Here is a 106,839-nt window from a genome sequence, read left to right on the forward strand (position 1 = left end):
ACCGCGGGGAGCTGTAGTAGTAGTGCGCGCGACCGGCGGAGGGTCTGCAGACGAGATTTTAATGAGCCGGGTTTTCCGCTGCCTGCCTGTCTGTGTGCGATCCGTTAAGCCTTTCCCTCTGGCTGCACAGGCGACGAGCGGCAAAGCGCGGGCGCAGAACGGCAAGGCACGTTTTGTGCGCACAGTGATTTTGCGCGTCAAAGTGCCAGCATACACACACACACACACACACACACACACCCGAGTAAATGCAAGCAGTGTCCAGCCTCAGCCTGCTGTTGCTGATGTGGGGCTGAATGGGGGAGTTAAGCACCGTCTGTTGTCACTGGAAGTCAATATGCTCCATTTCCACCACAGCTAATGTGTGTGTGAACGTCATGTCTCTCTGTCGCTGGGTGGTGGTTAGCTTGTGAGGGGGTTATTGGGTGCACGTTGCCTTTGGTCAGAGGTGTGTGTGTGTGTGTGTGTGTGTGTGTGTGTGTGTGTGTGTGTGTGTGTGTGTGTGTGTGTGTGTGTGTGTGTGTGTGTGTGCACGCACAATGGGTGGATAATCCTCTTACTGTTATATTGTGATATATGCTCCAGACAATAGCATATGCTGCTGTATCATCCCCTGTCGCCAACACCCTGACCACTAAAAAAGTGCCCCCTTTACACTTGCCCTCATACAGTTTAATACGCTGACTCTCAATTTCCATTATATTCGTCCTCTCCCCTTCACACAAACATCACTTTTCACACTGCCTTTGCACCACTTGAGTTCTCTCTTTCTCCAAGTACCATAATAGAATTGGTTCCAAATACATTTATGTAATCACTGCTCTGTGACACTAATCCATGTTCCTATTTCTCTGTCTCCTTTACTGTCACAAACAGCTAACAAAACAGCCTGTGGAGGGCTGACTACCCAGCCTCCTCCTAAATGGGATTATGTCAAATACATTATGAAATAATTAAGACCAAATGCTGTTCATAGTTGGGGGAAATGCAGTTTTTCTCATTAGTAAATTGATCTTAGCCCCTGCTGTCTGCAGCGTCCCGCTGTCCTCCATCAATTATCATCCCCCAAAAAAACACCCAATCTAAACTGAGCCCTATATCTCAAATCCCAACTCTCAGCGATGGAAGACTGGGAGTTTGTACGAGAAGGACCTGGCAGAGTGACAGTGGGAGAGGTAGAGAAAGGGAAGAGAGAGTGTCTGTGGTGGGACTCACAGGGTGGACAGACATGGGTGAGTGTTCAAGAGAGAGAGTTGGAGAGTGGTGGAGATGGAGAAGCAGAAAAATGTTCACTGATGCACTGCCAAACAGAGCAGAACGAAATTGCTTCCGGCCCCCCCCCCCCCCCTACACACACACACACACACATATCTGCTGCGATAGATACACAAGCACGTAGATCCTATCCTATAGCAACTGAATTAATTCCAGTTCTTTTAACAGGAAGGACAAACATACAGTCTGTATGGGGACGAGACATGAGTGTTTTCTTGTGCAGGGTGAACAGATGGATCGAACTGAGAACCAGAATGGAAGAATATGCACACCTTAGTCAACGCCAAGCTCTGTACGTGCATGTGTTTGTGCATGTTGTGCTCAGGCCACGTCTGGTTTTCCATCCTGTTCCTGTGTTGAACAGTGTGGGGTGGACAGGATGTCCAAATTCCCTCCGGTGCATTCCTTGCGTGTGTCAGAGAGTGTGTCCAGTGTTGCAGCGTCCACTCTGTAGGGAGAAGAAGAGGCTGCTTATTAAACTGTATCCATAAAGCATACACGGCTAACAATGAGCAGGTAGCAGCTGAGTGTCTATTCAGAGCGGTCTGGAATCTCATCTCTTTAATACGCAGTACGTTTAGCATATTTCTTTTTTGGATGTCAACAAACACCTCTAATCTTATATTGTCACAGAAAAATAGTTGTGTGTGTATGTATTTCAAATGTTAGCATGCTAGAAATATGGAAAGAGTTCAGGAGTATGTGTACCTTCGCTCATTGAGGTCACTGCTGTTGTCGCATCTCACGACCACACTTCCAGCTGTCTGAACATAAAAGAGAAATAAAAAAAACACTCAAATAGTACCACAGAAGTAGTCTCCCTGTGGTTAGAAAAAGGCTTGCAAGGGAGTAATGTTTTAGAAACAGATGCTTAGTGTGGGACATTACATGGGGAGGGACATTGCCATGTGAGCCCCTTTAAAGGGCCCCTGGAGGCCGCGATGTCCTGTCCAGTGATACGATGGTTCTGACTCTGACTGGGTGGTTCTGTAGCTGAGGCTGGTTTGTTGGAGACCTGGAGTCTCTCTCTTTTTTCCCTGCTTGGAGAGCCCTCCATATTTGCTTTTCCCCACATCTCTGTTTCAAGGCAATATTTTATCCTTCTCTTCATTTTTCTTAGCTGGACTAACAATTGAACCTTAAATCCTGTCTTTATTTTAACTCCCATAACTTTAAATCAACCAGAAGCTTATACTGTGTGACTAAGCATAAGATTCACATTGTGACATGATAATAGAGGGGTGTCCGTCTGCTGCATGGATACAGAAAATAAACTCAAGGTGCTTTGAGAAAGGAAGCAGTGCTGCCACTAGGTGATGACAAAGCTTATGAGTGTTTAACAGCAATGTGCAGTTGGGCATCTTACCTTTTCTGCTGCAGTGGCAAAGCTAACACACCCTGTGTCGTTTGTTGTGTAAATAGTGTGATACACACAAGTATATTTTACAGACCATGGATATAAAGCAGAGCACTGTGGACAAATACAGTCTGCTGAGTATGTTATGTGAAGTGGTAGTTATTCCACTATATGAGGCCATATATATATATATATATATATACACTGTGGTATTGCTACTTTTACTCAAGTAAAAGATCTGAGTACTTCCTCCACCACTGTTAAAAACTGAGAAATGGCAGACTAAGCCTTGTCAATTATTGATTTTGAATTGCTACAATGTGCTTAACCACACAACACACCCCTTTTGGCAGTCACACAGGAAGGGCGGAAACACATAAAACTGAAACCAAATGCAAAGCTTCACATTGAAACTAAACGATACAGCTGTTGTCTGTTTACTGCTGAGAAGAGAAAGATAAGATATCGAGGATGGATTTTAATCTGTAAGTCATTTTAACTTTAACTATAGTCAATAGGGTTCTGTTTGTATATCATTAATAGGTGGGTTGCCAATAAAACAGTGTTTACATTGGATATTCAACAAAGGAATATTATCAAGAGGTACAAGCTTGGATTTAACAGTTGTTACATCATTTAGTGCTAAATTAATGTTAGTTAATGGTGTCACTGTTACTGAAGTAGCAGTGTTTGAGTCAGGCTGCATATGGAGCACAGTGGTCCATTGTTAAGCTCACAATTACACCGCTAACATGCTGATGTAGCAGGTATTATGTTTAAAGAGCCATGCTCAACATCTTAGCAAGCTAACTTTTGCTGATTAATACAAATTACAAAGTACATTTGAGGCTGATGTAATTTTTTTTGTAGTTTTTCAGGTATTTGGTCATACACAAATTCACCCTGAGGGGAACAATGTCTGTACCAAATTTCATAGCAAATGAGATATTGTCATGCTGCACTGAATGAGTACATATGCTGACTTTTTCTCACTATTGTTTTTAGGGCAAGCGGGTCTTTGATGTGGTTGGATGGTACCGGTATTACATTTACATTCACCATATCCCACCATGGTTTACTGTTAATAGCACTAGCAGGAGCGGCAGTGGCATTGACAGTGGCAGCGGCAGTGAGAATGACAGTGGAACTAGTGGCAGTGTACTCTCATCTGGTAAGTGATTCAACAATATCTCCAAAATAACTTGTTTTGTCTAAGAAATTACTAAATTGCACAATATGTAAATATCAAACTTAAATGTTAAAACATGCGACACTTGCATAATGTAGGTTTCAAATGTCAATGAATATATATTTTTTCTTTTTTTGTAGATGAAAGACAAGAAAACTTGACTGACGAGTTCATTCATCTCCATCTGCAAAAGCATCTATGGAATCATAACTCTGTAATAAAAACAAACATGGCAGACATGGACATTGACAGCCTTATTCAAAATAATAGTTTATAGTTTCATCACTGCTGGCTGCATTTGGATCTGGATGTTACTTTGACTCACTATCGCCTCTCGAGGTACAATTAGTATTACAAGACAGGCTGAGGCGGGGCTAGCCAATTAGCAAGCTCATTTCAGTAAGTAAGAAGGTAACCTGAAATGAATGTAGGCTATATAAAACACCTGACGTATCACTTGCTTGCAGACTGGTAAGATCTTGTAAGAGAGAACATATTTTATTACCCGTTTACGACCAAAGCTGCCTCAGGACTGTTGGACAAGACAAAGGTCATCTCACTGGATCCAAGCAACAACTGCTGAAACAAACATTATCTCAAGATGATGAATCCAATTGAGTTCAGTTCACACAAGGCATTTCTGTTTATAAACACTAACGTTGCTATTCTATGTTAGTACATATGAAATCTACCCTTTCTCTTCCTTGGAATACATACTGACCAAAGAGCTGTCTTCAGAGCAAGTCTACATGTATTACTCCTGCTTACACTTTTTTTTTTTTTCCAACAATAGTTGTTATTTTCATAGCCTATGACATATTCATAAATTCTAAACTCATCTTTAATTAAATACTTTTCCTGTTTTCTTAGAGATATTACAGTCGTGTTTTCATGACTTTTGGGGAGGACATTACAGACATAAATTCATTTTTTGGAGACTTACCCTGACCATAACAATAACTGCTACCAGCCTAATCCTACTTTAACCTAAACTTAAACTAAGTTGTCTCCTTAAAATGAAATGTGTCATCTCCCCAAAAAGAAGGCAAGTCCCTCAATGTGACTGTCTAAACAGATTTATGTCCCCACAAGACAGGTAAACACACACAGACTCAGACACACACTCAGTTTCATGTAAAACAACTTTAATGAGCTGAGTTCAATCTTCAGATTTCTCAACTCGGACGTCAGAGCACAAATATTTCACAGATATAAGACAGACTGAGCCGTTAACCAAATACACATTAACTGCGTCTATGTGCTTGTGTGTCTATAAACATATGACTAGTACTGAAGAGTTACAAAGTTCAAATTCTCAACAGTTGTTCCTGATCATATTTGCCAGTGTTACATTGTTATACGTGTGTTTTCCGTTGAAGAAGGACTGGTATATGTGTGTGTGTGTGTGTGTGTGCATCTTGTTTTCTGGTCAGTTCAGCTGTGACTGGCTGCTGGAGGACCCGGCTGAGCTGGTGCTATCCCATCAGGCTGCGAGGACGGATCTGAGACAGTGACAGAAGAAGATAGTGTCATCACACCTACAGAGTCTGACCATGCTTACAGCTCTTTGAAGCTTTTGCAACAGTAAGGAACACTCACACATGCCATTGGGAGCTCCGGGGTGTCGAGGGGCCATCGCCTGGGCGTTGCCTCCACCCGACATCATCCGGTTGGGCATGGGCTGGCCTGAAGGAGGAGGCAAGGCTGAAGTGTAATGACAGAACCCCAGATGTTAAGCGTTGGAACAAACAATACTTCAACAGATAAGAAAATAACACACCGGATATGTTTTTATTGTGTCCTAAGAGGGTAAGCCTTTTTTTCCTCAGAGGGTGTTTGACTTTTGGTCCGTGTGTGTGTGTGGTCAGACCTGAATGCTGCGTCGTGAATCCCGGCTGCCCCTGCTGCTCCCTCTGCTGGCGAACCTTCATCTCTGCCTGCTTCAGCTGCTCAGTGTGGAACGTCTGTCTCTCGGTCAGGAGCTGCTGCCGCTGCTGCTCCAGCTGCATGATGCACAAAACATACAGAGTATTAATGATACGGGCTGTTTTGTTGCTTCTGGATACAAACAGATATGAGAAATTTGCCATTTGAGCTTTTAGACATTTAACGTTTTCGGAGTTTAAAGTTGGTCTGGGCTACAGCAGATATTTATGTTCACTCACAGCCTCTTTCTCGCGGTCCATGATGGTCTCCAGCTCCTCGAAGTGCCTCAGTTTGATCTCCAGCTTCTTCATCTGGGTCTCCACCAGCAGAGCCACCAGGGACTTTACCTTCCTCTCTTCTACTGCTGCCAAGTGCTGCAAACACACGAGGCAAAGACGGAGAAAGTTAGAAGCAAAATGACACCATGAATGAGTAAGGAATTAGGTGGCGAGTGCACGTGACCGTTGAAAGGTAGGAACTGAAAAAGCTAGTGGAGGTAAAGATAAAAATGGGAAAACACTGGGGAAGAAGAGAATAGATAAGAGGTGAGAGGAGGGGTAGAATTAATTGGGTGTGGCAGAGCGTGGCAAGGAGGGATGGAGAAAATAAATGAAGGGACTGAATGAAATAAAACTACCAAATGAATTATTAGCAACAAGGGGTGAGACGATTACTGATTTAACTCGAATATAGCTTTGTGTAGAAAGACTGACCAAGACACCTCACTGGGTTACAACGAACCACAAATTTGGACTCAAACTTTTATTTGTTTTCCATTTATTTCCATTTGAAACCTGCATAAGTACGACCTTTTTGAGATAATCCCAGTCTCTAATCTGTCAGATTTACTGTATATCCTACATATACTGAACTGTATGTGCAAAGCCAGGTCTTAAAGTGATCTGATTTGAAACCATTGACGGCCAACCAATGACAACCATTTCTTCACTGTACTCCCCTGTGATTGGTCTATCCTCAAGGGTGGGCTGTACCTTGGCCTTTGTGGCAGCTGAGGCCAGAGCAGCTGCTGCTGCTGTGGCGACTCTGGCCTCCACCAGATCCTGCTCCATCACTCTTGCCTCATCCACTTCTCCCCGCCCGAGGCTCTCGTCGTCATCTCCCCTTCCTGGATCAGAGAGAGAATTTCTTTAATATAGACAGACATGCACATTTACACAAATACATATACATACACTGTACATATTTGCATACCGTCTCTCTCCTCTGCAAGTATATTTTCGGCGTTTTCAGTTTTAACTAGGTCTCCCTCTACTTTGGCCTGAATGGGTTCCACCGTGAGCCCATCGGCCATTAAAGGGACCTGAAACAGATCCAGATGTGTACACACACACACACACACACACTCAAGGTAAGCCACACAAATCACCAGCAGAAACAGTAAAACTCTCTCTGAACTCTTGTTGCTGTTTCACCTGATGGGAGGTGGAGTTTGTTTCAATTAGCTCTGTATCCATCGACTCTGAAAGGCAGAATAATAATGAATTGTAGACAGCATAAAGATACATATATATATACATACACATACATACACAATGTTTACCTGTTTTCTCAGGCTGGTTGGACCTTTCAGAGACCTTATCCACTAACTCTTCCTGCACTTTGGAAAACTCCTCTGATGACAAAAAAAAAAAGTAAAATCACTCCAGTGTACCATCTCACAGTCATAACCATAATGTAGCCTAACACTCAAATCAACACTCCCTCTCTCCTCTCACCCAGTGCAGCCTTAGCTGCGGACGAAGCCACTCGTGGGTCCACCACAGATGCCAGGAAGGCCACAGTGCTCATGACGGGGTTTTCTGATTGGCTGAAAGGCACAGGCTGGTACGCCAGTGGGCCGAGGGAGGCCGAGGAGTCTTCCAGATAAGGGTCTTCTATCGGCAGACGGAGGAAGTGGAGGATACACTCGTCCTGTGTTCTGGAGCCCACATGCTCGGATACTTTGTTCCAGTCATCTCTGTAGACCTCTAAGGCCTAAAAGAGAGACAAAGAGGAAAGACAAGTGTGAGAACAAGATGCAAACCTTCAGGTAAATGATTCTCATGACTCAAAAATAGACAATTACCCTTTTTAGGAAGGAAATGAGTCATGTGTAATCTAAATCTATTTTAGAAAGCCAAACACTTAAACGATTGTCTTACCTCTAGTAGCAAAAGCGTCTCTTGCTCTGTCCATTCCCTTCCTGCACTTGTACCTTTAGTCTGAGGCAGATGTCATGAAAACAATTTTAAAATAATTGTGATAACAGCTTTTCAGACACTTAATTACAGAAATAGTTTTAAGTGAAATAAATATGTCAACAACCAAATGTAATATGAGACAAGTGTCTGAAAGAGGATTGGGAAAAAACAACATGTAATTGTTAGTGTGTGAGACCTTCGGGTGTTTCTTGGTGTAGATGTCGGAGCGCAGACCAAAGTTCTGGCAGTCTGGCGGCTTCTCTTTGCTCTTTTCCAGGAAATATAACATGTGCTGCGAGGCCGACACCTGTGAGAGTGAGAGTGGGCGGCAGAGTTTATCAGATGATTCAAATGTGTGTTGCAGACGCATCGGTGTCGAGCTGTTGTCGTGTGCTCCGTGTGTGTGTGTGTGTGTTTTACCTGCAGTGGTTTGTGTTGTAGGGGGGCCAGCCCGGACGGTGTGTCGGCCAGTACGTTGAAATGAGGGGTGGGTGGGGGTCCCATGGGGAGGGGCCGGCTTTCTGCATCCACCTGGTAGTTAATCAAACCCCACTGCTCCAAAAATGAATGAACCCTGGACATAAAGAATATTGTTCTTCTTTCTATCTACATTTCACTGTGTTGCAGCTGATGACAACATGTAAATACACCGACAAGCTGCAATTAAAAATAAAAGCTGCTTTTGAGACGCATTAGTACACCACGTACCACATTTTCCTTACCAACATTAACAGATTTAATTCGGTAACACATATTTCAGCACACCCACACACCACACTTAACTTCAGACAATGCACGTTAGCAAACACCCACACACACACACACTAAGTGTTACCTCATGACGGCACAGACGTCTCCAGTGAGGTTGCGTCTGCAGGACGTTGAACTGAGGTATTCCTGGGGGTTGAGCCGGTATGTGTCGATCATGAAGTTACGGTAAGCCAGGTAGCTGCGGTGCACAAGAAACACCATGTTGTTTTTCGGGGAACCATCTCACTCACCTGATAAGACTTGAATAGTAAAGTCTGAATATCTGCAGCACTCACATTTCTGGCGATTTGGACTTATTCATTCCATTGAAGAATTCCGGCAATGCACGCTTCTCTATCGCGTGAATGCTGCAATACATGGATAGAGAGGTTTTTAGGAGTTAGGTTATAAAGTTGGGATGTACTGAAGAAAGCTACGTTTGGAGTAACAGTCAATGTCACTACATGTGTGCGCGTCTGTGAGTGTATTCAGCTACCTGTTGTAATTGAACCAAGATGTGTAACTTGGTATTATGATATGATGGGTTTGTTCCGTGATGTTGTCATCTCCCTCTGACAGGCGAGCTATCTCCCCTCTCCCCTCCTCATCATCCTAAACACACACACAGAGTACATTTAATAACACTTTTACATCACTGCCCTCCTGCACTTAAAAACATTTGATTGAGATAGATTTCATCATATTTACCCTTCCTGGGAAATCATCCTCCAGTTCATCTGGAAAAGTGAAAGAGAGTGAAAACTCAATGTGCATTCCCACAAACAAAAGTCCAACCGTATTTCGTTATCTTTAACGTTATAAACTGGAGGAAACATTTACGCATGCTACATTTCTCCTCAAACATGAGCTATAACACTTAACCTACCCAGGTCAGCCATAGTCCCTCCTTTGACAGGAGTATTCTCACTGTCCTTCTTCAGGTTGACTGCAACAACAGAAGACATAGTTTAGAGACAAAGGGCTACTTTTCTGAATACTTATATTTGACTAGGTTCCTGGTCACAGTCTTTTACCATTCTTGGGTAGTACAACCTCCTCCATGTTAGGAACAGGGGTAGGGTCCTCCATGTCTTTGGTCAAGTCCTCTTCTGTCTCTTCCTCCTGTGGTCCGCGCCTTCTCCTGTGCAAACACTCAAAATTCAGTGCTCAGACCTCACCCTGAAATGTCAAACCAAACGGATACCCTCCAGTATGTTGGAAACACTTGTTTCTTACCCCTTCTTTCCTTTCTTTCTGCCTTCAGAGGAGGGAGGAGAGGCGGAGCGTCTTCTCTTTTTGGAGGGGGTGAATTTGGAGTCCTGCAACAGAGGGCAGACATAGAGGGTGAAAAAAAAAAAACTAAGTAAGCCAAAGTTTAAGGGTCATTATCTGAAAATGAAAGTATCCTTTTTGCCTCAATTTGGAAAATAATTGACAACACCTCTATCTTTCTGACGCCCTCTAGACCCCCTACAGCTTCGTACAAACCTGGTCGTCTCTGAGGTGAATGCGCCGGCGGAAAATGATCGGTACATTCCTCTCGTCTACACAATAGTCTTCTTCGTTCATCCACTCGTTGAAAACATCTGTGTCCAGAACCCAGCTAGCATGGACCTGGGGCGCACACACACAATGAGGATTAATGTGGTGTATGCTAGTGTATGTCATCAAGTGTCCAAAAGGAACACACACAATGTATTAACCTCAATGTAATCTGATTCTGAGCTAAAATATTGATGTCCAGCTGTATATAGTAAATGCAGCAGGGATCCATAGTATGTAACTAAGTATACAGAGCGGTAAAGCATCATGTTTCTGTATGTGTGCTGTTGTACTAACCCGCCACGGCTTCTCTGAATGTGGTGGCTCTTCAACCTCTCCTTCAACATCACTTGAGGACAGCCAACTGTCATAACTGTGGAAAAGTGACAATTGACAAAATAGGTAAGTATGTACTGTATATATGTGTGTGTGTGTGTGTGTGTGTGTGTGTGTGTGTGTCTGTGTGTGTGTGTGTGTGCTTGTGCATCACCTGTCAGGGTGCATGCCCCAGTGTACCAAGACATGTTTGTCTTTCCGCATGACAGGACGCATCCACTCATCTGAACACAGACGTGTATGAGAAAAATGTATTCAGTTAAATACATACCAAGCATTTAAAAAGATAACACACTCACACGCACAAACTGTAACTGACCTTCCTCTGTAGACGCAGGTGAGGAGTAGATGTGGTGACTGGCGAGCGTTCGGTCCTCAGTGAGAGTTCCCTGTGGAGGGACAAACCTTTAGCACTGATATTGAACTATATTGTTAGAGCTACACTGAGTTACATATTCTCGCTTCTCCTCTCAGTATACATCAACGTATGAACATGTTCTCCTTCATCACTCCGTCCAACACACAGTCTGCTCATCTTTGATTCTCTTCTGCAGCACTTTACCTGGTGTTTGGTGATAATATCCGTAAGTCTGCTAGCCAGCTCCTGATCCAGTATAGGGTCCACATATACCACAGGCAGTGACATAGACTTGTTCTGTAGATGCACAAATCACAAGTAGTTCATCAGGGGGGTGTCCCTGATAGGCTGATGTGTTCATGTGTGTGTTTACAAGTGTGTCTATGTCACCTGGATCAGGGCTCTTTCAATAGCACCAAACATCTCAACATTTCTTTCAGTTCTTGATGGATTCTGCAAGTCAAACCTCCGCCTGTAGAAGGAAGGAAGTAAGGGATTTAACATGAAGGACACTACTGTGAAAAAGCAGAAGCATCAGGGGCACGCAACTCACCAGCCTTGCTCAGCCTTAAACTTGTAGGCAGTGCCAAGGATGTGGCAGAGTCCACCCCCTGGCCGCAGGTCCAGGAAGCACTGTGCCTGCAGAACAATTGTAAAATAAAGAGTTTTGTTTATTATCCATCGTGTCAGATTTTCTGTCATCTTACTCTTTCCCCTCTCTAAGCAGGGACACCATTGAAAGACGCTTTTAGATTTACAGTGGTTTTATCTCTCGTTATTCTAATTATGTCCAGACTGAAATCAATCAAATCTTGTTTATTTGTCACATACACAGTACAACGTGTCATGAAATGATTTTGTGCCTAGCTCCAGGAACTACAGATGAAAAATAGCCTTTTGGCTAACTCTGGCGCATTTACAGAAATGTATTTATTAATGTGCACTGTCCCTTATCAAATAAACCAATAAATAATGGAGGCAACTAAGAAATATAGAAAATATACATATATGATTGCATGGATGCAGAATGATTGCAGCACTGTATTTAAATCAGTATACAATTATACACGGTAGGGATCTCAACCCCTGTAAAAACAAGCCTAAATCAACATAAATCCTAAAAGATGGAGACTGGATATTGTAAATTCTGAATACTCCCGACAGTGAGAGATGGACTCACGGGCAGTTTGGTGAGAGCAGGACTGGTGGCTTGTCTGCCAAAAGCATCCTCTTGGAACTGGAGAAGCTGCAGAGTCATTCCAGCCAGAGCCTGACACGATGGAGCGTCCACCAGCACATACTAACGGACACACAGACAGAGACATGAGGAGAATGTTAATTGCTATAAGGCTACATACAACCCACTGCATTTACCGAGAGTCTAGACAGTTTAACTGTTGTGTTTGTAACGTTACTAGTTAACCTCTAGGATCTGGCTGCTTTGCACTTCATCTTTTGTGTGTTATTATTTTTAAATGCAGCACTCAATACATCTTGCTGGTCAGTGTAAAGGTAACGTTATCCAGCACGAGACGTTTGTTTACAGTCTGAGCCACTGGACTTGCTAGCAGGGGGCGGCTAGCTTATTAGCTAGCTTGCTAGCTAGCTTCCTAACCAGCTAACTACCTTTTTGTAGTGCTTCCCGATCCACTGTCGCACCACCTCCAGCTGGGCTAAAGTATCCGGACTCTCCCAGAACCGAGCGGACGGACTGCTGTCTTTTTTCCGATGTGCGGATGTTCCGGAGCTGGCTTGGCTTGTCCCGGGAGTGCCGAGGTGTGTTCCTCCGGACATTGTGGCCATAATTAAACGAGATTAATCTCAAACAGGAGAACAAAACTGGCTAGCGCGCTCGCTAGCTTTTGCATTCTCGCGTTCTCTCGCGAGACGCAGCGCGATTGTCGCAGTTCGGAATAAAGGTTTTCTCTTTTTAAATGTCGAACTGTTTTTCATTTTCAAGTGTTTTATTATGTAATTGTGCGCGGTTCTAAATCAGTAGTATATTTTTAAAACACCACGAAGCGTCTGTATGTAGAATACACGTGTTTGTTACAAACCACGACTTTTATTTTGAAAAGTACAACAAAACAAGGAAATAACTCCGCAAGACATGTAAACAGAAGTGAAGCGACATCGGTTAGCAGCTGCTTGTTTATATTCTAACACTCTAATTCCAAGCTACCTATTGAATAATTGTTTAAAAAAAGCATAATTACAATAACATGTGAACGTTGTTGCAGAAATGTTTGGTTAGCCATAACTTTCCAGACATTCACAATGTCTGTCAGGAAATACAAAGCTGGCTGTCAGCGAATTATGATTGTTTTCCGTCCCATTCTATAATTGGATATCAGCAAAACCGCAGACTCCAAACACCCTTAGGCCAACCTTACTCATCGCAGCACTGAAGCGCCAGCAGTGAGTAACCTTAACGCTTCATGCTTTCTCAGGTCCTGAGATCCTATGGGTGTCCACGGTCTGACCACCTTTGTGGAGGGGAACAGAAACTTACTCCAAGATGTGAAGTTCAGGGACAGTCCCCTGGTCATTGATGGCTGCAGTCTGTATTACCGCCTCTACTTTAACCACAGTTTGGACCAGCAGCACGGAGGGGACTATGATGCCTTTGCTTGCTTGCTCACCCAGTTCCTCTCTGCGTTGGCGGCATGTAACATCCAGCCATATGTGGTACTGGATGGAGGTAAGAATGCTTTTGAATTGCAACGCCCTATCAGTTTGTTCACATTTGTAAACAATGGATCAAGTTAATTGTCCGTTCTGTTCTTTTTCTTTAGGGATTGACCCAAGTGACAAGAAGTTTCCCACTCTGCGTCAGCGTCTACAGTCCAAGATAAAGGAGGCAGACAGTCTCTCCCATGGCCGCAATGGCTCTATTCTCCCCATCCTCACGAGGAATGTTTTCATTCAGGTCCTCATCCAGAGAGGAGTCCCACTGGTCCAGTGTCCAGCTGAGGCTGACTGGGAAATTGCATGTCTGGCTCGCCAGTGGAACTGCCCAGTTCTGACCAATGACAGTGACTTCTATATCTTTGACCTGCCAGGTATGAATAGCGACAGGATTTTTGGTACTTAACAAGGATCCAAATCTGCCTTTGTAATGATGGTATCTCACTTGCGGCTCGGCTGTTGTCTTACATATTGTTTACCTGCTTTGTTTTCCTAGGTGGTTACCTGCCGCTCAGTTCTTTCCAGTGGGCCAACCTTAACGGTAAAGCCTCTCACTGCTACATCTCGGCTCGTTGCTACACCACCAACAGGCTGTGTCGCTGGTTTGGCAGCATGAACAAGGAGTTGCTGCCCTTATTTGCCGTCCTGGCTGGTAATGATTATGGCGCTCCAAAAGGTGCTGAAAGAATCCTAAGTATGTTAGGTGCGAGTGGATTGGGGAGAGGCGGTGGCAAAGGTAGAGCACCTGTTTCCCGCATCGAGGGCTTCCTCCTCTGGCTGTCCTCTTTTAAAAATCCGGCCGACGCACTGAAGGAAGCGAGCATACTGATGGGGGAGGAAGCTGGAGGCGTTAGGGGCAGAGGACATAAGGGTGGGCTCAGTTCACAGCTGTGGGCAGGTATGCAGGAGTACCACATCGCCACTCAAAGCTCTCTGGCTCACTGGTTCTCTGAAGGTACGGCCGCTCCTAGAGGGCGGACCTCTTGGCTGCCAGAGTGCCTGTCGCTGGCTGCAGCTCAGGGGCTTTTGGCTCCCTTGGTGGTAGATGCTCTGGTGATGCGCAGGGTCCTGCTCATCCCGCAGGTGGAGAACAGCAGGCTAGCCAGCAGCCATAGTAGTGCCAGCGCCATACGCCAGGCTATATATGGGATGTTACTGCAGAGCGGCCAGGATGTCCAGGCACGGGATATGAGGGCACAAGAAAACATCAGCCAGGGTATGAGAGGTGGGAGAGGGCGAGGGGAAAGGGGGCGGGGAGGTGGAGGTAGGGGTCAGGTTATTATTTTACCCACAGAGCAGGGTGTTCAGTCAGGATTTAGCATTGAACAAGCAGCTGGTGCAGCTACAGTATCGGCCCAGGACCATTGTGCCCCCATGTGTGTGGAGGAGTACGACCGCATGGATCTGAACTTGAGGAAAAACAATGTAGAGGCACATCCGCTCAGAAACCCCCTGCTTCTAGGTACACTGGGCCAGGTATGATAAACAGAAATTATGTTTAGTTTTTAAAGGCGAGTAGTAATTTGATTTATTTACCTTTCCCGATGCTGTCCCATTATTTTATCCAGGCTCCTGTGAAAGTTCGTCTCGGGGTCCTGTTAGAAGTCTTGGGAGTGAAGGAGTCTGCCCTGGCTGCTGTTCCTCTCCACCTGAGGCTGGCTGTAGCAGTGACAGCCTTCTGGCTGCGAGAGGCCAAACCAACACCCTCACAGCCCCAGCTCCAGGCGTTGGTGCTGGGCATGGTTTACGGAGAGCTGTCTTGGAGCAACCAGCCTGAAGCTACCCACTACCAACACACCGGTTAGTTGTGTTTGTGTCTTTTGTATTGCCCCACGAGGTCACAGACACTATGTATCTCAACGTTGCTGCTGTGTATCATCCCAGTCCCACAGCTGAACTGGGCTGCGGAGCACAACGTGTGGACGGGGCTGGATCGACAACGTGTGAGACCGGGGGAGAGGCGGGGCTTGGATGTCGGAGTGGCTCACAGTCTCAGCCAATGGCAGGCCTGCCTCTGGAGTGCACTGTGTCTCAATCAGCTATTGCTGCAGCCGCTGCCTGAACCCCACCTGTCATGGTAAGGCACAGTGCGAGATAACACACCCTTTGCTTTTGAGAACTAGAGCTGCAACTGACTTTTCTTTGTTCTCGATTCAACTTTTTATTTATTTGATTATTAGTCTATAAGAAAGTAGTAAAGAATGCCCTTCACAATTTCCCACAAGCCCATGGTGACATCATCTTATTGCTTTTTGATGATTACATAAGAGACATTTTATACAGATACCATGGTTAAGTGATAACAAATGTTATTTTTGTATTATTTGCCTCCCTCTCCATCTCTGTGTGTGCTTCAGGCTGTACAGTGGTACCTTGGTGCACGGTCTCCTCAGGTATCTGAAAGGAGGCCGAGCTGCTGAGTCCCTCCTCGTCAGGGGTTCCATGTCCGGACCGCTCTACTCATCCCTGCTGGACACCGTGAGGAACTGCAGCTCTAAGACCCATCCTTCCTCTTCGGCAGCAAGGAGGGGGAAGAGAGGCGGAGGCCGGGGAAGGAGAGGAAGAGGGGGAGGTGGTGGAAGAGGAGGAAGGGGGAGGGCGACTGAGGAGATAAACAATAGGTTTGCTCTCCTGATGAGCGAGGAAGAGTTTGACGATTGATGAGGAGGCAGAGGAAAATGAACTGTTCGATATGAAGCACTCGCGAGGGGCCAAATGAGGGAGGACATTCCAGTGTTTTATCAAACACACTCAGGGAATGCTACAAATAGCCATTTGACAAGCGAAGAACACCTCTTAATGTCGACCGCTGAGCGTCTCCCTTTGTTGCACTAATTTCAGCTTCATCAATAATATTTACCTGTTTATGAAAACTTCTATTCCCGTCTTAAATCAAGTGACGGCAACATGTCGGATCAGTTTTCCCACAGAGAACTCTGGCCATATTTTAACTCATTAGAGCAATGCCACTGTATTTAATGCATGTTTTCACCGGATATTTTTATTCAGTTAAATCAACACAACATTTTAACAGTAAATGAAGAGGCGTCTTTTTTTAATCATATTGTATGGCAGCTTATATCATCTTAAAGAGCAACTTGTGAAATCTTCTTTAATCGCAGATGCCGTCTTTCTCATGAATTAATTTACTCATCTTTCTATAATAAAAAAAATTGAAATCAAACTCAGACACACGTTTCTTCATCACATTCAGCTAGTTTTTACTTGTAACCACATGGCTGAGAATTTTTTTTTACTCATTCTCTATGAAGTCATTTGTATTATTAAATATGAACACAACACATCTTCAACTATTCATAAATGCAATACATCTACACTCCGTAACAGTATTTTATTCCAAAATGATAAAAACAACATTACAAAGTTCTTTAAACGAAAGGACAAATAAAAAGGTTCCCCACCTGTACTTGCCAATCTGTTTTCTCTTTCTAGTATCTAACCTAACAATCCTCATTAAAAGTCTCCTTGTCCCCTTTAACATAAATTTGTGGGATAGAGTCCCACTGGCACTTTTAACAGTGGGACAGCTAAAAGTTAAAAAGAAATGTGGCTACTGGACAAAGTTAAAGAACATGACCAGCTGTTTGCCTAAATGCACACGTGAATATTCACATTAGTAGAGGAGATGTCAGGCCACTGGAGGCCCAACGCAGTAGCTGCCGCAACTGTCGCAACATACACTGAATCTTCCTCTCGTCCTATGAGGAGGAGGAGGAGGAGGAGGGTGAGGAGGAGGAGGTTGTGGCAGATGCCGAGGTTGTGGCAGATGCCGAGGCGGTGGCTGCAGCGTGTGGCTGAGAGTCTATGAGGTCCATGTCTTCGTCTTCGTTGACTCCGCACGTGTCGACCACGCAGATCAGGCAGCTTGTGACGGGAAATGCTCGCACCTTGCTGCAAGTCACCCACCTGAACACAGAAGAGAACGGATTCAGAGGCGGCATGAAATTGAGAACTTTCATTAGTTGTGAGGCAATTAGATTAAGGGTTTAAACAAGCCGTTACAGATTCCCAGTGTGCCTATTAGTGACAGAATTCAACATCTATTTATTCATTTGTTTTAGTAATATCTATTTAATACACTGACCTGTCCGTTTCAGTGTAGTACTCCAGGACGTGTCCGAGTCGCCCCACACCTTGAAACCCGGCCAGCACATAGATGACCTCACCGACCGCTGCACACTTCACCGTCACACCTCGCCACGGCATCGCCAAAGCAGCACGCCACTCATTACTGGCAATGTCATAGTATTCCACCGAGTCAAGTCCACCTAAAGAGAAAAAAACAATATCATACTGACGCCACATGTGCTACGGCTACTATGTTGAATAGTAATATTACAGTATTTTAGTAATATCATTTTTTTTGCACCTAGAGCTCCCTGCCCTCCAACAGCGTAGATCCTGCTGTTGACCACCACCAGCCCATGGTTCTTCCTGGCCTCTCTCATCCCAGACAACTCCCTCCATCTGAGGACAGGAAGGTGGAGACAAGAGGTATTGAGGAGAAGACAACAGCAGTAGCAGTGCAAGGTGATTTACTACTTCTGTGTGAATGTACATATGATTATTGTCAGCTAAATACAACATTGATATGATATACAGACAGTAAGTAAATAAGACATGTCTTCACATTGTCCTTGCGTTTCCTGCTGTTGTCACCAAGTACATAGCAATAAGGCAACAGTGTTCCCCATCATAGTCCTTTTCAGTATCCCATTCATAAACACTGTAAACCAACCGGGGACCAACAGAAATCCCCACATCATCCATTGGGTTGTATAGTTCTAAACCATACGTTTGTGTGACTCACTTTTGCGTGCTGGGGTCGTAGACCTCACAGTTGTTGAGGACCCTGCCGGACACGTTGTTGCCCACCGTGCCTCCACAGACGTATATGAGCCCGTCGGCCTCCACCGAGCCGTGGCTGCAGCGAGCCATCAGCATGCTGGTCTTCACCTGCCAAGACTCCGTCCTCGTGTCATAGCATTCGAAAAGGTCGAGCGCAGAGCTTCCTGCAGACGCACGAGTACAGTACACAACACCACGATTACACGCTTTCAGAAGGGGAATGTCTTTTTCGCCCGTGAAGGATCATCAACATCTACTATCCCCAGATCACCCATTCCACCTCTCTGTGCTCACCCACTTCCGACCCCCCAGACGTGTAGATCTTGCCCTGGGCAGGGCAGGCAGCGAGGCTATCGCGAGGCGTGGGAGGTCCCAGCTTGGAGTACCAGCTGTCCTTCAGGACGTTGTAGCAGTCCATGCGCTTGATGGGGAAGAGCTGTGAGCCACCCAGGATGTAGACTACGTTGTCCCAGAAGATGGCTGTGGCGTCTCGGCGCTTCTCGAAGGGGCAGCGGATGTCTGTCCAGGTGGAGTCCTGCATGGAAAGCCAGACTTAAACTCGACTTTACTATACAAACCAATAGATGTCATACTTGTTTCTGCAATATCTGATCTCATTTTTCCAAACTAAAACCCAACATTAGAGTTCAGAAGATTCCCACTTTAATATTAAATGAGAAGTATATGTCTATACAGACTTTACTGACTCAAGCTCAGTACCTTGGGGTTGAAGTAGCGGCAGGACTGAGGCTGGGAGCCTCCAAACAGAGCGATGCGGTAGTCGTGCTTCTTGCGTCGCGGTCGGCTGTTCTCCCCCAGATCCTCCCGATCCTCCAGGGACAGCAGGTGGTAGCGCATCCCACCTGGTGCGAAAGCACAGGCGTGCTCATGTCAACCCAGCAGACCGTAGCAGTGTGCCTTTGCACCAGTTTAAACTTGCTCTCATGATTTGTGGCGGCGGCTCATATGTTATAAATCTGCGAGAGCCCTGCCAAAACCTTGATTTCAACACTCAATATTAAAAATAAAGTTTTAATCTTTTAATATACTGTAGAGTACAATGCGGACACTAAGTAATGTAACATTTTAAGCATAGCAGAAAATGTCAACTGTTTCCTCACCAATGTTTTTGTGTCCCTTCACATGATTACAATACACTCACTACTGTGTGTGTTTACTATGTCTGCTTGTGACATGATTTGTGTGTGAGTGTGTGTGTGTTTTTTCTCCTCCTACTCACTGATGACCATCTTGAGACACTGTGGGTTGTCCTGGATGAGGGGCTCAGCCTGCACCGTCTTGGAGAGGAAGGTTTTGGAGACCAGAGGAAAGCGAACGCACCCCAACACCTCCACCATGTACTGCTGTCTGTTACACACATCGTACTTCAGCCAGCGCACTGCTGCGTCATAAATCTGAACACAAACGCAACAACAAGACATGTTGGAGCATTCAGATTATAGGTGGTGGTGGTTTTAGCCAGTCAGCTTTGTCCTGACGGGATGAAAAGCCATCTATTTGGGAATCTAAGTTGTAAAGTGAAGTATTTCTTATTATTTGTACATAAAAGATTGTAAGGGCTTGTTATTTTGCCACATCCCCGAACTTAGGCACCGACAACAGTACCAACAGAAACACCTCAGACATGTTTTTCTTTAGCACATTCTTAAACATTACAGCATAAAAGAAATTAATAACTGGCTTGTGGTGGCCAAGCGTTCAATGAATGTGCGTGTGTGTGTGTGTCTGAGGTGTACCTGGGCCTCAGCACGGACAGTGAGTTTGTCCTGGTGCAGTAGGTGTGTGAGCTGTGAAACATTTAGTTGCAGGAACTCATCCAGTTTGTAGACTTCAGTGAAGTGGAGCTCAAAGAAGTCCTCTGCTGCCGCCTTCAGCTCGGGACAGTCCATACAGTCTGCCAGGGTGGAAATACCTGCAGGATTACAGGACGAGGATGAGTCAATCTAATGCGTTACATGATGTGACCCAAACCAAAAATGTGACTCAAGAAGACAACCCTAATTGTACATACCAGGCACAAGTACCAGCTAAACTCACTCAAAGGGCGTAGCAGATTTTAGGGTAAAAAGCAAATGAGATATGATTCAGCCTCGATTGTATTACCAAGGCAGTTTGTTGCATCAATTTGTCCTTTGAGGAACTCCACACACATCTTCTTCACGGGCTCAATCTGGTACTGGTTGGCTGCATCCAGCAACGACTGGACGTTACTGCTGTTCACCGAAATCCTGAAAAAACACACACACACACACACTTTATCATTAAAGAGGTGTTTCTGATGAAATCAGGTGAAAGTAAGTTAAAAGAGATTGTGTCTGTGACCACTCCTATATGTCACGATTGGCGCTCTACTTTCAGCCAAGATTCTTACCGAGCTGTGTAGATAAATTCAATCAACAGCTCAATGATGTCAGGCTCGGCACTCCTGAGCTCCACCTCGTGGGACATCGACTCCATCATTCTGGCTGGAGGTGAGGAAAAAGATAGGTAGAGTTCATAGAAAATAGAGACATATCAGCAAGACATGATATTCCTCTTATGCTTGGCAACAGCTTGGGTGGCACACTGCATCATTTATACTGTGACATCCCAAAATAATAATGTTCTATCAGAAATCACACCACCCCTACAGCAGCAGAGGCAAATGTTCTCACTACTGTGGTCCACAAAATATCAAGCGTGTTTTCGTGTCCACACTTACTGGTGAACATGAGGCTGAAGAAGTGGCTTGCAGCAGCCAACACTACTCTGTGGGCAGGAAAGTGTTTCCCCTGAACCACCAGGGTGACATCACAGAGAGTAGCCTGAAGAAAACACACGCATGCATCAGGACAGGGAAGGAACACACACCAGTAAATGACTCATGTCAAGCCCTATTACCGACACACACACTCTTGTTCTCTTTTCTTTTCTCTCTCACACACACACACACACACCTGTTTCCTCATGTTGTTCATGACTCCCATGATGTTAGACAGCTGTCTGAACTCCTCTTTGATGGCACACTTCCTCTCGCTCTTCTTCTTGGTGATCGCCGCCTTCTCTGGAGAGACCACCCCCGTCATGTCAGCCCGATGAATGGAATCTGTTCGGTAAAAATTAAAACACCTTCAGCACCACCACCCCGCCAGCAGTCTGCAGCTGCTGCAGCCTCTTTGTTGTCGCTCAGCCGCTGGCTTGGCTTGGCTAGCAGCCTGCAGCTTATTGCGATTTTATGAACTAAAAGGCAGCCAGTTTTACGGCAGCTACTCCTTGAAAATAAAACTAGAAATCATAAAGATGAACTTTCTATAGTGATAAAACGGTGTAGCGCAGTGTATTTTGTGAGCTGCTCGAGTTGTTGTTTTCTTCTTCTTCTACGGTTTTTTCTTTGGTTGAAAGTAGTCTGGTTCGCCCCCTACCGACAGGTGCGATAACTAACTAATTAACCTGCGGGATTGCGGAACTGATTTACTTTTTACTTTTAGTAGATCTGTAATGAATCGTTTTGGTATTCAAAAAAAACAAAACAAAAACGCACGTGGTATTTGTATCCCTTTGAATAGCGACTTTCAGATTGCATACAGCCATTGAAAGACAAAGACAGTGATACAGCTAATGGCAACAGTAGAGTTTGTTTACCTCGCTGCAGCGCACCTGTAGGTCAGACCTGTCTGTCACATTCATACCTGCACAGGAATCCAGAAAACATAACCAGGAAGATAAGTTTTTCAGAAGTCGCATGACGTTGACGTCATTTGGAATGTGTGCGGACTGCAGATGCATTGTCAGAAATGATTGACCTGAAAGTAAATTGAGAGAGAGAGAGAGAGAGAGAGAGAGAGAGAGAGAGAGAGAGAGAGAGAGAGAGAGAGAGAGCGCTGCGAGAAAGAAATGCGAGAAAGAAATGCTCCGTTTTCTCTGCTGTTGCTGCTTCTCAAGTGAAAACTCCGCCACCGAGGTACGTGATTATTGACTTTCATGTAAATGTTAATGATCATTCAAGTTCAGGCCAGACACTTGATCACTGCGTTGCTTCGGTGAGATTACTGGATGAACCCATTTTCTAAGAATGGGTTATAACGAGTTAATGTGTTTATGACATGCTCTACGGTTGCCACAGTAAAGTCCCTTTGACCGTGTTTTTGTTTTGTCTCACAAGACAAGAAAAGGTCAGCACTATAAGTGTGTTGTTCTGTCACAAACACAAAGTGCAGAGGTACTAGAACCTTGAACTATAACACAAGTTCTCCATATAGGAATTATGTGACACACTTGAAATGCATGTTTTTGTTTATGACACTGTTATTACATGTGTCGAGGTGCACACAAGCCTTGTTAGTGTTTTCTGTCTCTTTCTGAAAAGTGCAAAGAAAACAACTCTGCTATTATTTTTCAGAGGCAGCCTCTCCTGCACCCCACGCCATCTGACCTGAATGGAGCTGGATCAGCCAGGCAGAACCGGCCAGGGCACAGTGGTACATAATCTCTCTAGATGTTCATGTGTCTTTCTCTCAGAACTGCACACTTCCAATGTATACAATTATGTATGAATTTGTACTCCATGTGTTCTTTTGTGTGTGTCTGGGTTGGGTTGTGTGTGATACTCTTCCCTCCCCCCAGATGCACGGACAGTGAGGCGGATCGGCAGGCTGGTGATGAGGCGAGTGTGTATGCCAGAGATAGACCAGAGGTTTTCTGACATGGCCGAGACCTTCAACGAACAGCACCAGCGCTATGAGGCCATGGTCCGACATATCACCAACCTGCGTCAGAGCTGCGGGTGTAACCACGATAACACTCTGGCTTTAGCCAAATGTGTGGGGACGATCAGAGATGAGCATGGTAAGGGAGAGCTCCTTGCTAGTGCAGGCAACGTGATGGCAGGTTTCCTTACTTCAGTTTTCAGTTTCCTTGGTTTGTCTGATTCAATCTCCCTCTCTCCCCACTTCCAGAGACCAGGTACAGGGTCACCCTTAAGATGAAGGGCTATGACTTCACCCTCAATGTGGTTCCTGTGCGTGAAAGGGAGGAGGAACCACTGCCTCCACACCTGCAATTGGCACAGGATGAAATGAAGGGCACTTCTGAGAGCGCCAAAGCCACCATCTCAAAGGGTACCACACTTCAAGAGTTGATAGGCTGGCTGCTCCGTAGCAAGGATCACATGGCTGAGCAAGTGAGAGGGGCTGCAGTAACTCACCAGGAGCAAGGAAGACTGGAGGAGAACCTGGAGGAGAACCTGAAGGAAGTGAGGAGGGCGAAGGAGTTGTCGCTGGGATACAGACAACGGGCCGGGGAAGTCCTCACTGAGGCTGCACAGATATCAGGGGCTAATGTGTAGTTTATGCACATATTAGATTCTCAATTTTAATCCACCAACTACAAGACACAGGTACAGGATTAAGATATTAGAGGTTATACACAATTATGCACACAGAAAGTCATATAAATGCGCCAAGTATATCTCTGCTTTGCCGGCCATTGCAGCCTTTTGTATCATAATAACTTCAATTATATCTTTGTTTTAAATGTTTTGTTAAACTTTTAATAAATCTAGCAGATACTCACTTTAACACTTGTCTGTGTAAAGACAGTAGTTTCCTGGATGGGTGTAATCTTACCAGCTAACATTAGGGGGCATTGCAGACTTACTTGACTATTCTAGCAGTTGCCTTCATATTCATATTCCTCCGATTTAGTCTGTTTCTCAACGATTCCCTAAATTACAGAATCAGGTATCAAAATAATGAATGTATTACTATTTTTTAAGAATTTTATACCTAATGAGACAAATCTTTGCCACAAGGAAAGATTGTTCTAATTTCATCCATAATGCAATAAAGATCAGGATGCAGTCTCCAGAAGCAGCAATGGGAATTGGACCAGAGTTTTTTTTGTGACTGTGCCAGTAGTGTTTTGCTATTCTAACATTCGGAGGGAGCAGATTTGCTGATTGTTATCCACAAAAGCCCATGCATCTTTTAACTGATTAAAAACCACAGCTTTCCAGCAGCTATTAATGTGAAAGCAAGCAAACACATGGTCATATGCCATCTTGATAATTAATTTTGGAAAATCCATTGTTCCAAAGGTCACGGTCAAGTGGTCATGCATTGTTTATGCAACCATTTAGAGTCCTGCTTTTGCCTTAAACTTTACAGATCAATGTGTCCTAATGTAGTGAGTAAAATCTGAGAATTCATCTCTATATGAAAAAGTTTGGGAAATAAAACAAGTAAATTGAAAAGATTTAAATATGTGTATGTTTAATAAAGGCAATCTATATTAATTATATCATTCGTGACTTTGATTCATTGTTTGCGCAAAAAAAGTGGTACAAAATAGTTATGTTCATAATTAAAATGTGAATATGTATAATATATAATATATAAGAATAAAAGGCACTCACTGACTAATGAACATTCAACTGCAGTTTATTTGCTGCAGTATGATCAATTATTCTTACAATGTAATCATAATTTAACTGTCAATGAATTACTTATTTATATGATTCTTTAAAAGCATCTCTTGTAAATAAGTGCTGTCAAAGATCAGCGACTGACAGCGACAACCTACCGACGTCGTGGAAATCATTATCAAACAGCGTAGAGTCTAACCTGATTGGATGCTGCGTTTAGGGGGGGTGTGTCAGTTAGGTCGTATACTGCTCGCTCATTGGATCAGCCGCCTGTCACTCCGTGGAGCGTCGTCTAAGGTTGTCTGGAGTGGAGAAAGTAATGAAGATGGAAGGACCTGATGTTGATGAATTATTGAGGAGATTTATGGAGTAGCGAAGCGATAGCCGTTTACTCGTCTCGTCGGAACGATAGAGGACACCGATACCAGGAAATAGACCGATAGCATGCCCGTAAGTAACGGCAACTTCCCCCAATTTACTTGGTGTTCGCGCCTTAGCCGAGCTAGCTAACTAAGCTAATCTGAGAGCAACCGCGGTGACAGCTCGAAGTCATTCAGCAAGTCGAGGCAGTGAGAGTGTGTGACGGCGGAGGATCACTGTACATTCCTCTGCCTGATACTGGCTAACAGGTTACACTGAACGGCCAAGGCTAAAGTTTAGCTTTGAGCTAACGTCACCAGTGCTCTGAGAGACAGAAGTCCACGTTGTTTAAACACAAGATGCTACCATGTTGTCATTGTGGCAAAAGCGGGCTAGCACCGCTTGGGGACAATAGTTACTAGCTACTTACATTTGCTAGATATTAGGTAATAAAAACAGCCGTCAAGATGGAAAGGTTCCCCAACAGGTTTGGCAAACGAGCTTTTCACTGCACCCATTTTGCTATTGTAGTAGATTAAAGTAACATTCGTGTTAGATACAGACTTTGTACCTGACTTGGTCATATTTATTAACAGCTGCATGTGTGTGTGTGTGTGTGTGTGTGTGTGTGTGTGTGTGTGTGTGTGTGTGTGTGTGTGTGTGTGTGTGTGTGGGGTGTCTGTCAGGACCTTGTTAAAATACTTCCTCCAAATGTGAGTGTGTGAGAGAGAGAAAGAGAGACCTATGTCCTTGGTCCATGATATTATCAAAGTATTGTCATTGGTATTACACCAGTCTAGCAGGGGCACAGAAACTACTGCAGACTGGTGATGATAGATGATTTTACTAATAGAGGTCATGTGATGCATCTTTCCTCTGTACCACCACCCAGCCAGTTCAGGGGTTTCCTGTATGATGGGGTCCAGTGTGAAGCTTTGCCGCAGACCTGCCGGATGAAAAGAGGTCCTTCACTAGTGCACATGCAGACAAAAGTTTAAAAATGTTTTGTTTTTTTACAATCTGTGTCCTTCACAAGGGCTGTGCCTCTGGTGGTGTGCCAGATATTGTTTGAATAATATGCTGTTTGCAGCTTAATTCATTGGGGGGGTGGTGTGTGTGTCTTTGCATCTTTGCCGTTGTCATTCGGGAGAGGTTTGTCCTTTTTAGCAATAGACAGGTTGTTTGAGTGGCGTCATTAGGATGAATGTGTGTGCGTGGTAAAGTATGCGCAGGCTTGTTTTAATGTGTGGCATCCACGGCTGCTAGTGTACGAGGCCTCTTAATGCTTTTTGACAGTGAAGCCCAGCAGGTCATGAAGCAAAGGAGATCGTACGGGTTTTGTTGTCATCCGGCATCACAGCTAGAGTCAGCCATGCCTGCAGTTTCATGAAACATCCTGGTCATTTGAGCAATGAAAACTGTCGCAATCGTTTCCATCTAGTTCTGTACCAAATTCAAGTACAATATCCGTCAATTGAAAGCTGATTTTTACAGGAAAAGTATATATTTGTAGGCACAGATACCAGTAGATGTGGCCTACTTTTAACTCCATGATAAATGTAGAAAATCAAGCTAATTATCTGAACCAAAAGTGGTACTTAAATGTGAAATTCCTAGGCTGAGCATTAATAGATTACGAGAGACTTATCCAATTGTTGCAAGAAATGCTGAGACAAATGGAATTAAAGAGAGCATTGAAATTGAAGAATCAGCGATGTTAATCATCGGTCTCTTCAGGCTCACTTGCCACGAGGAGCTGAAGGGGCGAGATAAGGGACGAAGATGCATCACTGGCTTAGAAGCAACAGAGGAAAGAGCGTGGGCTGCTGTAAGAGGATTCCTCCTCGTCAGATCTCTGTATCTGTCTCCCTCGGTACCGACAAGCCACACACAAACCACAGGCTGTGTTGTCATGTCTACTTAGAGCAGAGGACTGCCGGTAGCTATGTGTGTGCAAAAGATGAGAAAAGAAAACAGGGTTAGGGCAAAAGGAGCACTTCCATTTTTAAGCTATAAGCAACCTGCTTTTGAAGGAGACCAGGGGGGAGAGCAAGGTGGGAGGCGATGATGCAACAGGGTTAACAGCAAGCCAAGATGGTCCAAATACAACATAGCATAAATAAAGATGTGATATGAATTGTGACGTCAAAACAAAATGCTGTAGACCTAGGGGTGGGTTAAATGCGTAGGCTCCAAACAAGTCTGAACACGAGTTCAGGTGGAGCTGTGTTGGAGACACCCCACAACTCCTCCGAATAGTTCACGTGCAGCTTTTGCTTCCTTTTAAGTTTAAAGCAAGTTTGGAGTCACTGGTCCAGCTTGTTTGTTGCCAGCTGACCTAGTTTGTAGATTTCGGGCGGAGTTGTGTTGCTTTAGTTCCTGGTTCTGCGTAACCAGTAGTTTTTGTTGCCCGCACCTTGTACCACAGGAAAAAGCAGCTGGGGCAGCTCTGTCACTCTCAAAACCACCCACTCTGTCTTTCTCTCTGCTTCCTTTCTTCCCTCTGTTCAAGCCTTCAGTCTCATTGGTCCGCTCTCTTCCTGAAAAAAAAAAAAAAAAAAAAGGTTCCAAAGCATAGCCCTATGTGCAATAGGAAATGAGGTAATCAACAGGGAGTGGTGTGCGTGTGTGTGTCCCCCTAACTTATTCTCACTTGGACTGGCTTCAGTTCTCCGCCAGCTTTCTCAGACAGGTATGTTCTAACTTCACTACTGAGCACCGGAAGACTCTGTGTTTTGATATTGGCATATTGTTGGCTGTGGGTTTTGTATGAATTCACATACGCACTACTATGTGTGTGGTGTGTTTGCCTCAGGTGTTTCGTAACTCCGTCAGGACGCGCAGGCACACTTACAGCGAGGATTAAGAATGTAAACTCAAAGGAGACCTGCTTGTGTTGGAGAAAGTCTCTGGAAGGAGGAGTCAGAAATAAGCTCATGTAGACCGCCGTGTGTGCGTGTGTGTGTGTGTGTGTGTCTCGGAGAATTTATTGCGTTGGTGTATATTCGAGCTGTCAACTTTAGCTAGCTCACAGGGTTTGCCAAGCCAGACATTGAGTACACACATTTGCACACACACACTTGTGCAATCTCACTCCTTGGCACATAGTTGGCTGCATTGGTGGAAAAACTCAGTAAGTCACAGCCAGGCAACTAAACACGTTGGTTAAGGTCTGTTTTTAGATCTCTTTGAGGCGTCTTCCCTGATCTCATGTGTATCTCTGAGCCTGTGAGGATACCTGAGGCAGCAACGATTGAAATCTAATGAACTCTCTTCTTTTATTGATCCCACTGCTGCACTCTATTTGAGTTATTAATCCCATGGGTTGTCATACATTGCTTTTATCCCGCATCCCTCTATACATGCATCTCTACCTCCTATTCATTTTGCCATTGATCTCTACTCTCTTCACCCCCCCTTCACTGCCTCTCTCTCCATCTTCTTGTTCATCACTTAATTGGTTTGGGTTTGTTACTCAGCCACTCGTCCTTAACACCGGTTTATTTCTGCATGCTTGTGCTGATCCAGTGGGGTTGAGCTGCATAGAAGAAGCTCACCCCCCGCTGCATCATTTGTCGGGTGCTCTCCTTGGCTTATCTTGATTTCTGTCATGATGTTTGAGTCCATAATGACGGAAGACAAACATCAGCCTAATAACATAATTACGCTCTATGGTGTTCTCTCAGAGCAATTAGTTTGCTATTTTCCCCCAACAGTTGCTTACGCCTGTCTGCATTATGTCTACAGACCGTAGATATCTTAAAGACGCAGCATGTTGTGCTGTTTTGTCCAGCTGTACATCTTGTGATGTGAATGTTTCCGATTTTGTTTCCACCCCTCTGCTGCTGCTTTAGTGTCGCTGCAGTTTCTTCTTCTACCTGCTGCTGAGGTAAAAGGTAAATATATCACATAGGTAGGCGGCATGGCAGGCAGCCCTCTGGTTTTAGTCTTCAGGTATCTTTTTCTGGATACAGATGATGCAGATGTCATACCCCAGATGCCAGCGTGGACAGGGTTGACTGGCTAATAGCGACTCTGTAGGAGGAACACCTGCCCTTACAAGACTGACTCACCCACACTCTAATCACAGCCTTTTATTTTGTTATTCAGTGAGCCTGCCATTAAAATGCTGGCTTTAGATATCACTGCCGTCCTTGTAGTCATCACCAGCGTGAAAGAACGGAACAGACCGCTACAAAGAAGTAATTTCTCTAAATGGAGGCCATTCTGCTTTTATAATCCTTCCCCATTTCATGAGTCACTGCCCCCCCCCCCCCCCCCCCCCCCCCCCCCCTGTCATTTCTGTCATTGGTACAGTGCATAAATAGACACCTGGCTGCCATGGACCAGAATAATACAAAATACAGCCTGTGGATGTGTGAAAGGGAAATGGCCGTGTTGGAGGGAGAGAAGCAGGGACGGATAATGACAGAGATGAAAATCTTTCTCTATTTCTAATTACACACACATTCATCATGAAGCATGTTAGAAGGTTTTTCGATAATTACGGTCATTGAAAATCAGGCCTATAATCTTCTGAATCTTTTCTCTGGTTTGAATTCACCTCCAGAATATGTTTGTTTTCTTTCGTGTGTGTGTGTCTGTGCGTGTGCGTGCTCGATACATCACGTGTTGAAAGTGGAAGAGTTTTAAGAGGTTTGATTATGCCTCCTTCAGCTCAAATCTGAGCATGTATCTGCGTGACAAGTGTGCACATAGAAGGACTTCTTCAGAAGTCAGACTCTGTTACCAGACATACCAAACATGGACTTTGTTTCTGCATTCAGCAGCCAGTGTGGCTTTGTGCTTCCAGAGCACAGACACGACGGAACCCGCAGTGACAAACAGATAATCCATCAGAGATGCAAAGAGGCCATAGGAGCAGAAGGCACGTGTCTTATAGTGACGGTCAGAGTTGGTTAAGGACATTTATTTTGATTATCAATCAGTCTCTCTCTCTTTTTCAAAAAGCCTTGATTCGTGTTTTGATCTTTTGAAAAGTCATAGTGAAAAATGGACAAACCAAATTCCCCAGAGCCAACGATATTCAGTAAACAAGAGAACATCAGGAAATGGTTACATTTGAGAAGCTTGAACCAGTCCATATTTGGCTTCTATTTTGCCACGCAAGCAGCTCTAGAGATGGCAACATTGGTGAGTCCACCACTTTGATCTGTACCGACGAGTCATCCAAACTATATTGCTCTGTCATCATCATCATCATCATCATCATCCCCACTTTGTAGTAGATATTTAGAAATCTTGTAAGGATTCATTCATTTAGTAAATGTCATCTAAAGCTCTTTCTGTCTGTCTCCGTTTTAAAGACCTTTTCCACTAGCATCTAAACTCTGCTTCGTCTCATCAGTGTTTCCACAATGAAGCCAGCCAGGCTTCTCTGTGTGGGTGACTTTTCTATTTGAGTTTGAGAATAGGTTGGGTACTCGCTACAGAGATGTGCGTGTGTGTGTGTGTGTGTCTGGAGAGGAATGAGAGGGAAGCGAGAGGGGAGGAGACACTCATGCTTCTTTAGGGTATTGAGTTGATGCCTGCAGCATGTAGAGTCACTCTTCACCACTGCCATGGCATTGTTTGCTGTTCGTAATAGAATATTTTTATCAGGCGGCCAAACAATGGAAGGCTGGCAAAGGTATGCGCGCTTGCAAATGCACTATAAATTTGCTTTGTGTCAATAATTATGCAGCGTGTGTTTAAATGGTGTTTCTTTTCTCCTCATGCAGGTAGAGGTGACTGTACTGCAGATGAGGGAACATGTTGGCTATGGACCAAGGAGTGGTGGAGGACTGGCTGTCAGAATATAAGGTACTGCTTTACTGAGTGTGTATGTGTGTGTGTGTGTGTGTACAAATAGCAACAGCAAGCACATAACCGTGATTGGTGTGCAGCTCATTCTCTGCTGCTGCTTTATTATTGGCAACGTGTCTTCCAACACGCATAAACAAATGCACTGTGAAGTGTGCTCAGAAAATTGCGTGCTCCTCCTCCAACATGAGCACCGACGAGTACGTGACTGCTCCCAAAGTGGAGACTCACTGAGGTGAGCTGAAGGGGACTTCCTGTGTGAACGCATGAGGACCCACCTGTCATCATACTGACCTCTGAGTGGAACCAGATTGATAAGACGGACAGTGATAATGTCTACAGAAGCTGTCTGTCTCTGCAGGCTTTAGACGCTGTCAAAGTATTGTGCAAATATCAAACATAATGTGTTACAATGTTGCTTATACGTCACTCTTATTGAGACCGATTCTGTCTCCTTCACCTGTAGCCATAATAATGGGCAGGTTTTAGGTTATTCAGTACTCACTTCTCATCTTGTCATGCTGTGTTTTTATTTTTAGAATATTGGCAAGTCAGTTAGCGTATTAAACTTGAGGTGTGTGTGTGTGTGTGTGTGTGTGTGTGTGTGTGTGTGTGTGTGTGTGTGTGTGTGTGTGTGTGTGTGTGTGTGTGTGTGTGTGTGTGTGTGTGTGTGTGTGTGTGTGTGTGTGTGTGTGTGTGTGTGTGTGTGTGTGTGTGTGTGTGTGTGTGTGTGTGTGTGTTTTCGTTTTCAGACCCTCCCTGACAGTGCTGTGTCCACCTATGCTGCCTCACTAAAAGACAAAGGTGTTCTGGTCCCTGCACTCTACAAGGTCATCCGAGAGAACTACAGCGATGTACGGACACACACTTTCATATTTTTATTATCTATTGTAAAATCCTGACTCCACACCGAGCATTTTGTCATGTTTCAAGTGCCACCATTAACCTTTTTAACTATTGTATTTTTACACACCCTTGGATTATATGTCTGGGTGAAACCATGTGCCCATGTTTTTTGGCTCTCTGTCCTCTCCTAGTTCCTGGAGCCAGTGTGTCACCAGTTGTTTGAGTTTTACCGAAGCGGTGAGCCGCAGCTGCAGCGTTTCACACTCCAGTTCCTGCCAGAGCTCCTGTGGAGCCTCCTGTCCGTCAGCGCAGCCAGAGACCCTCACACGTCCGGCTGCATCGAGGCCCTGCTGCTGGGCATTTACAACCTGGTAGGGGAGAGGATGAGGCCGGTGGTTTGTGTGGGTTAGGGTGACTTATGCCACAGCTGTTTACTTATTGCCAGTAAGGAGGAGCTGTTCTTGTAAATACCAGTGAAATGTTTCCAGTGTGATAAGTGCAAGGTAAGGAAGAAAAAGTCCTCGATCGTAAGCAATGGGAGTAATCATGCAGTTCCAGAAGCAGGGGACACTCTGCGATTACTTTCTGCACTTCCTGCCTTGTTAGACAGCTATGCATGGAGAGTGACAGGAACTATGGGTAAGAAATAGAGGAATTGAAACAGTGACTTTGCTAATACACAATATGGAATGAATGCCCCTTAAGCTTCCCACAGAGATGTCAGCACTAATAATTATTAAAGTGTGTTGAGTCCTATTTTTTTTTCATCCATTTTGGCTCTCGATGCTCCAGCCATCAGCTAAGTGCAGTGTCCTCTAACTTCCTCTCTGAATAGCAGAATAGGTCAGCTGTCACTCAACTCACTGGCTGGCTCCTATTAGTCTATTTGACATTAACATGCACACGGGGGGCTGCAAAACCCCGGGGTCAGTGCGAGTGTGCTCACACAATATATATACACACAAATAAGCGAACACACACACACACTAGCAGACTGATTTGGGAAAGAGAGACCCTGAGGTCCACATATAACAGACGAGTGTGCTTGAAGAGATTAGCACACACTCTTTTGAGGTTTAGGGCACACAGGAAAAAAAAAAAACAGAAACATTTTCTCACTGTCTTCCTGTCTTTCTCTTTCACAGGAAATAGTTGATAAAGATGGACAAAGTAAAATATTATCTTTTACCGTCCCTTCCCTCTCCAAACCGTCAGTGTACCATGAGGTGAGAGACACACACATGCACTCGGCTCTTTTATTTTGCTTTTGCAGAAATGTTCAGTTTTAAAACTTCCTCTTCTTCTCCAGCCCTCAGCTATCGGCTCCATTGCCCTCACGGAAGGGGCTCTAGCCAATCACGGGCTGAGCAGGGTGGTGTACAGCGGGCCACACCTCCAGAGAGAGACGTTCACGGCACAGAACAGGTAAGAAGAGGCTCGACTTGTTTACAAGTCTGCTGGATGGGTGTTGACGTGTCAGCAGGGTGGGTTGTGCACGTTTTTTAAAATGGCTTACCCGGTAGCAAGCTGCCGGTCTGCCTGCTTTAGAATTGGCAGCAAGCAGACAACCCAAAAGAGAAACACAAATGAAGGAGGAAGGACAATCTGACAGAGAAGCCAGCGGAATTCAGAATTCAATCATGCACTTTATTAATAGTTTAGCTTTTGAAATCATGCTAAAATCCCATTTCTACCACCATTAAAAACGAGGAATTCGTGGAATAAAACGGATGAAATCTCTGCTTCTGCTAGAAGTGGAGCACTGCTTCTGTAATCCTTCAATCTCTCTGATGATGGAATGTCTCTCTACAGTATAGATGGAAGCGAAACTGTGTCGGTGATTTTCAGACCTGATATGTTTCAAATGTTGTCATGTTGTAAGGTAGACGGGCTATTTTAAGGGTATGTTTGTGTTGTTGAGATTTGACGTGCTGACCTTCCTGCTGCTGTGCTACAACGCTGCTCTCAGCTACATGACCGCCACCTCCCTCCAGTCCGTCTGCCAGCTCAGCTCCAGGTAAAGAACACACACACACACTTTGTCATGAGGACTGTATAAGTACACGCACACCAATTTCATACTGTAGAATGATGATCATTTCTTGATTGTGAATGTTTTTGAGGAGGCTACTTAAATATGGCTAAACATGTGCAGACACACACACACTCACACACACACTATTCTACAAGCACTGGCTTATCAGATGCTCTTATAGACTTTGCCGTTGAGAGCCAAGATATTCGGCAAAGAGCTGCGATGTACAAACATATCCCAGATCAGGGATTTTGGTAATCTGCCAACTGTAGCTGAGCATTGCTCTAATAAACACAGAGCTGAAGAGAAGTCATCAGCTTTGATTTCCCCATGAGCGTTTGCTGTGTGTCAGCTGTGTGCAGCATATAGCAGCTCCTATGGCTTCAAGTGCGCCGGTGTTAGCTCAGTTTTAGCTGCATCCTGTGTGTGCGTGTGTGTGTGCATGTGCTTATTTTCAGCAGTTATTCACTTATTGTGGAGTTAATTATCGGCTCACCGCAGGAAGTAAATTGCCTTAATAGAGCTGCAGCCGAGTGGCTCAGTGGAGCGGTTCTCTCGATTGAATCTTCCCTGTTTCACTGACACAAGCTCCTCTATTGTGTTTTCATTTTGCCGTCCTCCAGGGTGTGCATATGCGGCTACCCGCGGCAGCAGATTCGTCGCTACAAAGGCATTAGCACGCGGCTGACGGTCACGTCCGAGTTCCTGGTTCAGCTCATCACAGGGATACACTACGCCTTGTGAGTGTACACGCGTGCCTGCGCACACTGATCAGCTTCATCTTTTCATGTCTTACATAAACAGTGCTTTTCTTAAAGTCTGCTCCATGTGACTTTATCTCTGACCCGATTTGATTTGTGCCAATAGTGTTGTAACGTACGTTTTTTTTTTTTTAAAAGAGGTTGGACTGTGACAATCATTGAGCATGCTCACTTTGCATCTTGTGTAGGAACCAGTTTACGCCACTGTGTTGCATTTCCCAAATGTAGTCACCAAAACACATTGTGTGTATCCTTGAGGTCTCACAAACGATGTCCTTACTCATGAAACATTTGCAAGAAAGAAAAAAAAAAGAAAAGTATTTTAATAAGATATGCATGCAAGTGCATAACTTCTTGTTACCACCACCTGTTGACCAGTGGAATGGTGAGACACCATTTGTAGGACTGTGTCTCACCTGCAGGCATGTCCATGTGCACAAGATGAACAAAACAGGGGACCCACTCATGGAAAAACGATCCATAGCGCTACTAGAGGTCTATCGCTCCACAGGGAACCTTAAATCTGTGTGTATTGTGTGTGTTGTCATCTATTGTCTTTGTGTATAGGTGTAATGGGGAGGTTGAACTGGGATCCAAAGCACTGGATGACGTTCTGTATCGGGCCCAGCTGGAGTTGTTCCCTGAAGCTTTGTTGGTGGGTGCAATCAAATCAATTTTTCTACATGCACAGCTCCCTTTTTGGACCGTGTGTGTGTGTGAGTGAGAGCATGTGATTTAGATGCACATGCTCGCCTGTGGTTTGATTCATGTACAGCACACTATGCTGCATTGTGTTGCTCTCTCTCTCTCTCTCTCTCTCCCTGTGTGTCAGAGACTGCATTCAGAATGTAATCCCACTAGATTATTTACATGCTTTTCACTCTGCTCCGTTAAGCCATAATCTTCGAGGCCCAGGGAGTAGAGGATTGAACCTAAGCCCACAGTATTACTACACAAGTTAAGGTGTGCTTCTCCGCAACAATCAAAACACACAACCTTTGGATTTACATGAATAAGAATGCGGACGGGGTTTGAAAAGATGTTTTTTTTTTTTTTTTTTTATAAATAAAGAAACATCTTTTTGGACACACGCCCGTGTGTATACATGTTAAGATATCTGTGTTGTGTGTTCATTGGAGTGTTTACATGCTGCAGTGGAGCACACCTGCGGTCTCGCCATAGCTGGTTGTGTTGCAGCCTCACACACAAAAGACATGTGTTGTGATTATGACGCCCTCCATCTCCATATTACGTACTCGACTGTTACATGAGCATTAGTGCCACTGGAGAATATCCAGCAACAGCAGAGATCATTATAGACAGACTTGTGAAATAGTATTATATTGAGCGAAACACAAAGCCTTTTCTGTTTTTCTTATATCACTAGTCTGTCACTCGGTCGGTTTGTGCTAAACTGTTAGGTTTATGCCTAAATCTGGTAGAAATTGGATTATTGATCTTGAGAGCAAAACATGTCTTGGTGATTATAAGAAATACTGTTATTGTGTATCGGGTCAGTGCCTTTTTGTTTTTTCTAAAAACCTTTTCATTTCAATTAGCAGTTCTGTAAAGTTAAGATTGAAATACAAACTGTTTTGTTGCAGTAGTTAGTGCATCATGTTTAAAATCTAACCAATAAGATCTTTGAAAAAATATAATCGGTAATTACAAAAAAATATTTTAAAAAGCAGATAAATGTCTTTTCACATATTTTACATTTACACTAGTAGAACTTGCACCTGGATCTTAGTATGGACATAATATAGAGTGTACATTTAATGTGGTTATATTGCATACAGATACAATACTAAGCACGTGCATTGAGTTTGTTTGCAGTGATTTTAGAAACAATGAGCCACATGAAAACTGTACAGCATCATTTCATTGTTGCCTCTACACGTAGAGAAGACTATCATATCAACACAACTCTGTCATCCTCGTAGCACAACAGGAGACCAAGTCACAGGATTAGTAATGTTTGCTTCTCCGCGTCCTCAGGTCGGTAACGCCATCAAGTCGTCGCTGCACAGCGCCGCACTGAAGAGCAACAACAAGGAGGGTGCACGGAGTATCCAGGTGGAGATCACACCCACCTCCTCCAGGATCTCCCGAAATGCTGTCACCTCCCTCTCTATCAGGGGACACCGCTGGAAGAGACACGGTGAGACTAGAAGGCTAATTGAGTCGTAGGGAGAGAGAAGAGCTCTCACACACACTTTTCACATTTTGTAATCGCATTTTTACGGGTTTGACTGGAGGACAAATCCACACCGAAGGAGAGAGCACGATGTTAAGATCTCTTTATTATTCACTCGCTCTACCATTTCATGTCCTTCAGTCACTGTGTACATCAGTGTTGTCCTCATCACACCCTTCCTCCGCTTCATAACGCAGCTAGTGCTATCTGCCTCCTTTTGAGCATCTCCTCATTCAGAACCGTGTCTTTCTGTCAGAGAGAGCAGATAGTGTATTCAATACTATGATACAGATCAGCTGCAGCGTGTACATGAATATGTTGCAAAGAAAAGTAATGGTATTTAGATGGACGTAGAACAAATGAGCAGCGCTCTCTTAAGTCTAAACCACAGATTACAGATAAGACGGGTAAATTACAGCCTTCAGCTCGTTTAATGAGCGGGTTTCATCTGCAGCTCAACATCCCTTCTTCATGTTATGGATCCTGCTCTTTGGTGCTCGTATCCCAGCTGCTCATTTATGCGGAAAGCTTTTGTTATAAGCAGACAATGGAGGAAAAGTACTATTAAATATTAATTCATATGTAGAGGGGTGAGTGAGGCTCTGTATGACATTTGATTCCATTTCATTACTGTGTTCACATTCATCTCCATATTGCATGTACTTTTGACCATGTTATGTTCTGATCACTATGATTTTTGTCTTTTTATTTTTTCTGCCATTACATTGATTACCTCTGTTTGTCTTGTGTCACTGTGGTCGTGTGTGTCTGTGCACACGGCTGGCTTTTTGTTTTCCATGTGTGTGCATGGTACGTGTCTTTCTGTTCATCTGTGTGTTTGTCTGTGTGTGTGTGTGTGTGTGTGTGTGTGTGTGTGTTGTATTGTCCTGCTACCCTCCCATGCTCCGCCCCCCCCTCACCACCACCAGAGTCCCAGGAGGTGAGTGTAGACAGTGATGCTGCTGTTGGGGGCGTGGCCATCCCCGAGATCAGTGTGACAGGTGTGAGCGGCGAGCGAATGGCAAACGGAGACTCCCTGCGGCCGCGCCCCGACGGCCGCGCCCAGCCCGACGGCGACCCGCTGGGCGCCGCCTCCGAGGTCAGCGTGGATCTCCGCGGTCAGGAGGTCAGGAGGCAGAAGTCTGTGAGGCGAATGGTGGAGAATGAGGGTTCTGGGTTGGCCTCCACAGGGAGGAGCCAGTACTAAGGTCCCGCCCCTCCTTCCCACTGCCCCACTCCCGGGGTGACCTAGGTAACCGTGTGTGTGGGGGCGTGGTCTCAAAAGCTGCATGATGACTTCCCCTTTTTTTACCTTTTTTTTGCGCTGGGCTCCACCGTCCTCTCGTTGCCTAATTGCACTATTCCTCTCATCTGTCAATCCAACGTCACTCATTCATTTACTCTCTCCTTTGTGGCTGAAGCTTCCTCACGAAGAATAAATTCTAATTATTATTGTGGATCTAACTGAATAACAGATCAATAACCCAATGAAATGCACCTGGCTGAAGATAATGTGACGTTTTTATGTTGAGCAAAATGAAGTGGAGCCTTTAGCATTTAGCAGGATCTATTGGCAGAAATGGAATATACTAATAATAATTGTTTTCTTTAGTGTATAACCACAAAAACTTAACTTGGTGTGAGCTGTTCATATCTACGTAGTTCTCCTACATTGTGGCACTCGGGGGGTTTCAGTTGGTTGCAATCTGCTACCGCAGCACTAAATCCAACCTAATCACACTGCACCTTTTTTTTAAATAGTTTGATGAACATTTGTCAATAGATATGACTCACATACCTCGCTTAATAAATGTCACTCTAAAAAGCTCGAGGTCAGGTCACTGATAACACATGACCGTGAACAATATTGCCCAGATATGATCCGTTAGCTGTGCCCGTATCAGGAGATTGTATGTTTACAATGGGTTTTACTGACAAAGATCAGTAAGCTGGGGTGTCTCTTATAGCACACCTCGGTACGCCTCGACACATTACTCCTGGGTTGCACCTGGAACAGACTTCCTTCTCAGTGGTAGCTAGGAGCTGAGGAGAGATATGCAGGTCTTGAGTTATTTGAAGCCAAAGCTGCTAAAAACGTTAAAATCGTGACTTGAATCTGACTCCCGAACAGTTTAAAACCGGCTAAATCTGACTTTAACGGGACCTGCCTATCTGTCTGATTACCAGCTGTTTACAGATGTTCTGTGACAGTGATAGCGTCAGATCAAAAGTGTGTATTTGTGAATATACGTTTGGCCCACTCACACAGGTCTGCCTTAAAGAAAGCAGGACAGATAGAGTTAGTGATAACGCATGCAAACAGGGTTTACGTATTCGTGCCTTCCTCTGCACTCCCTGTGTGGACTTTCCTAAGCTTGTGCTTCTCTCTTTGGGACAAAACATGCACTCCTCAATAAACCTCCCGCTCACTAACCTGTGCTCTGGGCTCAAATACTGCACTTGCATTGTCTCATGTCAGGTGGCAAGATGTCCCTGTTAGCCACGGTGTGAATGCGCCACCTGCTGGACAGTGAAAGAGCTCGTCTGTCATGCAGCCCTACATATTTTGCCCCACATGCAAAACATCTAATACATTGCCTATTGTTTTTAAACCTTGTTAATCCTAAAAATTTGATGGGCTGAATAACAGACGAGGTGGTTATGTTTTCATCCGCATGCTCCTGTTTTTCATTTCGGTGCTTGTTTTGTTTCTTGTCTCACAGACGCAGTGGATCTGGGTTCCCCGGATGAGCTGATGGATATTTCGGAGGTGGATGAAGGGGTGTGGCCAGGCGGGATGGGGCCGGACATGACCCCACCCACCATCACAATTAGCAACAGTGTCACAACATTGAACCTGGGGGCCAAAGCCATGAAGAAGTGTCGGCTCGGCGGGCGCACCAACAAGGACAAGGAGGCGGGCCCTCTGACGATGGGCCGCGCCGCCAGTGAGAGCGCGGAGCTCTCCGTCAAGCGACTGACGCTCACTTCCAGCCAATCGGTGCCCAAGGCCGGTGCTCTCACCAGCCTGACACGCACCGCCAGCGCCGTCTTCTCGCGGTCCTTCGAGCAGGTGGTCAGCAACAACGCCCCTCCCACCAGCAACCACACCGCCTCTGAAGTCGGCCGCTACTCGTGCAGCCTGCAGGAGGACGGACTGGGGTACTTGAGTCCGGCGGCAAACCACAAGCAGCAGCGTTCTCCGAGCATCAGCGTGCACCTCGGCTCTGATCTTTGAAACCCCCGTGTGAACCTCCTGACTCCCTGAACCCTCGCCTCTGATCCTGTGACCCTGTACCTGTGACCTGGAACTCCAAGCCATGCCAATCGCAGCGGACCAGAAACACATGAACGAACGCACTCCTGCTGGTTCTCTCCTCGCTCCATTTTAACGTCTGATTCTCTCGTGCTGTGAAGCCGGTCTGCTCCTCTCCCCCCAGCAGACTCTCCTCTGGGCCTGATGGAGGCCGGATGTCACTTCCAGCTTCACTGACTTCTAGTAGTGCACTGCTGCTGTGAAGTCGTGCCAGGGGGGGGGGGGGGGCGGGCGGGGAAACTGCACTCCGTCACAGAGCAGCTTGTCTGTAAATGGGTGCACTTGAAACTTATTACTAAAAAAAAAAAACTGTGTGGAAAAGTATTTTAATCGGCATTTGTTGCCCTGCATGGCTTTTCCATACATCCATCCTGACCGTGCCCAGGTGTGTCAGAGGGCAGATGTTGAGTGTGTGTGTGTGTAAGCATGCTTGCGTGTGTGGACTGGATGTATGTACAGATGTTTTTAAGAATTAAAAGCTGCTGATTGATACAATGAACAAGGTGTGATTCTCCAAGTTGAAACAAATGTTTCAACAACTACAAAGAATTGATCCCTTCCCATAGCAATACAAATCTCTCCTTCTCAGTGTTTCTTCATTCACACTTCTTCGTCTGTCAACAGTTAAAGTTGTGTTGTTTTTCTTTTGTTGTTTTTTTATATATATAAAGAGAATCTGCATTGTTCCTCAACAGAAAAATTACCATTTAATAATCAACCAGTATGTTAAGAATTAATTTTGTTTACAATCACACCGTATTGTCATTGTGATGGAGAAGCAATATTTGTGTTCTTCCTGCTCGCTCCTTTAGCACCTTTCGGAAAAAATAAAACTCCAACTTCTGAGAAATGATCAAGCTGATTTTGATTTTGGGGGACGATGGGTGTGAATGGTTTAAGTATTGAATTTTGCACTTGAAAGAGCAAAAAAAGTTGTGTTTCAACTTTGGTATTTTCTTATGATGAACAAGAGAGGTCTGACTCTCAACTGTGGTATTTTCCTGTGAGACAGATGTGATGTGTTGCTCCCTACGTATATAACCACACAGACATGAAGTCCACCCACTTCTACAGAGGTGAAAGAATCCGATACCCCTGACTAAAGATGTAAAAAGTCGACCAAAACTGTACCTGAACCTATTCCTGTGTTCTGCAGTGGGAAGGTGTGTGTGGGGGCAACAAGGCATCTTTCCTCTTTTCTGATCCACCCACCACTCCAGCTGTTTGTAGTCCTTTGGTGATGTGTTTCCTGTGTCCCTCCTCGTTGCCCACATCATTATCATCACGTCACAAGACACGGTGATATCCTTTTGTACCAAAAAAAGGAATTAAACTCTACCCATCTGCTACATTTGGTTTCCTAAATCAAGCTGCCTCACCCTCAAGCAAAAGTGTGTTCTGTTGTTGGTGTACTTGAGCTGTCGAGTGTCCATAGCTTGGTGGGACAATAACAATCATCGTGTTTCTGTATGTGAGTTTACAGAATGTGAATGGGTAAGCTCCTGTTGTACATCATACTGTTGTACTGAAGTTGGTTTATATTGGCCTTTCTATGTCTGAAGATAACTCATTGCTACAACTTCTCGGAATAAAGTGTTTCTATATTTCACTTGTGTGCTCCGTTATTTTTCTAACAGCTGGAAAGCATCATCAAGCGTGACTATATTTTAAATTCAGAATCCACTTCAAAGCATAAAATTCCACAACTTAACTTTGATCTTTTTGTGTAGGCCATGTAAGTATATTAATTATTTATGCAACCAGACAGCTGTTAAACACTACCGCTTGAGGAAGGTGGTGTTTAATAGTACACTTAAAATGTTGTTGGATTTCAAAATCAGGGCATAATATGGGGGAAAAGTTGCACTGTAATTAAAGATATTGAAAAGTCCCAATCAGTAATTGTTTTGCACTTTTATAAATTAATTAATTAGCAAACATTTGACGTTTTTCGATTAAAAAAAAAACAGATCTTTGTTTACTTAGCTGTTTAAATGTGTGACGTTTCAACATGAAACCTTGCCAACTGCGTGTTGTTTGCACTGAGCTGATTATTTTCATAGGCAACACATTGACACTTTATTTCTCGCATTATTTGAAGTAGATGCGGTTATCAGCACATATTTTGGGCCACTTTGGCTCAACAATTAAGTAAAACTGTTTAGTTTCATGTCTGTCCACACGATGGCGGCCTACGACAAAACGGACAGTTAACAGCCCGGCACCCCCTACGTCACTTCCGCCTTCTTGTCCTTGGTGGGTACAGCACCGTCGCCGTTCAGGATAAACAACATGGCTAAACTGAGCAATGAAACCAAGCAGCGGCTGCAGCAGCTGTTCCAGTGCGGCCAGTTTGTCATCCGATGGGGGTTCATACCAACCGTGCTGTACCTCGGTCAGTATCCGAACTGGAGCAGGTGGAGTACGGCGAGCGAGAGGAGGCATGCCTCTCTAACGTTAGCACGTTAGCAGGCTAGCCCTCAACTGAAAGTTAAATTGCCACGCTGGAGGAGTAGTATTGCTTCAATACATTATACATGTACATTTATGCATAATATGTGTGTAGAAGTGAGAGTCGTGATTATGTGAGTGTACTGGTTCATCGGCGCAGGGAATCCACACGGATATGATGAAACTGCCCACGAGCTCCTCGTGAAAGCAAGCTGTAGCGCTTTAACATGTGATTATTAAGATATTAGACTTTCAGAAAGATTACTAGCACGTGAGAGTGAGAGCTATTTATAATTGTCTTCTCTATGATGTACAAGGACTGTGCAAGTTCCCATCTAGTTTGGATCAAGTCCATGGACTCCCAAGAGGAACAGCTTTAAAACAAGACATAAATGAGGACATGTATATTGGTGTCATATGTCAAATACCTGGTTTTGGTTTTTTTTGGAGTAGAGATAAGGAAGTTATGACGTTTGCATGTGTGACCTCACATCCGGTGGAGTTGCCCTTTGTGGGCGAATCTTCTCTGATTTTAGGTTGTTGGAAATACCAACCCTGACGCCATACTTTCTCTTTTTTTAACATGCGTTTCTCTCTTGCAACTCATTTACTTCCTACGCGCAGAATTTCCTTCATTTGAACATGTCATTTGTTGCTCTCGTGTGTTTCCACCATCTGAAGAACGCTGCATATTCCAGGCAATCGTGATCTCATAGTGTTGAAACATTAAGTTGGATCATTACTTATCGAAATTAAAAGTCTGTTAGTGCGTTAAATAATAAAGCCTAGCTTTGATGGTTTCATCTCTGATTATAGGAGTTGGAGGTTTAAATGAACCCCTTTTGATTTGGTCCGACTCATCTGGACAATGAGAATTCTCCTTTTCTTTCCTGACGTTTTATAGACTTCATAATGAATTGATAAATCTCATATTTTTCTCAAGAATCGGTTGCATCATTGCTCCGATCATGACCCTTGAATGAAACTAGAGTAACATTTTCCTTTCCGTGGGTGTGGGAGGCTGCGAGTCAGACGTGCGTCTTACTACTTCACAGAAATGTAATCACAAGGGCCCTTTCACCCTGTTCCACAATATTGAGATATTCAAGACCTCGTGGTTGTCAGAGCTCTCTGATGCAATAACGCCGTTAATCAAACTGGGCTCTCCTGCAGACATGAATTTAAATTTGCGGACAAACTAAATGACTCAGTGAAACACTTAACTGGGGATACGCCTAACTGTTGGGAGAGATTTCTGATGTAGCACTTTTATTAAGTGGAACTAGATTCTGTTTTTGCTGTGTCACACATTTCAGGGCACTTCTTCTGAAAATGTAAACCCGTATGCTTTAATTCTTCTTCATGGTTTTAATTTAAAGGTTTCAAACGGGGAGCAGATCCAGGAATGCCTGAGCCCACAGTCTTGAGGTAAGTACAGTTAGTTGGCAGATCTATGCTTGATGCTAGAAGGAGTTTTGTCAGGTTTTGCAGTGCGTCTCTTTAATTCTTTGAGGCTTGTATCTTTGAATATCCCTCCCTATTGAAGGAATCGCACAGTTGGCTTGTAATAAACAAAGACCTGCTAATTTCCCTCTTTTTACTGGAACACATTCCTAATAATTTTGGCTGTGAGGGTTTGTGCATTGGTGCCGTCACGGTCCGGTGCACGTAGCTCCCAGTCATCTACAACAACAACAACGTAGAAAAAGACGTGTGTAAGTCTACGGCAGTGTGTCGGCGTTGCTCCACCATTGTAGGGGATGTAAAAAGAACTGTAAATCCTGTTTTATTTATCGAGGAGTTAGCTGTTTTTAGCTGTAGTAAGTGTGCTAAATAAGGTGAATGTAATGCGGTGAACTGTTGAATTTCTGGAGTCTAGTTGAACCTTTTCTTCTTCTTTTCTGTAGTTTGCTATGGGGCTAAAGGACGTCTCCACAGCCGGCCCACTCGCGTCATCGAGACCATGTGACCCACCTGTCATTGGAACTCCAGGACATTATTTTTTCACTTCCGTCTCCATAAACCATGCTGTCCAATATCAGAGAGGTGATGAATACACGTCGTGTGTGTGGCCGTACTGTTTACGGCCACACATGCAGCTGTATTGAGCGTCTGCTGCATGGACGGAAGATATTTGGATCAACAAGCTGGAATCAAGACTTCAATCTTGAAGATATGAGCCGTTGACTGGATTGTCTGTCGGTGTTGTGTTGGGAATGTGTGACAGCGATGTTTGGATATAACATTCATTCCATGTTTTCCTCTTTTTATTTGTAATTTAAGATTTCTGAGAATAAATCCACAAAGAAATGAGTCATGTCGATGCATAACCTTTCAACCAAAACATTGTCTTGATTGTGAAAATTGGTAGAAAAAAACCCAGAATATGATTAGTTGTATGTTTTATAATCAAAATGATTACTCATCGATCACTGCAGATTATAGGTTTTAGTTTTTATGTTTTTACAGTTTGACAGCGTATTTCCCAGCCTCGTACAAACGCACTTGTCCTGCATGAGACAACAGATTAAATGAAGTGTTTGTGCAAAAACAAAGTTTTGCAATGACGAAACGTGTCTTAATGTATATTTTTTTTATTTCTGAATGAGTACAAAATATTCCTTCCAGTCATTATTGGTCATGTGCTCATCACACCGTAATTCATTTAACAGCAAATTCAGTTTAACAATCTAGATAAATAATTAACGGTACTCTAAGTATAAAATGATTGTTGCAGTAATTATTGCTTCTCGAAAGATGCTATTCTAAACAGTAATGCAGCCCTAACAATGCTGCTCAAGTAACATCTTTGCAGCGTAGAAATTAATCGACACAAAAATATAAATCTAGTGCAAATTGCATTTTTAGTGCAAGAACCCCACCATGGATTTTCCTATGATTAATAAATAACACTTTTCACCAAATATAAATAGGTTAAATAAGTTGCGCAATAGTGGCCAATTCAAGCCCTGAGGCCTCTCAGATTTACACAATCATAGATTGACAATAAACGTACACTTAGTGCACTGTCATCATTCCTCCCACTTAAAAACAAAAATACTTCAGTGTGAGAACAGCAGCAGTTTTAACACTTTCATAACCGTTCAGTCTCATCTTTAAACTTTTGGTTATAGAAAGTGATGGGTGCCAAAAGCCTGTCGGCCACACTTCCCCTGGTCTTCTCCTTTTTAGTAATAGCTCTTTTGCTATCGACGAGGAAGTGGTGGAGTTGGCGCAGGATGCTGTGGGCGGTCATCTTCCTGTGGAAAGTGTCGGGGTTGTCGACCTCCCTCAGCAGCTGTGCCTCCTGGCTGCTGTTCAGTGCTGTGACCTGTTCGGAGTTCCTCATCTGTGGGGCAGAAGTGACCGTTGGGTAACATGAACAAGCAGCGTTGATGCAATCCAATTCATTACTAGGTCATTAACATCAAGACGTGATTAAAGCTGTAAATAGACATTTACGCAAACAAAATCAAAAGGGGAACAAACGCCCTTTTTAATAAATGAGCTGTAACCAGCGATGGAACGTAACTTTGTACATTTACTCAATTACTGAACTTAAGTTTTGAGGTAATTGAGTAATTCCATTTTGTATTATTTCCACTTAACTACATTCACTTGCTATAGTTACTTAGCAGAATACACACAATTCTTAAGTTATGCAATACAAAGCAATGCAAATGTCTAAATGGTATACAAAGTAGGTCAAATATACTGTGGCTCCACCATGACCTGCGTGTGTCACTGACAGGAGGCATTCTGCTCAATAAAGGCTACTTTTTGCTGATGCGCTTTTATTTGAGTACAATTTTGAATGCAAGACTTTTACTTGAAATGGAGTGTTGCTATACTTTTCCTTGAGCAAAGGATCTAAATGATTCTTCCACCACTGGCTGTCACAAAGATGAGCAAGTGAGCCAAATAAAAAGTCCATTACATGAATCAAGACAGCGGCAGGGCTGACACAAAGGCCACCACAGTGCATTAACGCCGCCACAAATTCAAATGAACAGCGTTTAAGACGAGTATGCATCTCAGACCCACCTTCTCTTTGCACAGGTTGACCAGGTGGCCGCTGTAGTATTTGGCCACTGAGCAGATCGAGCTGCTGGGGTACTCCTTCTCCACGTGCTTGAGAAGAACTGTGTAAATAAGCAGGCCTTGGGCCAATCTGTGGAGACAAGCCTCCTGGAGAGAGGAAGAAAATCACAGTCAGCGCTCAACTTAACCCGATTCACCCAAGTTTCTTGTGTCAGTGTAACAGCAGGACAAGGGAGGAGCCACGCTACCTTGCTGAAGTTGGAGTGAGGGCAGCCTGCTGGAAGTGAGGAGACTCTGTAGTTCTCCAGAAAATGATATTTCAACTCATTTTGGAATTCATCTTCAAACTGTGGGGGAGGGGGATGATAAAGAATAAATGATGGAGGTCAGTTGTGCAGTTTACTTTATATGTGCTCAGACAGTGAGACAACAGTCAGCCCACTCTTCACTCTAAAAATGACTCAGTACAACTTGATAAGGACGTCATCGTGTAAGAAACTGCAAACAAAACACCACAGTTCAGTGAAACCCCCGGACGATAAACCGCTTACCTCCTTCTTGTGGCGCCTGGTCGCTCCGAGGAGCGCGTGCCAGACCGGTGAGACGCTCAGTTGGTCCGAGGACACCACCTCCTCCTCACCTGAGGGCTCACCTGCCGGGGTGTCGGTGGGCGTGTCTTCAACCGGAGCTCCGGAAGCGTGCAGCAGCAGAGCGGCCAGCATCACCGCGGAGAGCAGCAGGCCTGTGCGGAGAGAGAGAGAGAGAGAGAGAGAGAAAAGCGAACGAATGAACGAATGAATGAAAAGAGGAAGAAACGCAGGAAACGTGCGCACCACAGCCCGCCAATCGCTTACTGAGTTGAGAGGACATGTTGAGCTGCAGGGAGGCACTTGTTGAGTTTCCACTGATGATGCTGAGGGCCAGAAGAGGTTGCCTTGTCTTTGCCAAGGGCTGTCATTTTATATTCGTCGGACAGGAGGGATTTCCCAATGCCTCCCCATGCACGAAATCAATGGTTTGCGTCAAGCATCCGGTCGATTGTGGTTTTATGTAGATGCCGAATGTTCATCATCAATGATGACCAGCGGGAGCAGGAATTCAGTGTACAAGCTGCTTTAACTCTGTTGTTTGCTCGTTATAATTCTGTATTATTATTATAAGGATAAACTGCTCCTGGCAAGTCATTATTTCAACAATAAAGCACGTTTCAAACACACACATAGTCGATATAATTCTGGGGGGAAAACTCCAATGATATTTTCAGCCAAATAATTTGATGGGAAAATCCACCTAAAACCATATTTGCATAGCAGGATAGATGAAATAAAAACCCGGTGACTGCGGAAGTCAAATTTTCGGTGGATTTTTATTTCCAATCACACGCGAAGGGATTAGCTTCATGTCCAGTGAACTTTCTTCCCCAAAATGTAGCAACAATGTAAGATATTCTTCCTGTGGGATGACCAGCTGAAATGATCAATATCTCCCATACCGTGCCATCAAATAGTTATTATTATGATTCTGGTAATGTATGGAATATGTCCACAATTATATATTTACACAAGTTTAATAGGTGCACATGTTTCTTCTTATGAAATCAGTGATTTTCTTGTTGTTTCTTCACAGTGATGCTGTGACGTTCCTTTTCCAATATTAGTCAAGACACGATAGACTTTCCATTACGTTTGATGAGGTAGAGCTTAAAAAAAGACATCCTGATCACACAGCCTGTAAGATCTATGGATTTGAATATGACAACGATGATTAAATTATCAGAAATATGATAAAATATGGAAATTTACCCAAGTTAGTGCTCACTTAAAAACAATGACTGAACTTGCCACAAAAGAAATGTTTAAAAAAAAACGAATTTTATTATTAGTAATTTTCTTCACTGTAAAAAAAGAAAAAGCTGAGAAAACCCCAAAATCTACGATAAATACAAATATATTTTATTCAAATTTTTCCTTGAGTTCTTCTGACTTAAAATATATTATCACACACTTACCTTTCCCATGGGGACACCCAAGTGTACCGTTACACGCTGTGTTTCAAAAGACATTTGATAATACTAGCTCATATTTTTACTTTTAACCATGCACTTCAGTGCCTTCAATTATAAAATGACTTATTTTCCCCTTCAAGTTGGTGGTGGGTACTCATGTTATTATTATAATAAAGCAAACGCTTTCTAATTATTCAGTTTCAATCTATCTGGAAAACACCATCTGAGGTGATTGTAAAATGATATTTGTTTCATAATTGGCATTCTAGAATTGGTGCTTTGTGCTTTTTTTTGTCAGACAGATCATGTCATATCTTTCACAAAGTAAATGTTGGGACAGCAGGCAGGGCACAATACTAATACTAAGCCCATTGACGTCCTCCTCATGATGTTTTGACAGATTCCTCTCTAAAGTCCCTCTATCAAACAAGATCTTTCCAAAACTGGATTTTTTTAAAGCCACACCAACAGTAATTGGTCAATTTGTCCAACACTTTGGTTATGACAATACCGACAAAACCGATCCTCAGCTGTACTTCATGTTTACCTCTAATTATAGATAAATAAAAATAAATACTGGCTTGCTAAAACCCTAAACTAAGATGGTGAACATGGGAGACATATCTACCTGACATTGTCATGTTAGCATTGTCATTGTCAGCATGTTAGCAGGCTGACATTAGCATTTAGCTCACAGAGCCGCTAATGTGGTTGTAGACTATACTCTTGTTTTCATCTTCTCTCGATATATATATATAACCAAAGTGCTTAAGTATATTTTTTGCTGCTGTAGCGAACAAATTTCCCCTTGCGGGATAAATAAAGTATATCTATCTATCTCTATCTCATATTGTTTGACCCAGTGCAGGATGGAAATGTTAGTCCAACATGCAGAAACTGTTTGGTTTCTGTCTGAAAAATCTTGACTACAATAAGAGAAGTCTGTATGACTACAGTACACACAGTAGCAGCTGTCTGGCCCTCCTCACACACACACACACACACACACACACACACACACACACACACAAACAGTTCATACCAGATATTGTTTTGAGGTGGTTTTGATAAGATTTAATACGTGGGCTATCACTGTACCATCTTCCACCAGGCACTGACTACTTCCTGTGTTTTCTCGACTTCCTCCCTTTCCTGGAATGCTCTCCTTCTTGGAAAATCAATGTAAATCCTAAAAAAAAATGAATTCCTGTTAAAAATCCCTTTTACTTTCACTATCATGGGGTCAATTGTTGTAATGTATAAATGACTCAGACTAGGAATAGCTCACAATGGTTTGGATTCCTGTACATGTTTATGCATTTGATGATGTCTTTCTTATGAAGTTGTTCTATGATAATACACCTGGAAATGAGTTTAGTGCTTTACGTGTATGGTTTGCCAATTACTCACACACATTGTTTTCTTGTAATCACTTGAAAGAGAATAAAAAGGAAGAGGTGCGCACTAAAGACGTCATCTCACCAACCAGCTCCATGTGTCTCATTTACTTTTTTCTTAAACAATCACAGAAAAGTCACCTTCTTCCATTAACTTTAAAGTTATGTTTTTACAACTTTGTTTCTTTCGTCACATTCTCCTTTCAAATACTATAATTACTTGCTAACTACCTTGCGTCCTTCCAATTCGCATTGCAACACGTGTAATCATTAGTGCTTTACTCCACAGCCTCTGTGCAATGCTTTGCAATCAGAATATTGAATTTGCTATAATTTCCCCTGCTACTATTTTTGATATGTAACTTCCCCTCTGTCTATTTGTAAGAGTGGGTTTGTGTCCACTTTTGATCAAGGAGTGTTCTGGTACTTTCAGTGGGCAATTTGAGACGTTAGAATAGCTTGGTGGTTGCAATGTCTGAGGTTATTGGGAAGTGCCAAACCTGACGATCTCCGTCCTGTAGAGCTCAAGTCACACTTTCAGTTTGCTTTGAGGACTTTCAAAGTTTTGATTAATACAGCCATTCCATTTCTGAACCTTTACTGCATTGAGGTGCATTCATGAATTCAATTTATTCGTGATTATTGTGCTCAGTCGTTGTTTGGGAAGAAAGTGTGGTGAGCTGCAAGCAACAGCTCAAGACTCTCATTTCTGCTTTTTTGTTTGTGAAGTTTATTTATTGTCTATCACAGAAGTCCACATATGCAAACTCTATCAACCACAGACAAACCTGTCTCTTCTATTAAAAATGAACTTGATACATCCTTAAAATACAACATTTAGTCTTTCGAAAAATGTAATAAACACTGATAAAGCAACTTTGTACTCTATTGTAAATTCTCAGTGCATGGCAAAGGGATTTGTCTCAGATGTGCACATGTGTGTGTGTATCAAGTTTTCACCGTTCTTCTCTACTTTGTTACTTTGCATTTTTAAAGGGGCTTAGCGCTAAGCAGCTTGGAGTAAACGCACATTAAGATTTACTGCATGTTGTCGCTCTAAGAATGGTGCTCTCACAAAACGCATGAAGAAATGCGTTCCAAACTTTCCCCCAAACTGAAAATATCTGCTATTTTGAAGACGATTCCAGCAAAGAATGTCACAAATCATTTAAAGAAATACATACATTTTGCTGAGCTGAAATAATAAACAGCATTCTGATGTAAGTGTTGCTATTTTCAAGATGTGTGAGGGTTGAGTGGAAAACAGTGGCGACGGCATCCTCTGTGGTTCTTTTGGCTCTGTATGCAAACTGGTCCAGGCTGGCTGGGGTGTTGGTTTTGATGTTTCCAAAGCTCTTGATCAGCATGGGGGTGAGTGTCAAAGGGCGGTAGTCGAGTTCAAACATTAGACCATCATAACTCAAATGTCAATGAACATCTTTAAAGCTTGTTCAGGTTCAGAGAGGATTCATGCTGATTACATCCTTCAGAACATTATTCCGGTCCATCATCATCTGCATTGTGCAGTTTTTGTTTTTGTTCCTCTTATGCTTCTACTGAAATCTGTATGACTAAGAAAGGGAGGGACCAAATCAGTAGATACTTTTTATAGTTTCAACTCTCCAACAGGGTATACTAAGTAATCACGTATCTTCCCTTGTGAACTTTATTTGCTTGGATCAGTTATATTAGAGATAATAGTGCCTATATTCATCTATTGCATAGTTATATATAATATAAAGACAACCCCTTAATTACATCCTAAAACAGGAAAGATCTAAGTCAGATCCTCTTTTTGTTCTTTCATTAGCAATGAAACTCAAATTCAGGGGAATTCTGCTCACTTTGGCAGTTGTGTTTGCTGTAACATGAACATCGTACGTAGATGATCTAACCAGTGTCATCAAGTTCCTCTTGCATTAATGTTCCAGTGTTTTGCATCCATATCCAGTTTGGAACTGCCATATCCCCTTTGTGTGCTCTAGTGTATGCAGTGTCACATATATCTATTGCATTATAGTAGTATAGTGTGTCATTGTATTTACCAAAAACACATGTGCTGAGCTAACACACAGTATTTCATTAAATCTCTGTAAAACACAAAGTACAAACATTCATATAGAAAAGGTTTGGTAGTACGAATGCAGTTAAGAAACCATTTACAATAATAACCAGATGGGAGGGTCTGTTTTGGCTAATGCAGAGACTCGAAACCTGAGAAATCAAGGTATTTCACCACACTGAAAACATCCTGAAGTTCCAATATTACCATAAAGCACTTTTGCTCATTGATGCAACATTGCCTCCAATTAACAAATACAAATGTTGCCTCAAAGTTCCCATTAAGTCCAATGCAACCCGAGCTCCTATGCTTTTATTTCATTTTTGTTTGTGCAAACATAAAATTACCAAAACAATTAATATGCAGTCAACTTTTGGTTCCCCTCTTGGTCTGAGGCCCCGGGGCTGTTGCCCACCTCGCCTGGTTGGTATAAACATTGGCCTTAACGTAGATATAGAAATGATATAATAGAGGAACAGCCTTAAGAAGTAGCAGATGTGGGCCGGCGGTTGAGTTGATGGACTAACTAAGTACATATAGATGATCAAAGCAGCAAGTTGGCCTTTTTATCAATAGAAATATTACTTTAATTTCTCATTTTTATGAATAATTAATGAATTTTAAATCCCAAATTGTTTCCCACAGGACCAAAACAGCACTTTTTTTGTATTCCGTGCTCAGAGTGCGCTCTATACCTTTTCAGATAAAAGTCTCTTGAGTGCATGATGTGAGCACTGGCTTCTCTTTAAGCTCTGTACTCCCACTTTCCCCCAGGTGTGCTCTTGTGCACTTTAGTGTCTGATCTTAAAAACCCCGACTTGTTCAATGTCGGCGCCGCCAAGTCACATTCCTCTGAAATCACTTGAGTATTGAAGGTTTGCACTTAACAATGTGATGGCTGAAGAGGTTAAAATGGAGTCTGACGTTGAACTTTTGTTCAGTCTGCAGTTCACCGTGAACACTGCTAGATGGCAATCACGCAGCATCTATAACGAGAGGAACGCCGAGTCCTTTGAAAAGGGATGGAGAGGACTGTTCTGTGCTTTTCCCACCACACACAATAATATATGACCCTCACTTTGAACAGAAATTGCTTGAGGGCCTCTATGGACAAGGAAGTATGTGTTTGGACTTGAGTTTGCCTGTATGAAATACATAAGTATGAATTACTGTGGGGTATGGAAAGTATTTATCATCTAATGGCTTTTTAATTGTCTCAGCATGAATGGATCAGTATCACCCTGAAGTCCATTAAAACTTTCTCATATTTTTGGAAGCAAAAGTTTTGGATTCTCATCTCATATGTTACCTTCCAGTGCAGATTCATATCATTTTTGGCTTCATGCACTAAAATGCACACCATAACTGACCCTATACCTAAACAGGACTACGACTTTGTTCACACCGCAAGCCTTGGTGCTCAATTCTGATTTATTGTGCTGAACTGAACTGCATTCGCAAAAGTCAAAAACATAGATCATCGTAGGAAAGTAAACATGAAGGCCACTGAAGTCAGCGTTTATGGTTTCATACGTCCAGCGAATTCCTGAGCAGATGATAAGGAGGATGAAGATAAATAAAAATCAGATGTGGGCCTGCAGTGTGAACGTCCTCTATAGAGCCTGCAGCCATGCTATTGGCTCTGTGAGACTGCATAGGCACAGTGGTGCTTTGAGGTAAACGTTGACGTTAGCGTGCTAACATGCTCACAATCACGATACGAACATGCTAATGTTTAGAGGGTCTAATGCTGGACATGTTCACCATCTTAGTTTAGTGCGTTAGCATGATAACATTTGCAAATTAGCACTAAACTCAAAGTACAGCTGAGGCTGAGGGGAATGTGTTAGTGTTGCAGGTATGCCGCCATAAACCAAAGTATTGAACAAATTGTAATTGTGTATTGATGATGACGCCAGATGAAAAGTTAGAGGATCACCAAAGCCGACAGGAGTCGTCAGATTAAGTCCATTAATGGGGGTACAAAATGACATCGATCCATCCAATAGTTGTTGACCTATTTCTCTCTGAACCAAAGTGGTGGACTGACCAGCTAGCTAGCATGGCTTTAAAACAGTATTTTTGGAACGCCTGTTATGCAATAAAGGGCAGTTACAGAGAAAGTGCACAAAGCAGTACAGCTCTGTCAAGGCCGGAGTCTTGCTTGGGTTCTTTTATACCTGACCTTATCCGTCATGTTGTGTTATAGTTTCTTGTTCATTTTAGTGTGGCAGTCCTCTCCTCACGTTGCTTTCCCTCCAGATTCTGCTCTCAGTTTCTCGTACTGCTGACCAGCTGGTTTCTCCCATTTGTGCCTTTCTCTCAGGCCACCGTGTTCCTGTCTCTTCCTCTCTCTCTCTCTCCCCTCCTTTGGCGCTTTGTCTTCTTCTACTTCTTCTTCCAATGGACAGAGAGCTCCAGAAGAGAGGAGAGGAATTGTATCTCTGCTCAGCTTGCCACGGGCACTCTTCAATATTTAATCAAGAGTGCATTTGTTTGAAGAGAGCTCTGAATATGTGTGTGAGTGAGTGATAAAGAGAGATGTCTGACCATGTGTGTGTGGATACTGTATTTGTATGCAGGAGAGATGCAGCAGAAAGTGTGTATGTTTGCGTGTGCGGTGACATTTTTAGGATGAAAGGCTTTCTCCAGCCCTTTGGTAATTGGTTTACTATCTCTCTCTCTCTCTCTCTCTCTCTCTCTCGGCTTCGGCCCTCTTGTTCCTCTCGCACTTTCTTTCCCCGTCTCCTCCTTTACTCCACTTCCCCTCCCCCTATAATCCATTCTTCTCCCTGTGCATCATCATGTAACCTCCGTGTACTGTATAGTATAGTATGTGAGCACAGCTATGTAGGCCTCATTCATTCAAACGCTGTACTTTCAGGTCTATTTGATTTTGCTGTGTGTGCACATGTGGCTGTACATGCATGTGTGTGTGTGTTGAATCGGCAACGGGTCTCCGTGGTCCCCAGAGACCGCAGAGCAGCATATTTCATCATCCTCCAGACTTGGCACAAGAAAGCCCAAAGTCCCCTCCTCTTCTTTTGCTTCTTCAGCAATTCAGAAAACCACTGAGTGTTTTCCTTCTTTTCTTCTTTCACTTTCAGGCGTCTGCTGGTGCTCTAAGTCTAAACAAAAATACTGCTGCTTTCTTCAGATTTACTGGAGTTTTATTAAAGTTACTTGTCATATACTAACTCCTAGCTGAAGTGCGTTGAAAATGAGCTTCTGGACTTCTCTGGAGAAAGAATGACGATTATCTTTACTTCTTCTCAGTCTAGACACAATTTGACACATGTGAACTGTGCGACGACAATTCCACAAATTATATTAAAGGATGTGCAATGGCTTGGTTTATTTTAGTGCATGCAAAACCTTCAGTGGCATTTTTGGCAGCACTTGCCTCAACACTAATATGTCCCCAGTCACAGCTGACCGTAGCTTCACGGCTTCTTCTTCAGCGCTGTCCGTCAAAGCTGTCTGAACGATGATCTGAAACGAACCGATGGGCTTTCTGTTCTCAGTAATTGGGTTTAGTTTGTCTTTTATAACTTTGGTACATTATGGCATACATGAGGCCTGGCCAGATATTAGGGATCATGAACAGGGGGACAACATTTTCTAAATTGGGCCCCTCATCCACAACAACTCCAGGTTGTTCATATGACACCAGTATTTTCCCTCTAGAATTAAAACTGAGCCCACTACAGCAGGATTCATTTGTGTGCCTTGCTCCTCACCTTCGCCCGTCATACGTCTTCATTGCCTCTCTGCTCCTTTCCTTTTCTTGTTCCTGGAGCCGATCCCATAATACAGCAGCTGCCGCTGACATGCTTTTCTATACGTTTTTGGGAAAGACTGCATGGCAACAAAAAATGTATCTGATTGAACGTCTGAAGCTCAATAAACTATTATGAGTCTTGGTTTAAAGGGTAAGCATTGTGTCACACATGCAGCTATCTGAATCAGAAAAATATATATCAGTGACAACAGCTTTGTTGTGTTGAACACCAGACTGCAACAAAGTGGCCACAGGCAGAGTTGAAGAGTCTGTGGAGAGTGAAACTCGGTGCATCTTTACTTGCATGCATACTGTATGGACTTTCAGATTTTGTCAGTGTGTAATGTCAGCATCAGCATGAGAAATGTGACACTGACAACCAAAGTATGGAGAGCAATGGAGACAGTGAGAAAAAGTCGTCATTGCGTATCTCCGTTATTATGCACATAACTGTTTTTATTAACATATTTGTGTCTGAATTTAGCAAAACAACTTGCATTTAGCATGTCGATGGATGAAGTGTTACAGTTCGCTTTTGATCTAAACAAAAATAAAGAGTTTTTCCTCACATATGAGTGTGTGTGTGTGTTATTCAGACGCTAAACAGCACGCTGGCCCGTTCCATCCGACAGCTATGTTGTTGGTATAATCGGAGTCCCTGAAAGGGGCCAATTATCCCAGATTACAAATCCTATCAGGAAAGCAGACTCGACGTCTCAGTGATACAATCGAACCCACTGCACTCACGCTGAACTCTGCTCACATTTATGTCATCTGGAGCCTCTTGGATCTACAGAATTCAAATTAATTATCTTTCAGACCATCTCTTCATTTCTAATCTGTAATCAAATTGAATGCACTTTCTTCAACTTCCCAAGAGAGCGGAGTTATTTTTCAAGCCATAGTGAACTCGTTATTATTAATCCCATGACTCCTTCGCTGCTGCAAAACGCATGGTTTTGATTTGCGTGTTGCATGAAAAAGAGCTTGTGCACCCTTTTTAATAATGTTGGATACAGATTTTTTTATTTTTTTATTGATGATGTGGTACATTTAAAAACAAATGGTTACATTATTGGCTACAGGCGTTAACTTTTCCGGTCAGGTTAAAACATAGGAGGCACACACTGGGGCTTGCTTAAACCTCCACTATGACCAGCATGTTATGCAAACACACACTGCCTCTGACAAAGGAAGCGGAAAGAGGACTTTTAGCATTTTGAAAATGTGTAGGGTGGGGAACCACATGGGAGACATGGTGTCTCACCTTCAACACCTCACAGGGTGGAGGGTGGAGACTCTCACGTTTCAGCTCACCTCCTTTCTGCCTCAGGTTAAACTCCGATGAACAAAGCTCCAGGCTCCACCTAATTCTCACAGTCGGTGTAAAATACAGCTCCAAACCTGGGACACAGGCTTTGCCATTTAGCACATACATCCCCCCCCCCCACACACACAGACATACACACTGTGGCTGCTCTTTGTTTACTTTTGGAAATTTGAGCCAGGTAATGTGGTGATGTAGCCCTCCCAAGTGCCTTAATTGTCTCCCTCCCCCCCTATATTTAGAAGTGTTTTGAGTTCACAACGTGTGACATAGATAAACATTAAAATAATACTAAATGTCGACTGCACCAGTAGGCTACAACAGTTTACATGTGATGGTTTGAAACGCATCCCGCGCTTTTCTTTCATCGGAATGGTCAGAGAATTAAAAGGTGGAAGTGATGCAATTTTTCTACCTGTGACCCTCCTCCACACACACACACACACACACACATCAACCTGGTAGTAGTCGCCTACTGAGGACTACGACGCGTGAGCCTTTGGGTGGAGCAGCAACGTCGCGTGCTGCGGAATACATTCAGTGGGTCGTTAGAGCTGCGCGCGGTTTGGTTGCAGATGCAGGTCGCTGCGTGCGAGCGCGAGGCGGAATATGGCGAACGAGCGCGGGCGGCGGTGCGCCTCGTGAGGATACTGTAGACACCCGGTTGCGGTGGCAGGCGGCGGCTCGAGAACGGACCGGAGACGGAAAGGAGCCATGGAGGACTCGGAGCCCGCAGAGGACGGCTTGCTCGCGGGCTTGCGATGGAACCGGAGCACACGGGACCAGGCGCAGCTGAAACACAAGATACGGGATCTGCCAGGGCTGCTCAAGCACGGGCTGCACCTGCGGAAGAAGAGCGTGAGTATTTCTCAGCGACCGCTGACCGACTGTCCGTCCTTCCGTGTGCGTTGTGTTTGATGGACATTAGCAGCGGCTGACGGGTTTTTACCTTTGCAACCGCGAGTTTCCCCGACACCGCTCCGTGCCGCGAGGCTGTTTCGTAACCCCGTCACGACTCAGGTGGTTTCATTTTGTTACGAGCATTACTGTCGCAGAGGCTGTGTGTGTGTGTGTGTGTGTGTATGTGCGCGCGTGTGTGCTCGCGTGCTACATCCATAATAACTAGATTTGCTGTTGGACACCATACCTTCACACTCCGGTAGTCAAGGCAACACTACCCCCCCCCCCCCCCCCCCCCCCCCCCCCACACACACACACACACACACACACAACACACGCACTAAACAATGCACAATCTCTGAATCTGTTTTTTTAATTTAAATTAGGCTATATTTTGTTTAGAAATATGTGAAAACGGTGAAATACCTTCAAATGTCTTAGTCATACAAATCGTTTCAGCTCTATTCTGTAATAAAACTATTTAATGAATCAACAAAATAAATCCTCTCATGGGTTCTCTGGTTGTGTTTTGTGATGACTGGTCTAGTAAGCAGTAAATGAGTGTGACTCGGTGTGCCCTGATGTGGAACGAACACACCTGACAAGCCTAATATCTGCTGGCAGTGTCGTCTCTGCTCATCTTCATCATCGTCATCGTCTGTGGCAGCCAGGAGAAAAATGTGTCCCTGATTGCCTCTGTGGGAATCGGGGACAGAGTGCCAACACTTCCCGTCCCACTGGTGCCAGAAATGTGCTAAATATATGCAACATTTGTGATGAAAAGCCACTTTGGGCGGAGGAGATGAGCAGTTCATGTCGTGTCGTACAATTTGTTATTTTAAGTGACGTTTAAAGGAGTTACATTTTGAGGCTGCTCAGTGTTCCTGTTACCTGTTTAATACGATTAGCACGTTAACATTAGGTAATCCTATAATCAACTGCAGAACGGAATATGCAAATATGAGACCAGACAGACAACATTACAATGAAACCACAAGGAATAGTTTACGATTGACTATTGCAAAAATATGAAGTTACACCAACCACGTACAGAGCTGGATCCCACTCGAAATAGCCGAAAGAAGGGAACACAGTAGAACGTGGAGTTTTCCTTCTTGTGTCTTCATCTAACTTGGTGTGTGTGTGTGTGTGTGTGTGTGTGTGTGTATGTGTGTGTGTGTGTGTGATGAGGCATGGGTAAGTAGTGTAAAGGTATGGCTGTTCTGTGCAGACTGGTTCTCTCCAGTTGGCTATGGTTCACCACACGCACTCAGACAGAAACACGCTTGTTTTTGTATGCATGTATACGTTCTCCGAAAAGATGTGAGAGAGGAACAGCCACGGACTGTTTTTGTGCTGCACTGAGAATTGGAAACGGTAAACAGTATCTCAAATCACAGCATCTCTTCCAGAGGTGGACACCTGCACACCTGTTTACCTGGTTTGTTGTTCCCTGCAGAATATTGGGCTTTTGTTTGTTTTTATTCTAATACTCGGGGAGCTCGGTAAAAGTGCAAAACATCCGACACAAGCAAGTTTTCACATTACCTCGTGCGCTTCTTTGATGTTCGCCGACAGCCTATATGACGTGAAACTGTTGTGTTGCACAGAGCCATCTGTTGCCTGTGGTTCCAGCCTGCAGCACTGGATCCTGTCTCACATTCCTCTCTGTTGTGACTTGCTCTGGCCTTCATCATTTATTGGCTGAGATTGAGATATTTGCATGAAGGAAATTACCTTTTTGACTTTCAGTACACTTCCCAGGGTGCTCTGTACAGTAGCCGCGCAGTAGAAGTTGACACCATGGGAGAACGTGGCTAGTTTTCTTCCTTTTAGCTCCACAGCTCAGCCAGGTGTCGGCTTTGAGAGCCACCTAATAGTCAAGCCAAAAGTCACTTATGGATGGATACATATGTGCTGTGGACTTCACGTCAGAGTACATCATACTAGTAGAAGCTGGCCAGCAGAACGGCTGGCTGGGCCGGAGAGACGGATGCTGACGGGCCAATCTCAAGCTCCGGACCAGTTTCACTGCAGACTCTTAGTCCTGCTTGGATTTTTGTTGCTGACACCATAACAGAAGAAAAACCAGTGTGTACGCCAGCGTGGGACACGAAACTTTCCTCACATATAACGTTGCCATCAGAAAACAGCTGACCAGTAAGGCTTTCTCCACCCTGACACTGTGTGTGTGTGTGTGTGTGTGTGTGTGTGTGTGTGTGTGTGTGTGTTGTGTAGCTGTTGCAATTTAATGTGTTTGCATTTAGATTGCACGCAAAGAAATGAGTCATGTTGGAGGTGAAGAAGGTGGAATTACGCAACGGCATATTTTTCACAAATACCCTTAAAAAACAGTTGAATCTTGGTGCCTCCTCAGTGTAATCAGGCCATTGTGTTTGAGAATGCAGCTTCTTTGTCTTTCTTGCTTTCATTTTTGGATTTATGGCGGACTACAAACTGGAAATTGTATTGCTGCCTCCAGATGATATCAGATTTTTTGTACGTGTTTTGTAAAATGACACTTACTGTGACCATTATTTGTGAATTTACGGCTTGTTGTGGATTAAAACGTAGACTAACGTTACTTTGACACACAAGCACTGTACAGTTTGCAGCTCAAAACATATCATTTAGGCTGTAAAATGAGATTATTACAGTCATAATGTAAACTCGAAGACTTTATGAACGCTGTCTTGGAGGGTAGTTGAAGATATTCCTCTGAAGATTATCGCATTTCTGCATTATACATTCAGCAAAACAGTGGCTTGTGATGCGTTTTTAAAAAAAATGTCTGCCAGCAATATTTCACATCCGTAACTGCATTATACATCGAGATAAGAAAGATGAAAGGGCGAGTGAGGGGTGGAGAGAGAGAGAGATGTTCAACACACATAGAAGCACTGTATCTGACTGAAAGGATTAGCACAGAGACAAGTATGCTCATACTGCTTCCAAACTTTATTAACAACTTAAAATAAGTTAAGAACAGACTTTAATTGGATGAAATATGCACAATAAAGCAATTAATTTTACGCGGGATTAGCAAATGCTGATAATACATGAAGGAAAACAAAAGAACAAAGACATTTTTGGGGGGGGTTTGCAGTTTTTCAAACATTTTAGGGATTAAAATAAGTTACAGTATCATTATAATAGCTAATAACAGTCCAAAACCCCCAAATATCCAGTTTCTTAACCAGCAGATATTCACAGTTGAGATGCTGACACTGTACACATTCATTTTCCGTTGATTGATAACTCCTGAAATGAGTCTGTTATCAACAATACACAGATCACTGACGTGTTGGTAAGCCAAAGGTCATGCGTGCTGGCAGATAGGTGTGGTCTGGCAGGTGGGTTTCTGTGTGTGTTTGTCTATTTATGTGTGTGTGTCCATTGAGCCGTGGCTGCTTTGATGTCTCCATTTTGATTTCCCTGTATGACGAATCTGTCTAGGAGTCGACAGGAGATTGGTGTGAATGAATACAAAGTGTGTGAGTGTGTGAGTGTGTGTGTTTGTGTGTGTGTGTGTGTGAGAGAACGCTTGCAAGCATACCGTGCTACAGCTCTTCACTGCTCAGCAATCTAATCTGAGAGTAATCCATTTCTTGCAGATAATGACCTCACTCTCTGCTGCGCTCTCTCTCTCTCTCTCTCTCTCTCTCTCTCTCTCTCTCTCGGCACACTTTGAAGTCATCACACAGATAAGCATGTCAGCGTGTGTGCGCGCTCTCATTTATAGCTCTCGTGCCTCCTTCATTCATCTCCTCTTCTCTTTCAGGCCTCCGGTGCACTGACAGCAGTATATGCCCGTTGATGGAGGAGAGCATGCTTGTGAGAAAACTTAAGGCCCCAGACAAAGAGACTCACAGGAAGATGGCCAGCAGACATGTCTCTCGTCGTGTGATACAGTATGAATGAGAACTCCTCTGGAGACGGTGTGTGTGAGTGTGCCGAGACGCGCGTTTTGTTTTTATGAGGAGAGAGTCGATGGCGGAGAAAACAAAGACCTCTCGAGAGAACTGTGTTCAACAGACCGGGAGACAAAGAGATGGAGAGATAAGATAGAGCGACCGAGACAAAAGAGAGAAAAGAAGGAGCGGGACGGAGATAGCGAGAGTCAGAAACAATTTATTTAGTCTGCGTACTCGGCTGGCTGGTGTGCTCTACTTAACCTCCAGTCCAAACAGCGCCTGTCGTCACACGCGCACACAAACGCCGAAAAAAAAAAAAGCTCTCATCTTTACTGATATCTCGGAGGACGTCCACCCCGAGCTGGCGTGTTTTTTTCACAGCCCAAAAACTCTGCTCTTCTGAAAATGTTCTCCAGCGTGGATTAATCTAAAACTCCAGCCGTGCGTTTTATTGCAAATAGGGAAAATAAATGTGCTTTTGGACTTTCTGTCACCCCCAGCGTTTTCTGTGATCTCTCATTTGAAGTGATGATATTAGTGCTGCAGCTGATGATTACTTCCTAGAGATGTGCCGATTCGGATATGGCTCTGTTACTGACTTAAATAGCTGGATCGGGTTGTTGGATCCCATTATTGTTGATGAATAACAATTCAGTACATTTGCATTGATGTATTTATTTGTTTACAATTTGTTTTACAATATTAGGAAAGCAATGTTTGAGTCACAAGCTAATGTTGCCTTACACATAAAAGTATAAACCCAATCACTTCCACACAATGCTTAATAATACAGCGTATTAATTAAACAATTCATTAAGTGTTGGATTGGTACTTTGTGTCGGCCGATACCAAAAGCACAGGTGTCGCTATCAGGACTGAAAAAGTTGGATCGGTGCATCCCTAATATTTTCTTTGTTGGTTAAGTCACAGATGATTTAAAAATAGAATTATTTGTTTTATAAAATATAAGAACGTAGTAAAAAATTCCCATATTAATTTCCTTAAACCCAAGATGGCATTTTGACATTGCTCGTTTCGTCCGACCGACAATCCAAATAATTGTTGGTAGGTGGATGTTGTTACCTTTGGACGGAGCCACGCTTACTTAGTTTTTATGCTAAGCTAAGCTAACCGGCTGCTTGCTGTAGCGTTGTATATTTGAATGCACACATATGAGAGTGATATAGATTTTCTGCTCCAACTTTCTGCAGAAATGTGTATTCCTGTAATGACGAGTGTTGTAGGTGAGCTGTGATACAGCTACTTGCTTCGAATGCAGTTTGTGTGCATGTGTGTGTCCTCGCTTGCCATTATGTGTGTATGTATGTGTGTGTGTGTGTGTGTGTGTGAGTCCCAGATAGTGTCATCGCTCTAATGAGGATCACACACACCACTTTGCATCTCTCTCATCATCCATCTCATTTTCCTGTTACTCAAAGACATGCGTCGTTCCTCTCCCTCTCCGTCTCTGTCTCACTCACTTTTTTTTCTCTTTTTCACGATTACAATTAAAATGATTTCACTGGCTCATCGCTCTCCCGCTCCATCCGCCATGCTCATATCCCCCGTCATGTCTTCATTCATACACTGTTGTGATTGGTTCAGCCTCCCTCTCTTCTCTCTCTCCTCTTGCACGTTAACTTATTTATATTTCCTCATCCACATCCATCCTCCGCAGTTGCTTAGGTGCTTTTCATTTGTTCCATCATGTGATCTCTCTGTATCGCACCATTCGTCATCGGGCGAAGGACGGCAGAGATTTCTAGCTTCTAGGTTCACTGACTGAGCTCACAGACCTGTTGCACTCCTATTGCAGGAGGTTCTTGCTTTGGCAAATTAATAGCTCTGCATTGCAATAAGAAACAGAAAATAGCTTGCATCCAAGCTGTTCCTTAATGTTTATTTAAAAGAGCGTTCCCTCTAGCTTTGGTGCAGCTTTTGTCGGAGTTACCTGAATAAAGTGTATCCTGTTGAGTTGAGTTTTGCTCCGATTACATTAATTAATTACTCATATTAGATTTTTTTCTTGCGGTGCTTTTGTTGCAGTAAGTAGTAATAGTTAAGATTCATTTTGGTCTCACCAGACCATCGAAACGTCTTCCGCTATGTTTTACCGTTATTTGCTCGATAGCTATATTATTGAGGATCGCTGTACCACATGTTTTTTTCCCCATTCCACCTGTTCAGTGTCTTTCAACTGATTGGCACTTTTCAAAAGCACTTTCACAGATTTATTTTAAATATGACATGTCACAGGTGTACATAGCACAATGAATGAATTCCATGTAGCTGCTGTCGTGCGTAATGGCTCACTGTTACACTGTCATGGCTCACTGGGGCACTTGAATAGAACAGAGACACCATTAATGGTATTAGCACCTGTGTCTTTTCTACTACTGACGAGTGAGAACGTGTGTGAAAAAGGCAAGCAGTTGACTAGCCAGCTATTGGAAACTGCAGATACGGGTGTATTGAACCCAAACTCCCTTGTCACACCGTGGTTACACATAAACAATCTCTCCATTCAACCAGTGGTAACTCAGCTGTACCAGTGTAAAGGTGGTAAATATTCATGCAACAGTCATTCTTTGCTTTGTGTTGATTTAATTTAGATTGTTCGCTTTGACTTCAAAGAGTCTTTGTCCGTTGATCAGTGTCATAAACGCTCTTTAAGCCACAGTGATTCATTGTTGTAAAACAATAAAACGGTTCAGGGAGGTCAATGTCTTTTGGACACTGTGAAGTTTTCCCTGCGTCATATTTAGGGTTCCTTTCATCTAAAAGCTTTTAATCTTTGAGATATCTTTTAAGTACTGTGGTTAAATACTATTAAAATATTACATTTTGGCTGCATATCAACAGTAAAAACACAATACAGATGTATTTTTGAAGCTGGTGCAACATCATTACTTTATGATAATGGAACGTGTGATTCAGTACTAAATATTCTGTCTCAGTACAGCACACTTCACTAACAGTAACCTGAACACTGTGACATTGAGAATTGTGAAAAGCTTAATAATCAATTCAGTCATTTCACATTCATGTTGTATTTGAGTTAAACAGTTACAATCAATTTGAATCTGTTTTACGACAGTAAGTGTGTCACCATGGTGTCATCACGGTCATCTAGCTCCTCTGGCAGTAGCACCGTGATAATCCAGAGAGATTACGACTTCATTTCCTGTTGGGGGAAGTAGAGGTGGAGTGATGACGCCCGGGGCAAAGACTGCAGCATGACAGTAGAAGAGATATATATATTATGCTGACTGTTATATTGTGACAGTCGAAGTGACAATCGCACAGGAATTTAATTTATATCTGTTGATTTGATGAGTGTTTGAGTGAAGGTCAGATTATCATCAAACACTTTAAATTTGGCAAAGTGTAATGCAGTGAAGTGTGAGTGTTTGAGCAATCGTTGTTGCTGCTGGTGGTTCAAACAAAACCTGACGAATGGTAAAACTGGTCTTTCTCATCTCACAGTCTTGTTGGTTCAGTGTATTTACTGTGTGTGCGTGTGTGTGTGTGTGTCTCATTGTGTGTTGGCTCTGACAGCTTGTGTGTATTGTGTTTCAACAGCAATCACCTGACACTATCCCCGGACCGAGCACTGGACCTACAGTACACAAGGTAAGGAAACACACACACACACACACACACACACACACACGGGTGATGTCATCCTTTTAGTTTTGCAATGAAGCAAAGGTGTGTTTGTTTAACCCCAATACAGGTGACATCAGTGGTGATATTACCTTGGGGTTTTTTCCTAGCTAGTTTCACCAACTACACACACACACACACACACACACACACACACACACACACACACACACACACACACACACATTCTCAGGGAGAGTCTTAATTTGACATGCATCAATATAATGCGGTTAAGCAAATATCTGGTACTGCAACTCTGAAGCCTTGGGGCTTAAATATCTCACTGGAGTACATTTCTCTTTGAACATGGAAAACATTTGCTTTTGAATTAAAACGTTTTTAAAGCTTGGATGCTGCTTATTTATGTGCACTGCAGTCCAAAACAATCTTTGTGTCTGCTTGGTAGTTTGTTCCTCAGCACTGTTGTATTCTTATCGGTTGTATTTCACTAGATTTTATATCTTGCCTCAATGAAAATGTTTATATCGTGATATTACACAGAGCAGTGTGACGCTGGTAAAACGCCTTGCCCATGAGCACCTGTCCAGCAAGCTTATTGCACAGTTAACAATTAAATTAATTAAATTGTAAATTGTGTCTGTCCAGTACTGCAGTGCGCATAGACTGCGATACTCTGAATATGACGATGACTAATCAGCACCTGAACATAACTTAATTGTTCCCTGTTGAGTTTTTGAAGACAAACCCAGTTGTTATGTTTACAGTCAATGTTTCAACACAGTGTCTCTTGGCACATTATGTAACAAACCGTCAGGAAAAGTGCAAAACCATCTGCAAAAATGTGTATTGTGTTAACTATGTGCTTTATGGGTTGCAGGTGCTTCCTTTTGCATGTGCCAAACAAAAATAGAGAACCACCCTACGATATTACCAGGGGACCCCGTGTCATTTAGAAATTACCCCCCACGTCTATATTTTTGCATAGGGACGAGCAATTTTTGTATTGTACTCAAATTTACTGACATTATCATTCGTGCAAATGTTGATCTCCATGCTGTGGAGCAAGATCAGCCCCCTGAGTTTGCACCCAAAATGCTGTTTTTAAACTTATATATATAATTGCCTCCATAATTCTCGACAGGGAAAGTGGCAAAAAGGCGCAGAGTAAACAAAAAGCGAGCACAAGATGCTGATTTTGCATTTATCACATGACCTCTGTCTTTGGCGAAATACGGTACGATAATTTGAGGGGGAATTTCTATTGACAAATTCTGGACATCGGCAGATTCGCATGAGACTACGATCACTGACGACCTCCACAAACTACTAAAGGTCCCCATGGAATACTAGTCCCGTTGTAATACATGTGACCATTTATGACATGCCCTACCATCCTAATATAAATGTTATATAAGAATATGATTTTCAGTGCAGTCATCTGCAAGCTCTGCTTCCACGAGGGAGTCTCTGAACATAACGTGCACGGAGCCTCGTCTGTCACATGTAACCGTGAATATGAATGAAACAGAACAAGCGGCCCATGTAAACAGCTTAATTTAAATACGGTACCGTAGCGTCAATAGCGAGATTCTTGCAGGGCGTGTAGACAAAGTCGGTGTTTAAATCCTCAGGGGGAAAGAGATGGAGCTGTCCTTGCGAGCGCGTCAATGACAGCATGTAGCCACACGAGATCTCTGCAGTCTCACGTCCATGTGCAAAATCATGTTGGGATGCATTTGTACATTTTTTGGTGTTCAGATTTTAATACAAATGCTTCTCTGTGTGTGTCAGTCATGTTCCCAGAGTTTTCCATGTGCTGGTCGGGCTGTGAGGAATGCCTTCCTCTCTCATGGACCATACCCGGCTAAAGACAAGATACACCTGGCCAGAATCATACGGTAAACCTGTCTCTGTGTTTGTGTGTCGGTCTGTGTGCAGAGATCAATCGATGTGTCTGGCTAAGCATGTGCACACTGACTCACCAGTCACTGTTGAGCCCTGTTCCGATTGGCCAGTCCAGTTGTTTATGCAGTAAGACGAGCAAAGCGTGACGTAGACGTTTTATAGCAGAGCACATGATGCTCCGGGAATACATGCACTCTCATGCAATATAGTGCACATACAATGAATACAGATGCATGCAAGGATCATGTGAACATCTGGACACAAATATAAATAGGTACTCTTAACAGTCATCGAAGGTACACCCACACAAACACACACACACGCGCACATACACAAGGAGTTTATCCTTGGGGGAAGCAGACGGAAAGTATTCAATGTATTCGGAGGAAAAGGCTTAGAGAGAACTAATGAATAATCAATGGATATTGATTAAATAAGAAAAGACAAGCTTTGTGCAGAGGGAAGAACTGTGTGTGTGTGTGTGTGTGTGTGTGTGTGTGTGTATGTTTATCATAACACTGTGCTTGTGTGCTGAAAATGTGTGTGTGTGTGTGTGTGTGTGTGTGTGTGTGTGTGTGTGTGTGTGTGTGTGTGTGTGTGTGTGTGTGTGTGTGTGTGTGTGTGTGTGTGTGTGTGTGTGTGTGTGTGTGTGTGTGTGTGTGTGTGTGTATTTTAACAGGCGCAGCTACGTGGGCGTGGAGCTGGTGCAGTGGCTGTGTGAGCAGTGTGTGTACGTGCGCTGCCGGACCACTGCTGTGCGCGTCTGGCAGGTGCTGCTGGAGCTGGGAGTCCTGCTGTCTGGTAACAACACAACTACACACAAACACACACACACACATTCGCAAACACGCTAACACGACTAGAGGTTGCAGTGCGCTTCAAAATGTATAGTCACCTTCCAGTGACATCGGCCACAATCTACACACGCTGTAAAAAGACAAACGATGAACCAGTTGACCGGGTAATTTCAGGCACGATAAAGAGATTCACTGCTTCATTCACCTGCTTAACTTTCCATAAGGTACTTTAAATGTATCCAAGCGCCCCAATAATACCCCTAAACATCCTCTTTCATTATTCACCAAACACCATGTTAACAGCTAATATTTACACACTAAAGCTTGTAATATACTGAATCTACTATCACTGTGGATATGATCCGTATGTCTGTATTCAATAGAGCTGATAACGAAGAAAATTAATTGTGTTTATATTATTAATTTTACGTTTACCCTGTGTTGTGTTGAAGGTACACTCAGTATGCTATGGATGACACATTATATTTCTTTAAAGAATGAAGACTACAACTTGAAGACTTGAAGTTATTTGATTTGAATGTGAATGGTATATACTTACTTCTTGATAAACTGTACAAATATACACAAACAATACCACTCGTGCATCATTCTTCACTTATTGTGATGAAGAGTGAAGAAATGTCACTGTAATAATCTTTTTATATACCTTCATCAGGTATTATTATAGGATGAACACCACATTTGTTAAAGTATTCACACATTATCACTGTGAAAATGATAATAGGAATGTAGGAAGCTGCTACTTCTCACTTTGTTTTTCTGTCTCTATTCTTTCTCCAGTGGACCAGCGGGTGATGTTTTCAGATTCCAACTCTTATTACCAGTTCAGCTTTGAGGAGTGTGACTCCGCCTCCTGTGACTTTCGCTCCAATGAGGGGGAGTGGTCAGAGGCTGTTAGGCTCCTCCTTCAACTCGCCCCGTACATCCAGTTTCGCTCTGGAGGCGGGGCCAACAGCCCGTAAGTGTCCAATAAAATCTCATTGCAAGTTATGGATGGTAGGGTGCTGAAGTTTGAATCAACACTTAGTTTTGATTAAATAATCCTCAACTACTAGCGTACACTAATATGAATATTTATATAAGTATTAGTTAGAATGTTGAGCATAGTTGCTGGTGAACGTGACTCAGTTGTAACACACTGGACGATCTCCATTGGAAGCTAGTTGCTCTGATAACATATCAAAGTGGAAGTGACAGCGTTCCCATTTCGATATATGATTGAGGTCATTTGTCCGTCTGATGTTTCAACATGAGAAGTGACAAGTCGCAGGGTTTGATTTGGTGGAAGTGTGGGCGAGCACGCTCGCAAGTGCATTTCTGTTCATAATGTACGCTCACACATACACACTCTCTCCAAAGATCATCCCCAAATCCCAGCTCGAAACTTAATCTCTATTCAGTGTTTTAAATCCTAAATATAATGCACAAAATCTGACTCATGATGTGATACACACACACACACACTCACACACACGCAGAGTGGTGTCAGCTAGGGTTCCCAGCTTTTTTGCTCCTGTGTGTGGGATTCCTGCTGAGGCTGCCACTGAACTCAATCTGTCACTATATATATATATATATATGGAGAGCATGTGTGTCAACTTCAAAAAGCGTATTTGTAGACACCAGGGAGAGAGCAGGACAGCGAGGGGAATTGAATGTCATGCTTGCTAATATGAATCTCATGTAACATTCTGTATGTACCTCTATGTTACTTTCTATATAGTGCAAGCCATGCATAGTTAGTGGCACTCCAACCAAGTGTTTCCACAGCGTGCAGAGGAATGGGTGGAAGACATGGTGGCTATTTGCATTTTAGGTCCCCCCCCCCCCCCCCCCCCCCCCTGGCTTTTACCTGTAGTTCTCTGGTGTGACAGCAGAAAGCTGAACAACAGACCAGAATTTAATTTACAAACCTGAGGAGTCTGCATAAATGTATCATGTTGTGTTTTTCATGTATTCTTAGTCATATGAAGGGATGTACAAATATTTTGTAGGTATTTACTCAAAGCGACATCCGAAAAAAGTGCTGTTTTGTCATTTTCTTAGATTAGACACAGATGATATTATGCATTCAACATTCTCACTCATCTGTCACTTTGACCCCGCTGCTGTCTGTCTCTCTCTTTGACTGAGGCACCATTTCTCTGCAGGCATCCTCTCGTCTCCCCCCCGCTCTTTGTCTCTCGCTCTCTTGTTGGCGTAAAGGAGAATAGTTGTATCTGTGGGGGGGAAACACCAGATGTATTCCACTGGCTGCTTCCAAGAGACTTTACGATGCATTGGTTAACACAATAACCTGTTGGTTAACGCTGAGTCTTGATTCCTGTTGTTGAAATTGTAAAAAAGGAGACAAAAGGACCAGAGGGCTCATATAATGCAGTAATTTAAATAAAATCCTGGCAGTGTGCACCGTCTAAACCTGCCCAGGCGAACAACTGTTTGTTCAACCACCTGAAAGCAAAGCTTCAGGCTGAGCTAATAATGAAATGAAACATTTTAACCAATGCTTTTAGAAATGCCTCAGATACGGTGTATGTTTTATGTCTAGTCAGAGTTCTCAACCTCTCGTTAACAAACTTAAAATCAGGAGAAATACACAATTTTTGAAGTTGCTGCGTCACGATTTCAAATGGAGCCGTGTGTAACTGATGCTCATGCTGCTCATGAACTTTGGCTCCCTGTCTCTTGCTGTAGTTTAATCTAATGAGGCAAGCATTACATTGATACTGATGACTTGATAGGGCAACATAGCTGACTGTTAGGCCTCCTGCCGGTGATTTCTACATTAGTGAAGTCTAACAACAACGCGCTACTAATTAAATGGGTTATCTCCTCTGCATCGTGTGTAGAAGATGTTCCTGTGTGAGTGTCATTATTCAGTTTGTGTCAACACTGCCAGCGTGTCTCAACGGACTGCTGTGTCTGAAGAATAGAATTGTGCTACCAGCAGGCACAATGTGGTCATTAAAGTTGATTAGTTTATTGTTCATTGTTCCCTGCTAGAGTCTCATGGTCTTCTAAATCTTGAAAGTTATCTGTTATTTTAACTGAGAGTCTCATATATAGTATAAAAAACTGTCTGTCTCTCTCTCTCTCTCTCTCTCTCCCCCCTCCCCCTCCCCCTCCCTGTCTCCATCTGAATGCAATTCTGTTTCAATCTACTGAGCTTTACTGGCAAGAACGTCTCTCTGTCTACTTGTCTCTCTTCCTCTGTGTCTCACATTACAGTAAGGGCAAAACTTGCATATATAGTGCTTTTTAGAAGAGCTGTGTAAGGAGAGGGCATTACAGTTATGAAAAGATGTCCTGCACACTGGCCCCTGCAGCAAAAGTCCCCACATTTGTTCATTTAAAGTTAAATCCATGTCAAGTTTAGATTGTCAGAGCGTGAACTGATTACTATCTAGCACACTAAACTTAAGGCACTGATTTCAATCCTTTTCTGTACAGTATATCAGTTGCACACAACTTCTGTATTCACACAAAACACAAGGGAGGGACACAGTATAATGTAATCCAATACAAGTGCCCTGTAACAAAAACGTTGAAAGCAATATGTTCAGAGTATATTGGGAATGTCTAATATCTGCCACCCTGTATAAAACAATTATTACTACAACAACAACTTGAACTACAGTGTCGGCTTTGCAAATACACATTTTCTGGCAGCGCTGTTACTGAATATTTGATGCACAAATCTTTGTACTTTGTCCCCCACACTAACGCCGCCCCACTGCATATGATATAGCAATTAGGTTGCCCGTTTTCCTGCATTTGAAATACTTGCATAAGCTTTCAATTCGGATCACAACAACATGTGCATTTGCAGTAGATGGTTTAGAGTGTGTGCTTGCATTTTTCTTGCTTCAGGAATCTAGTTAAACAATAGGTTGGTTTAAATGGGATCTGTTCTGGTAAATCACAGAACACGACTCCAACCAGCAGCCTTCTGTAGGCACTGATCACAATAATTCTCTTTCAATGCTGTTCTGCGCTGCTTAATGATTGGTGACACACCTCCCACTGTGCCTCTCCTCCAGCTCTGGTACATTCAGGCTCATGGTGAGTCACCAAATTGCTAAACGAACGGCGGCCAAAGAAACCTAATGACCCAGATGAGAATAACTGTAGCATGATGAGTAATAGACTTTGTCCATCTCACGACCCACTAATGGACAACAAAAGATAAAAAATCACCCAGCATTAAATTGCATTGACAACTTGATAATTTGCCCTCTGTGAGATGTTTGCGCATCAGTCCTGAGATTGGAGTCGTTTTCATCCTGAAAGGAAAGCACAAGCAGCCAACCGCTTTTATTGTGACAGTAAAAATCTGTTATTTTCACACTCCTTTAAGGCATCTATTGGTGTACCTGCCTCCGTCTCTCTCTGTCCGTGTCAGAGCCGATAGCTGAAGTGTCAGGCTGTGGGCTACATGTTATCACCATCTCCCCCGCTTCTGCATCTATCATTCTCTGATCAGATTACAGTGAAAACTCACATACGCACACACACACACACACACACACAGTCCGCAGTGCTTCATCTTCTTTCCTTCACAACTATTACTAGTGCCACTGGGATCTGTTGATAAAATCCAAATTGTATGCAAATTGATGTGTGTGCATGCTTGAGAAATAGTGTGTGTGTGTTGTGTGGGGGTGAGGCAGTGTGTGGGAGACCAATCCAAACAGTGGTTTTGTAAGAGAACATATTAGATGAGGGGCCCTCCGGGTGCAGTCTGCCGCTGTTGAAGACAAACTGTAGAACCTTGTATTATTGCTGTGGGAATAACGCAGAGTTTACCCCAAAACAACCACCTGTTTATACAACGCACACACACACAGATGAAGTCATACACAAATGTATTCACAGATACTCGGGCTTGAAAAAACAAAAATCCTCGACACAAGTTACATATCGACATGCATTCTGAACACATGCACGCACAGCCGGCGTTGACACACACACACACACACACACACACACACACACACAACCTCACTAACATCAATAGAAGGGTGTGTCCGGGAGCTATTTTAAATGAAGCCACATGAAAGAGAGAAGGGGGTTGCAGAGAAAGATGCGCCATACAAAGACATGTGAGCAGTGAAGAACTAGAAAGACATGGGGAAAATAAAGCAGGCAGACACCACTCTGCCGAATAGCAATGTATTCACACAGAAAATACACTCATCTGCCGTATATTTATCATGTTTAAAGCTGCACCAATAGATCTGTTCATTATGCTTCAATTAATTACATAAAATGTTAGAAAATCGCATTTCCCGAGAACCAAATTTACGTTTTTTTGTCAGACTAATGGTTCGAAACACAAAAATATTCAGTTTTATAACAATGTAAATTGGAGAAAAACAGCAAATCTTCACATTTTGATAAGTTGGAACCATGTAGACGTATTAAATGATGTAAACAGGTAATTTAAGTTTGAATATTTAACTAAATGTTTCAGGTCTAATTATGTTGCATTACATTAAAGATGCTCAGTACAAGATTGAACAACAATTTATCGACATATATCTGCCTAATCTTGTTTTAATTAACTTTGCGATCAGATTTACGACTGGTTTGGTCTCTTGTTTGATGCAAAGTGTTTTTCCACAAAGGGTGGAAATAGAAAAGTGGCTTCTCTCCATTTAAGTCAATTTGACTGCAGACTCAGGTAACGACATCCAGCTGATAAATAGACGTTTGTAGGCTGTAGTTCTTTTCTAGGTATACCAGGGGGCAGCGTAGAGAGGACCAAAGCCCTGCAGGAAACCTATTTCTCTGGAGAGTGTTTGATCAGAATAATGCACATGTCAGTAAAGCTGTGTGTGTGTGTGTGTGTGTCTATCCAAGGTCAGAGGAGGACTCTGAAGGCAACAGGGACATCTGCAGTGAGATTCTCCAGATGAAAGCTCTTGAGAGGCTCACTTCTACGGTCAGTGTGTTCATGTGTGTCTGAAGATTGGTCGATACAGCATCATATTGCTGTTTAATTGATCATTTATAGTTTTTACATCTCTGCATATTGTCATTTGACACCTTTTTTTTTTCTCCCCAACAGGTACAAAGTGAGTTGGCTGCTGCTCTCGCCCGAAAGACTCGCAAAGCTTGTAAGTATACATTTAGGCCGAGTGTGTCTGCTTTCATAAGAAGTTGTTGTTGGTGTGTTTTTCATCAGGAGAACGTGGAGTGACAATGAAGCATAATCAGTGTGAATATCTGTCATAAATAACTTGATCTCTTCGTGGTTGGTTGCAGTGTCAGAGCAGGACTCTGAGACGACGGAGACGAGCCAACAGGAACCTCAGACACCCAGCGAGGAGAGCAGCCCGGTAATACACGCACACGCACACACACACACACGCACGCACACACACACACACACACACACACACACATAGAAACACACTCCAATTTACCACATACTAAATAACGTCTTCATAATTTAATTTTGCCCACAACACTGATCCTTCAGTTAATTTTCAATCCAATCCCATATTTAGATTTTCCTGGGTAATCTGGACAGTGCATAATCTCTTTAGGCCTACAATAGAGTTAGTAAAGCTAATCCAATTTAGCACAGAGATATTAAGTAAGTATTAAATGAAGCTTATAGTTTGGTACAATAACAGTGGAGATAGTAATGTTTGGGATTGTTAAAGGGATAGTTCGGGTCTTTTGAGGTGGGGTTTTATGAGGTACTTATCCGTAGTCGGTGTATTACTACAGCAGACGCCGGCAGTCGGCACCCCTCCAGTTTGGAGAAGCAGATCCAAGTACCGGCACAGCAGCAGAGCAATGAACTGTTGTGGGAAGGGACGTCAGCAAAATGTATTTTAACCACCTAAAACAAAGGCCAACCTAAAAAGAATCCATACCAGGTTTAAGTGTACACTATATTTAGAAGAGCTGGTTTGCCTTGCCTTGAAACAGCTATACAGTCTATGTTTCCCACGGGGAACTGAAACTTTCATCTATGCTTTCACCAAAGCCACCAGACTCCACTGGATAAAAAACCATAACTTTACAAATTGCTATTTTTTTTTTTTTCAAGTGTGTCTGGTGGCTTTGGCGAGAGCATTAACGAACGGCTCCAGTTCCCCATCGTAAACGGCAGTCTCATGGCAGAGTGAAGTAAAATATTCTAATTATAGCGACCATTTAAAGCGGTATTGATTGTTTTAGGTGGGCCTTTCTTTCAGGTGGCTGAAACACGTTATTCTTCTGTTCCCAGTGGACAGCTGCACATTGCTTTGCTCATGTAACTCCTGTCTGCTTCTCCAAGTTGAGGGCGTGCCGACCGTCATCTATAATGCACTGACTATGGATAAGTCCCTCCTACAACTGCACTTCAAACAACCTGAACTATCCCTTTTAATGCAGAAAGATTTGGACAACCTCTCCTCAGACGCAGCATAACACAGTGTGCTTGCTTGTTGCAGTACTGTGCGTTTGGAAGAGGTTGTGTTTTAATGGGGCACAGTGAAGCCTTTTGACAGCCAACATAACCAGATTGCTGTAAACAAAGGACTGGAAAAGGATCAGACTCAATGTGACCGACACATCTCATCTCCAACACAGATTGGCTTGGGGACATCCTTAATAACGGATCATAATTGGCTTGTTCTGACTACCGTGCTCTCTGGTAAAGGTCACTGAGTGCACGTGTGTGCCTCCATGAGGTGGCTGAATGTAGAAAATGGGGTCAGAACGGAGTGCAGAGGAAGGCCTGTTTGCTCTCTGGTCCCATCTCTTTACAGCGGAAACCTCTTTTTCTCCATTAATAATTCATTCTCTGGTTACACCAGAGATGAGGAGAGAGGAGGAGAACAGGAAAAAGAGAGTCTGTTAAAACACAATTACATATACAGAACAACTTCGGAGTGCAGCTGAAGAGTGATTTTCTGCGATCAAATTATAGTTTTTTTTTAATGATTATAGCGCCTGAATTGTTGCAACTTTCTTTATTTAGGCGAGAAAAAAATAAGCGTAAATATTTTCTTCTAGCTAGAGCTGGATTATATCTTGGTTGCGCTGGGAATAGTCACAGTGCTGTTGTTCAGCCATATTTATGACACAGTTAAGAGTCATTTTGCTGACATTTCTGTCATGTTTTACGAGTACATTGGAATGCGTTTGCAGCTTATATAGATGTTGGAACAGTTGCTTTGTGGCTGTGCATGAGCACGACAGCAATGATCATTCCTTTTAAATGTCAATACAGCCGATATCACAGCACAGCTGCTGTCATGAACCTGTATTTTTGTTTATTTCGGCTGTCGATGTCGTAATCAGGCAATAGTGTTTGTGTCAGCAGCTTGGGAATGACTGCTGGTTAACATATTTGACTACTAATGAGCCAAGACCAAATCATATTCTCATTTTGTGAATGAGAGCAACTGTATTGTGAATTCAGCTGCATTAAAACGCAGTCCAAGACAGTGTTGTTCCCTCCCTCCTCTCTCTCTCTCTCTCTCTCGGTCAGTTACAAATGGAATGTTAGATTAAAATTAATTAAATGTCAATTGCCAATGATATAGGCATTTATCATAGTGGTAACATGAGTATTATTTTAGTTTATTTGACAAAAGGAGAAGGAGGACAATAAACCACACACAACTACCACTTTAGTTTCAGTTATCTATCCGCCTACTGCAGGTTTTAGCTTATCATAGATGTCAAACACAAGAGACCAAAGAAGAATTAAGGATACAATGGCAGAGAAAGGGAGATAGACGGAGACAGACGCACAATAAAAACACTTGGACACAGACAGGTTTATCTTGGACAGGAAGTTGAACACAGGTTAACAGGAAGCAGCAAGGGACAGGGGGCTGTGGCTCTGATATAGAGTGTGTGTGTGTGTGTGTGTGTACGCGGCTATTCTAGCAGATAAGAGTTTTCCTCGTAAACAAAATGCGTGGGAGTATGCTTTCATGTTGAGTGTGTGTGTGTGTGTTACCCTCTGTTAGAGCATGGCACCGTGGGATAGTTGAGCTCACAGGAAGGGTTAACTCTGAGCCAAATGAAATACAACTCATTCTCCCTTCTCCAAGGAAAATAAACAGATCAGGCTGGCTGCCACTGGTGATAACCATCGACTAGCAGCACCTTAGGGAGCACACGCACACAGACATGTTTTCTGTCACTTCGAGGACAAAGCCATTAGTTTATCCATTGTCCTGCAGCTCTTTTGATGGAATCTGTTCTCTTTCTGTTTCATTTTTTCTGTCTTTCTTTCTCTTCGTGTCTTTAGGTTTTAGTGTCTGCTGCTCTGTGTTTCTCTCTAAACATCACTGTTAGATAATCACATTTACACACTTCCTATCTACATCGGTCGGATGGTTTAAACGAGTCCCAACTATAGAGGGGAGGAGACAGATAGGCACCACACACACTCTTCCCACACACACACACACACACACTCCCGCCCACTTATGCTACTAATCACACACACTCTCTCTTTCTCCGCCAGATCCTCTGACACGGAGCAGTCAGACTGAGACAAAGAGAGAAGTGCAACAGACTGTAATAGATAAAAGGAATAAGAGATCAGGAAGAATTAGAGAGAGAACAAGACAGACAGGATTACCATTTCATCTCATTCTCCTCACATGGGCATAAAGGGGCAAAGGAAAAACTTGTTGCAAGTTTTTGGATTATGCCCAAACTGCTTTCGGTCTCCCTTGGAACAAAAACACTAAACTTTCTTGACCTCCATCCCACAAACACTTTGTGAGCGTCTCCACCATGTCTTGGGACTGCGGGTTGAGATATGTGTTCATGCCACCTGTGTTGCAGCTGAGCGGGGTGTGTGCGCTGCGGGATGGCGGCGGCAGCGGCGGTGGCGGCGGCGGGGGAGGAATGGGGACCGTGTGCGGCCGCGAGGAGCTGACCAGCCGGCTGGGGCTGGAGGCCGTTCAGCGGCTGGCCAAGGACGGCTGTCGGCTGCTGCAGAACCACAACTACCGGCTGCCTGACAGGAACCAGGCGGTGAGTAGGGAGTCATTAATATCAGACAGTTTTCCTCCAAAGGACTGATGTTGTTCTGCGAAGTCGTTGGTCAAGATGTGGCTATATGGGTAGCGTGAGCAGAGGGCAATGCGCGTCATCATGTGGTAAATGCCGTCATTACTGTCGTCACTTTTTAAGCACACAGACACCCTTCAGGTCTGAGTTACTCACGTGTTCAGGGTCAGGGATCATGTGAGTAAATCCTGGATCAGTACCATCCTGATTTGTGTTGCTGTCAATCTAAAGGACAGACGCACAAGTACACACATATATATCATGTCTGCTTACTTCTGTACTGTACTGTACTGCACTGACCCACACACACGCAAACTGAAGATATCGTTGCATTCATATCACTTTAGATTAAATAACCACCGGCTCTCTAGCTCGTCTGATGTGGGTGTTAATAATGGCTTAGTGCAATGTGAGCCCATACCCTTTTTACAGTCTGTAAAGTGCGTCTGTGTTCACATGTGTGTGTGTGTGTGTGTGTGTGTGTGTGTGTGTGAGTTGGCTGGTTAGAGCTTCTAATCATGTGTGGGAGCTTATGTGTGTGTGTGTGTGTGTGTTCATGCACTGCTGCCGCTGTGGCAGGCTGAGTCAGTGGGTGCACTTAATGAGTGGGGTGTTAGAGAAGCATTGTACTGTATAATCCTGCTCTATAGTGCACCTGAGGGCAGGAAATGAAGCGAATGCAGTCAGATCTCCCCCTACATCCCGATGAAATCTACCACATATATATATATATATATATATATATATATATATATATATATATACAGTATCTCATCAGCGTGGCGAGTTCGACTGAAACCCAGCCTTGGGGATTTTCCAGAGTGCATATGATTCCACTTTCGTTGCTTGTACAATAAAAAGTAGAAACATTTTAAATGCTATAACAGCATTGCTTCTGTTTGAAACTACAGATAAATATTTATAGTGTTCTTAAAGCAGTAATGGGTTCAACTAGACTTCTCATCAAACACCACACACTGAGCCTTTTCATTTGTAAAACAATTTGGCTACTTTAATAATATATGTAGTGTCATTTCAAGGCCTCTCAAAATGATGTAAGTTACACAAGGATAGAAGTTATGGGGATAAGACTTTTCCTTTGTCAGAGTATTAGTATTATAATACTATATTTTCCTTTAAGGCTCCTAAGTGAACTTACATTGATATTTACTGCTCAATCATTGTGGTTTGTGGCTTAGATGATTGTCCCGATCATGAAGTTTCCCAACATAAATATTTTGTGCCAAATTACAGGAAATTGTGTATGAAGTTATGCGTGACAAATTGTAGTGTTTTGGGGTTTAAATACAGAAATGATTCAAAGAAAGCTTCAAAGAATACTGGGACAAGCTGATTCAAATGATTCAAAGGTGACATTGTTGTAGAGTGAGGAGTTTTATTCAACTTTATTTAAAGAGAGATTCTCAGGTCAGATTAAATTGATGCTTCTTATATATGTTTCTTAGAGAAACAGCATCAGCAGAGCTTGCAGAAGTCGTCAGGTTGTCATCAAATTATCATTTCTGTTTCCAAAAATGATCTTAAAAATATTTTTCTCTTAGATAAGATGATTACATGTGCACCTCCGCACACCAATACTAATTTGGCATTATATTATCAGAGGTAGGGGAAGGCAAATGAAAGGTATAGTATTACAGTATATTTGCAAATATTTACAACATTAGAAAGTATGGAATAACATCAGCAGGTGCTGAGTGGTCATGACTGTGATGGCTCTACTGTGCGTCACTGCTTTGTAAACAAGGAAATCCTTACATGACCTATAAGAGATACAGAAGATGCACTTCAAAAAAATATCTTATCCATCTATCCTTTAAAAAGAAATTACCGCTTCATTCTCCTGATCTTATCCATTCATCATATTTAACACATCGTTAATGTTCGGCTGTCGTATAATTTAACAATCACGTTGCATTAAGCAGCACTTGCATTCACAGAGGGTGCCAGTGGTTACAATAAAAGTGTAAAAGGAAATGAATCAAATGGTTCTAGCAGGCGGACGGGCTCAAGAAGAGGCTCTTATCTGATCCATAGTAATATCTACGGGTGTGCATAGGAACGGTGTTGTTCAGCAGAGGATGTGCGGTTATCATTTTAACATGCTCATTGTCCAGCTCGGGCAGCAACATGTGGCAGAAACCAAAACCAATCAACGAGCTCGATTCACCACAAAGACTAATCTCCTTTTACTGGGTTGTCATGGTTTCTTTTTTTTTTTTCATGACAGACATGCTCTGACAAACTGGTGTGGGCTGTTTCCATAGTGATATAACTCCTGTGTCGGTACAGTGCACCGGGTGCATCTCTGCCTTCTTTTCACTTCGGACTTTTGCATTCGTACTCATTTGATTCAGCCATCAGAGTTTACAGGAGGTCAACCGGCACATGGTGTTATACAAGGTCACAGCATGCATGACACACACACACACACACACACACACACACACACACACACACACACACACACACACACACACACACACACACACACACAGGGAGGCTGGTCTGGTTGCTTGTGCTACTTTCTAATCGTTGTGGAGATTACTGCTGCTGACCGAAAAGCATTGTGTTTTCATATTCTTATCAATTATTTTCAGGAATCAGACCCCGAGCTATCACAACACAGATACGCCACGGTCACTATCAACACACACACACATACACACACACACACAGGAACACAAAGGGAACAGAGAGTGCTTCCTTTAGGCTTTCCGTGGGGCCCACCTTTCCTCTGTACAATACGTCATATTGTGTGTGTGTGTGTGTGTGTGTGTGTGTGTGTGTGAGAGTGAGATGTGGATGCAGTTCATGACCCATAAGGGGCACAGCAAGTGCATGTCCTATCCTCATGGTCTCTATTTCCTCTCCCCAAATCTCAAACCTCTAGAGCATAAAGTCGGACCATTCAGAGAGAGAGACAGAGAGAGAGAGAGAGACAAAGAGAGAGGCAGAGAGAGAGAGATAGTGTGTGGCGAGGAGAGGAAACAGAAAAAGGAGACAGTGAGGCGGGAAGGGTGTAGATGAGGTGGAAGTACAGATGGTTGAATTAAAGGAAGGGATGGGAAGAACTGGAAGGAAAGGGGACAGACACCTGTTAGCTGAGAACAAGTGACGTTCTCAAGAACTGACAGTTATGGAGGTTTGTACATTAGCAGCACGACAGTTTTGTCGTACAGCAGTTTGGAAGTGGGTTTGGACATCCTGAAGTTCTGTCTCTAGAGAGTCCACTCAACCTGTGCCCCATAGTTTTAAACCATTATAGGCTGTACCACATAATGGACAGTTTCATGCACTTGTTTTGTCTTTAAGCCAAAGCCTGACATACTACCATTGTTGGCTGAGGCTAAAGAAACTAATCAATCAGTTCTTAAAGATAATTAATTGACTTCCCAGCCGATGGATATCGGCCCCTTTGGCTGAAACCCATTGGATTCAAACAACATCTCTCTCACACTGCTTTTGTATTTCTCACTTTTCCCAACACTCCTCCGTGTCTCTCACTTTCTGTCTCGGTCTCTTGCCTTTCATCTTGCTTTCTTTTCTTCTTCTCTCTCTTTCTTTCTGTGTTGCATAACTTGTTGACCCCTCCTCTCAAGTGCCTTCTTTGTATATTTTTACTTTTCATGGCTTGCATTCTTTCTCAGGCTAAGTTAATGTTGATCCTGGGAGCTGCTGTTTGCCCTCAACCCTACTACAGATTATTTATTTGTGTGTGTGTGTGTGTGTGTGTGTGTGTGTGTGTGTGTGTGTGTGTGTGTGTGTGTGTGGCCATACAGTTTGCAGAGTGAGAATGTGTGCGTTTTACGTTAGTTTTGGTGCATTCTCTGGACAGCCTTTGATCTCCAGTGTGTGTGTGTATGTGTGTTGCCTTCCGCCGTTCTTGGCTCAAAGTTGTTTTTCTTGGCCTCTGAGTAAAAGGTGTTGAGTGTCAACAATTTGCTACTGAATCATTTTCTGCACTGTATCGTATTTTAGGGGATAGTTGATGGTGTAGAGAGGCAGGAAAGGTCAGAAGACATAAAGGAGAAGACTCGTGATAAAGGATCCGGGCTCATATTAAACCCTGGCTGGTGTGGTCTAATGGCATGTCCCCTTTAGACCACTCTTATAATCTTGATGTCACATCTGGGCCACTGGGGGTGCGGTCTGGGTGCCAGCCCAAATTGTAATATAATTGCTTGCAGTGTCAGATCTCTTTACATGAGCTGCCACTGCCTCATTTATCAGCTGTATGCATCTCTGTTTTTCTAATTCTTGAGGACATTTAATTTCAGCATGTTGCAGTACACATTGTCGTCGGGTGCGTTCATTGTGAATCCCTGCTAGTCTTTTGTATTCTGTACATTATGACGTGTATAATGCAGTGAAAATCAGAAAAGTGGTTTGTCTTAAGTTAATGAAAGACATTTTAAAATGACTGCAATATGCAACTTAAAAGAAGCTCCTGTTATCTTACCAAGGTTTAAGATGCTCCTAACAAGACGTTGTGCTGCGTTCAACACCTCCAGTTGTTTTTTTGTCTATTGCTCAGCAAAGATAGAGGCTCTGCAGTAGTGGGCGAGTTCTTTTTAACCTATGAACTACCTGAAATCCCCGACGATGAATCATTATAACGTGTAAAAAATAATATTCTGTGTTGCAGTTGCGAGTGTTACATCATCATTATCCTTTAGCTTTAGTGTAAACATGGACAGTTAACATGGAGCTAAAGCCCCAAATCACACATTTACCCCAAAGGGCTATAGAACCTGTAAAAACAAAGTTCCAAATTACTTATTTATAAAATACTGTAGATATGGAATTTGTAAAATAGACATGTATGAGCCCGAGTGGTTTGGCACAACTCTAATGAAGAAATACGTTTAAATCATATTGTATTTAATCAGATGAATGTTGTAGGACAAAATGTGACACACACACACACACGCTTGAGGGAGAGGATTCAGGGATCTCAGTGCATTAAACATCTGTATTATAGCACACACACACACACAGACACAGAGAGCACTTTGGGCACATTGTTTTGTCTGACCCAAGTAAGACCTCACCTGCTGTCTCTCAAGATCAGACAACTCCTTTCATCAGACGATCACAGATATACAGAGCGTGCATGTGTGTGTCTGTGTGTCGCTTGTTTGTGTCGGCACAAGCTATGTAATGTAATTGTGGAATTGAAATGTTGATGCATGACTAGTCTTACGTTATATATCTGTAGTGTGTTTATTAAAGGCAGACCCAGTGCGACAGACAGACAGCCCTGCATAGAAAGCTCTCTGTGTCAGCTGTGATTACTGCTCGATCCTCTCTGGCTGCGACAGAGACTGCAGCGAGCAGCTGGAGGAGAGACGTCGCTTCTTTATCTCCCCTCCTGCTCCTCATGTCTTCTGCCTTTGATCTCCTTCTCTCCTCTCCTTTTTCTCTCCTCTCCTCGGGCTGTTTCTCATCGTGCTCCTTTGTCCATCTGGAGCTCTGTTCTACTGTGTGTGTGTGTGTGTGTGTGTGTGTGTGTGTGTGTGTGTGTGTGTGTGTGTGTGTGTGTGTGTGTGTGTGTGTGTGTGTGTGTGTGTGTGTGTGTGTGTGTGTGTGTGTGTGTGTGTGTGTGTGTGTGTGTGTGTGTGTGTGTGTGTGTGCAGTCACAGATCAAGTTGCTGTTCACTTTTGGAGCAGGACATCATTTTGAGTGTCAGCCTCCATTCCTCGGTGGCCCCATTGTTATTTATTACACAATAGCATTGCTTCTGAAGGCAGGAAATGCAATACTCGCCTGTGATGTTTGCAACAGAATCGGTGCCTACATGTGTGGACTGGTGAGCGATTGGGTGTGTGCTGCATGTGTGTGCGTGTAGAAGAAACTTTTCAATCTTAAGTGAAAGGCTCTGGACACCAGAGCCTGTTGGATATTTGAGGCCCAGACGATATCAAAAATGTTTGATACAATGTATTCACTGATTTCTTTTCTTTTTTCACAAACGCATTATACAACATTTATTTTTCCTATTATGATCTCTTAAACTTCAATAATAATATTAATAATAATAGAATTGTGACCAAGATAGTACGCCATGCATTGAACAGCAAAGGTGCTTTTAGGTGCTTGCCCCAGTGGGGCACGCTCACATGCACTAACATGCGCTAACATGCACTAAAAGCAAGCGTGGCCGGCCCGGCTCTGTCAACCAATGCGTGAAAAGCTTGTGTAACAGCACACGCAGAGGGAGAGCGACTTCATTCTCTGCTCAGATAGACTCCACTGTGTCTTTACATAGACAACAGTTCTTTGCTGCTATATTCATTTTCAGAATCCTCTCTATTGCACCTTCAAACTTGTCAATGCTGTTTGGGGTACAACAAATTGAAGTTTCTAATATCTACTGTTGGAAAAAACATCCAATGTCTTCACTCCCTTTTAAATCACCTTCCAACTGTTTTGTCCTTGTCTCACTCTCTCTCTCTCTCTCTCTCTCTCTCTCTCTCTCTCTCTCTCTCTCTCTCTCTCTCTCTCTCTCTCTCTTTCTTTCTCCCTCAGGAGGCGGTGGGGAGGGTTTGTCTGAAGGAGAGAGGACGGGATGTGTTGGTGTTGCGGAGAGTGACATCATCAGTGACGTCGCCGTCGGACCGTCCCTCACCCACGTCGTCGGGGGGCGGATCCAGAGAGGAGGACTGCGACAAGAGGTCAGTACCTCCTCCTACATAATAAGAGCCCTCCAAACCAACAGTAGCAACAAACACATAATCATAGTACTCCTCCCTCTTGTTTTCAGTTTTCAGACTTTGTGATGTCAAGTTGCAACTACACACTCTCGCACGTCCATGCAAAATATCAGCAGTGCTGTCAACACTGTGTGTGTCGACAGATAATGTATGCTTCAGCTACTGGCACAGAGCAGGAGGAAGAGAATGGCTTTTTTGTTTTCAGCTGAAAGGGAAACAAAGATGACACCCAGACTGGTTTACTTCCTTCCACAAATCAGTGTGTGCATTTAGGACCATTTGTGTGTGTTTGTGCGAAATATTTTCCTCAAAGTACGTTTCTTTGTGCGGTGTCTGTGTTTGTGTGTTTTATGGGGCCAGCCTGTGCCAAGACCTAAGGCACAATGCAGTGAGTGTCAGTGACAGGCAGGTTAAGTGGGTATGTGGGTATGTCTGCGTGTATACAGTGTTCAACATCTTCAGTAGCAATCAGTCCCCTCCGAAGGCTACAAGCTGAGGGAGGGTTTTAATCTCCGGAGCTCTTAGCTGACTGGAAGGCAGTTTACCCCACAGGAGAGCACCCTCCTGGGTATGCAGGGTTTAGATGAGGGCGGATCATCTGGAAGTGTTTAGGTATGAAGATGTCTGCCGAGCTAGCTACGCTTGCAGAGGCAGAGGAGGACATACATGATGAAGACGAGGAGGACGATGATGATGATCATGATGACGTGGATAGCAACAATGATGAAGATGGTAGCAGTTCAGAAATCTGTACATTTGACGTTCCCCATTTTCGCTACATCGATGACGACGATGCGGAGGAAGGGAGGGAGGGAGGATGGAGGAGTGGAAGTGGTCGTTCTTGGTGCTCTAGTGAGGAAGACTGTTGCAACTCTTCCTCCTACAGGTATGTGGTGGTGTCGGGGACACCGCTCAAGATCTTGGAGCATCTGCTGAGTGACCTGCGGTTGGACGACCAAAGAGGGGCGCAAGAGAGCAGGGAGAGCGGTGAGTTTGTCAACACACGTGTGAACACACGTGTACACATGTGTAAGAGGGCGACTGTACGGACAATGTGTGTGTATCTCCATAAAAAGATAGGAACATATAGAAAATATAATAGTAAGACAATAGTTAGTGGAACGTTTGGTCATATAAATAAAGGAGCCGTGGTATTTGTCCCGGTTGTTGGTCTAAAGGTTTGCTGAAAACAAAAGAACTCCCCGCCCTCTCATGCCATGGGATTTCATTTTCATTGCCACACAACAAGTTTCAACACAGCCCAGCCTGGACTTTTCTCCATCTCTTTCATTTTCCACACAGTGGGTTCAAACCTGGGAGGTATGCACTTCCCCTTGATCGTGCTGTGTGTGTGTGTGTGTGTGTGTGTGTGTGTGTGTGTGTGTGTGTGTGTGTGTGTGTGTGTGTGTGTGTGTGTGTGTGTGTGTGTGTGTGTGTGTGTGTGTGTGTGTGTGTGTGTGCGTGTGTGTGTGTGTGTATTCATTCAGCCAAGTCATTGCCTATAAATCTGTAAATATGAGGTACATTCAAGAGGTTAAATGCTCTAATGAGTCTGTGAAACGATTCCCTTGAGGGGCTGTCGGCATTTCTGCTGCAAACAATTTCAGTGGGCTGTTAACTGTCATATGTCATTTTCACAATCAGTCCACCTTATAGCTACTGGGTGCTTTGACAGTGCAGCAGTTGTCTGGAAACATTTTGTCATTTGTTTTTTAGCACAAAGACCACATTAAAGTAGGACTTCAACTAATTATTTGCAGTTTTATAAATGTTTATCATTTTTTACACATTACAAGTTAATCACAAATCACATTTATGGCCATAGTGACAATTTCCCACAAATGTCTATTAGGATGAAATAATGAAGTGATGACATTTTTGGACAGACAAGGATGTAAACTGCAACTTGACAGGCTGGTGGAGGCATATAACCGTACAACTGATTGTTAATCAGCTAATTGTTTTGGGATTGTTTGATTGTAATAGTGATGTGAGTTGGTTTAGGTTTTTGTTTTCATGCTGTTAAAGTAAAATAATCATTCCTGCTCGGGTAAAAAGAAAAAAAGACAACTGATTTCTTGCATTAGTCAATGAATCTTGACATCTTTGTCCCCTGGATCATCAAAATGAAGCATCACCATGCAGCCCATGTCCAGTAAAGTAATACCTTTATCACACAGAGACATCTGGGTCCCAACCTGTATTTTAAACAAACCTGCTCTCACCGTTTTAAGACAAGGCGTCTTTATGTATCAACTCCTCAGCACCACCAGTTCCCAGCAGTCCACAGGGAGCCATCTCACTGAATTGCAGGAAGCAAAGAAAGAGGGAGGGAGAGAGAGAGAGAGAGAGAACTGAAATGGTCTTTGTGGTGGAGAACCGCCTGATATTTATTCACTGCACTTTTCATTTTTTTTCTAAGGAGGCAGAAGCAGGGATGTAGATCAAGAGTGTATGTGCATGTTTGGCTGTCTTTGTCTCTGTATCTGTGTGTCAATCTTTTGGTATATGTGCACTGAATAAGCATGAGGGTGTGTGTGTGTGTGTGTGTGTGTGTGTGTGTGTGTGTGTGTGTGTGTGTGTGTGTGTGTGTGTGTGTGTGTGTGTGTGTGTGTGTGTGTGTGTGTGTGTGTGTGTGTGTCCTCTGGGGTGGTACTGAGCATCAGTGTGCCGTTTTAGTGGGCTTAGCTGTGCAGCATGTTGAACAGGCTCGAACATGCTTCCACAGACAGACAGAGAGAGTGAGAGAGTGATTACCCCAACCACTCCTCCCCATGTACACATAAAAAACACACGCACACAACAAAAAACACAGCAGCAGATAACCGCGATGAGTTCAGCACACACACATTTTCTCTCTTTTTCCTTTCTCTCTCACAAGAGATAAAGACCCCAAGGTCAGAACTGAATGAGTTATTTATCAGGGTGGTGTGTGTGTGTGTGTGTGTGTGTGTACTGCTGCGTCTATGAGTGCATGTGTTTGACTTTGTGCGTGCCAGTGGGCAAACGCAGAGGGCATATGTTGAAGATTAAAATGGATATTTATCATCACAGAGAGCTAAGAGAGCGCGAGAGTAGTAGAAGGAGAGAGAGACGGAGAGAGAGAGAGAGTGACGGTCAACAAGGAGCTCTAGAGACAGTGAGTCAAAAGGGTTGACTCAGTCAGACCTGCCTGAAAAATGTTCTTGAAAAAAGTTGATTTTTAAATTTTATTTCTAAAGAAAAGACAGTTAATCAAATATTAATGCCGCAGCCTTCGTTCAGTCTTCTATAATTGATTTCTTTGCTCTCTGCCCGGCAGAGCCATATTTGGGTCACACATTTGCCCAGAGAAAGAGTTTGACATCACACACACACACACACACACACATCACAGCTACCTCACACCAACAATGGCTCATTACCCATCTGCCACGAGGGCTGTTTATATTCGGTTCTTACCCATTGAACACCTGCTGAGTCTCTCGCACGCACACACACACACACACACACACACACACACACACACACACACACTTGCCATCTTGCACATTTGCTCACTCTGCACTGATGAATTTGTGTAGTTTTTGAAGTTGTTATGAAATTGAGCCAAAATAAATAAATGATTGCTTTGATTCTTTCTAAAGTATATTTCTATTATATATCTTTGACAAAGTAGTCAACAATCAAAGCTAATCTTTTTTAGGGAAAGCATCTTATAGGTCTAATAGCAATTTATTAAAACTTAAACTATAAAAAAACTCTGATAATCTTCTTCATGACTGTGTGGGTGTAGATGGAAAACATTGTTTGGCACAATAACTAAATAATATTTAACCTCTTCAATTCCAAACTCATGCTGCGCAACCGAATTTTGGTGAAACCCACTGAACCTTATTTTGACTTTAGTGGAGATCCCAAAGTCTGCAAAGATGCTAAATATGTCAGACTGAGTTTTCAGGAAATGTGTATGAAATTATGCACAAGACGTTTTACTTGATGGAGTGGTCTCGCCATAAAATACACATCATCTTTTTCGGTTGATATGGCGAATGTGTTTGCAAAGGTTTGCATATTTCCACATCCAACAGACACAGAGCAGCATTAACATTCATTATGAGTGATGAATGTAAGTCCAATTTTCTTTTAGCTCCGATTTTTGTTTCCACCAACTCCTGAGGGAAATATCTGGCTCTTTAGCTGCTAAATGCTCCGCTGTGTTCACCAGCTGTCAGCTAGCTTTGTCCATCAGCAGCCCCGTTCAAATTAAACATATTTATTTGATCCATTGTTGATCCATTATATATTGTCACTGCTTCAAATTTGTAATGTGGCAGAAGCATAGAGGACACATTGATTAGTCTACATTCATCCACGTAGACTGAAGGAATCAGAGGTGAAGAGAGGGACAAAGGGAGAAACTAAAACATACTTTTGTTTGTGTTTTCACATTTTGATTCTGCAAGGCCTTGGAAGTGACTGATGGTGTGTTTCCTTTGTTTCAGAAACACTGCTGGATGACTTCCTGTTGACCTACCTGGTGTTCATGTCCACCAATGACCTCTGTCAGGCTCTGCTTGGACAATATCCTTACTGGCAAACATACTCTCACACACACACAAATCCTTTTAGACTGCTCCACACTGTTCTTCGTTGTCTCCTTGACCGCTCTCACCTATAGCAGCGCCCGCTGCAGGGGCCAGGAGGAGGGCAAAGACGCCCTCTTCAGGAAGCGTAAAGTACTGCAGCTGGTCTCCCACTGGAGCCGGCTCTACAAGGACTTCCTGAAGGAAGAGGAGCACGTCAGGAGCTTCATGAAGGTACGGCACTGCTCGCCTTCATCACCACATCCGTTTGTTTTCTTTTCACTATAATGAGTTTGATCCTGTGGTGGCCTTTCACACTCAACATAAAAAGCCTCATTCATCTTCATTTGTCTCTGTGTCTCTCGTTCTTGTATGGGGTTGTCTTTCTGACGACAGGACATCAAGCATTCTGTGGAGAGAGACAGAGAGCTGAAGAGTGTGCGCGTGTTTTTGTCTGATCCTTTTGTTTTGCTGCATCTCCTGTGAAATGTGTTTCAGCTCTTTCTCCCACAGGAGAACCGAGTTGATGTTTTTTTTTATTTCATCCTTCTGACAAAACAAACTAATAAGACAGAAACAGAATACAGGCACCTTCATAGTGTGTCATATCTAACAACAAGTAACTAATTAGCAAAAAGTTAATTATTCTACCATTAATTGTATGTATGAAATACATAATCTATCTACACAGAACGTCATGGGCATTGAAAACACACATGCACAGATTATTAGTGTCATTTTATTATCACCTTTCTCACGAAAGAGAGAGAGAGAGAGAGAGAGAGAGAGTAGTAGAGGGAGGACATGTAGCCGCACAGAAGGAGAAACTGAAAAGTGGGGACGCAGAAATACTAATGCATCATGTATCAACTGTGTTCCTGCTGTATTTTCACATGTTTGGCTGAATTGGATTTTTGAATACCTGTGACAACCGTGACCCTGAAAGAGAAACACACACACACACAACACCATCACACGTGTACTCGCCCACAACAAGCGCACACACTCACCAATCACTTGTCCCTCCATAACCTGGCGGCGGCGGCTACGTCGCTCGGTGCCGGGTTGCCACGGAAACCAAAGTGCAAGGGTTGGCATGGGTATAATAATCTCATATGGAGTGCGTAACCCAGGTGATAGTTGCCTAGTAACAGAGGAATGAAGAGGGGAATTGGGATGGGAGGCTACGGTGGGTCAATGACAGCGATAAGCAGGTGTTTGGAGACGTGTGTGTGTGTGTGTGTGTGTGTGTGTGGATGCTTGCAAGTTTTCACTGTCACTGCCTCCTGGGCTTTCATGCTGCTTACTTATTCTCTGTCCTGCACACACAGACACACAGCGTGCCTAGTCACCCATTTAAGTACAAGGTAGAGCTTTTGTCTGATGTCACCAACCTACGCAGCATCATTTACTCTTGATGGCATTCGGTAAATGAGCTGCACAGACTGGGGTGTTAACGCCATGCTATGTTGTTGTATTTCACACTTTATCTTTGTCCTCCTTGTCCTTGATTCAGTAACAGCCGTGTTACTGTGGGCACTCTTTGAAATTCATGAGGACTGGTAGGGTTAGAAGGTTGCTCCACCTAAATTACAAACAAACACATTTTCCTTATTCTTTTCCGTTATCAGTGCATATTTTGAAATTTGCACACTGCCTTTGAGATGTATTCTTCCACTCCACTGCTAATTAAGATGAAAGGAATTTAATTTACTATGCTCAAAGCATTGAAAAGCGATTTGGGTGAACTAACCGTCAAAGGAATTGACTTTTTTTAGCCATTAATTCTAATATGATAAAAATGTTTGTGGCATCCTACAGCTGTGTTGTAACAGGCAGATAGTCAGTCTGATATGGAGCAGTGTACAATGACGGTTAGAGGCTGAACCTTTTCAATGATATTTCCTTCTGCCAGTTAGCAGCCTTCCTGATGGATCAAACTAACATATTTTACCATCAAACCCCCGAAAAAGTGTCGACATGACTGTTATCCTCTCCCTCTCTCTGTTAGACCTTGTACAGGTGTGTTTTAGAAGACCTGTATGAGTTCCCCACACTGGAGAAAGACCTGAAGGAGTTCCAGAAACTTCTGCGTCGCAGACAGTAAGTGTGTTTGTCTCTGCACAAGTACTTTGTTCTCTGTATTGAATATGACTGCCTGTCACTGTGTGTGTGTGTGTGTTTTTGTTTTTCCATGCCTACCCGCATCCCTCCTCACCGTTGTGATTATTTCTGTCTTGTAGCACCGTCGATGACTGTCCTCCAAGCCAAAAGGTAAGCCAGAGAGAGGGGGGGTGAGGTGGATTAGAGGGAATATTTACTACATCCTTGCTGCTTGACTCTGCCAGCTACATTTTACTGATATAACTTATTATTTAATTGTTCATTATTTCGGCCCTATTTCAGACTCTTAAGCCCTGTACTGTAATGATTCAATCTGAGCTGTGTAGGTGTTGATACAGATGTTATCAGCGCATCGCTATACTCCGTGAAGTATAATTGCAGTATTATACATCTCCATGTTTCTTCTGCTCTCTGTCAGAGTAAACAAATGTATCAGCAGTCGAGTTTGAAGGAAAACTCTTTGCAACTCAGAAGTCCAGCGACTGATACTAGAGAGGGTGAGTAACAGACACACACTCGTACACAACACAAAACACACTGCCCGTGACTGTTCACAATTATGCATAATGTCAGACTGTGAGTTTTAATTTCACTGTGCACATGTAAATTGCTTGAATACAGCGTGTTTTCTTGTTGTTTTTTTGCTTTAGTACTTGACAAAAATTTACTTTACAGTATTTCAGTGTCTCTGTTTTAGGCTTTTACAGTGTTTACAGTATATGAACAGTACATTCACTGGCCTCTAACCATTTTCTACATATCTTTCAGTCATTTGTTGCGTGCATGTGAGCGCTGACTCCTACCTGAGTGTCCACGCACACCCCTCACTGGAGGCCCACGAGCTGCTAAGAATTGTGGCTCTGAAGGTGGACAGAGCAGAAGAAGACATGGTGCTTGCTGTGGCGACGCACACTGGAGGTACGCACACAAACACGCAAAGAAATGCATGAAATAGTTTTGGAATACAGAAACTGTGTCTTTTTACCCCTGTCTATTAAAACCATTTCTACATGACCTTTAGTTATTTCAACCATTGCAATTAGCTATTTCTATTAACCATTTATCCAATACGTTTAACTATTTCAACCGTTATTAAGTTACTTTTAATTAGAATTAACTCTTTGTTCATTACTTTTAGCTATCTAGTTTAATCATGTATCCACTACTTAGCTTTCTTTTATTAGTTGAGCTACAATCCTTCGACGTACTCCTTGGCAACTGCAAAAGTACACCCTGGGGTGCAAGTACCACCGTGTTGGGAATCACTGTCCTACACTCTCGGCTCTAAATTGTTATCATCATCTCTCCTCTGCAGAGCGGAGGGTGTTACAGCCCAGTGACTGTGCATATTCAGAGTCTATGACCCCACAGGGAAAGCTTGTGGCTTGTCGCAGGGATCTCACTGAGATTCTGGTATGTAAATACTCTGTTGTTTGTGCTTTTGTCTTTCTGCAACGCCTCCATGTTTCATAAGCATTCATAGAGGCTAAAGATGCAGATTGCAGGTTTAAAGCAAACCACGACCTCTCAAATATGTGATTATTTGGGCATTAGCTGCTCCTCTGATATTGTCTTCTTCTGGCTAAGTCAGGCATGAACATGAATATGCTAAATCCCCAACTGACATATTTTCACAGTGTTACAATGAGTCATGCATTATAAGCAAGCCGGAAAGACTTAGGCCAGGTGATTGTTATTAACTCTGATTCAATAGGAGAGAAAAGGTGTGATCCACAATTATTTTGTTGTTGCCCAACCGTGACAGCAGGATTGGCAAGTGCTGTATCGGGGCAAAGTGTTATTTTGTAATGGCATGTTTGTCACAGTGGAGCTTCAGCTTTTTATTCTTAAATAGTTTTTGCAGAATTGGGCATTTTAGGAACTGCAGTTCAAGGGATTTAGCTTTTTTTGGGATAGGTATATTTAGCAGCCTGTCGTTAACAAACCAGTAGATGCTCTACATTTGAACTATTTACTGTCCTGCTGGTCGGCAATACATAGTTTGTTTTAGCTTATTGTTTGCTGAGTTAATAATGGTCTGTTGTCAGGCTCACAAATGCTGAATTTCAGTTACTGTGACCTGTAACCAGAGCTGTAAAGAACAACTGTGCTGGAGGAATCACCGCTCCCCTCTCAGCTTTCAGTGCTGCTTGTATGCAGGCAGGAGGCACTTGCTCTTATGGCTCTGTGCTATATTGTTTCTTTCCCCTACAGGCTCATTGTCCTGTAGGTTATTATGAAGGGGACATATTGTTGCTGTTGCTTATTTAGAGATAGCCCTATTCCTGTAAATAGACAGCCCCTGTGTGTGTGTGTACTGTATGTACTGTATTTGTGTGTCTTTCTATGTGCTAGCTTAACTTTCCTTTATGTGTGCAGCATCCTTTAACGGACAGTGCTGAGCTAAGCAGGAGGCCGGTGCGACTCCTAGGTATTAACACCTGGGATGTGGCAGCTGCTCTCACACACCTGGACTGGAGCCTCTTCAAATCCATCCACGAGGTATATACACACACACACACACACACACACACACACACTCAAATATATGCATGTGGTGTGTGCACATCATTTATAGTTAATTCATATTCATGGCAGAGATTGCTGGAACATAAGCATTAAAGATGCAAATGCTTTGCAAGACTTGCTGGCTCACGAGTACAGAAAGTCTTCTTGCAGCTCAGCGGCTGAATATTTTTTGTGAAAATGCTGAAGCAGAGCACAGATGAAGAGACACAGGCTGCATCTTACACTGTTATGTGGATGTTACAGTATATTTAGGAAGTCTAGGCAATGTTTTTACATTCTCAAATGCTTCTTTTCTTTGTTTCTTATGATTGTAAATCGATTTTTTTGGGGAGTTTTTGACTATTGGTCAGACAAGATGTCACCTTGGGCTCTGGAAATGGGACCAGATGTTTTTTGGGGCATTTCTCTAAAATGCTTGATGTCGTTCACTCACACTCTCCCTCCCTCCACATGCAGCAAGAGCTGGCTTACTACACCCTCAGCCGTGTTCCTGGTACCGGCCACACGGCGGCGCTCTCAGTGCTGCTCCAGCGCTGTAACGAGGTCCAGCAGTGGGTCATGTCCGAGGTGCTCATGTGTGTGTCGCTCAACAAGAGAGTACAGCTGTTCAAGAAGTTCATCAAGATCGCAGCTCAGTAAGGCCACACAGATGCACCCTCTCAGAAATATACACAGATAAAAGTGCGTGTATCAAACACATTAAGATTTCTATGCACTGTGATGTATTTGTTTTAATTCTTTAATTATTTTTGTGTGTCTGTAGTTGTAAAGCCCAAAGAAATTTGAATTCTGCATTTGCCATCATCATGGGCTTAAACACAGCATCTGTCAGCCGACTCAACCAAACCTGGGAGGTAAGAGTTTGTGTTGCTGCGTTTAGTGTATTTATATATATATATATATATATATATAAGTGTTTAAAACTGGATCCTGACCAAACGCCTTCCTTTCAGAAATGTCCGGGGAAGTTCAAGAAGCTTTTCTCAGAATTGGAGCTCATCACGGTGAGACTTTCATCGACAGAGATGGAAATAGATGCAAAGCTAGAAACACATTCCTCTTTTTTTTGTTTGTTGATAATCTCTTCTCCTTTTCCAATGCTTTCCTTTCACTCTGTTTTCTCTCTTCGGTCGTCTTCCCCTCATCTTTCTTCAGGATCCATCTCTGAACCACAAAGCCTATAGGGAAGCCTTCAAGAAGATGAAGCCTCCCAAGATCCCTTTCATGCCTCTTCTCCTGAAAGGTATTATCTCTAACCCCTCCACACACACACACACACACACACACACTTAATTGCTTTTGTTGAAAGAAGCAATGATAAAACACTTGTCCTCTGCTCTTAGATATCACATTCATCCACGAGGGAAATAAGACCTTCCACGACAACCTGGTCAACTTTGAGAAGCTGGTAAGTTGAGTCAGTGTTTGAGTGTCACACAGACAAGGCCACATATTAAAATGATTAAAAAGGATTATTGAAATTAGATGAGTGAAGCGATTGTTGAAATTGTGATCTAGTAACTATCTTTAAAGACATCGCCTTGGATTTTGAGAAACTGGGATGGACTTTATCATGTTTAGACATTTTATAGACCGAGCGATTAATCGAGAAAATAATCCTTATAGCCGTTATAGTAAGTGCTATGGTGCAGTAAATATTAGATTGTGACTGTTTGGTATTGCACTGATGCAACATGTCTTCTCCTAATCCGACAGCATATGATCGCAGACACAGTGAGAATGATTCGCCACTGCCAAAGCGACCAGCCGGGTGAGTCTTCTCCCTTCTGAGTGAATTCTGTTGCAAATTATAAGAAAGGCTGACCTACACGGGGCTCTACAGGCTCCTCCCTCTTGTGACAAACGTATTGACGCTCGGATCCATTCATTGTGAGGAATCTGACGCCGCCTGACGCTGAGCTAGTGTACTGCACCTGTACCACTCAGTTCCCTCTTACAGTTTCTAAGCAACCATTTCCAGACTTTTCTTTTACTCTCTTTAAATGGCCATAACACAGTCTGTGTTTGTACCGAATGTGTGTGTTCTCCAGCATTGAAAACTCTTTTGTGTGACTAATGTGCGTGTTTTTTGTGTCGGTCTCTCAGGCAACGAGGTAATCGGGGTCGACAGTGCGGAGGTGAGGGCGAGCGTTCATTACCTGCACATTATCGACAATCAACAGACGCTTTTCGAGCTGTCGCACAAGCTCGAGCCACGTGCTTAAAGACAGACACACACATACCCTCATAGACGCACAAAACACACTGGACACAGTGGGAAATGCTAGCACCGAGTACGTGTGACATGGAGAAGTCCACACACTGACGACATACACACACACACTGCAACAAAGTCACACCACCAGCCGGGCGTGCCAAGTGGACAATAAGGTGCCATCACCATGAAGACAGAGCTGCACTCTGCCTGTTCTCTAAAGGCTTCACAACACTTATCCTGTGTTTATAAAAGATATACGGTCAAAAGATTTAAGTCCGTACACGCTTCGTGAAGAGATGCAGCAGCGAGGCGGAGAGTGCCAAACTTGGACGGAGAGAAAAGGAGGCTGTAATTCGTTTGTACAGTATCTATTGGACTGAATAGTTTTGTTATTGTGATAAGCTTTTGTTTATTTATGGGCCTGTTTAGCAGGTGGAATGTTTCTTTATTTCTGTCTTTTAAGTCTCGTCCACCCCCCCACCCCCTGGAGGCCAACAAGGACTTGACCGCCTCTTCATCAGTTACAGACACACAACAATCTGTGGAGGAGTTAGATGTGTTTATTACCTGATGGCCACAATCTGCCCCATCACTGGTCTCGCATAATTTCATCTGCATATCAAACACCTGCCTCGTGATGCATGCACACATCCAGGACACATGCCATAGTTATTTAGGTGTATGATGTGGAGCTTTTTTCTGGTTATTGTGTTCGTAGCATATTATGTAAAGCAAGCAGCAACCAGGGCCGAAGCAGTTCAACACTTTAACATACCTACATGTTTTAACCTTTTCTCACTGAGGCTTTTTACCGAAACAAATGTGCAGCCTCGGTGAGTGACAAAAGGTGCGACGTCGACAGTGTCTGGCATGTGAAGGAGGCTTTGTGGGAGGTTTTTTATTGACTGACTGTGCTGTTGGAAACGCTCGAGCTCTCCTGAACGTGCCAGAGTTCATAAACTGCTGATAAATAGTGAATGGTTTTTTGGTTCTCCTTTACGTTTTAGAGTCCTGGTTGACGCTCCTCGTGCACTCTTCTCTACGATGTTTTTGTGTGAAGCGATAAGGATCATTTTACATTGTATATAATATGGACCTATATATTTTTCAGTGCCAAATGTCACACTGAGTCCTGCAGCATAGATGTACTGTAGATCTCTTGGTTTGTTTAGCAGTCTGTGTTTGTTTGTTTTTACCACAGGATTTGAGTTCCTTGACTGAGCCCTGCAGTCACGTCTGATCTGTGATCATGTAAAACAGATCAGACTGCTCGCAGAGATGCTTTCTGACATTATGACGACTGATTTCAGGGTCTGTGATGTTGCTATGGAAACACAGCCTCATCACGGAGCTATTTGTCTTTTCTTATCAACAGATAAGTTAAGCACCACATACCTTTGAGAAGACATGGCTTCATTCACGAAAATCATGTTCATGAGGAGATTCATGGTCATTCTTACTGACTGAAAATATCACTTCATTCAGAAGTGGTCTTGTGTAAACCGTCTGTCAGAACCAACACAGGGTGTGGACAGAATAATGGAAGCACAAGGGCACAGGCCGTTATAGTAAGACTGTCTCTTCGGAGTTTTACAGCTTTGGTTCACCCAAATATTTCACTCTTAACATACTTTCTGAACCAAACAGATCCTCAAAACAGCTTCCCATTGATATTGCCATGACACGTGTAAACACATCTATTTGTTATTCAAATGACTGAGGGACCAGTCTGTAGTCACCAGGAAAGAAGACGCTCCCTCTAAACCCACAACATCCCATCTGGCAGACCCTGTTTGTGTTATTTTGTCCTGTATATGTTCGTGCACAGCCAGTGGTACATTTCTGCTGAGTAGGAGGAAACATCCAAAGCCAAGATAAATCCTGAATGTTTTGTAGCAGTGCATGTCCTGCATTATTTGGATAGTTATAAGTGCAATACAGTGGAAATGTCTCCGTTTCAACACTAAGCCTTTCAGAGCACATATAGCTGCTTTCTTCTGCAGGTCACAATGAATCAAATGGACGAGGGAGGACTGGGATCTCCCAAACAGCTTTAGCGCCAAAAACATCGTTGGGACCATTTAAAAGAAAAAAGATCAGAGATGATCTCAAGACTCACTTCTAGATATAATCAGTGTGTTATGAGCAGCGTAGTCACTGTGCTGTAAAAACAGACTCTAACCTGTTGCCACCAACACATCTGATGCTCTGACCATGAATGTGGAGCCAGTTTTGTGGACACTGTTATGTTCAACCAAATTGATTAATACATTGAAAGCTTACTTGGGTCATTTAAGTATTTGATTTTATGTGGATGTAGGATTAAGTGTTACATGTGAATCTTGGAGATTGTTTCCCTCCAGGAGTTACTCATATCCACAAATATTTCATAAACCATTGAAGATTATCAGAATAACATTCATTTAAAAAAATGGTGGATTTCCCTCTTTAAAGGGAGACTATGTAACTTTTGCTATACGTCTACATTTTGCTAACAGTAGCCACCATCGGCTAAACCAGACCAAGTGAGGCTGGACTGCAGCAAAACCCCCGAGTGTGTTGAAACAAGTTGTTTCATTGCTTGTAAGGTGCATAGTCTCATTTTGAAGATGCTTTCTGTGAAACCAAGTCAGTGACTCTTAGGCTGCTCGAGCTGATGAGTCAGAGCCATGGTCTGTTGGTATTCAGTGTCATACAAAGGCCTTGTGGTAGTCATTTTTACTATTAACCTGTACATGACGCACACATGCACAAATACACCTCTGCTCATTGTGTTTAAAGAGCAGTATAATTGTGCTATATTACTTATTTATTGTAATATATTGTTTATTTATGTATTTTTGAGGTGACAAAAGGTCATGTGCCATGTTCAGAGGTTCAACAATGTCTCGGTTCATTCTTGAGAAGACAAGTCTGTGGTTTGAAGCTGCAATGCTGGAATGTAAAAGTGCTTGTAGTTCTGTTTTTCTTCTCTTTCCTCTGGAGTCAGATGCTGTGGCGGACAGGAAACCAACAGGAAGGTGTATTTAGGGTTTTATCGGCCGTAGTCATGACTGTAAAGTTACGTTTTTTAAAGCAATGTTGTTTAAAACCTGTTTGCATGTTAAAACAAAAAACACAAAGTTCACAATGCAAGATAGGACACATTGAAGGCTTTGTACTATTGTAATATTGTTGATGTGTACATATATGCCCATGTTTGGTATGTTATTATTTATCAGTTGTAAATGAATAATTGGTCAGTCTCAAAGCAATACGTCTCCCCTCGTGTCCCCTCAACCTTCTGACAGCTGAAGCCACATGTCTTTTCTAAAGCAGCGTTTTACTATGTCAACATTTGACTGAAATTAATAAATTGTAGGTTTTATGTGACATCTGATGAGCTTGTTGCCTTTCTTTGGCTTGTGTTCAGATACTGGGTAGATGTGTACAAGGGAAAGTGTTGACCAAGTGCATTTGACCACTGATATCACACCAACAGAGCAGACATCCTCTGTGAAGCATATAAAATCAGGTTGAGTTGCCTTCAACATACAAACATTCATAAAGCACATGGTCTCATGTCACTTGATGCTGAGAAGACCTTTGATGGAATAGAGTACTTGTTTAGTATCATTCTGATCTTGGGGAGTCCCTCAGTATGGTTTTCTTGTGTTTCTCTGTCCGTGTCCCCTGTTTGAGCTCAAAAGCCTCCTGTGCAGTATAGTTTTTTGTTGTCATAATCATTGCTTGACCCCACACATCAAACATCCAAAATCAAAGATGTTTTAGAAAGCAGTATGGTCTGACAATTTGCCCCATTGCACCATTTGTGCTGCGGGGTCTTTTTGACCCCAGAGGACAACAGAAGTTATTCAATTCAATAAATCACCCATAATTCCATCAAATTACTTCCAATTCCTTTTAATCATTAAGAGCATAGTATTGAACAACCCCCATTATTTTCAGACCATTTGATGAATAAAAAACACATTTTGACAGCAAAAGATTTAATTTGGGGTCAGAATGACCCCAGGACAACACGAGGGTTAAACAAACACTAGAGCTGTAATTAATGTGCCAGAGTTCTGTCAATGAATCGTTATTTCCATGTCTGTTCCAGACTCTGTGCCATATTAAATATTGGAAAAGCAGATGTTGCAACACAAGAGCACTGCCTGTCCAGCATGAGGATATCTAATGATGTAGACACAACTGATCATTTACTTCAAACTCACGTAAAGAAATCACACTATTGTGAGTTTGAGCAGCATCAAGTTTTTATGTAGTGTGTGTAACAGAGGCAGCAGGACTGGAGCAGTGAACACTCAAACAAACTTTTTGGGGGTGAAATGCAATAAAGTAATATTTGTCTCACAAGCATTCATCACCATTTCAACACTAAGCTAAGATCATTCTGCATCAAATGAACAGGGGAGAGCTGTGATTTTAGACCATCATTGATTCATTACAAGACAGAAGTCAAAGAGGATCTTGAGGATTTAAACCAAAACAAACTGTTATGAGCAGCTGAGTCCTTGTCTTTGTATTAAAAAGTATTTTTCAAAGACTCTCATCACTTATCACCAACACTAAGAAACCTTCTTCTGGCTCGCTCTGGCAAAGCTTGGAGAAAGGTTTTATTAAAACCCTTAATTTAGTCTGGCTTTAAAAACACACAGCTTTTTACCTCAGATGGTCTTTATCTGTGAGGAAATTAAAACAATAAAATTACACTTTAGAGAGTATTTGAATAAATTACGGGATTCATGAGTCATCTCTGGGTGAGCTGGTGGTCTTTGGAGCCGAATGTTTACTGTGTGATCGTTTACTGAAAGTGTTCGCCAAGTTCAGCTGACCAATAATATTGAGCCAACAGTGAGAACACCCTCTCTGGAGCCTCTATAAGAAAGCAGCCTGTCACCTGTCTCCATCTCATCCAACGGTGCAGATCAACTCCACCAACACAACAACCCTCATCCTGCTCCTGTGACAGAGAGACACCAACATGCTGCTGTTCCTCTTCTTGTTTGGTCTGGCTCTGGGTGCTGTGTCTCCTTCTGATGACCTTAGTCTGGCTCTGGGTGCTGTGTCTCCTTCTGATGACCCTCGAGTGCCGCTACAGCAGGGCAGCAGTACCACGTTGTGGTACAGCTTCAACGGCCGCTTCTACAAGTACGTTGCCACACGCATGACCTGGGCTGATGCAGAGATGCACTGTGTCGTAGAGGGAGCCAACCTGGTGTCAATCCACAGTCTGGAGGAACATCATTTTGTCAGAACCCTGATCAGGAACTTTGACCATGCTGAGGGGAAGACCTGGATCGGACTCAGTGACATCCACAAAGAAGGAACATGGATGTGGTCTGATGGGTCTAGATCCAACTTTGTTACTTGGAGCATTAGTCAGCCAGACAACAAAAACGGAGTCGAACACTGTGTCGAGACCAACCATTCTGGAGAGAAGAAATGGAACGACGACCCATGTTCAAATACTTTTCCCTTTGTTTGTGCATCTCGCACAAACTGTCCTTAATAACTGAGATGTTACATATGTCTGATTGAACCTGGTCACTGGTCACTTGTTGCTCTGCTGAGATGCATTTTGGCCTCTACAATAAAGACACAAATGTTCACTTATATGTGTGTGTTTGTGTAGACTTTGTTTCACTAACCTTAATTTTGATGTTGTATATTCACACATGTAACTCCTGTGGTTGATCAAATGAAATATTTCCACACCTTTTTGATAATCTCCTCGTTATAATTAAAAAACAAAGCCACATACAGTAAAAATGACATCTTAATCCACATATTTCAACTCTCTATGCATCACTAACCACTACAATTTCAATGTAATAACTGTTAAGGTCCAGTCAGTTCTGACCTAACTGTCATCTAATGACGGCACCTCATACTCTCATAAATCTACACTACATTTCTTCTCAAGAAAATATGAATTATTTCACTGGATCCATGAAAACCCTAACTCACTGTAGTAATGAGAGTAATTTAGTGGTGTTCCAATGAAACGCTTGGTGCCGAAATAAAAGGACTTGGTCCAAAGAGCAAACTAAATCTTTCTTTCGAGTTATTGCTTGTCTTTATTTTTCTTGTTTTCATTTTAGATTCCTGATTCATTTTTTTATCAAAACACTCCTCACACGTCTTTCTCATTTGACTTTGTTTTTGTTACAATAGATAATAATACATAATATAGACACATTCACTCTTCAGAGGTGAATGTACATGACCCTGCAGCATATAGACTGTAGAGTTGTGATAAAGACCACATTTTAAACAGAAACCATCTGATGAGCAGCTGTGTCCTCGTCTCTGCATTAAAACACTTAAAACAGACTCTTATCTCTTGTCACCAATACTTCACTGAATTGAAATGTATCCAGTTTTAAGGACCCGGTTAAGGCAACCCATGCTGATAACTTACTTAAGCCATCTAAGTAATTTATTTAAAATGAGTGTAAATTCTGAAGACTAAAGAAGTCAGTTTATTGTACGGTAAATGTTTTTTGCAGCTATACATGTTAGTGTTGAGATCTTTGCTTCTCAAGAGTTATTTTTGTTCACAGTATTAGACAAACCATCCAAGATTATAAGAGTAATATTCATAAATTATGTGTATTGTATTTTGAGATGACACAACTTAATATGAGGTTCAACAATGTGTCAGTTCATTCTTGAGAAGACAAGTTTGTGGTTTGAAGCTGGAATGTAAAAGTACTTGTAGTTCTGTTTTCTGGCCACTTGAGAGCAGCAGAAGAGCAAGTGGGTGAGATGACGCTCTTCTCTTTCCTCTGGTGTTAAATGCTGTAGCGGACAGGAAACCAACAGAAAGGTGTATTTAGTGTTTTATCGGCCGTAGTCATGACTGTAAAGTTACGTTTTTTTAAAGCAATGTTGTTTAAAACCTGTTTGCAGGTTAAAACAAAAGACACGAAGTTCACAATGTGTTAGAAAAACCTTACTCGATACCGGTTGTAAAATCATTTAACAGGAAATGTGTTCTTGCAAGAAGGAACAGAGGTGAAGCACATACAGGTGATGCCTCACGTTGCTGCTCAGAGGTCTGTCTGAGTCTCTGAAATATATCCTGCAGATAACACATTCAAAGGCTTTGAACTGAGTTGGTCAAGTCTGTGACCTCGTTAGAAGCCGTCCTTTTGACGCCTGTTCTGTCAATCTCATCTTATCCTACTACGGGAAGACGTCACGGTCTACAATTTAGAAGAATACGTAAATACTGACGTGTACAACAGATTTACTATCTCCCTTGACGCAAAGTCACAAGTAGATGCTGAGACAAACAGCTGAGATCCCCATCAAGAAAGACAGCGGGGACACCTAATCAAACACACAGCTGAGTGTGTAAAAAGGTTCACAAACTTTATGGAGGTCGTTTCCCTTCAGTGAGTAAACAGAACATTCTTTAAGTTTTCCCAACACAATGCAAGACAGGACACATTGAAGGCTTTGTACCATTGAAAATGTTGTTGATGTGTCAATATATGCCCATATTTGGTATGTTATTATTTATCAGTTGTAAATGAATAATTGGTCAGTCACAAAGCAATACGTCTCCCCTCGTGTCCCCTCAACCTTCTGACAGCTGAAGCTGAAGTCTTTTCTAAAGCAGCGTTTTACTATGTCAACATTTGACTGAAATTAATAAATTATAGGTTTTATGTGACACCTCTGGATGAGCTTGTTGTCTTTCTTTGGCTTGTGTTCAGATACTGTGTAGATGTGTACAAGGGAAAGTGTTGACCAAGTGCATTTGTTTTTCCATCCAGTCTATTAGATAAATGTGGGAACAGCACAACTGTTGCAATCACAACAACAGTGTGAAAATCTAATCATGTCGACAAAACTCAACATTTTCTCCACACTAATGAATTCACACTGTTGTGAGATAGAGCAGCATAATGTTTATATTAAGTTTATGGGTAACAGAGGCAGCTGGAAGGACAGGAGCAGTAAACACTCAAACATGTATTCACCTTTTAAATATTGTCCCACTGAAGCTCTGTGGAGCGTAAAGTGCAAAAAAGTATAAAAGAAGTGTTTGTCATCATTTCATTAATTAAACCCACGTACAGCTCTTTACCTCAGATGGTCTTTATCGGGGAGGAAATTAAAAACAAAAACCTTGAGAAATCATTTGAATAAATTATGATTTGTACGTGACATCTCCAGGTGTCCTTGTGGTCTTATTTCGGCTTATCTTCAGATAGTTGCTGAAAGTGTTCGCAAAGTTCAACTGACCAATAATATCATGCCAACAGTGAAAACACCCTCTCTGAAGCCTCTATAAGAAAGCAGCCTGTCACCTGTCTCCATCTCATCCAACGGTGCAGATCAACTCCAACCAACACAACAACCCTCATCCTGCTCCTGTGACAGAGAGACACCAACATGCTGCTGTTCCTCTTCTTGTTTGTTCTGGCTCTGGGTGCTGTGTCTCCTTCTGATGACCATCAAGTGTCTCTACAGAGGGGCAACTGTCCCACGTTGTGGTCCAGCTTCAACAACCGCTGCTACAAGTACGTTGCCACACGCATGACCTGGGCTGATGCAGAGATCTACTGTGTGTCACAGAGAGCCAACCTGGTGTCAATCCACAGTCTGGAGGAACAGAATTTTGTCAAATCCCTGATCAAGAACTTTGACCCTGCTGAGGGAGTGACCTGGTATGGACTGAGTGACATCCACAAAGAAGGAACGTGGATGTGGTCTGATGGGTCTGCTGTCAACTTTGTCTTTTGGAGCAGTGGAATGCCAGACAACGACAACGGAAACGAAGACTGTCTCCACACCAACTATCTTAGAGAGCTGAAATGGAACGACGGCACATGTTCACGTACTTTTCCCTTTGTTTGTGCATTTCGCACAAACTGTCCTCAGTAACTGAGATGTTACATATGTCTGATTGAACCTGGTCACTGGTCACTTGTTGCTCTGCTGACATGCATTTTGGCCTCTACAATAAAGACACAAATGTTCACTTACATGTGTGTTTGGGTAGACTTTGTTTCACTAACCTTCATTTTGATGTTGGATATTAACACATGTAACTCCTGTGGTTTTCCAATGAAGCGCTAGGAGCCAAAATAAAAGGACTTGGTCCAAAGAGCGAACTTAATCTTTCTTTCGAGTTATTGCTTGTCTTTGTTTTTCTTGTTTTCATTTTGGATTCCTGATTCATTTTTTATCAAATCATTCCTCACACATCTTTCTCATTTGACTTTGTTTTTGTTACAATAGATAATAATAAATAATGTAGACACATTCACTCTTCAGAGGTGAATGTTACATGACCCTGCAGCATATAGACTGTAGAGTTGTGCTAAAGACCCAATTTTAAACAATAACCATCTTCTGAGCAGCTGTGTCCTCGTCTCTGCATTAAAACACTTAAAACAGACTCTTATCTCTTGTCACCAATACTTCCCTGAATCTAAATGTATCCAGTTTTAAGGACCCGGTTAAGGCAACCCATGCTGATAACTTACTTGAGCCATCTAAGTAATTTATATGAAATGAGTGTAAATTCTGAAGACTAAAGAAGTCAGTTTATTGTACGGTAAATGTGTTTTGCAGCTATACATGTTAGTGTTGAGATCTTTGCTTCTCAAGAGTTATTTTTGTTCACAGTATTAGACAAACCATCCAAGATTATAAGAGTAATATTCATACATTCTGTGTATTCTATTTTGAGATGACACAACTTAATATGAGGTTCAACAATGTGTCAGTTCATTCTTGAGAAGACAAGTTTGTGGTTTGAAGCTGGAATGTAAAAGTACTTGTAGTTCTGTTTTCTGGCCACTTGAGAGCAGCAGAAGAGCAAGTGGGTGAGATGACGCTCTTCTCTTTCCTCTGGTGTTAAATGCTGTAGCGGACAGGAAACCAACAGGAAGGTTTATTTAATGTTTTATCGGCCGTAGTCATGACTGCAAAGTTACGTTTTTTTAAAGCAATGTTGTTTAAAACCTGTTTGCAGGTTAAAACAAAAAACACAAAGTTCACAATGCAAGATAGGACACATTGAAGGCTTTGTACTATTGTAATATTGTTGATGTGTACATATATGCCCATGTTTGGTATGTTATTATTTATCAGTTGTAAATGAATAATTGGTCAGTCTCAAAGCAA

The 106,839-nt window shown here is 43.0% G+C and overlaps 11 protein-coding genes and 1 long non-coding RNA gene across 17 annotated transcripts; 9 read left to right on the forward strand and 3 right to left on the reverse strand.

The window, feature by feature from the left end:
- Window positions 1-3,024: 3,024 nt before the first annotated feature.
- LOC142964896 (uncharacterized) lies at window positions 3,025-11,613 on the forward strand. The gene is made up of 5 exons (XR_012957600.1): window positions 3,025-3,117; window positions 3,638-3,803; window positions 3,962-10,061; window positions 10,164-10,642; window positions 11,051-11,613. It is a non-coding gene; the product is annotated as an uncharacterized LOC142964896 (long non-coding RNA).
- On the reverse strand, window positions 4,950-12,804 carry smarcc1b (SWI/SNF related BAF chromatin remodeling complex subunit C1b). Its single transcript, XM_076105465.1, has 28 exons — window positions 12,561-12,804; window positions 12,115-12,234; window positions 11,488-11,573; window positions 11,325-11,406; window positions 11,139-11,231; window positions 10,896-10,965; window positions 10,731-10,800; window positions 10,538-10,613; window positions 10,187-10,312; window positions 9,935-10,017; window positions 9,733-9,839; window positions 9,585-9,644; window positions 9,407-9,435; window positions 9,195-9,310; window positions 8,995-9,066; window positions 8,784-8,897; window positions 8,369-8,522; window positions 8,145-8,255; window positions 7,910-7,969; window positions 7,484-7,742; window positions 7,309-7,380; window positions 7,181-7,227; window positions 6,960-7,068; window positions 6,740-6,873; window positions 5,987-6,121; window positions 5,692-5,824; window positions 5,421-5,525; window positions 4,950-5,323 (listed from the first exon to the last, which is right to left on the reverse strand). The coding sequence occupies exons 1-28, from the start codon at window positions 12,735-12,737 to the stop codon at window positions 5,256-5,258; spliced, it is 2,868 nt and encodes a 955-aa protein (XP_075961580.1). The 5' UTR covers window positions 12,738-12,804; the 3' UTR covers window positions 4,950-5,255.
- Window positions 12,559-16,806, forward strand: aste1b (asteroid structure-specific endonuclease 1b). Of its 2 annotated transcripts, none has more exons than XM_076105467.1 (7): window positions 12,559-12,710; window positions 13,385-13,635; window positions 13,730-13,996; window positions 14,119-15,098; window positions 15,191-15,422; window positions 15,507-15,699; window positions 15,980-16,806. In XM_076105467.1, the coding sequence occupies exons 2-7, from the start codon at window positions 13,398-13,400 to the stop codon at window positions 16,281-16,283; spliced, it is 2,214 nt and encodes a 737-aa protein (XP_075961582.1). In that variant the 5' UTR covers window positions 12,559-12,710; window positions 13,385-13,397; the 3' UTR covers window positions 16,284-16,806. The 2 variants fall into 2 exon arrangements, with proteins under 2 accessions (XP_075961582.1, XP_075961581.1); XM_076105466.1 differs by lacking the exon at window positions 12,559-12,710 and adding an exon at window positions 12,912-13,070.
- A 149-nt stretch (window positions 16,807-16,955) lies between these two features.
- Window positions 16,956-21,862, reverse strand: klhl7 (kelch-like family member 7). Its single transcript, XM_076105468.1, has 12 exons — window positions 21,449-21,862; window positions 21,214-21,316; window positions 20,884-20,977; window positions 20,616-20,740; window positions 20,249-20,424; window positions 19,732-19,906; window positions 19,212-19,354; window positions 18,786-19,026; window positions 18,454-18,655; window positions 18,013-18,110; window positions 17,728-17,911; window positions 16,956-17,549 (listed from the first exon to the last, which is right to left on the reverse strand). The coding sequence occupies exons 1-12, from the start codon at window positions 21,575-21,577 to the stop codon at window positions 17,342-17,344; spliced, it is 1,878 nt and encodes a 625-aa protein (XP_075961583.1). The 5' UTR covers window positions 21,578-21,862; the 3' UTR covers window positions 16,956-17,341.
- Window positions 21,863-22,309: 447 nt separating this feature from the next.
- Window positions 22,310-24,768, forward strand: LOC142964895 (uncharacterized). Its single transcript, XM_076105469.1, has 4 exons — window positions 22,310-22,452; window positions 22,891-22,969; window positions 23,115-23,336; window positions 23,447-24,768. The coding sequence occupies exons 1-4, from the start codon at window positions 22,399-22,401 to the stop codon at window positions 23,833-23,835; spliced, it is 744 nt and encodes a 247-aa protein (XP_075961584.1). The 5' UTR covers window positions 22,310-22,398; the 3' UTR covers window positions 23,836-24,768.
- Window positions 24,769-25,191: 423 nt separating this feature from the next.
- On the forward strand, window positions 25,192-39,796 carry LOC142964962 (hyccin-like). Of its 4 annotated transcripts, XM_076105601.1 has the most exons (13): window positions 25,192-25,362; window positions 26,165-26,235; window positions 31,014-31,095; window positions 31,848-31,949; window positions 32,133-32,312; window positions 33,087-33,167; window positions 33,251-33,366; window positions 33,863-33,958; window positions 34,600-34,716; window positions 35,305-35,392; window positions 36,736-36,898; window positions 37,864-38,186; window positions 39,658-39,796. In XM_076105601.1, exons 3-12 carry the CDS (start codon window positions 31,045-31,047, stop codon window positions 38,139-38,141), a joined length of 1,272 nt encoding a protein of 423 aa, XP_075961716.1. In that variant the 5' UTR covers window positions 25,192-25,362; window positions 26,165-26,235; window positions 31,014-31,044; the 3' UTR covers window positions 38,142-38,186; window positions 39,658-39,796. The 4 variants fall into 4 exon arrangements, with proteins under 4 accessions (XP_075961716.1, XP_075961714.1, XP_075961715.1 ...); XM_076105599.1 differs by lacking the exon at window positions 26,165-26,235; XM_076105600.1 differs by lacking the exons at window positions 25,192-25,362; window positions 26,165-26,235 and adding an exon at window positions 26,344-27,964.
- On the forward strand, window positions 39,446-41,859 carry LOC142965227 (hyccin-like). The gene is made up of 2 exons (XM_076106030.1): window positions 39,446-39,464; window positions 39,658-41,859. The coding sequence occupies exons 1-2, from the start codon at window positions 39,446-39,448 to the stop codon at window positions 40,170-40,172; spliced, it is 534 nt and encodes a 177-aa protein (XP_075962145.1). The 3' UTR covers window positions 40,173-41,859.
- Window positions 41,860-42,480: 621 nt separating this feature from the next.
- Window positions 42,481-45,014, forward strand: tomm7 (translocase of outer mitochondrial membrane 7 homolog (yeast)). Its single transcript, XM_076106139.1, has 3 exons — window positions 42,481-42,645; window positions 44,081-44,129; window positions 44,609-45,014. Exons 1-3 carry the CDS (start codon window positions 42,543-42,545, stop codon window positions 44,622-44,624), a joined length of 168 nt encoding a protein of 55 aa, XP_075962254.1. The 5' UTR covers window positions 42,481-42,542; the 3' UTR covers window positions 44,625-45,014.
- Window positions 45,015-45,790: 776 nt separating this feature from the next.
- Window positions 45,791-47,476, reverse strand: LOC142965282 (interleukin-6-like). Its single transcript, XM_076106140.1, has 4 exons — window positions 47,294-47,476; window positions 46,991-47,089; window positions 46,746-46,889; window positions 45,791-46,050 (listed from the first exon to the last, which is right to left on the reverse strand). Exons 1-4 carry the CDS (start codon window positions 47,462-47,464, stop codon window positions 45,796-45,798), a joined length of 669 nt encoding a protein of 222 aa, XP_075962255.1. The 5' UTR covers window positions 47,465-47,476; the 3' UTR covers window positions 45,791-45,795.
- Window positions 47,477-58,028: 10,552 nt separating this feature from the next.
- Window positions 58,029-96,694, forward strand: rapgef5a (Rap guanine nucleotide exchange factor (GEF) 5a). Of its 2 annotated transcripts, XM_076106235.1 has the most exons (26): window positions 58,029-58,172; window positions 65,711-65,761; window positions 67,547-67,653; window positions 68,340-68,461; window positions 69,259-69,436; window positions 74,341-74,422; window positions 74,549-74,597; window positions 74,746-74,819; window positions 78,289-78,480; window positions 85,067-85,212; window positions 86,138-86,238; window positions 89,736-89,814; window positions 89,906-90,050; window positions 91,828-91,919; window positions 92,060-92,090; window positions 92,359-92,437; window positions 92,709-92,858; window positions 93,256-93,353; window positions 94,320-94,442; window positions 94,926-95,104; window positions 95,233-95,323; window positions 95,423-95,473; window positions 95,625-95,712; window positions 95,813-95,877; window positions 96,186-96,240; window positions 96,576-96,694. In XM_076106235.1, exons 1-26 carry the CDS (start codon window positions 58,029-58,031, stop codon window positions 96,692-96,694), a joined length of 2,691 nt encoding a protein of 896 aa, XP_075962350.1. The 2 variants fall into 2 exon arrangements, with proteins under 2 accessions (XP_075962350.1, XP_075962351.1); XM_076106236.1 differs by lacking the exons at window positions 58,029-58,172; window positions 65,711-65,761; window positions 67,547-67,653; ... (3 more) ...; window positions 74,549-74,597; window positions 74,746-74,819 and adding an exon at window positions 79,557-79,571 and having other exon boundaries at window positions 78,238-78,477.
- Window positions 96,695-101,674: 4,980 nt separating this feature from the next.
- Window positions 101,675-102,202, forward strand: LOC142964879 (galactose-specific lectin nattectin-like). The gene has a single exon (XM_076105445.1). The coding sequence runs from the start codon at window positions 101,675-101,677 to the stop codon at window positions 102,200-102,202; it is 528 nt and encodes a 175-aa protein (XP_075961560.1).
- Window positions 102,203-105,099: 2,897 nt separating this feature from the next.
- LOC142965369 (ladderlectin-like) lies at window positions 105,100-105,591 on the forward strand. Its single transcript, XM_076106287.1, has one exon. It carries the CDS (start codon window positions 105,100-105,102, stop codon window positions 105,589-105,591), a length of 492 nt encoding a protein of 163 aa, XP_075962402.1.
- Window positions 105,592-106,839: the final 1,248 nt, after the last annotated feature.

This window comes from Anarhichas minor, unplaced genomic scaffold (genome assembly GCF_050575085.1).
Source record: "Anarhichas minor isolate MPS153535 unplaced genomic scaffold, ASM5057508v1 ptg000033l, whole genome shotgun sequence".
In the NCBI taxonomy this organism is placed as follows: domain Eukaryota; kingdom Metazoa; phylum Chordata; class Actinopteri; order Perciformes; family Anarhichadidae; genus Anarhichas; species Anarhichas minor.

Coding starts and splice junctions, on each gene's coding strand:
- smarcc1b (XM_076105465.1), bottom strand. CDS start 12,737: ATGGCCACAATGTCCGGAGGAACACACCTCGGCACTCCCGGGACAAGC. Junction 7,228..7,308: donor CAACCAGCCTGAGAAAACAG/GTAAACATTGTG, acceptor TCTGCCTTTCAG/AGTCGATGGATACAGAGCTA. Junction 5,324..5,420: donor CGGAGCTCCCAATGGCATGT/GTGAGTGTTCCT, acceptor TCACTGTCTCAG/ATCCGTCCTCGCAGCCTGAT.
- aste1b (XM_076105467.1), top strand. CDS start 13,398: ATGGGTGTCCACGGTCTGACCACCTTTGTGGAGGGGAACAGAAACTTA. Junction 13,997..14,118: donor CTATATCTTTGACCTGCCAG/GTATGAATAGCG, acceptor TTGTTTTCCTAG/GTGGTTACCTGCCGCTCAGT. Junction 15,423..15,506: donor TACCCACTACCAACACACCG/GTTAGTTGTGTT, acceptor GTATCATCCCAG/TCCCACAGCTGAACTGGGCT.
- klhl7 (XM_076105468.1), bottom strand. CDS start 21,577: ATGACGGGGGTGGTCTCTCCAGAGAAGGCGGCGATCACCAAGAAGAAG. Junction 20,978..21,213: donor CTTCAGCCTCATGTTCACCA/GTAAGTGTGGAC, acceptor CCTCACCTCCAG/CCAGAATGATGGAGTCGATG. Junction 19,027..19,211: donor GCCGCTACTTCAACCCCAAG/GTACTGAGCTTG, acceptor CTTTCCATGCAG/GACTCCACCTGGACAGACAT.
- LOC142964895 (XM_076105469.1), top strand. CDS start 22,399: ATGCTCCGTTTTCTCTGCTGTTGCTGCTTCTCAAGTGAAAACTCCGCC. Junction 22,453..22,890: donor GTGAAAACTCCGCCACCGAG/GTACGTGATTAT, acceptor ATTATTTTTCAG/AGGCAGCCTCTCCTGCACCC. Junction 23,337..23,446: donor GACGATCAGAGATGAGCATG/GTAAGGGAGAGC, acceptor CCCCACTTCCAG/AGACCAGGTACAGGGTCACC.
- LOC142964962 (XM_076105601.1), top strand. CDS start 31,045: ATGTTGGCTATGGACCAAGGAGTGGTGGAGGACTGGCTGTCAGAATAT. Junction 33,959..34,599: donor GTCTGCCAGCTCAGCTCCAG/GTAAAGAACACA, acceptor GCCGTCCTCCAG/GGTGTGCATATGCGGCTACC. Junction 34,717..35,304: donor ACAGGGATACACTACGCCTT/GTGAGTGTACAC, acceptor CTTTGTGTATAG/GTGTAATGGGGAGGTTGAAC.
- tomm7 (XM_076106139.1), top strand. CDS start 42,543: ATGGCTAAACTGAGCAATGAAACCAAGCAGCGGCTGCAGCAGCTGTTC. Junction 42,646..44,080: donor ACCAACCGTGCTGTACCTCG/GTCAGTATCCGA, acceptor TTTAATTTAAAG/GTTTCAAACGGGGAGCAGAT.
- LOC142965282 (XM_076106140.1), bottom strand. CDS start 47,464: ATGCTGGCCGCTCTGCTGCTGCACGCTTCCGGAGCTCCGGTTGAAGAC. Junction 47,090..47,293: donor CCAGGCGCCACAAGAAGGAG/GTAAGCGGTTTA, acceptor CCTCCCCCACAG/TTTGAAGATGAATTCCAAAA. Junction 46,051..46,745: donor TCAACCTGTGCAAAGAGAAG/GTGGGTCTGAGA, acceptor TCTGCCCCACAG/ATGAGGAACTCCGAACAGGT.
- rapgef5a (XM_076106235.1), top strand. CDS start 58,029: ATGGAGGACTCGGAGCCCGCAGAGGACGGCTTGCTCGCGGGCTTGCGA. Junction 69,437..74,340: donor GGAGGCGGGGCCAACAGCCC/GTAAGTGTCCAA, acceptor TGTCTATCCAAG/GTCAGAGGAGGACTCTGAAG. Junction 74,423..74,548: donor TTGAGAGGCTCACTTCTACG/GTCAGTGTGTTC, acceptor TCTCCCCAACAG/GTACAAAGTGAGTTGGCTGC.
- LOC142964879 (XM_076105445.1), top strand. CDS start 101,675: ATGCTGCTGTTCCTCTTCTTGTTTGGTCTGGCTCTGGGTGCTGTGTCT.
- LOC142965369 (XM_076106287.1), top strand. CDS start 105,100: ATGCTGCTGTTCCTCTTCTTGTTTGTTCTGGCTCTGGGTGCTGTGTCT.